At 43.0% G+C, this 143,316-nt stretch overlaps 6 protein-coding genes across 6 annotated transcripts; 4 read left to right on the top strand and 2 right to left on the bottom strand.

The window, feature by feature from the left end:
* Positions 1-10,107: 10,107 nt before the first annotated feature.
* glp2r (glucagon-like peptide 2 receptor) lies at positions 10,108-17,321 on the top strand (the record flags this gene model as incomplete). Its single annotated transcript, XM_080517021.1, has 13 exons — positions 10,108-10,185; positions 12,233-12,329; positions 12,412-12,516; positions 13,480-13,601; positions 13,709-13,815; positions 15,067-15,223; positions 15,309-15,468; positions 15,845-15,905; positions 15,985-16,051; positions 16,253-16,341; positions 16,568-16,706; positions 16,776-16,817; positions 16,968-17,321. The coding sequence occupies 13 exons, from the start codon at positions 10,108-10,110 to the stop codon at positions 17,319-17,321; spliced, it is 1,578 nt and encodes a 525-aa protein (XP_080373147.1).
* Positions 17,322-19,398: 2,077 nt separating this feature from the next.
* pts (6-pyruvoyltetrahydropterin synthase) lies at positions 19,399-22,039 on the top strand. Its single transcript, XM_080517408.1, has 6 exons — positions 19,399-19,560; positions 20,421-20,500; positions 20,594-20,616; positions 20,925-20,981; positions 21,399-21,469; positions 21,566-22,039. The coding sequence occupies exons 1-6, from the start codon at positions 19,460-19,462 to the stop codon at positions 21,687-21,689; spliced, it is 456 nt and encodes a 151-aa protein (XP_080373534.1). The 5' UTR covers positions 19,399-19,459; the 3' UTR covers positions 21,690-22,039.
* A 17,627-nt stretch (positions 22,040-39,666) lies between these two features.
* On the top strand, positions 39,667-73,961 carry LOC308145724 (uncharacterized protein MYH16). Its single transcript, XM_080517249.1, has 24 exons — positions 39,667-39,941; positions 40,011-40,200; positions 42,394-42,621; positions 45,520-45,624; positions 48,078-48,164; positions 50,977-51,122; positions 52,600-52,690; positions 60,810-60,866; positions 63,886-63,972; positions 64,687-64,932; positions 65,010-65,127; positions 67,414-67,541; positions 67,627-67,823; positions 68,414-68,546; positions 68,630-68,846; positions 69,455-69,591; positions 69,664-69,767; positions 70,352-70,544; positions 70,621-70,824; positions 70,908-71,033; positions 71,128-71,298; positions 72,801-73,001; positions 73,077-73,223; positions 73,587-73,961. The coding sequence occupies exons 2-24, from the start codon at positions 40,048-40,050 to the stop codon at positions 73,737-73,739; spliced, it is 3,429 nt and encodes a 1,142-aa protein (XP_080373375.1). The 5' UTR covers positions 39,667-39,941; positions 40,011-40,047; the 3' UTR covers positions 73,740-73,961.
* A 352-nt stretch (positions 73,962-74,313) lies between these two features.
* gas7b (growth arrest-specific 7b) lies at positions 74,314-118,997 on the bottom strand. Its single transcript, XM_080517690.1, has 14 exons — positions 118,447-118,997; positions 102,337-102,454; positions 95,272-95,349; positions 94,733-94,821; positions 94,063-94,116; positions 91,824-91,913; positions 89,843-89,958; positions 88,906-88,980; positions 83,818-83,896; positions 82,155-82,283; positions 81,547-81,670; positions 77,283-77,362; positions 76,966-77,064; positions 74,314-76,125 (listed from the first exon to the last, which is right to left on the bottom strand). The coding sequence occupies exons 1-14, from the start codon at positions 118,624-118,626 to the stop codon at positions 76,012-76,014; spliced, it is 1,425 nt and encodes a 474-aa protein (XP_080373816.1). The 5' UTR covers positions 118,627-118,997; the 3' UTR covers positions 74,314-76,011.
* A 1,364-nt stretch (positions 118,998-120,361) lies between these two features.
* On the bottom strand, positions 120,362-135,736 carry LOC308145271 (myosin-4-like). Its single transcript, XM_080516645.1, has 39 exons — positions 135,695-135,736; positions 135,404-135,625; positions 134,455-134,598; positions 133,556-133,712; positions 133,449-133,476; positions 133,247-133,361; positions 133,064-133,156; positions 132,915-132,978; positions 132,743-132,841; positions 132,564-132,667; positions 131,711-131,849; positions 131,003-131,121; positions 130,139-130,288; positions 129,882-130,052; positions 129,056-129,362; positions 128,886-128,977; positions 128,713-128,800; positions 128,513-128,630; positions 128,320-128,443; positions 127,996-128,132; positions 127,658-127,913; positions 127,324-127,566; positions 127,072-127,248; positions 126,616-126,761; positions 126,443-126,533; positions 125,917-126,306; positions 125,551-125,677; positions 125,359-125,477; positions 125,029-125,225; positions 124,392-124,575; positions 124,140-124,305; positions 123,923-124,047; positions 122,719-123,027; positions 122,370-122,573; positions 121,758-121,883; positions 121,510-121,680; positions 121,227-121,427; positions 121,017-121,148; positions 120,362-120,460 (listed from the first exon to the last, which is right to left on the bottom strand). Exons 2-39 carry the CDS (start codon positions 135,605-135,607, stop codon positions 120,443-120,445), a joined length of 5,835 nt encoding a protein of 1,944 aa, XP_080372771.1. The 5' UTR covers positions 135,608-135,625; positions 135,695-135,736; the 3' UTR covers positions 120,362-120,442.
* A 4,100-nt stretch (positions 135,737-139,836) lies between these two features.
* rsph1 (radial spoke head component 1) lies at positions 139,837-142,847 on the top strand (the record flags this gene model as incomplete). Its single annotated transcript, XM_080517020.1, has 9 exons — positions 139,837-139,887; positions 139,961-140,074; positions 141,109-141,214; positions 141,310-141,404; positions 141,488-141,619; positions 141,804-141,875; positions 142,183-142,290; positions 142,583-142,691; positions 142,801-142,847. 9 exons carry the CDS (start codon positions 139,837-139,839, stop codon positions 142,845-142,847), a joined length of 834 nt encoding a protein of 277 aa, XP_080373146.1.
* Positions 142,848-143,316: the final 469 nt, after the last annotated feature.

Raw genomic sequence — 143,316 nt, 5'->3', positions numbered from 1 at the left:
TTACACAAACCTGCATAAAAATCTGTTTCAGATATACTATGAGGATATCAAACCTGTAGGGGGCAGTGTAACAAGTGGCATGAAACCATGCTCACCAATCAAAATCTTGGAAAAATCACAACGTCACAAATGGCGCATTATTTCCTGTTCTTTCAATGATAATGGCACGTGATTAATTTGTTTGGACAGATAAACATGCAAAGCTCTTCCGAAATGTGGCATGAGAGTATAAAACAAATTAAGTCATATAAAATATTTAGCTGTTTCCTTGCAATTTTCACGGAAATCATTTGTCAAATTGTTACCAAAAGCTCACTAGTCCAAAATTTTCCTCGCTCTTTAATGCTCTTTCTGTGTGCATGCTCCCGACGGTGAGTTATTACGCTCACTACATAAATCCAGTTTTGACGGTACCATCTGGGGGAAAATACAGAGAAATGTCCTAAAAGCTTTTCTCTGACAGCATGGCTTTGAGGCTAATGCTAGTTTACAATCCTTTATGCCATAAAGTTTATGGCAACATCATCAATATCTCAGCTTGAGTGTTGTGTCTGCTACAACTGATACTGATATATGATTTATAAATTTTTTTCTAAGAAATGTTCACAATTTGCGCGGATGTGAAACCAGAGGACAAGCCAACCGCTCTCAGCTCAGGTTGACGTGGTGAAGGCTCTCTTGGGTTTCGGAGGTAAACGCTGACATCTGACAGGTCTGCGCATCGTCTCTGGGAGCACAGCTGCCGGCGTGGGATCTTATCGGCCTCCTTTATGTAACGGGAACGGGCCTTTTCGCTGGATTTCTAATCCTTCTAGGAAGAAGAATGCAAGCGTTTGGCCCCACCTTCCCGCCGGAGAGGAGGGAATCCTGCGAGCAGTCACGTCTGTCCGTTGGTGGGGTCACAAACCAGTGAAGAGACTGAAGAAAGATGCTTTTTTTTTTTTCCCCTTCTTTAAGTGGGAGACACTTGTGGCCAAATCTGGGCAGGATCGCGGGGAAAAAGGCACAAACAGATCTGGAGCTCTGGGTTTGGCACCCAGCCGAGAACAGGGGGAGAAATTGATGGTGTTTATGTTTGGGGGTGAATTCATTGCAGAGAGATTCTGGAGGGATGCAGGATGTGTGTGTGTGTTGATGTCCATCAACACCATCCATCACTTCGCTGGAGAGCCTATCAAATTGTAACATCGCCGGCAAATTTAAAGACGTGTTTAATGTCCGGTGTGAGACATACGTGAAGATGGAAGGATCATTGAGAAGACTTTAATCCACATACGGCTCAATATGATCCGAATTCTACATGTATAATGGATTATAAACCTGTTTTCAGACGATTTAAAATGTTCCCGTTCTGTTTTACTGTAAAGATACAATATCAGGTTGGGTTTTATATTACGGGAGGATTTTTTTTTTTTTTTAAATAGATTGACAAAATGATCGTAAAAAAAAAAAAAAGAAGAAACATATACATGTATATAACTTCTATTTGAAGTTTGACAGATGTGTTTAATCAACAAATATTTAAATGTGCTATTTATTACAGCTTGTGTCTTTGGAGTATTACTTTTATTTGTACATTGTAAAATATATGTTCTTTTTGTGAACAATATAATATAATATAATATAATATAATATAATATAATATAATATAATATAATATAATATAATGCTTAGTTGCATCTTTTGCATATTTGAAAAATATTTTCTTTATTTTAGTGAATGACAAATTGCATTTCATTATACTTTAGAATGTATCATAATATTTTAAATTGTTCTTTGTATTTTTTGTGTATTTTAAATAGTTTACTACTTTTCCATGTACCTCATAAGGGTTCCTTCCCCTGTGAGCCTCTCAGGCCTTTTAAACGAGACCAAACTTGGCAAAGCTCACCAACACGTCCTCGCGACAGCGTCCAAACTCTGGTTCCTGCAGAGTTCACTGTCCGTGGAAACGAGCGAGGCTGGAATGGATCAAATCGTCACTGTATGTTTGACTGCTGCATGCAGGATAACTGTTTATGCTCCAGGAAAGATACATCTCAATGACACTCAGTGACTTTTGGATCTGGATCAGAGTACAAATGTGAAAGAAATATGAGATTTTTTCAATAACTCACAATGAGGCTACAATCAAGCAAAAGTGAGTGATTTAGTGTTGCAAAAATGTGCATATCTGCTTCCAGACTTAGTACTTCCAAAGTTTGTTTAACTGAAAATAGAAATGCGTGATGTTGGCTTTTCGTTGGAAGTCACTCAGGGAAAGAAATGACTTCATGTGGAACTATGTTGAGCATTTAACCTTAAAAACCTCCATGCTCTTTACTGAACTTCCCACAACTCAGTGCAAATGCCTTAAGCAGTTGGAATAGTTAAAAAGTGAATAATATATAGAAAATCGCAGAAGACCCAGTTTACATGAACACAGATCTAGTATAGGTATATTTACATACACGATCCAGGTGGGCAGTGGTGGACTACAATGGTAGGTAAGCAAACTTGCATATTTGTATGATTCATGTGCATCATAGAATATTTGTGGAGCCATGCTCAGAAACCAACAGAGACTACAAGAAAGTCTTCATTTCAGTGTTTTAAGTTGCAATAATTTTTCATCTTTGTCTCAGAAAAGGTTTGCGCTTCCACAGCAGTGTTTTGGACATGATGCACGTATACACGGAATTGGAAATTGTATTTGCATGACATTTTCAATATATAAACACACTATACAAAATGTGCTCTTTCACTCTTCCATTGTTTTCTCTCTTTACCTGTAGTTTAAGTAAGCCACAAGAAAATGAGTGAACTTTGAGAGTGATCTCAGTCCCATAACACATTCTTCACAAAGGTTGATCAAAACAAAACAGTATTATATTTAAGTGCTCTTAGAATTTCACTGTTAAAAAGTAGCTTGACGAGTTTGACTAAAATGTTGTGAGTATTGACATCATGAGGTTTGTTCTGTTGTACTTTCCTTCTGTAGGAGGATTTTTTTGTTGTTGTTTTTTGTTTTGTGCTTGTTCAAGTGTTGCATGATCCGCAGAACCACAACAATTCACTTTCTCCCTGCAGACGAGACAATGACACGCGAGTTTGACCCTAAAATAGAACTGAGACGGCGAGTTTCACTGGAATGAGCTGATAATGACAAACGGCTAAGCTAACAGAGAAATCCTTGAACAGGGTTGTCATGACGCCACATTTCCTGGTCTGAGTCATTAGTGACCGAGGAAAAGTAAATACGCAATACACGGTAGAAGACAAGCTGGATTCTAAAAACATGCCTTAGATCGATTGGTAGCTTTTCCGACGATGGTTCAAACCTCCGTCAGGATTCGTCTTCAGGATCGGGGGTGTAGCTTTGCAAGTTATTGACAGTAGCTGTGGGCGCTTTTCAAGTGGAGCCAGGCTAATGTCGGCCATTGCGGCCGTTAACAGGCCTCTGACACAGAGCTCAACCTGCTAATTCCCTTTTAGCGGCTTCACAAGTCCCCGAGGCTAACACGACTCACCATGAGGGACGATATCTGTCACACATCCCCCGTCCAGTCCCACTTCTTTTTTTTTTTTGTTGACGAGCTTCATGATGGGCCCAAAATCATTGGAGATTAAATTAGCTCTGGAAAACAGCAAAGGAAAAGTCGGGGGTGTGTTCGCCAAGCATTGCCAAGATTTATCATCCATTTACATTCTCCCAAAGACACACTCAGCACTGAAGTCTAAACACAGAATCCAACACTCCCAGCAACTCCACGAGCTCAGATTCACGAGATAATGTTAACTGTTTTTGCACATTTTTGATGGCTGAAGTCATTTTTGACCCCAAGTCTGTAGGGAAAGTGGCTAAAAACCATTCATGCTAATTTATTAGCATTGTCAGCGATTATAATCAAGTGTGTTTACTCATGGCTTGTTCGTTTATATTTAGAAGTGGGTTCAGTTAAAAGCTGCTGACATGTTTGTGTAGACAAAAGATAACTGGGACATGCTGGAGCAGGTGAAAAGCTTTAGTTTGGATAGGCAGCGGTCTCTTCCAAACGCGCACTTCTAATATTCGCCGCATTACGGCGGTGGAAAATTTTTTTAATCATTCCTTTGAATCATATTTCAGATTGATCGTCTGTTTGGTTGCCGTGTGTTTGCAGATTCCCTAAAGTATGCCTCCTCATGCTTTCTGCCCGAGTTGTTTTGCTCCAGCACGCAGATAACCATCAAATAATTAATATTTCAAGCGTTTATCGGCTGGTCCTGGCAGCTCCTTGTACACACACACACACACACACAGGCACCCGCACGTCTTTTTGGCCCGCTGTTTCATCTCTGAAAAAATATTGCAGCTCCGGTTTTGTTTGCTCTTTAAAAGCGGAGATAAACACTCACGATGCAGCTTTGAATTCGAATTGACTCTGTCGAAGATGTACGTGGAGCAAACACCTCACAAGGATGGAATTTATTTATTGGTACGACAAGGTCAAGAAAGCTCCTGCGAAAACTTGGTGTTTGGTTTGGTTTGCACAGGCCAGGTACCAAGTCCCAGGCGATTATAGCCTAATAAGATTATTCCATTGTCACAAAACCCAGTAACACATGAGGATATAACCTTGTAATAAAACACCCTTTTCGTATTTCAGTCCTGAACATGTCGGTATCACTGTGGTTCATAATTCTTCCAAACCAAAGATATAAAGCTTGAGCATCTACGTTGTGTTTTGTGTTTTTTCCCCATGGAATCAGACATTAGAGACAGATTTCCTGTCCCCTCAGGGTTGTGCGCCACCCTGAAGTGGGCGTGATGCTGTCATTTGGCTACCGAGCGATGCGGCCTCTGGTGTTGACCGAAGCAAAGCGATGGACAGGATGTTCTTGAGAGTCCTTGTCGGGGGGCTCTCTCACTCTCTCTCACTCTCTCTCGCTCTCTCACTCTCTCGCGGCCCCCTTGCCTGTTTGTTTTTCCGGGGCTGAGAGTTGCCATACGCCTCCCTCTCCTCGCCGGCACATCGCTTAACCTCGGGAAGAATGTAAACACATGTTCTGTGTGCGATCTCACATGTACAAACAAACGTACACTGAGCAGGATGCGCAACGCGAGCGCACATGTCGAAGGCGACTCCCAACGTCTTCCTGCACCTGCCGCGACAATATGCCAACATCTAAGCTGATGACCTCAGCCTGGACCTCATCCGTGCCTCCGGGCCGTGAAGTAACAAGCCAACCTAACGTCTTTTTACGACATCCTCCGCATCCACCGCGCCGCTTCCTTACCGAGAAATGTTTGGACGCTTCACCTGAAAAATGGCCAAAAGCATCCGACTCCCAAACACAGAAGTCCAGACCCGCAGGCATCGCAGAGCCAAACAGTTTACGCACCGGCACCGAGGCGCGCTTAACCTTCCACATAGCACCTGTCCGGTCTGCTAAACACTTCCCTGGCCCATTTGCAGAGATGATCGTAAACATCTCCCGCGTTGTGTTTGCCTGGACGGCTGCTCCGAGGTGGGACACGGCTCCAATTTGCACGCTAATGTGCCTGACCTCTTCAAACTTTCACTTAGAGTTCACTCCCTGATTTTTATGTGTATTTATGAAGCGCCAAGGCACAATTTATCCAACAGGCTCGCAGCAGAAGGTCAGTTTGATTAGTGGGGGCCAACCTAATGTGTTACATAACTATGTTTTGAATTTATGACCATTCTTCACTATGTTTTTTTTTCTTCTACAAGCTTGGGATGACCTCACGCTTCAAAATATAATCACAACATAAATACGGCAGCATGACACAGGAGTTCTTGTACCTTCTGGTCCTGCGTGGATTTAAACAAAGATGTAGAAGATTCCAGGTTATTTTCTTCAGTCTCAGAAAGTCGAATCCAGCCTGAAGACAAGCTTCGGCAAACTGCCCTAATTTATAAGTTTGTGTTCAGTCGTCATTCGAAACGACTGTAACCCTCCTAAAGAGGCTGTCAAAACACTTTCTGGTAGATGGTACTTACTCAGTGTAGATGAGGTAACTGACAGTGACTTCTGGAATGCAGCAAAAATCGTAGACACTGATTTATTCAAGCAGCTTGGTCTGTGATTTAAATGTATTTTTTTTTTTTTTACCATTTTAACGAATGGCTTTGATAAATAACTTTTTTATTGGTTTGACATATATATATTCGTAAACATTACTAAGACTGCTTTTTTTTTTATTTCAAGACACCACAGAGTCATATATTTCCCAGTGCACCATTACTTTATCCTAAACATCAAGAAATCCTCATTATTTTTAAAAGATAAATCCAGGAGTTTTCTAATTACCGTACTATATTTTCCAGATTATAAATTGTGCCACTACTCACAACACTAATGTCAGCATGAGTGTGAATGTAGACTCTGCCAGTCAGTTCCAGTCCCATGAAACCCAGAAAATGGAGCAATTGTAGATTAAGACCAACCTCTTATAAAACTTTCGAAAACATTTTCAATCATTAATACCATTTTTGTCCAATTCCGGATAACGGGACACCGGAGCCGATCTCATAGGCCAAAGCAGGTCACTCGTCCTGTGGAGTGGCACAACATAGACATACAACAATGAATACCTACATTCACATCTATGGGCAATTTACACTCACAGATTAACCTCAGGTGGATCTTTTTGGACAGTAGGCTGCCAAGATAAAATGAGAAGAACATGTAAACTCTGGGCAAAATGACCACAAGCTCCAGCCGAGACGTTCAGTGTGGTGAGTGCCAATGACGACACAACAATACAACCTTTTAAACTCTTCATGAACCAAGGCAAACGGAATATATAACAAGAACTTTGTTGTAATGTGTTGTATACCTTTTACCTTCACCTGCGTTGTCTTTTTTCAGAAGTGGCGCATCAATGAGACATAATGTGCGAGAGAAAAGCAGGCAGCAGCAACACAAGTCAAAGAAAAGGACAGTAAATGAGCCAGACAATGTTGGCTATGCATAATTGGATTTAGAAAAATTCGCAACAACAAAAAAATCATTATCGGACTTACGTGCCTTGTAATGAACATTACTTTACGTGTTACAAGCTGGAAGGCCAACAATGTTGGATATTTGCAGTGCAAATAATCTAACAAAAGACTTGTGATAGAAGAAGAAATATTAACTGAGGAAAATCAATGCATACTTTGGAGGACGTACAAGGAAAGCCGACTCCACTCATGAACTTTCAGTTTCTTCTGCTGTCTGCCTCGTGTGTTTATCTCTTGTGACAGTCATGTATATAAATCCTGCCCCACATATCACTGGGGAAACCACTTGAGAATTAAATAGCGTTCAGTCTGAAACAAATAAAGTGGGATTAGATTTCCTGCTTGGGCTCCTGCAGCAGTCCAAATTAAGGTATATCGACTGGGTGGATTTATGGGGCACAAACGCAGGAGACGGCATGGTTATAAGTCAAACGTCTGCTTCAGACAAACACAGGTTATTCCTGTTTAGTGTATGAAAATAAGCAGGCTTTTTCCAAAGTCACAAACCTGCTTTAGAGTTTAAAGATTACATTATCGACTTTCTTTGGTGATGAGAAAATACATTAAGGCAAAAAGACCAAACCGGCTGCTCGTGTCTGTTGACAAGTTGGGAACTATTGCAAGGAGTTCATGCTCATGGACTAATTTACAACACTTGTCCTTCCAAATACTAGTGCTCTTTCTCTTGCCCCTAATTTATAACAGCTGCGACTGTTTGTTTGTTTGTTTGTTTTGTGCATTTTCTTCTTTGTTGATGTGCTCTCAAAAATTGTTTGTTGAGTTACTGTAATGTAATCAAGCCACAAATTTCCCTCTATTCAGACTAAGTTGATTGAGTCCATTTGAATTATGTTATTGAACAACATGTATTAAAATGAACCATTTAACTAAGATAAAGTCAATACGCTCATATTAATCAAATATATTTATGATGTGTAAACTAAACAACTGCCTTAGTTGATTTTTTTGTGTGTTTTTTGCCTTGACTAGCATGTACACATGCAACACTTCAGAAGAGGAGCAGTTTGGTGACTATTTTTGGACTTTTTCTTTTCTTGATTTTTGCACTTTTAACTTCTCTGTAGCCACCAATCACAATCAGCAGTGCAGCCAATCAATTAAAGTTGCACTTTTTTAAGAAAGTATTTAACATGCTGTCATTCTGGGTTTGCAGAGCTCGAATGCTCGGGGCACAGAAGCATAATCTACCATCAGTGTTTTTGCATATTGCCCATGTTGGTGTCACAATAACATTAAATTTGAATCCAAAGAAAATGTTTGATATATGCTATCTCCTCACTGCGGGCACATGAGCCCGTTGCGGCTGTATATCGTCATACTTACGGAGCTGGAAAAGAATTGAATTCAACCTCGACTTTCCAACATCACAGTCACAAATAATGGCATAGCCTGCTCTCTATGAGCTCCCGAAACACAATCAGCCTTTATATATTTTCCCCGCAATGGATTCTGTCACATTCATACCACAGGGACCTTGGAAAGCTTTATCGTCATGTAATAAAAACACAATTACAATTCCACATGATGCATCTGGGAGGTTTCTTCCCTCGATTCCAAGCAGATGAGTATCTCCGTTTATTTCTCTTCATATTACCTCATTTGTTATCCAGGATTTGTACTCGGTCCTATTTCAATGCTACATTTAAGGAAAGGAGATTTCGCTTTTAAAACGCAGTACGTTTAATTAGCTCTCGACTCATTTTTGATATATTTTTTCTAAATTACAAACTTAAATATCCTCAGACTGGCCTATTTTTCAAGTTTTTCCAACTTTTTTGTGGAATTAAAGATATGTAGCTTCAATGAAGTGTACAGCAGGAAACATGTGAGTGAGAGACCTGCCTCTTTATTTTCTTTAGTTCCAGATCTCTGTTTTATACATGCGTTTTGGTGTGTAAGAGTACTTAATTAAAGTTATTTACAAAGAGTCAATACAAAAATGTCAATGTCGATAACATAAATGACAGTTGATGAAAGCCTGACCAAATCCTAAACTGAATAATAATAATAATACTACTAATAATAATAATAATGTAACAAATATTAAGAAGCTCAATGGACAACCAAGAATTGCTGCTTGGCATAAGACAATGGTTTGATGAGGTGCAGTTTTGTTGACAACTTATTTCTCAAAAAGTACAAAAATTCAACTTGTTTTGCCCCTTAAATTACTTTTTTTTTTTTTTTTAACAAAATTGAGTTATTATAGTTTTGCTGCACAAGACACCCAAAACAAATTCCATTCACACTGAACGTACCCGGCAAACAAACATACCTGGTAACTTGTGATTGTGAATACTGCCACATGGTTTGGTATTGAGACATACCTGACACGCGGCAGGAGGCTTGCGCGAGATGCTGTGGCTCTTTACACTCTCATTCAGTGGCCTGTGTTTGGGTTCCGCGTCCTTAGTTTACACTAGATCCCCATTAGTGTCAGAAATGCGGAGTGATGCCCAGTTACTGTGTGAGAGCTAGACTGAATCTCTGTGTTGACACTACAGGTGCTTGTTGCTGTTGTGTGTGTTGGCAATTATCATTTTTAATGCCTGAGAGTGTGTGTGTGTGTTTGCCGGTCATCAGTGTTGCCCATTTGCTCTCTGGTCTGATCGGTTTTCCCAGACAACAAAGTCAGTCCACTTATGTGGCCACGCTCTTCCCGGCGGGTCTTATCTTGATTGGTGAGGGGGGAGGACGGAGTGGGAGAGGCGATCCCGCGGTGAGGCTCCACAGGCGCTCTCAGTCTCAGTGTCTATAGGGAGCGCAGACGGACCCACCCTTTTCACTTCTGAACATGTCTCCAGAGAGGGATGAAGACTCCCCCACCTATGACTTGAAGAGATCAAGAGTTTTCTTTCATTTCGTTGCATTCAGCAGCATGGACTCTCGTCAACTCTACTAAAGGAAGAAGGATTTTAACGATTGATGGAAGCGTGACAACAGCTTCTTGCAGGTCGGGCAAATCATCTCACGATTCTTTGTGGAAGTGGGAGAGCGGGAGGCCAAGTTCGGAGGGAGTGAAGGCGAGGCCTGGAGAGTCTGAGGCAGAGGCATGAAGAAGCGCAGCAGGGACCCGATGTGATCGCACAGCATCATGCCAACTCTGCTGCCCAGCTGGCGGAAGAGGACCAAGCTGTTGCTCGTGGTCTTCTTCCTTCCTCTGAACCACCAGGTAAACGCACGAACCACAAGACAACGTTCATGGCTAGAAAGTGTTGCTCCCTTCAGATCTCCTGAATTTAGAAAAGTTTCAATGTAAAGAAGAACTTTCCTGAGCTATTGAACCATAATCCCAGGGAGGAATCCTTCCTGGGATTTAGATTATGGTTGAAGATGCGATGTGTTCCAGTAAAAAAAAAAATCCGACAGACTGTTGACTTTGGACACATAAATTCCACAGTCAGTGGCAGATGCATGTGTCTTTTTCCACCCTGGACACACTGCTTTTTTTTTTTTTTTTTGGTTGTTGCTGCATTTGCCTGCTTAAAGTAGAGACTCAAGCTCAAACGACAACCTCACATCTGCTCTTGGGGATTTTCCACCAGGGGTTGAGGAAGAAAAAGCAAGCTCAGGGTTAGTAATCATTTTAGTGCACGCTCATGTTCATCTTGTTGGGGGAATTGTATTGAGTCAATGCACTGCTGCAGGTTTCGCCTCACAAGGGGGTAACAAGACAGATAGGGGCAGGGACGAACTCGGGTCTCGAGTGAATTGATCAACCTGCTCGTTGGAGAAATTCCTGTGCGACACAGGTATTGGGGGGGCGGAGGTGGGGAACTGGCAGGGTTGGAGGAGCCGCAGGGTCTCGGCGTCTCAGTGAAGCGTGACGACCGGGTTTATTAGTTGAACCAATCTTTTTTTTTTTTGTTGCCCCAACTGTAAACGAAGGAGGTGATGACAGACAAGGGCCTCCTCTGATAACCTTAAACACTGAGACGCCTCAGTGAAGACAGCAAATGTAGGAGGATTGAGGAGAATTTACAAGCCACCTATCGGCCCCCTCCACCCCCGCTGTTCATTTCTCTGAGACAAGAATAAATACAGGCGCGTTTTCACTGCTGCTGTAACGCAGCGAGGCGGCTTGATAAATCAACTGGAACAATTGCAGATTAAGCTCAGGTAAAAACAAATAGTGCTCATGATAAAACAGTGCCCCCATGTGGATGCGCACCGATACTGCAATATAAACCTTGCACAGAAAAGATAGATGCTGTGCATTGGTTTCATAGTATAATCTGTATAGATATATCATTATTGAATTTTATATATTTATTATTGTAAATTTAGTAAAAAAATTAAAAGTAAAAAATCTTTCATCGGAACTTCCACCACTTTTGTAATTATAACGTGTCTCTGTAATATTTTGGAATTTTGAGTCTTTAGGCTGCGATGTGAGGACTCAATATTTATAGGAAAAGAATGTCCTTTATTTTTGACAATTGAAATTGAGAGAGAAAAGTTGACCAAACCATAACACTCAAGGTTTTCCTAACTTAATGAGGTTATCATCACCCAACATGTTTGTTTTGGGGGGGGCACTGGTTTTGTTTGAAAGACTTTTTATTGTTGTAGTTTTCCCTGAGTCCAGCGACAGGTAATTATTATCAGTGATAGTCTCATATGACCACTTTTGTAAGTAACAAGTAATCTCATGCATTACTACTGGCAAAACCAATTGTCATTTCTATGTTGAGACGTTGGTGGTTGTTGTAACTCAAACATAACTTAGTCACTCTCAAAAACAAGTAATCAGTAAAGTAAATATGTTACTTTTTAAACAAGTAATTAATAAAATAATGAGAAATTAATGTTTATTTATCCAGTGTTTCATTAATTGTCCTTAATTGCTGTAAGAGGGAACCTTTTCTTTATTGTTGTTGTTCCTATTGTGATTCATGCTGTGAGTGCAAATAATTTGAAACATGTCTTATAGAATAACAAAGTAAAAAAAACTTAAACTACATAAAGTGGGAAATAATGTTAGTCATGACTTCATGTTAAAGATGTTTATGTATCATTGCGAAGGCTTCATCACCAGATGGTTAAATTATGATTGAGGACAGGGATTAATTAAAAAAAAATATGCAGTATGTTTGCTCATTTCAGGACAATAGTTGATTTTATGTGTAAACAACATGGCTAACAATCAACCAGCCAGGGCACTTCTTGGAGTTATTTCCATTTATTAACCTTTGTCTCGTATTTTTCTGAACCAACAGGTTAAAGGTTCGTTGCTGGAGAGTCTGATCGCTCTACGGATTGAATACTGGGAGAACTGTAACAGAACTCTGGCAGGAAACGCACTCCTCAAAACTGGTGAGCCTCCAACCATTCTTCATTTACCTCATTATGTTAGGTGTTTTTTTTTTTTTTTTTTAATACTTGTTTATAATCACAGGAAACTACTGCAAAGGAATTTTTGACATGTATGCCTGTTGGCCTCATTCCCCTCTGGGGAATGTGTCTGTCCCCTGTCCCCCGTACCTGCCGTGGATCAGCGAGGGTAACGTACAACTGCAGATACTCTTTTTATTTGGTCAATTCATTCATTTCAAGGGAGACAATCAGCATGTTTGTCACAAGACCGGCTGCTATACCAGCTCATCAAAGGAGCGAGTGTTGAAAACCAAACATTTATTTACAGTCACACTGTATAATCTAATGTTAAACAGCAGCGTGCTGTTTGCAATAACTTCCTATAAATATTTATCTGCTGATCTCAGTGATGTTGGTGGGCCCATTGCCCACACTCGACTTCCTCTACAACCGTTGGACGGGTTGGTTCGAGTTCCAAAGCTCCTCGGCTTGTTTTGTAAAAATTGGACATTTACATCCTAAAGTTTTATCATCCATCGACAGTGAAGAAAGTAATAAACGGCAAAAATATGTATTCTTGTCACACAGTTGCTGTAGACCTTCTCTTAGGCATAAAACCCATTCTATTTCTACACTTAAAATTAACATTTTGGTTGCCATGTATCTAAAAAAAACATTAAGTGTTCTTGATGGCACATGGTTGCTGTTATTTTAGGGGAAAATACCATCATAAGAGTAGTTTTGTACATTTTCTTATTGGTGTACCAATGTTGATGCTTGAAATTAATTTGTGATGAATAAAAAAAATTTTTAATACATAAAGTCGCAAAATAAAACAACCTACCTATCATGTTAGCTTTTGTGGCTATATGACGTTCATAATTAGCCATTACATCACTTTGCAAGCTGCTCCTGTTAAGCTATTTAAAACATCTAATGCCTTCATCCAGCTAACACCAGCCCTCATGAAATGGTTTATATTCATAACTTCCCCATAAAGTTTCAATTATATACCGTTTATGTGCAGAAAAAAGCTCTTATACAGCATCCATATCTGGATTTTGGATGCAGAGTAATGCATAGCTCAGCCTCTGCTTCTCAAAAAAAAAAGGAAACCGTGCATATCGATGTATCTTTCAATTACCTGCAGACAGCACCAGGAGGATGCACCGACAATGTCTGGAAAATGGGAAATGGCGACAGGTGGAGAACTCGTCCGAGCCCTGGAGGGACGATTCCGAGTGTGTGGAGCACCATTATTTTAAAGACAAGGTGAGGAAGACACATTCATATTCTGTGAGAAAAAAAAAACAAGAAAGTGTTATATTTGTAATCACAAACATTGAATGGTTATTAATGTCTTCATCGATTGTGTCCAGGAGGATGAGATGCTCCGGCAGACAGCCCTCAGGCTCATCTCTGTCATTGGCTACTCGCTGTCCCTGTTCTCCCTCACACTGGCCACTCTTCTGATGGGCATGCTGAGGTCAGTTTCCAGGAGGAAGGAGGGTTTTTGACCTGGCCACATATTGTGCATTGTGTTGCGTTTGCATCTTTTCCCCCTACATTTTTTTAAATCTATAAGGTGACTCAACACAGTCGCCTTATTAAATCTCCACTCGGCCATTTGAACTCCATCTAACATAGAGTTACTATCGGTCGGCTAATTGATTGCCATTGCATTTACTGATGATTCCACCACTGGTCAGCTAAATAAAACTCTTAAAAATGTCTCAGGATTTGATAGATTAATTCATATTGTTTAAAAAGACTTCAAACTCACCATTGGTTATATGACTTTAATACCAAAGAGCTGACTGATTGCACCACATGACAGGTTGATGAACTTATTATTGGTTAGATAAATCATAGCCACAGGCGTCAGTGAGGATTGCACCATTGGCTGATGAACCCATCACTAGTGAGCTGAACGATGGCTGAAGATCCAGCCTTTGGTCACTTAGATGAATGACTCAGCAGTCAATGACGAACTTACCATTGGGCAGCTGAATGAATGTCAAAAGACTGATTGATGGACTCATCGTTGGCTCGCTAAATATTTGCCAATGAGCGGACTGATGAACTCATTATTGGTTGCTTTATCTGATGTCATGGAAGTAGAAGACTAATCCACCATTGGTGAGATTAATGAACGCCTTAGAAGGAACTCAACAGTGGTGAGCCGAGTGAATGTCATAGAATTAGCTGATGAACCCACCATTGTTTGATAAACTAATGAGTCATTGATTGGTCAGCTGAACAATTACCACAGGGTTGCTGTTGATCTTGTTTCCTTTTTTTTCCATGTTGGGAGGAAAGGAGATAGCAGTGCTCATTTGCATTTTAAGAGATTAAAAAAAAAAAATTTTTTTCAATTTGTTCAACCTTTACATGGAAGCTCAGCGAATGTCTTCCACTAATATTCACTGAGCGTGTCCTCGAGGTCTAATTAACATGCTCAATGGTATCCCAGCAAAAGGCAAAGACTTCGCAAAATAGACCCCTGACATTTATTTTCCTTGTTACGATCCAGCTCCCATTAGTCATTGTGATAAACAGGCAGTGAGGCATGGAGCTTTTTACGAGGTTGAACTACAATGCTGTCCGGCACGATTCGGACATGAGGAAGGCCCACTGAATAGATGATCAGTCACTGCTTATGACATTATAAACAATTATTTGATCAGGGACAACGGATCAATGGCTTCTTCACGCTGTTCCTGTATCTCCTTACCAGGAAGCTCCACTGCACCAGGAACTACATTCACATGAATCTGTTTGTGTCGTTCATCCTGAGAGCCTCAGCCGTCATTTCCAAGGAGATCATCTTGTACATTATGTACTCCGACCTGCCCAAGGACGACCCCGGGTGGAGCTCCTACTCCAGCTCTGCTGTACGATCTGAACTCACCTCTGACGTGGCCGGTGGGTACGACCCCACGTTTGATCCGTCTGAACTGTGATTTCCACCCCCTACAGATTGCGATGATGTGCAAACTCTCCAAAGTCTGCATGGAGTACTTTGTGGCCTGTAACTACTTCTGGCTTTTGGTGGAAGCGATCTTCCTTCACACGCTGCTCTTCACCGCCGTGCTGACCAAGAGGCGTCTGCTGAAGAACTACATGCTGCTGGGATGGGGTGAGTCATCCACAAAGGGTCAGAGCGCCTTCTTGGTAACATTAGTCAATCTTATGCTGCTTTCCAGTTGATTCCAATGCTCTGAATTCTTAATTAGCTTCCATAAATCACAGAGTACTTTTTGACATTTTATTCACAGTAACTTGGCACTGTCATGAACTTAATTTATCCAGACCAGTAACAGTAACATAAAACAATCCGATATGCTGCCAATTTTGATGAGAAGCAGCCTATTGTTTGGCCAATATTGAGTTAAACTTGTCGTTTGTCCCTTCACAATAGTCAAATGTTTTTATGTAGCCCTTCAGGAAAAAGAATTGCCCTCTCCTGGCCTAAAAAAAGTCGATAATTAGCACTAACTGCTAACACTTTCCAGGAACTCCAGTCCTCTTTGTGGTACCGTGGACTGTGGTTAAGATTTTATATGAAAACACAGAGTAAGTGTCTGAATTATTGATTAACTCTGAGAACATTCCTCACTTGTGCTTGACTCTCTGAACTTCTTTTGTCCATCAGATGCTGGTCGATCGTGAACCGAGGGTTCTGGTGGATAATCAGAGGCCCGATCACTCTGGCGGTGCTGGTGAGTTCCGTCCTTTTCCCAGAACTGCAGCTGATCTGCGCTTGTCTACAAGGCAACATGTTGCTCCTGTGATTCCCCGCTTTGGCTGAATTTCACGCCCCGTTCAGTGGTTTCAGTCTTGTGCCGCCATGTGACATCGAAGCTGCTGAAATAATCACGAGTGGGATTTGACGCTTCACCCGATCTTCCTCCCATCTGCAGGTCATTTTCTTCATATTCATCAAGATCCTCATGCTGCTTCTGTCCAAGCTGAAGGCAGACCAGGTGAAGTTCACCGACTACAGATACAGGTACCTGGGACTGTTCTTGGCTTCAGGTCCAAATGTCAGGACCTTGAGATGTGTTGTACACGTTTTAGCCGTACAGCATTTAAATGTCAATCGCTTACTGTGTACAGAGTCAATTTAAATGTCAGCCCCATAAGCACTGCTTATAAATGTCACAATATGAGAGCATACATTTCTAAAACTTTCCCGAGCAACTGTTTCTTTTCTTTTCGACGTTTCTTTTCTTCAGCTTGGCCCGAGCGACGCTGGTGCTGATTCCTCTGCTGGGAATCCACGAGGTGGTCTTCACTGTACTGGTTGACGAGTGTGTGGAGGGCAGCAGTCGCTACGCTAAGAACTTCATCAACCTCACCCTCAGCTCCTTCCAGGTAACTCAGGGACTTTAGGGAGCAGCTCCCATCCTGCAGCCCCGTAATGATTTGTTTGGTCTTTTTTAGGGATTCTTGGTTGCTGTGCTGTACTGCTTTGCTAACGGAGAGGTACGTAGTTAGAATTAGTGCTGTTCCAGTTTGACGGTTTTAGTTCAGTGTTGGAATGTTGGTCCTTAACCTTCAGTCATTAAAAAAGGTTGATGTGATGAAAATGAAGCGATGCAAAGACAATTGTTCTGGTCGTCTGTGTTCCTTCAGGTCCAAGCTGAACTGAAGAAGCGCTGGCAGCTTTTCCTGTTCACCAACCACTTCAAGGTCCGGAGCTGCTTCCAGGGCGCCCCCCTCAAACACCTGTGGAAATGCACCCAGGGGCCCCAACCTCGGGGCTCCCGGCAGAGCGAGTCCTATGACGAGGGCGCCACATCCTCCACCAATCCCAACCTGCTAAAGGTGGCTGTGCACGGACCGGGCCGGGCAATCGGACCGGGTCGGGCCAAAGGCTCCCATCCAGCAGGGCTGGACTTCCTCACCAGGAAGAGTCTGTCCAGCAGCGACGGAGAGATGACGCTCGGGGAGACAATGGAGGAGATTCTGGAAGAGAGCGAATTCTGAGCCCAGACGTCCGGTTCAGCAAAAGAGACCAACCAGAGATACGATCTTCCAAGACTTCAAGGTTCTGCCACATGGAGAGGAGATCAAGAAAGTGAAAACATTTTGACCCAGGAGGAAAGCATCTTCCCACTGTTGACAGGAGTCTTCATTCATTGGGAATATTTTGTCTGGAACATTTAAAAAAAACTATGTCCAAGAACATTTTCTGGAATTTTGTCAGAAAAACTGAAAAGCAGAATTTTGATAACTTCACGAAATATTTCCCAACTTGGAAAATGATCTCCAGTCTATCAAAGGGGTCTGCAACCCACAGCTCTCTGTACATGAACTGGTGGATTTCATTAGCCTTGGTGTCAAAGAGACTGCTATCTCTTGGATAACAAGGGCTAAAAAGAGTACAGCACCTAATGTGGCTAATAATATCTAAAATGGCTGAAACCATTAGTCAAATTGGATAAAGAAGCTAAAACTGCTCCACAAACTAAAAAGGTTCAAATGGCTTAAATCAACTACAAAATGTAAAACTTCTTAAAAGAAAAAAGTAAACTGACTCAAATCGGTTGTCCTAACCCCAGAAAATTTAAAAATGCTAAAGAAAGAAAGGACTAAAACCATTAAAGTGGCTATAATATCTGAAATCACAGAGGAAAGTAAAAACAACAGAACATGCTACAATTCCTAAAACTGACAAAAAGGTGCAATTCTGAAATAGTTTTTAAAAAAGTGAAAGCTGAAATTGCTGAAATCAGTTAGAAAAGGGACAATGGCTAGAATTGAAATAAATAATCTGAATCGGTAAATCTGGCAAATCTAAAATCAAACCTGTAAATTGCAAAAACAAGGTTAAATGGTTTAAAAAAAAAAGGGTTATTTGACTAAAAAAAAGGTAACATCCCCAAAAATAAGTAAGTATGGTGAATTCATTTGAAAAGGCTAATAAAGATAATAACAACTTACAACATCAAAAAAAACAGCAATGTACAAACGAATGTAATACAATATCTCCTATTATTTCTGTATGTGTATTAAAATCTTTCTTCATTTTAAAAGTTGAATATCAGAAGCTTTGTGAAGTAATTCTAATCTTTATTCCATTAAAAGTGACTAAAACATGTGTTTTGATCAACAAGGTCACAGACCCCTGAATGGACCATCACATTTAGATGTATTTAATTGTATATAACAGATTCAAGCTGTATAATATTATGTTGCAAATGTTTACACGAGTTCCTTCATATGACGTCCACTCCTGGTATTTATATGAACCTCATCCTACATTTTATTTACTGTGTAAAGTTTCGTCTTTTACTCCGTCAGGTCGGTTCAAAATGGTTCTGAATATCAATCCGACATGTCGGGATTGAGTCGCGTGTATAAATACAAAGTATTTGTATTTCCATGTTTTGTCTGCTCTGGTGAAGCTTCGGATGTTTCTGAAGAGGTTCTTATAAAGGTGAAAGTATATCGGATGATTTCTACGTGCATTAATAAAACAAAATGATTCCACTTCCTGCTCCTCCGACTAACTATGGGAAAGTTTTCTGTTGTTTTGTTTAGCTTCCACCACCTTGCTGAAAGCGCTGACTGTGCTGTGGCACCTGATGCATAACAAGGCCACCGATTGGCTGATGGCTTCTTCTCATGCTGTGGCTCATTACTGCTACCCCGTGGAAGCTGGCAGAACTGTTCCGTTGAATTTTTTGTTTTTTAAACGGGCCACTTACAGTAAAAATTAATTTTATTTTAGACAAATTAGTTAACATTTTAATAATCTATTTTAACAAATTAGTTACAGTATTTCAGTTGTAATAAAAACTAAAATAAATAATCCAAAAACTGTTAACTGAACATACAATATTTAGTAGTAATTATGGTATTTACTAAGATAAATTAGAAAAAAAGGCACCAAAGGGTGAATACACTGTCATATTCACAGACAGAGAGAGAGAGAGAGAGAGAGAGAGAGAGAGAGAGAGAGAGAGAGAGAGAGAGAGAGAGAGAGAGAGAGGTCACGTGACTAACCTGAGCCAGTCACCGGGCCGCGGTCCATTACTGGGGTTGGTGACCGGAGCTTTCATCCCCCCTGTACGGCGTGTAGGTTTATCTCCCCTCGGTCTCCTTCGCCTCTCTCCGTCATCATGTCCGGGTCCAGCGGAAGCAACAGCACCGGAGGGGCCCGAGAACGCGTCGGCTACATCACCCGCGTCCAGAGCTTCAGCGCCTGCCACCGGCTCCACAGGTACTGCGGCCTCTCGCGAGCGCCTGCCGCCCCTCGGTGCGCTCCGGCCGGCCTGGGGAGTCCGCAAGCTGCGGGGAGGGAGACGTGATGCGTTCAGGGACCGTTTCGACTGAGCTGACTCAAACGATCCGCCGCTGGGCGCAGTTAAGGCGGGCACAAAGTTTAAAAATGTATGGTTCCTGAATTCACACATTGTATCCAGCCTGTTCAGTTAGTTATGATTCGATGGGATTTATAGTTTTTAAAGGCTTAGAAGGGACTCCATGATGCTGCATTCAAGTGCACGCAGCAATGTAGGGAAAAAAGATTTCCGTAATGGTTTACTGAAAAACCTAAATATAATACTTATAAAATATAAAACAAATATTTCTAGCACTAATTCTCTCGCTTAACACCTTCATTAGCACTAATTCATAACATCATTTGACATTAAAATAACTTATTTCTAAAATAGGGATTATACTATATTGCTAACATTAATTTACCTTACTTATCAAACATTTCAGATAAAACCTGTAACTAAACGTTATTTCTGTGCTATTATTATGCTATTATTGCAGCAAATGTCATACCAGTGAAAAACGTGATTATTAAGAAACATCTCATTTTGAGCTCCTGGTTCTTTGTACCCTCAGCGCTCATGCTCATCCCACAAATGCACTAATAGGGGAATAAATTGACTTTCCACTAGTATCTGATATATTTCAAGACGCAGTCTTACAATCAAGAAATAATATATGGAATGGAAATTTCTAAATGGTTTGTGTTTATATCTGATGTCCCTGAAGGCAGCACAAACTATATTTTGCTTATATCACTTTCTGTGTGTGTGCGTGTGCGTGTGTGTGTTTGTGTTTCAGCATTCGCTTGAGCAATGTAGAGAATCAACAAGTATTTGGAAAGTGCAACAATCCAAATGGACACGGTCACAACTACAAAGGTTTGTTCAGTCACGCCTACTCAAAAGTGGAAATTCCTGTTTCCACGTTCAGTGCTTCATTAAACCATAAACACTTCTATCTTCCCTCCACAGTGGAAGTAACCGTACGTGCAAAGGTAAAAAAAAAAAAAAAAAATCAAGTTAAGTCCTTTCTTTGCAACATACAACAATTATATGTAGTATAAAGTGCAGTGAAATGCTTTAGGTACATGTTCTGCACCAAAACAACTGTTTCTATAGGATAGAAGGATAAAAGTATAAATATAGAACACACAATAATGACAGTGGCACACTACATGACAGCATTAATAATAATAATAACAATAATAAAAGAAAATTAAGGCACACCAAAGATAAAAGATACATTTTGGTAAACATGCATCAGGCGTATGTTTAAGTTGGTGTCGTGTGATTCCTCCGACAGATCGACAGCGTCACCGGTATGGTCATGAACCTGACAGACATGAAGAGACACATTGAGGTAAGGTTAACCACTGCTGACTTACCAGATCTCTTGTAGTCCTGAACTATTTAGGTTGTCTTTGCTTTCCTGGAGGTTTAACTATGTTCTAAATCTTGCACACATTCCTAAAAAGCTTATCAATTACTTTGACCAGAACACAGATTAATTTAAAGATAAAGCTCATGGAGCTTGAAAGGTAGAAACAATTGACAATTCAGAACAAAATTGAAGAAGATAATATTCATGAAGAAATATTAGGAAGTGCAGCTTTTGAGGTGGATCTTGGAAAAATAGAGGCGTAATGAGTTTGGAATATGTGGAAACTGAAGCACTCTTACTTGAAACTTGTGCATTTTGTACTTTCATCGGTAAAAAGTGTAATAACTCGACTTTTTCATCAGAAATGAACAATATATTTTCCCCATCATTTGATAGGACGTCATTATGATTCCACTGGACCACAAAAACCTTGATAAAGACGTTCCTTACTTCGCCAATGTCGTCAGGTGTGTATCTATCTAACTGCTTTCACACCTTGCGCAGACGCCTTGCTGTGTTCTTGTTTGTTTTATCTGAAACTTCCATCTCCTCTTGCTTATTAGCACGACGGAGAACTTGGCCGTGTACATATGGGACAACATGGTGAAGGTTTTACCCGCCGACACCCTCTACGAGATCAAGATTCACGAGACGGATAAGAACATCATTGTTTATCGAGGGGAGTAGACGCCGGCGACTCGGCAGTTTGCTTTGGGGGCCCATCAAAGTGCCATTAATTCCTGTTTATTTAACGGCGCCGTTTACCTGCAGATGGCTGCAGAATAGTCAAGCTGCCACACCACGACGCAGACCAAAGAGCTTTTAAAAGCAAATGTTCAGCATTCCTAGAAAACGTTTGTATTTTTGTAACCTTGGAAGATTTTTTTTCCAGACCAGGAAACATTGAAATTAAGCTGAAATTCATCTCAACACTTTTTTTTTTTTTTTTTGAGAAGGTGAATGAATGATTTATTCTGTATCCTCATGTCAGATGCTGCTTTTTACCCCTCAACTGTTCCAGATATTGACTTGTTACAATAAAGTAGAAAGTGTTCTTTGCCTGCATATTTCACTCGCATGCCAACCTATCCTGTCCCTCGTGCAGTTTGTTCTCCACACTGCAGTTTTCAAAGGTTGCTGCATAGTTTAAGGTTATGGGGTTGCATCAGCAAAACATACTTAGACTTTTCCCCCAAAATGAACCTACATATATGAACAAACCTGTGGATCTTCAGTCCCTCTATAGTCACTCCCTAAAACTAAGAAAATGTTAATTGAGTACAAATTGTTTTTATTAAACTTTCAGATCATATTTTTTATTCAAAATTGTCTCGGCTGAAAATGGCTGAAGATGGTAAAACTGCTCGATTTTGCCAAGTACTGATAAAAGTTGTATCGACGTGGACATTTTTTTTTCTTCAAATATGACTAAAAACAGTCAAAAAAGGTTAAATGAAAATGGTTAAACATGCAAGTACAGCTAATTATTAGGAAATGCCCAGATGTATTAAATGGCTAAAATGGAAAAATCAATTTATAAAAAGGAAAACATTTTGAAACATGGTTAAGAAAGCAACAACCCCCCCACAAAGAACAAACATCGAAGCTATGAGACGTTAGAAATCCAGGCGGAAGCCTTTAGAGCAAGGTTCAGTTCAAAACTGGTAAAGACTAATCCAAACACACAAGGTCAAAACAAAAAAACACAGACTAAATGTGGATGATACACAGGAACACGAGAGGTGGGAGACGATGTGGCCTCGAGACGAGAGGAGAGAGGAGTTTAAGAATCGAGGAACGCAGCTGCAGCACATGAGCAGAATGGAAACGCAGGGAAAGATCATTGGATAATTGGAAACATGGAGGCGAGACTCACAGGAGCAAAGGGCAGGCAAACACACTTTTTTTTTTTTTTTTTTTTTTTTTTTTTTAGACCTGCCAGGACTTTAAAATACAACAGTGGACTTTATTTTTTAAATGCCTTTATTATGCAACAGGTACATTTGTAAAATAGGAAACAAAATCTGCTTCAGCAACGGTTTAACAGCACGTTAAAGAGTTAATTAAAGGAGGCACGGTAAAAAAAAAAAAAGTGTGTTGTGATCCGGTGCTGTTTAGGAAGTTACAACATTATTACACTCAGGAAACAGATGCGAATGAATATTTCGCCAGCAGATGGCGACATCTGACTTCCAGAAAAACTCCGGACTTCAACGCTCCACCATCACTCCACAGAACTAGTTGTTATACAAGTGAGCGTTTTGATCATTTTATGCATATTTTTAAAATCAGCACTGAATAAAAGCACTTTAAAGCTGCCAACTCATTACTCCATTTTGTGGACTGTCACTAATCGCATCTGTCTAAAAACGTGTCATGAAAACAAAATAAAACATTTAAAAGTCCCATGAATTTCTCCATGTCTAACAGCAGCCAGTAGTGGTAAAAAATTGTTTTTTCTGTGTGTAATGTGGCATCATTCTGTTGTCATACAGCGACATCTGGTGGTCACAGATAGTATTTAAAGGTATATTTGACATACAAAGGTGACTTATAGTTTGGAAAATACGCTGATCATGAAATAATGGCGATGAGTTGACGTATTTGATGGACGCAATATTATAAATATGTTGGAATTCTAAATATGTACAATATTTGGCCCCATTTAAAAAGTTTTTAAGGAAAATAAATGTATTCACATAAACATAAGAAATTGCTTAAAATCACATCATACCATTATATTCTCAATAATGAGTCAATAACAAAGAAAAATATAAAAATGTAATTATTCACATTTCATATCTCCATGTTATGCTGCACATTATTCTGGACAAATTCACTAAAAGTAGTAAAACACAAGGTTAGAGTGGATCGATATCCTCTCTGACGGTAGGGTGTTTCATAAATCATTCTTAATTGATTTAAAGAGTTTTATTGCACTTATTTTGGATGAAAAAACCTCTGTTACATACAATAAAATTTCCTGATCTATATAAAACATAAAATATTGCAAAATAAATTTAATATGACTATAACTTGTTCACGAGTGGGGGAAAGATGGAGCGTGAGATCGACAGGCGGATCGGTGCAGCGTCTGCAGTCATGCGGACGTTGTATCGGTCCGTCGTGGTGAAGAAGGAGCTGAGCCAAAAAGCGAAGCTCTCGATTTACCGGTCGATCTTCGTTCCTACCCTCACCTATGGTCTTGAACTATGGGTCATGACCGAAAGAACGAGATCTCGGATACAAGCGGCTGAAATGAGCTTCCTCCGTAGGGTGGCTGGGCGTACCCTTAGAGATAGGGTGAGGAGCTCAGTCACCAGGGAGGAGCTCGGAGTAGAGCCGCTGCTCCTCCACATCGAGAGGAGCCAGCTGAGGTGGCTCGGGCATCTATTTCGGATGCCCCCCGGACGCCTCCCGAGGGAGGTGTTTCGGGCATGTCCCTCCGGTAGGAGGCCTCGGGGCAGACCCAGGACACGCTGGAGGGACTATGTCTCGCGGCTGGCCTGGGAACGCCTTGGGGTGCCACCGGAGGAGCTGGAGGAAGTGTCTGGGGCGAGGGAAGTCTGGGCAACTCTGCTCGGACTGCTGCTTCCGCGACCCGGCCCCGGATAAAGCGGTAGCCAATGGATGGATGGATGGATGGATTTAATATGAGCATTTTCCTTAATTTAACTAATTTAAAAGTCTAAAAATTGTAAATATCTTAAGTCATTTTATGACAATGTATCATATTTCAGGATATAATAATTACATAATTATATATTCAGAATTGCTTGATGTAACAATTTAGATTGATGGAAGCAGAAGTTGTCCAACGAGTGAAAAGACAAAGAACAACTTGGTGAAATCATCGTTTCCCATAATTCCCAGCTATTTAAACACGTGTGTAACGCTCTCATTTGAAACACATTTCTGCTTTGATTTACGGGGATTATTCTCAGCGCCGTTAGCGGCCGACACTCACTCCGTCTTCCCGATAAACATCTGCAGTCTGATTCATTACCCAGAGTTCAGTGTGGCGCACATGGAACCGCTGTGACAAATTGCAAAGTAAACACAGCTTCTCGTGAAGAACCGTGGCGGCGGTGCGATGTTAGCAACGGGTCGTTTATTAGCCGTGAATAAATGTGATGTTCTCTTTAGTGTCACTGTTGAAGCTCCGACGTTTACGCGATGCTCCTCAAAGACGAAGTAGCAGAAAAAGCTAAGCTAACATGCTACTTCTTTTCATATATTTCCCCTGACAGACATGACAGAGGTTTGGATCACCCATCAAATATCAATGTGAGATAATCAGGACATGCTATCTTACGCCTTTTGTGACTTCAGACCACGACATGTGTAAAACTGTACGCGCATACATGCTGCACAACAAGGGGCCCCATTCTTTCTCCATTTTCCCCGTGCCAGAGTTATAATCTTCACGTCAAGATTTAGCCTCCAACCGAACCTTTAATTAATCAAATTCCACAAAAATGTGTCAGACTCCGGCGAGGCGAACCGTCGTGAACAAGCCGGAACAAGACGGCGGGGCCTCGTGCGATCTGCGGGGTCCGATTCCAGATCAGAACCGGCTCCGTTTGCCTCTTTCACCCCCCCCCCCCCCCCCCCCCCCCCCCCCCGCCTGATCGGCAGAAAGCCCTGGGACGCAGAGGTTCTTGGATCAGACACGAACACAACATATAAAACTATAATTACAGAGTAATAGAAGGCTGCTGGATTACTGCAATTAACAGGTAAAAGCCAGTAATTATCCTGCTGCCCTATGGAAAAGCATTTTTCTCTGCACTTTACGATGCTGAAATAACTTTCCTTTTATGTTCTGTGAGCAGCGACTCTCCTTCGCCGTTTTGTGTATTTTAGCCCATTGTAAGGCAGCAGAGTCGGATTACCTCCCCTAATTGAGTTGGTAAATGTGACCACACATATTAGGATTAAGTGGATTCTCTTTGCTCCTGCTGATGGATTGCAGGTAGTTTGTTTTTGTTTTTTTTGGGCTGTCTAGGCGAGGACTTCACTGTGTTTCTAGAAGAGTCGGTTGTTTTCTCAATCTGTTGAAGGTGCGACTGATCGCAAAATCAAGCAACTGGAAAATAGTTCCACTCAAATTTATATATATATATATATTCCTTTCGGGATACCTCATGCCGCTGTTGCGTGTCTCCAGGCACTTCGTTCGGCCATATTTGCAACTTAAATTACTTTAATAGCCCAGAAAACAATAAAAGTGCCGTCAGCTGACAGTTCTCTACAGAGTTGAGGATGTTTGTTCGAATCCAGGTAGTCAGTAGTTGAATGCTGTTGGTTCATTTGAATCTGGGGGCGGGGCTTACCAAAGGTGAATTAGCAAGAGTCTTAGCAGGTTGATATACTTCATGGTGTTAATTAATCAGTTTTACCCCGTGATTTAGAAGGTTTTGGCCATTTCTACTGCTTTAGTTGTTTTGTTTTGTTTTCAAACTATTTTCTTAATTTCAGCGAGTCTAATGTTTTGTTGGCTTTTCATTTTTGCTTTTTTAGCAATTCTGTCCATTTTTGCCATTGTAGTTGTTTAAGTAATTAAGTGATTTTAACTTATTTTTTTCTTTTAAGCTTTTGTGTTAGGCCATTTCAAATCTTCATTTTAAAAGGCATTTTATCAGATTTTCAAATCACCATTTTAAAGCTTTTTTTTAATGTTGTGAAAATAGAGTACAACTCAGATACTAATGTTTGTGTCTTCACATGCTCACGGCAGTGTGTGTGTGTGTGTGTGTGTAATGCTGTCAGACGGCTTCAGGCAGGGATGACTGTATCTATCTTTGAGTGTGTGTGTGTGTGGGGGGGTATTCAAGCTCATTCCTGTTTTCGTTTTACCCCCCCACCACCACCACCACCCACTGCTCCACTCAGGCGTGACACACTTCTTCACGCACACACACACACTCCCACAGCTTGAAGAGAGGCGCTCATGCACACACTCGCTCCACTCACTCCCTGGAGCCCGCTCGGGTGAAGACGTCATGGGTCCTCCGTGAGCCTCGAGGATGGAGAAGAGAGTGTGTGTGATCCAGACCGACTTCCACCAGTACAGAGCCTCGGTCAGAAGACCCCCGGTAAGAAGAGCCGCTGACTCGGCACTCCTTAATTCCTCTCCTACGTCTTCCGTTGCTCTGTCAGACTGAGAGGCGCTCTGTCACTTCACTTCTGGGCATGCTGAGGGGCTCCTCCTCGAGGGAGGCCCACCCTCCAGAGAGAAGGGTGGGGCAGTCAGCAGGGGGCGCCACACATCTCCAGGTCCACGACGTAGGGCGTGGTTCAAGTAAAGCCTCTATGTTGTTCACCTTCTCTCTCTATATTGTCCCATTAATAACACAAAACGAGTTGAGGCTGGTGTCAAATAACAAGCAGTGCTGTAATGAGCAGATCCGGCGCAATTTCAAAGAGGCTTTCTGGAAAATGTGGAACCGAGGTAGTCGTGAGATTGTGTTTGAATCATTGTTTGCCGAATGTAGATGGTGGATGGATGGAAACCATAAACCAAAATGTGAGCAAACAAAAGTCAGAAATGTAATTTATGGTTCTGCATATGCAGAATTTGTGAAACTTCTCAGAAATGTGGAGACTTATTGTGGAAAATTTGTTATTTTTGTTTAGATTCAGAGAGGTCAACCTTAGCTGCAGTGGCAATGCTGAAACACAGGTTAGAAAGTTTGGTCTGATAACATAGTACTATAGGTAGTAAAAAGTAAGGTAATGCAAAGCATCCTTCCTCCTTTCATGAGTAACTGATTGCTGCTTTTCAAGTAACTCCTGTATTACTGACGACAGGCGACTGTGTGACAGTGGCCACAGGCATTTCCAATTGAAAACGTAAAACTTTCGGTGTCCGTTTACACGACAACGATCTTTGGAGCCCCTGGAAATTCAGCTTTTTGAAGAAAAAAAAACCAACAACCTCATGCTCATGTGCAGATCAGATCTTCTACGGACAAAGGCATGAAAAGCTCTGCGGTTTTCTGCCTCCATGATGCTGCGTACGGGTCGTCCGGTTCAAACCCAACACCGTTTCATCTTGAAATGGAGCTAAATTGAAAGGAATGCCGCTCACTTGACAGATAATACTGTTTTGGGTTTTCTGGGGGTCACTGTTGTCTGTGATGCGCCTGCACCACCATCCAGCTATGCCAGGTATTCCAGCCGAGCCCTATCAGGGTTATCTCCCCCCCCACGTGTAATTACACCACAACAATCATGTCATTGATATGATTTATAATCTGCTGTTATTGTGCCTGACCTGCTGTCAGTGGACCACAGGAGTTTAGATGAACTGCGAGGTGCTCGGGTGATCAAAGGCGTCCTCCCTGACCTGGATCCAGAGTTCAGCCAGAGGCCGTCATGCAGACTACCGTGCAGTCCGTTCGTGTGGGCGCAGCTCGCACGCCGAAGTCGGTGCAGTAGAAACGGCGAAAAGCTTCGACCCCGATGAAATCCATCCAGCCGGAGAGGTGTGGGGTCGACTCCACGCTTCGCTTGTGCAGTAACAGTCACTAAAGCTGAAGAATAATCAGCTGGAGGCCTTTAAACTCTTTCTCCTTCTCTTCTACTCAGTATTTGTATTTAAGACATGTCTGCATGTATGCAGATGACAGTATAGTATTCATTAATAAGTGTACACTTTGACAGCAACAACACCCACTGTGGTTTATGGACTCAGTATTTCGAATTAAACGATCGACTTGCACATGAGCGGAACAACTACTACCTGTGGTACAGTTGTGTAGTACTTTCAGAAGCTTTCAGTTTTTAAAAACTCTCTAAATTCAGTGACTTGCAATGGTGTAGTCATGAAAACATAGAGACAAAAAAAAAAGGCAGCAACCATTTTCATTGGTATTTATTTTTCATTTAGACTTAGTCAAATGTCTCCTTAATGTCATTGACTGGTAAAGGACTCATTTCACAGACATCCTTTGTTTGTTTTTTGCAGTACTCAGGCTCCTTAGATGTTTGACAAACCTGAACAGTATCTAGACGTGTATACAGATTGAGTTGAGGAGGTAAAAGCTGTTCAAATACAAGAGACGGATGGAGATGGTGAGATTAAGATTGGAGAAACCTTCACTCAGACAGGGACTGGCAGGGTAATGACATGGTCTCCCCCCCCCCCCCAACCCACCCCGAGTTCTGAATCACATGTACAGTTGAGGAGTTTGTTTTTCTGCTACAGGCGGTGCAGAATAACACCTTCGAGCTTCATGTCAAAACACGAAAAACCTTCACTGGAGCACATTCATCAGGTGGAGAGGGATTGCAGTGACAAAAGGATTCTATAGTTTAGACAATAGTGCCAGCTTAAGAGGCTCGGGCCCTGTGATGTGAAACCGTTGACGCGCCGCATTCATCTCCGTCGGCTTTTTTTTCCCGCCGTCAGATTGATGTTGAGTGCGACGGCAAATCCCGCGGTGACAGGGCGGTGCATTGTGCGGCCCGCACCGACTTCACGTGCAGGAAGTTGAGATGTGTCAGGAGGCAAAACCCTGGCGGCGGCTAAGACCCTCGCGTCCTAAATCTTATTTGGACAGCACGGCAATTACCGGCCGCGCACCTCGGAAAGACGACACCGCGTTTCCCCGTCTAATTTCCCCCCGTTGACAAACCGCGCGGCGTGTCGGCTCTGCGGGGTAAACGGGCTGTCAGGGTTCAGAGAGCCGAGCTAATGACAGCTCTTTTCCACACAATCAAGCAGCGACAGGTTCCCCTCCAACTCCGGCTTTCCCTTTTAAACTCCCTATTCTTCTTTTTCAGTGGAAAAATCAGCTCACATCTGTTTTTCAAAACCATCTTTTGGTGAAATTTTTTTTTTTCTCCTTGTTTGCTCTGGAGGTAAAGCCAGAACTACTTGTAGAATCTTGTCAGGTGTAGATGGAAACGGCAGATTCAACGCGGCGTGAAGGCAGACGCAAGCTGGAGGCTGACGCCTTATTTGCCTCTGAAAGCACATTTTTGAATTTGTCTGCTTCAGAAATGCATTGTGGGTGCTGTGTACGTCACACACGTTTGTCCAAAAACTAAAGCGAGAAAATCTGAATAACCTTCAAAACAGTCTGACTGTGTTTAGTGTAAAATGTGATTACTGATTGTTTGGCCACTTGGGGGCAGACTTTGGATGATGGTGGCCTCGTGGTCGGTTGTTTGGTAGGTAGAATGAGAATAATTGGATGTAGAGTGTACGATTTTGTAATCGTTTTTGTTTTTCATAAATTAGATCATGAGATCATGATACCAACAAACTTCACAACTCGATGCTAGTTGAATGATTTTTGATGAAGTTATTTCAGCATTTTAAAGTGAAAATGGAGAACTTTGTTGCATTTTTGGCGTCTGTTGACACGACAGTGTTGCTCGTAATCGCTGAAGAAGTGACACCATCTCTTTGGAAACACAACTTTTCATGTGCGAGGTTATTCATTACGCAAAGAAATAACAGCACCCACTACTGGCCCAATGTGAAAATTACATTTTGTGCAGAGTTTTTCCAAAACGTTACCATGTAAACATGTTTGGTCCTGCTTTGTGAAGCTGTTATAAAAGCATTGTTAAACTAATAGTAGTTTTTTGTGTGTGTATGAGTTAAATTCTCTTCTCAAGCTGAACAGTTTTGATTGACTTCCCCAATTAGTTATCTAGCAGAAGTACTTTAAGACTTTACACACGCTGCACAGTCTTCAAACTGCCTTAAAGCGAAACCTGTCAATCCTGCGTTTCATGGTTAAGAACCTCACTTAATTTGTCTTCATATTTTGATAACTGCTTTTACCTTAAGGTTTATTAACTATTCAGACACCTAAAAAAAACTGCTTTTGTTACCATACGAATTATCAACTGTGGTCTGAAGGAAAAACACTGCAGACTCGTGTTGTGGTTTATGTCAGAGTGTGTGCTGGGTGGCAGTGATTCCACCATCCTGACAGGAGCAGGGGTCTGTTTAGACTCTGCTTCAGTGAGGTCTGACAGACCACCGAGGCCATCCAGTAGAAGACGGACCGAGCCCGAGGTCTCCACACTGCAGTTAAACCGTCTCCGTCAGATAAGACCGTCTGAACTCCACCTCTGACCTCCGATCTCTGTACCACGCAGAGGTTTGCTTGGAGTAAACACGCTTTCCCAAAGTGCTGAAACGTCTGATCGCAGCCCCACTGCTTCTTCACAAAGTCGCGCTGAGTACTCGACCTCGACCGTACGTCCGGGGCCTTAAAACTGCGTTTTTACCGTCTGTCTGAATCACTGCGCGGTGGTTTTTACGACGCTCCGTCGTAGAAAAGCTGCAGGGATCCGGGCAGATGGTGAACTGATTGAAAGGTGTTGACAATTCTCCAGCAAGTTGCAATCTGTGGTTTCAGTATCAACTCAGTTTGCCTCCAGGTGTTAGGAGAGGAATCGGAACATCACGTTGTCTGCTGCACAGCTCATCTCCTTCCTATTGCTTAAATCAATTGAACTGAAACATTCTCATGGTAGCAGTCCCCCACCCACACACACACACACACACACACACACGCACACACACATACACACAATTAACTGCCTGTGTGGTTTTAAGTCATCTCATATTGTAAAGAACAAACTCACTATTCTAGTAAAGTGACCAAAACGCTGTCTGTGAAGTTCATTTTGGAGAATTATAAACAAATTAACACCTAATTTAGCAGTATTGTTCGAATCAAAAGTGGTTTTCCACGATTTTCAGATAATTGTCTGCAGGAATTGTCTTTTTCATCTAAAAAAAAAACAACAACAAAAGAATCCAATATAAACACTATTTTCACTGTATGAACACCCAAAACTACAAAGTTGTCCTCTGTAGTGGCTCCTGCAGCTTTTGAAGAAATATATGTAAATGATCATTTTTACTTGTTTTTTATATTTCTATTTCTTCAGTTATATCCTGGCTAAAAAGAATCAAAAACTAGACAAGAAAATAGATGAAGCTACAAAAACCAATAAGAAGATGTAAAAAAAAGAAAAAGAAAAAAAACCTATAAAAATAGAAAATAAAGAAAGAAAGAGAAGATGATTGAAAAGGGGGCAATTTCTTGAACTGTGAAAACAACCAAAACGGCTGGATAAATCTACTAAAAATAGCTGAAAAGGGTAAAATGACAAAATATTTAATAAAATGTAACATCCCAAGTCCAATTTTGAAAATTGAGACCAATGCACCATTCTTTCTTCTTTCTTCTTTCTTCTTTCTTCTTTTTTGTTTCAGCATCTTTTGTTTCAGGGAGGGCAGGTTGGGTGGGAATGGTTAAAAGAATAAAATGGATGATTTGTAATCCAATTGTTCAGTCATTTGCAAAAAAGAAAAAAGAATCAATAAGAAATCTATGAATAAATAAAAATCTGTGAATTCTAGTTATGAAACTTCATGACCCCCCATGATAGATTTTGAATGGCTCTGAATATATGACTCTGAGTCGCATTCTCTTTGTTTTAAAAGTTAATCATGTTTTCTCTCTCCAGATGAATTGTTTGGTGAGAAGTGATGAAATTGGCTCTTTTAGTTGTCAATGTTGCAGATTCCTGATGCAATAATGCCAGATAATCTATTTCTGGTCAGATAAAAACAAAAACAAAAGTCAAACCCATATAGATTTTAATCCCATTAAAGTTTAAATCTACAGTGTTCGACAGACATTAGCAACCTCTCGCCTGTGGGCCATTTACAGCCACCCGTGTCTTTTTGTGGCTGGGCAACATCATTTGAGGAATGTTCAAATGCAAACATTCTGATTCAGGTAGTCTAATTTAAAACCATTATTTTAGCTCAGACTCACAAAATGGAATATAACTTGGGACTTTGGGTAGAGAGGCGGACATTTTTGTGACCCTGACAATGATCATATGCTCTAATGGAGCAAAGAGCGTGGCTCTGATGAGGATTCAGCTCATCGTATTACTTTAATAACTAAGTATCTTCAAACAAATGCAAAGAACCATACATGTAAAGCTGTCCAACAGGCAGATTCAGGATGAAAGGCTGATACAGTCTATTCTACTGTGTCTAGCAGGAGGCCGGAGTACTTATGTGTGCTCACCCATGTGGAGGGCAAAGCTCTCTGTCACCATGTGGACGAAGGTGAAAGAGCTGTGAGGAGACGGAGGAGGTGGGAGGTGGAGGGAGGGGGTGCAGCCGAGACTCCAGTCAGAGGGAGTCGGAGAGCTGAAATATCAAACCTGGTGGAGAGAGAGAGAGAGATCCTTTCCGGGAGCGATGAGGGAGCGAGAGGAGCTGAGGAGAGCGCTGGAGCAGAGCGAGCAGCTCCTGTCCAGGGTCCGAGAGCTGGAGGAGCACAACGGCCGGCTGCACAGGGAGAAGAATGAGGCGGCCGCCAAATACCGAGCTGTAAGTCTCTGCCGCTGCCGCCTTTCCCCCTTGTCTCCTCCACGCCATCCTCTTCACGTAATGTGCGATCAAGTCTGAATTTCTGCTCGATAAGGGATTCTGAACGTGGTCATTATGCCGACCCCGGGCAGTGGGAATTAAGTGGATAATGATACCCTTCCAGAGAGAGGGAGGTGGCTGTGTTCCAGCTTGTTTTAATGCTGTGGCTTTCTCTCGTTTCTTTTTTTTTTTTTTTACTGCTGTGTTGACCGTTTTCCAGCTGATCCTTTTATTGGAGCGAGTCTCTTGACTCTCGCTGCTGTCACCGCTCCGCCAGGCTGCTTCCTGGCCTCGGGCTCACAGTCTGACTGACGTCTTTACGGCGAGGCGAGCAGGACTCTGTGAGCTCTTCTCTCGGAAGGAAGCGCTAACACACGCTTTATGGTGGGAAAACCACTTTCTTGATTAGACTGAATCTTTTAACAGCAAAAAGACTCTAAAACATGTGTTAATCGACATTTTTATGTAACGAAAAACAAGGTGGTCTCTGCAGTTTGACCCGTCGTAACGGCATTTTTACTTTCGTTTCCTGATTGCTTTGAGTTTCTGAACTGAAATTACTTCTCTTGGCTGTGGGTCATCTTCTACTTTGTTAAGTTCCAATGTTGGAGCGTTGTTCCTACATTTCTTTACGTTTGTGTTTCCATGGTATGCTAATAGCTAGCATGGCAGCAAAAGCTGAAAGCTAAATGAGGCTCCAAGATCAGTAGAACCGTTTAGTTTCAATAAATCCCAATGAAGTCATTGTTCAATTCTTTACAAGAATCCACACTGACGCACCAACAATACCTGTATTGGTTTTTCATATTTGGCCATATTTGCATATCTATCTCCCATACACGTTTACCCAACTTCCATCGGTTTCAGACATCGGCAGGGCAGAATAGCTTCACAGCGCCACCTACAAACGTAGAAAATTTCATGCGAAATCAATGGTTTGACGTAGGAGGGTTAAATTTGGAACACATTAAATGAACAATAACATTTGTGATGTCCAGATATGTGTGCTTGGACACATTGTCAGCCTGACAGGAAGTCCGACGCGTTGCCATGAAACAGGAAGTAATGCTGCTCTACATGCTGCAATCTGCCTAAAGCTTGACATGGAGGCCACTGTGGCAGACCTGGACGTATGAGTCACTGACGTGGTCAAAACGTGCCATAAAAACCTTCATAAAACCTTTTTTTTTTTTTTATTCTAACATGTCACAACCATTGGGCTCATTAAGTCGACCCGGGTTTACGCTTGGCTGAAACGATGAAATGTGAGGAAAAATCTTTTTTCATCCTGACAAAGAATCGATCGACCAGCGTCTTTGTTCTCAGAAACTTACAGGCGACTCAAAACAACCTCAACGCGGACGACAGCGACGGTCTGGTTGGAGTCTCTGGGGGAAACGAGAGAATGTGCAGTGGCTCGGCTGTTTGTGGAAAGCGCTCCGGGGTTGCCCGTGGGATTGGGTCATTAATGCTCCTGAGTGCCTTAGCAGACTCTTCAGAGACGAGGACGGAGCACATCATAAAGCCTCTGAGGCAGTTCAATCTGGTCAATCTCTTTTACTGCCGTCTAGACATTATAAATTCACGTGTCAACCGTTCGTCTCCGCCCGTCCGGCCGTCCGGCAGGCCCTCGCCGGGTGTCGTCTGCACACTCGCTTTAACCAGATTCATTAATGTGAGTTTAACTTTTTCCACCAAAAGAGACTTTGAAAGAGAGAAAAAAATGTTGTTTATGTTTAAAAGCTACCTTAATTGTATTTTTTTTTTACTGTTCATTTAATTCATTTGAGCAGTTTCATAGTTTTGCGCTAATTTTAGCAGGTTTTTTTTCCTTTTTAACATTTCAGTAGTTCTTCACATGTCGTAGACATAAACAAACATACCAGAAATTAAGTCTGTAATCATTATAAGAAACTCTATTATCATCTGGGGCTATTCCTTTTTTGTCTTAAGTGTGGCTATCTGACCAGAAAGTGACTTTGGAAACTCAACATTTCTCAGCTGAAGCAGGTGACATTTATCAGAGGGGACACAGATTTTAATCTGTGCAATTGTTATCCTACTGTGCAAATCAAGTGCAGTGTGTATTTACAGGTAATTTGCGTTGTCGTTGGTCTCTCACTTCTTTCTTTCACTATTTCTTTAAATTAAAATCAGCAGGTGTTCGCAGACTCCCAACACGTCTTAGATTAGCCGAGCAGAAATAATGGAGTTAATCATCAGAGGAGACAGATCGGCCGTGATAACTCACATCTCGGGGGCCTGCTGAGGGAAATGTGACCCCTTGTCTGAGCCATTTAGTGCTGCTGCAGGCGCCGAGACGGAGACTTCCAGGTTTCCAGGAGAGCCGGGTCCCATTCCTCATTAGCCTCCTCGTCCGCTGGAGCGACAGCCTGCATATCTTTCATCGTTTACTTCGGCAGAAATACCTCACTGTTAATCAAGCTTAACTTCCGACTTGTTAGGTCAACGTGGTGCCGGAGGGAAGGCAATCTTCTGATATTTTGTTTCCACAAAAAAAAATAATAATAATTTATTATCATCGAGCTATCGTGTCCGAAAGGTTTGAAGGGATTGTTCAGGCTGCAGGTTGGAGGGAAGTCTGTTTCCATGACCTGACGTCACCTTCTGGCTGAGTTCAGCTGGTTTAGAAGAAGAGGCTGGTGTCAAATTACAAGCAGTGTGAGCGACATACTGTAAGGGATCCATTCTTTTGGTATATGTACCTTGTATATTTTTTGGTGTCATGAGGTTTCTTTACATTCTTTGGTTTTTGTGCTCCAAAAACAAGAAAAGCCGGCAAGATGAAGAGGCTGGGGTGAAATTACAAGCAGCCAGAGCCACATATTTGAACGCTCATTGGTTGTTGAACTGAAATTCAATGATTCTCTGCCCTGTTCAGTCAACGCGAATCTCAACGAGGTACATTCTTCTTGTACAGCCAGTATCTGACCTCGGGTCTGTGTTGTGTTGTGCCACAGGCTTTCGACGTTCACGAACGCATTTCTCCTTTCGAGAACAATATGCAACGTGCTTCATATATTTGTTTTGATTGACATTTGAAGGAAAATGAAGCAAATGTTGCGTCAGGTCACTTCAGACTTCGAAATGCCAGATGCTGATTTTTACCACTAAAGGATAAAAGTATAGAGCACCATCTTTTCCTATTCACGCGTTCAGTGCAAAACAGTGGTAAAAACAGACAATTACAGCTAAATGAGGAATATAAGGATTGCCATAGCAAGACAATAACTTTTCCATTGCTTCCACCATTCAAACCAAGAACGCTCACTGTTAACCCCTCAATTACTACTAATGGGAACTAAATGTGCAGAACTGTCCTACTTCTGCATGTGGAAAACCTTTCATGCTGGACCGGCTCTGAAGTTTTCTGGGACCCGAGGAGAAACTAAAGAGTGGCGGGAGGAGATGGATGAGGGTGTGGAGGGAGGAGAGTGAAGAGAGGCTGGGGAATCAAAGACCAACTGGATGACCAGGGGCAGGAAACACGGGAGTCCACTGACAAATTGGAAAGATTAACTTGTAGGCAGAGGACTGATAGCAGAAACGGATGCTTTTATTGAGAGAAATATGCTAACATCCCTTTTTTTCCTGAACTCTGCGTCAATCTTTAGGTACTTTTAAAGTTTAAGGATCAAACTGATCTTTTTAGCTGAGGCGGTTCTGATCATTTAAAGTGTGGGTTTGTCTGGATTAATGGATGGATGGATGGAACCTATAGTAAATCTTTATATACAGTTAATGCACCAATAACAAAAATTATGATCTTGCATTTTAATATGCCTGCAATACACATCCCATTCATTTTCACCAAAACAATAAGTTGTAAATGTTTATGTTTTGATTACAATTTAGATTTAATTACCTGTTAAGGACTGCTTTAAATTTAAAAAAAAAATACTGGAAAAGCACACCTTGTAATGCATCCTCCCTGTGTGTTTACTCATCAACGTACCAGCTCGGGAAACAAACAACAGTAATGGTGACGAACTTGTTAAACATTACGCGAGCCATAGCTTGCCGATGCTCACATCCGATAAGTGGAACTCGCGACAATGACAAGGTGCGAGTCTGTTATCAAGCCTGTAGAGCCTTAATATTGTTTTTTTAACGACACCTCGAGAGCTTCCATTAAAGAACAAACATCCGGCCGCATGTTCCCTGTGGTGTAATCACTCATCTCTGTGCGAGGATACGAAAATGCAGCTGGCACTTAAATCACCAGGCTTTCTACCTTGTGGGGCAATGAATGTTTTTCCTGCCGTCCCGAGACACAAATGTGGCTTGCATTTGGCAGCAAACGTTGTCAAGGATCATCTGTGTTACCAGAGGGCTTTCCTGTAATGCTTTTAATCTCGGAACCGTGTCCTTACGTTACCTTCTGACTCTGTAATCAGCATCAATGAAAGTTTTTTTGTTTTTTTTAACGAATAATCTCCCTTCAACTATCAAAGACAAATCTGCTTTGACTCCGCAGTGTGTCTGATTCATACTCAGATATGACAGTGTTGGTGTTGGACATGAGCGGCGTCTGGAGACGCTTTTCCAGCCTGAGTGGGAGGAACATGAAGAGATCCTTCTGTGCTGCCTCTCCGCACGAGAACCCAGACCACATTGTCAAAATACGACAGTCTGAATTCTCAGAAATCCTCTATTTTGCTCATGTGTGGCTGGATGTCCTCCTCGCTCCGTGGTATTGTCGTGGTGCTTATCCTTTGCTTTAGTCTGAAATGTTATTACAGCTATTTGGAGCTGAGAAAGGTCATATATGGCTGCATAGCAGGGTCACAATGACTTTAACGCTCAATTTCAATTCATATGCACAAGAGATTATGTGCATATCAATGATTACCGTAAAAGAAAAAAACATGGTGTGGGTTTTGGATACCTCAGTCTACAAATGTGGTCTTATTTAGCAAACGTCATTGCATTTGCATGTGAGTTGCTCTAAATGGCAAAACCGAACAAATGGCTACCATGTGCTGTGAAATCTGCATGCTCACGTGTTGTAAGTACATCTTAAAGCTTGTGTTCAACCAGATTGAATGTTCTAGCCGAGCGACGCTACATCAAGTCTACAAAGTGTCCCTATACTATACCTCGTGAAATTCTTCAAATAGCAAACATAGAGTGGAAAAAAAGTCAATCATCTACAGTTAGGATGACAAACACTTACACAGATGATGTTGATGTTTTTGTGCTTTGAGTTTCGCTCTTCCAAACAAAAGTCCTCTTACTAACTAACTAACATACACCAGCTGTGACTGCACGTGTGTTTTCTTCTTTAATTTTTTTTCCCAACACTCGCAGTTTGCAGTTTTCTGTAGAAGCATTTACAATTTGCATTATTCAGACGATTCACTCGAAACACATGTTGCCACCAGGTCTGAATGGTCCCACAGAAAACCCCATCATCTGTATATATGTAGACACATTTTCTACATACAGCCGATACTGAGTGGGCCTTTATGGTGAAGAAAGAGTTTAAAACAACTTTACAAAGAGCGATCTGGATTCTGTTGGCATTTGTGAATGACATTTCGATCCGAGTCTTGAATTCCAGAGGCAATGATTGAACGTCAGTACAGTAAAAAGCAAAATCTGAAAATTCCTTCTCTTTGTAAAATTAAGGGACCCAAAAGTGGGATGTCCACAAGGCAATGGACAGCATGCATGGGTGGTTGCACTACAAAAAACATAGTGGCCTGACATGGAAACCACAGCTTTTTCACTTCCGTTCGTTGTATTGCAAAGCATTGCAGTCTGAACATTCCAACCGATTGTCATGTAAACATGGCCTTTTTAAAACTATTTATATGTGGTTTCGCGAAATATAATTTAGATGACAGATCAGACAAGACGCCTTGAAATGTGAAGAAAAGTTCTCACGGTTGTTGCTGCTTCTTTTGTAGAAAAACATCTCCACTTGAAAGTAAAGCAACAATATGCTCTGTTGTTCTGGCTACACTGAATGCCATGACATTGTATTGGTCCATGTAGGCGCGGACACACAAGACATTTATGTCAATTATAATGAAGAGGAGAAAAGACATTCAGACTCTGGAAGAGTGCCTTTGTTTTCCTTGTCTTGTCTGCGCTGTCTCTTTGATGGAGCAGCTGAGGGCTGCTCTGCGCTGACGGGCCACCGTTTCTGCCTTTATCTTCCAACCTGACATCCTACACCGGCCCCGCCGCCATCCCCACGGGACCACCTTTTCAAAAATACCGTTGCAGAGCCACCTGTTTCTGGAGGAGGAGACTCCAGCAGGAGAGAAAGGGAGTCAGTGGAGAAGCTCGTCTGCGGTGCAAGCGAAGCAGCGGCTGCCTTCAGCGGGTTACCGCCGGGTCGACTTGCTCGCCGAGGAATGTTTGGATTTCAGCCGCGTATGCCAGCACGCTCTAAAACGGGACGGAGATGAATGGTTGATTGAAAAGAAAAGGAGGGAAGAAAAAGTGAAGACGTCTGACGGATTGGAGGAAGGAGGCGAAAGGTGAGGTAGAGTATTGTGAGAGAGAGAAGAACTGAAATCGCCAGAGTGAATTAGGTCTGTTTACTGCAGAGAAAACACCTGGCCGGGACACTTTCGTATCGCTGAGATGACATCTGCGAGGCACAGTAAGCATTGCCACTCCCTCCCCGATGACTTCGAGGAAACCAATGGAAACCACGCGGGACCCGCACCAGAAGCAGAACCTGAGGAGCTGGACTGGGATGGCTACAGCACCACGCTGGGGCACAGACCCGCCGCTGTGGGTAAAACAAACCTGATACGTGTGGTTGGAGAATGTGGGTAATATGAGGAAGATCAAGGGTTTGTCCTGTGTAGGACAGGGTCGGGGGAACTAGTTTGTAGTGTAATTGAAAGCAAAGACGTAAGCTGACAAAAATTACCTCTTGATAAAAACGCTGTTTGTTTTTTGTTTTTTTTAAACACATTATTTATGAGCTACTGTTTCCCTGTGTCACTTTCACTCAGTCTTTTTCTAGAAATCATGATTACTTTTTCAAAATTTCAAGTTCAGTAAATAAAAATGGCATTTTCTCTTTTTTCCCCACCGCGAAATACAAATTTTGTGAAGTAACAATTGCTAGCTCTGCTAGCTAATGTACTAGATCAATAGATCCCCAATAATGTAATAATGGCCAATATGTTGAAAATGTGACCATTTTTGTTAAATGGAGCGACAGATAAATATTAGGCCATGGAAGATTCCATTAAATTTTGGGGTTGACTTGGAAAAAAAATCCCCCCAACCCGAATCCAGGTCAACCTTTGGCGAACATCAGAAATCTCTGATCGTCCATGTTCCAATATACCTTTAACTTTATGACAGATAATCTACGATATATTCTTTTATTCTTTTATTTCTATTTAGTTGCTGTATAACTTGTGTTTGATAACTTCATCCACCAAGTCATCCAGCTCCACCGTGCTCCGTCCCATCACAATGAGGGATGGGATAGTCCTAGGAAGACTAGGGTTTTATCACGAGGAACTGCTGGATGTCTTTAGACTGAGCAACCAAGACAAGAGAGAGAGCAACCCATCTCTCCTTCTGGCACAGAAGGAGAGAGGGGGGTAGGGGGGAACACAGGGGAAGCACATGAGGGTAATGGAGGAGGGAGAAGTCGATGGGATAATTGACTGACACGAGCAATTCTGACAGGATATGTCGACCAAAAAGACTGATGTTCCCACAAGACGAACAAGTCTCATTCTCTTCATGTCTGTTGGTTTAAGGGTTGATGTTTCCACTCATACCTGCTGCCACCTGTCCAGCACAGAGGCGCTAACACGTCAACGAGAGAAATAAAAAAAAGACATGACGCGAAGCGATTTCAAAAACCGAGGTGGAAAGAACTCAAACCGAGTGCTTTTATGGAAACAGAAGCACATGGAAATGTGGTGGGATGATCTTTTCACAAGTGCCCAGATATTTGGGTACGCCATCAGCTCCTTCCAGACGCCTTGCCCATGAGGAGGCTAAGTATGAGAGGAGCAGTCACCGGAGCTGCTTTCACTGCTGTGATGGATGACTGGCTGGTCTGACGTCTGCGAGGAGTCGCTAATCCGCGTCGAGCTTTAGTGAATCGAGTTGAAACAAACAGAGAAGGTTTCTGCTGAGTGCAGCGGGGAAAGGTTTTATCTTGAGCTGTGGTAAGATTGTCATTATCTTTTTGCTGCTTTTAGTTTCCTGAAATCTCAACTTTGACTTTTTGCTCTTTAAATTGTCTGATAACACTTTTCCATTACATTCCCATTAACCCATCATTACATTTAATGATGAGTTAAAAGAAGGATTCAGTGCAAGTATTGATTTAAGACGAATGGATGAATCATTGGAAAAATCTAGATAATTACATAAAAAGACGTTTTTTTTTTTTTCCTGTTATAACTTCATTACAGATACTGGTTACTTTTTTACCCAACTTTTGTGATGCTGTTATTTCTGTTTGTCCTGTCTCGATAATGCACTCGATTACAGTTACTGGTTAATTTTTTATTAATTAAAAATTACAAGTTCATAAACATAAAAAGTAGGCATGATTATATGGAAAAGTAACTGCTGATACTGTTATCACTCTCAATTTGTCTTTGCAACATACTTGATTGGATTTACTAGTTACTTTGTAAAATGTAGTGGCTGTACTTGACTTGTTACTGAAACTAAAAAGCAAGTATTTACATTTAAAAGTAACTTATGTTAGTTAAAACTCCCTGTTTGTCATGCCTCAACCATGTACTTTAAATAGAATAAAAACAATTCATCCCGGAATACTTGATTACAGTTACTCAGGGATGACTTACTTACCGACAGCATATAAAAACCCAATGGCTACATGAGAACGTAACTGCAATCCTGAGAAAAGATGCACAGCACAATCATCATTTAGTCTGGGCGGGTTTCAAACGCGGCGTATCCTTGTGGGGTGGTCTGCAGGAGCAGGAGGGCGTCCAGGCCTCGGAGCAGCGCTGCGTCCACCTGGAGAAGGCTCGGCGGGAGCTGGAGCTCCAGCTGTCCGGCCTGTCGGAGCGCCTGGAGGAGGAGGAGACCTGCGCCGCCCAGCTGGCCCTGCACAGAGACCGTCTGGAGGCCGAGTGCGGCAACCTGCGGCAAGACCTGGAGCAGCTGGAGGGAGAGCTGACCGCGGCCGAGCAGGACAAAGAGGTGGGGGAGACGCCGCGGACAGACTCGATGAGGAAATGATGAGTTTGGTGCAGAAAGTGTGGTCAGCAGCCGTCTTCTAGATGTAAATTCAAAAACCGATTCTCAATACCTTTTTGGTTCAAAATGATTTGACATTTTCAGCATAACGTTTTTGCAAGTGCAACAATTCTTCCAACTGTCAATTGAACATAGACAACAAACAATAGACAACTTTTGTTCATCAACATTGAGAAATGTGGAGTCTGTGATGCAGAGGTCTGAGACCTTCAGCCTCTCTGGAGCTTCTCCCTGAATGTTTCACAAAATGATGTTAACATGGGTAAATAAAACTTTTACCCATGTACATAGTACTATTCAAAAGATGCAAGGTTATCAAAGTGGCCAGTTTCTCCATGGAGACTTGAAAGGTTCACTGCCTTGTGACCACAACAGTAAATGGTCATAACTCAGACATTGTGCATTAAACTTCACATGCTTTCTCCTCTTACCTCTCTCAATATTTTAATGACAAATCAATAATTAAACCGGCAGTTGGACTTCATAGACAACTCCTGTGTCTCTATCACCTGATCTGACTACAAAGTCACCTCTATAAATGAGGTTAATCTTCTCTGGTGAGTTTAAATAATAACTTAATACAACAACATTGCTGAATTCTGAAGTTCCCCACGTGAGAGAGATTAGCAGTCGCACTCTTTGTGAGAGAGTGGTTTTATTACCTGAGCTGCCCTCGCCTCCTCTGTAGGAACACGTTCATGATAAATTACAGAGTGTGGAACATAAATGTCAGGTCGCAGGTCGTTCTGCTCGGTTAAGCTGCAGCGTCGTCTCCACCATGCAGTCACCGGCGAGCACAAACTGTGCCAACGTCTCCACCCCCACCTCCATCTCGGCCAAACCCCTTTATCTGCCTCGCCGAGGTGTATTAAAGGATTAAGATGCTATCTGTACACAGGTATGCCGCAGTGTCTCAACGCGGTGTTGAATCAGCCTCCAGATATTTGACAGGTAACGCCACATTAAAATGTCAACTCTCCTCAATAATGAAAGGACTCATCACCTGGTATTCTCATGTATCCAGTCTCCCTTAAATTGTTTTTAAATCAAAAAAAAAAATCTAACATAGAGCTCATTCTATCAGTTTTTCATACTGCGACTTCCTTTTGCGAAAATACACTCCTAACAACCGTACACTGGTATGGATGTTCGGCGTGACTTTATTGTCCGCGGGACCTGTCAATCACGGCGATAGCATAGCAGTCATTGGCTCGCATGAAAAATAAAAAATGATGGTGGAACTGTCTACAAACATTCACACCACAGTGCAACACACCCCGGAGATTTATGATGAAATAAAGGGTCATTTGTAAATCACATGGTGTTCAAATTTTAGACTTGTCCCGTAAGCGGTTTGTGGCTCGTAGCATGCGGTGAGTGGCGAGTGGCGAGTGGTTGGTGGCTTGGAGTTAGCGGATGTTGGCTAGAAGTTAGTGGCTAACTGCTAGAAGCGAGATTTAGCACAGTTTGGTTTATGATATTAGCCTCCTGTGTCAACAACAACACAGGAGCACAATCAAAATCTCCCGTTTTGATGATTTGCGCCCCCTTGTGCACGATTCTGGTTTGAACAAAGAGCCAAAAAAAAAACCAAAAACTCTGTTACTGTCTAAGTCCAGATTTTCAGGAAAGTTTCAACTGAGGTCCAACACCAACATACATGTTTTTACAAGGCAAAATGTGATTTCCGACTCATTTAAGAGAAAGACACTGCATGGCTGTGTTTGTTGTTTGTGACCTGCTGTCATAACAGCCGGCCGAGCGAGATCCTGATGTCTTTGATCCGACGGGGCAAAACGTGGGACTCATCTGTGCATCCTGAAATCCTTCCTACAACACATTTGTGTTCCCGGACTGACCCTGTATCTCAGTATCTAATGACCCCTTGTGTCATATTAAGTCTTTGGATCACGCAAAGACAAACTTTGATGTTAATTTGAAAGAGGCGGAATGGTGACATGTGTTTTTCCAAAGAAAGGCTAGAAGTGGAGTTAATAGCTGCAGAGGCAGAGTTTAAAGAGCGGCTATCGTGGCTGCCCGCCATTGATGAGGAACACATCAGGACACAGAGATGTTTAACAGAGGAACATTAGAATCGAAAAGGAGTCTCGATCTCGCAGACACCTGAGGAACTTCTGTGGTTTTACTCTCACAGTATGTTGTCGGAGAACCCAGTTCTTACAACAGTGATGCGTTGAACATTCACCCAATGATCCATGCAAAAATACCATGTGAACAATATTAATAGCAAACTAAATCCATCTATTACCACATGTTTCATTGTTTTAACTTGGGCTTTGACAATGTGGAACAAAAACAATTGAATCAGCTCAATTGGCGTCGACCATAAATCTTGGAAGATGTTTCGCCCTTTATCTTCATCAGTTCATGCTGTTCATTGAACTACGTCTGGCAAGTCTGACTGAATGTGGGTGAGCTGAGTTATTTCAACTGTTTGGGCATTTTCTTTGAGGTTCCTAATGTTAGCCACAGGATTCTATGTTGTTGATATTCTTTTGTGTTTTACTAACCTACGTTGTGGTTTTAAAGTCGCAGGAAGTCACATGGGGTCTAAAGAGATCATTTGTGATTGACTAGGACCCTTTGAAGCTGGATTGTTGAATTATTTTGGTAGAGAAGAAAAAAAAAAGATCCCTTAAACTTCTTATGTCAAAATCCAACTTTGGGTCCTATGTCCAAACCTATTGCCAACAGCAACGCCAATGAGTAAGACAATAGAAATAAATAACCTTTCCGTTGTGGAGAATCCTCTTGAAGTGGATTATTTGCGACAACTGCAGCGTCTGCAAAGGCCCTCTCTCATCCTTTTCTTCTCTGCAGGTGTCAGACAGCGAGGTGAGGAGGCTGGCGGAGCAACTCTTCCAGAAGGACGACTTTGTGCAGAAGCTCCAGAAGGAGAAGCTACATCTGGTGGAACTCAGCCAGGTGAGCAAACAGCAGGTGCTAATTTAGTGCCCAAAAAATACCCACAAGGATGTTGATGTATCGTGCTTTTCCGAGCCTACTCTTCTAAATGCAGCTGAATCTTGTCAACATCTCCATATTGTTGCTTTTTTTTCCCAAGCAATTAGTCTCTGGACAAAATGAAGGGTGTGGTTCAAATAGGAAGTATCACATTTCATCATTGTCTGTCACTTTGTGGAGGTTGTTGGGTTCGTATAGAGTTATACGGTATCAGTGTCAAAATTGTGAGGATTTTGAGCACAAATCATGAGTTTTCAAGAAATTTTCAAGAGCTTTAAGCCCTTGGCCTTTTAAAAGTCTTGGTCTTGTCTTGATCTTGGGATGCTCTGGTCCTGGTCTTGACTTGGACTGTGGTTAGGTGGACTTAAATATAAACACTTCTAGCAACCGACCGACTAACAAACCAACCAAACAACCACAATACAGTGAAGAAGCAGAACTATGTGGACCAAGAAAGTGTTTGCATGATTGATCTCTGCAACATTAAAAGTAACATGTACTAAACATTTGTCTCCATTTGGTTTTTGTTATTTTTTGTGGGGGGGCATTTTTATCTCTGAATGATTTCAGACACTGCAGAGATTTAGGGAGTGAGTTGTTGTGGGGAAATTATGATTGATGAAGGGTGTTTTCCTCCCTCGGGTTACAGAGCTGAACTCTAACCTGCACTAGTTTTCCACACTTGATAAATCTCATGTAGAGTCGTAGGAGACGTCAAACCCGTCGGTTTCACAGACTTATGGGAACCGGAAGAGGCGGTGTGTTTTCTCAATAATTGGATTTTATTTATACTGCATAAACAACTATCACCTAGCTGTATTATTTATTATTTATGGACATCTATGGACAATACAAATGCACATCACAAGCTTTTCATTTGAAATAACTTAGAAGTCCCATACATACTGTTACACTTTGTTTTCAAGCATATATGATGATTCAACAAAGTCATTTAAAATAAGTTCAGGGAACCATTCAGGGTAAAATATAAGCATTTCAAGCCGTATTTCTATCATTTTGATTAATATCCATTATACCTCCAACACATTCAGTTCCAAAAATGGGGAAATTGTTCAGTTTACTTTGCAATTATCAGGATTTGTTGAAGGTAAAAAAACAAAAACAAAAAGAAAACATATCATGTTTGGAAGAGGGACTCCCCTGAACCCCATATTTCCTCTGCGATCACATTTAGGTATACTGGAGAAGATGAGATCAGAATTTATTAATCCCACATGGGGAAATCCAGTCATCACAGCAGATATCGTTTTACATTGAGTCCTTGAAGTTGTGGTTGTGTATTTGAGCAAAAAGAAGTAAGCAAAGTTTATTTATTAAGCACTTTTCATAGATTTAAAAAAAATAAATAAATAAAAATCACAAAGTGCTGTACATAAAATGGATGCAATATAACCCAACATACGAATTTCATAAAATACAGCAAAAGTGAGAAAAGTATTTAGTCGAAAGCTTTCTTAAATAAAAAGGTCTTCAAATGCATTTTACAAGAACTCATGAAATCGAGCGTGCGGAGGGACAGGGGCAAGTTGTTTTTTTTGTTGTTTTTTTTACCCTTCACACCAATTTTAGCCACTTTAGTTGTTTTAAATGTTTTAGTCTTTTAGTTAGCCGTTTTTGTTGCTTTCTGTGATCCGTCTGCATGTTCTCCCTGTGTTTGCTTGGGGTTTTGGGTGCTTGAAGTAATTGGCTGCTCTAAATGGTTCTATAGGGACTGAAAAGTTCCCCAGGGTTTAGTCTTGATTGATTGATTGATTGACTGTAATTCCTCTTGAGTTAATAATCACATTTTTCAGATCACACAGAGCTTTGCTTACTGCTGCTTGACCAAGACTGAAACGCTTAGGAAAAACAGAACCACATGGTCCGAGCGGAGCTGCCAGAAGTGGCACTTTAGATAAATGTGCACTCCATCAGTCTCATTCAGCACCCTACTTTTAAAATCTTTGAAATCCAGAGGAATCGTAACCCCGCGTAACCCCATCACTCTCCATGGCAGCTACAAGGCGATCTGTTCGCTGATTCGTCCCAGATGCTTTGACCGGCACCAGTAGCGGTTTGCATTATTGTGTAATCTATCTACAGGGACCATTTAGTATCAGACCTGATTATCTGCTTGCTTTTTTAAAACTTTTAAATGTATGTTTGAACACGTTTTGTATAAAGACACTAACAGCTGATTCAGGAAGTTTTGAGTTTCACGTTCCCACTTGAGGGAATGACAGAAAGACGCTCTTTAAATCTTTTGAGCTCAAACTTGAGACAACTTTCAACAACTGCTGCCGTCTTTCTCAGGCAGCAGTATGGCCGACAGATGGATGGATGTGAGGGAGGATCAGAGGTTTTTAGGGACGCATGTGCAAAACAGACCCAAACAGCTTGTTTTGCCCCGACAGCAGGCCATCGAGGACCTGCAGAGCGAGGAGGAGAAAGTGAACCTGCTGACCAAAGAGAAAACCAAGCTGCAAATGCAAGCTGAGGATGTGAGTACTGTACATGTTGACCAAATGTCAATTTTCACCACTAATGCTTTCACATGCTGGTTATCTCCCTCCTCCACTCAGAATTTGTAGTACTGTTGGATGATTGATTTTGTTACTGAAAAAAAAGCAGAGCTCATTGTTAAAAAAAATGTACGTCAAAGCATATCTGCCCAGTTGTTTCCAAAAATGTAGATGTTTTGACTTTATGGTAATATATGAAGTTCTATTGTGAGATTCTTGCAAGCATTTATCAGTACAGTGACTTGAGCCACTTATTGATACGGTGAATGACGACTCTGTTACATTCAGTTCGGCGGCAGACTCGGGACGCCAGGCCTCGCCGTGTTTGAAACAAGGTCTCATTCAATTTCCAGGATGAGAAACCAAAAATCCGAACGACCAAAATAAGAAGAGAACTAACAGGAGATAATGATGAGATGCTAGAAAGTCCAAACATGCAGAACAAATGATGAACCAACAAAAGATGCCTAATATATACCAAAGCCGGCTGGTGAAGACAATCACACACTCGGGGGCAGGTGAAACACATCAGGGCCGGGTAGCAGCAATCAGACAGACTGAGAGACAGAGTCAGAATTACAAAATAATACAAGAACAAAATATGTATGCGGAGATGTTCCTTCTTTATCATTGCATCTTATTGGATTGGAGAAAAACTGACAAAAAACGGAAAAAAAACCGTCTAAAAGCGTCCAGAATATAATGGCTGGTTCTTGAGGGGAGTATTTGCACGGCAGTGGTCAGTATCTCGTGGTTCAAGGAAATGATAGAGGGTAACTAAGCAGTCAGGACTGTCATCCACATGTTCCTATTGAGGCTTAAAGTATCTGCTGCTAACAATTTGGTGCCAGAAACCACAGCACGGCTTCACAGTCTTTACCTTGATGGTCAGAACCTTCTGAGCCAAAAGGCAAAGATCTACATCTGGTTAGACAGGTTCTCATAATGATATGGCTGATAGCTGGAAAAATGGATGAGCTTATTGATCAATACTGATACCCCTGGTATTCTTTAGCGTCATGTGTTATCCCCTCATTTTGGTCCTCAATAAGTCGCCTTTGCTGTTTCGTCTCAGTCAATCTGCTGACTTCTACTGAATATAAAGCTTCTTGCAGAGACCTACATCTTGAGTTACTTTTTATGGACAATGTTTCAAATTAACGCAGATGCCACTTTCCCCTGGAACTTCCTCCAGCTCTTCAGGAGGGACACCAAGAAGCTCTCAGACTAAATCAGAGTTGTAATCGCTCCAGGGGGATCTTGGGCCATCATACCATCATACCTGTTAGACCTCTAATGGGAGGTGATCAGGAGGCATCCTAATCAGATTCCAATTCACCTCAAGGGGAGCACACAAAATTATCTACTATACCTGGACAAGGGTCACCAGGACCCGACCCTGGAGCCAGGCTGAATGTTTACAGATCACTTATCCCAGGTGGACAAAGCCCAAACAAGCTACGTGGGAGGCCTATGACGACCCCTTCAGCAAAACCTGACAATTAGGTATCTCGACAAAGGTGACTATGAAATGATTATTCTCATAGCCTGACACCAATTGTATTCAAATGAAAAAAGAGAGTGACCTAAAAGGAAGGAATGGGGACAGAAAATTAAATGTGAGCTGACTGAAACTAAAATCCGAGACAATGGACTGAAGTTGTCAAGTATCGAGTGATACATTCAACTCAGCATGCAAAGTTCTAATTTAACCTACCTGCCCAGCTAATTTCTATAAACTGTCAGAATACTAAAGGTGCAAATGAAACTTAAAAGCGAGAATCCATCAGTCTTCAACACGGTTCTGCCTAAAAGTGGAAGACTGAATGGACAACTCCATCTGATTATGGGATAACCTGGAAATAGTTTGGACTCTAACTGGGGGTCGTTGTCACAGTAGAGTGCTTAGAGCTTCACAATCACCTTCCCTTCAACAATCCCGACCCCCTGCCCGGACCAGGGTTTGAATCACGCCCCCGCAATCTGTCTGTCTGTCCAATCCCTTCCTCTCCTTCTGTTGTCGAACCCCAACTGGAATAGCAGAACTCTGCCACCTCTGGTTCTGGTTCAGTAGGTTTCTTCCAGCCAAAAAGGAGTTTTTTCCTTTCTACTGTCGCCTATACTTGCTCAAGTGAACTTGCTGGATTTCTTTTCTGTGTTGTATTTGGCGCTATATTAAAGACAATTGAACAGAATTGAACTGACCACTGTGCTGCCCTCCTGAGAGGCTTGACAATGAACCAGAACAGTGTAACAGCACGCTGAAAGACCAGCAAACAATCAGACAGCCACACAGTCCAAAGTGATTACTTGTTTGTCGCAATAAGTGGGTCAATTCACGGTTACCTCATCGCACGATCTGTTTTTAATTCTTAAATGTTGATTTGTGCATCTTCAGAGCGATAAATCGGTGAAATGGTTTAAGAAATTGTCAGTTTTATGAGTCTTGATATTTGCTTCCCACTGAGACACACATGCTGCACACATTAGTGTTGCAATATTAAAGTTGTAAACCGACTCTAACAGTAATCTGAAGACTGGAATCTTATGGCCATTCAATTTAATTGTAACCCTGTCAGCCAAAAGACCTTGGCACATCTGTGGGAACCAAAGAATATGTGTAATTTTGTGCGTGAAATTGTCAAATATAATAAAGAGCAAGTATAAAAACTAATGGTTACGGGCATAAATTATTTAGCTATTGCCTCTTTTAGCCAGAACTAAAACTGACGGCAGTTGCGTTGCCGTACGAACTGTCGTGATCTCTGCGTCGTCCTCACGTGTCCCCCAGTTGGAGTACCAGCTGGAGCTGGAGCGCCGCCAGCGGGCCGAGCTGGAGAAGAGCCGGAGGAGGCTGGAGGGGGACGGCCGATCCACTCACGACGGTCCGGGAGAGATGGAGAAGATGAGGAGTGGTCTGGAAGATCTCCTCAAGAGGTTAGTCGAGGCCGCCCTCGCACGCGGCGCCCGATTCGCGGTATTAAGTGTCCTAAAAGGCACGCGGGGAGATTTCGCCTTCGCTCTGCGTGTGTTTTTTTTGTGGGTGATGAGCTGAGGACAAGCTTGCATGTATTTATGCTTGCTCGGCTAAATACGAGAGGTGATCTGTCACAAAATCAATGTTGTTGGAAAAAAACGAGCAATGGATGAGATTGAAAAAAAAAAAAAAGATCTTAATTCCAAAGGAAAAACAATATTATATAGCACTTTTTCCACCACCCCAAAGCGATTCACACTGTTAACCACATTCCCCCGTTCACACGCCAATAGAGGCGGCAAGATGCTAAATACATCCATTGGTAGAAATTTGGGAAACAATGTCTTGCTCAAGGACACTTCAACACGTGGGTCGGGAGAGACGGGGAATCGAACCTGCAACCTTCTGATTCAGACGTCAACTTTAACAACTGAGTCACAGCCGCACACTGAAGTCATGAGAGCGTAAGCAGAAAAAAATCCCAACATTTCAAAGAAAAGCTAGCTTATTCAAAGCCTCCCAGTCCCTGTGCGCCTCTTTATTCCCCTTCAGTTTCCCCCCTCTTATTAAATAGTAACAGATTGGTTTTGATCAGATTACTGAGCCACATCTCAGGATTTTCTCCTTCATCGTGCTGTGGAATTCTCTATAATGCTTGATATAAGTCATGAAGTGTTGAGATAAAAGACTCAATGTAGCCTCCAGTCATTGATCATAAAGGACAAACAAACATTTTATAAACGTGAGATTTTATGCCAACTATGATGTGTCTTGTAAAATTACCTCTTAAACATGCAAACCAGCCTCGGAAAGGCCCAAAAATGACCCACATGTTGGATGATTTGTTTTCCACATGCGAGTGACAACAGGTCTTATCCACAGATGCTCCGCTGAGCCGAAATCCACTTTGATCGTATCTTTTAAAAGAAAGAGACGTTTTGATAGACTCCATGGAACTTCTTAAACTCGGATACGATACTTTTGTCCCGAGGCGGCGCACTTTGGATTCTTGGAGAGCGACCCACAGTCCAGTTAAATGCTGTTTGAAAGATCTCTACATGTTGCTATCTGCCCTCGGCGGAATCACTCACTGGAGACACGGCCGAGCTGTCAGGAGGCACACGGATACATTACACATCAACCGCTGATGAAACCGTCTCCATTACAGAGATGAAACTTTCCGTTCTCCCCGGCGGCTGACAGCCGTGTGACCCTCCGATGAAAGGAAGGAGGTGATGCCATGTTTAATCTGCGCAGGAAGGATTTATGACGCCTGTCACTCACTCTCACTTTGCTTCCACTTCAGTGAAGCGTCAGGTTGATGTCATGAACAACAACCCTGCTTCCAGGCAGGAAAATCTGACGACCCCTAGAATGTTTGAGAATTTATTGTGCATCACTGATTTTTTCTTTTTTTTTCTTTCGCCATCTTTGCAGGAAGGAACTGGAGATCAGCAGCACGAGCTCCAGGCTGGAAGCCGAGGAGGCCCTCAACATCGGACTGCAGAGGAAGAGCAGAGAGCTTCAGGTGAGTCTCTGCTGGGTGAAACGTACTGCTCCGTGTCAGATGAGACCATGTGACGTCTGGATTGTCAGCAACTGAGCGACGAGCTCATTTGAAGTGGGAAAATATCAAGGTTGATCAGATCTTGTGTGTTTCAGGTGCAAAATGTCTTGAATGCATTCAAATTCCTTCATATACTCATTTTTACTTAAAAGCAGAACCCAAAACTCTGATTGCCCCGACATTAATGTCAACTGCAGCTTTGCAGGTTGGTCGAAGATGGAAACCAGGAGAGTCTGCTGTTGTGCGTCTTTATTTACACCATGTACGACTGCTTGTCATCCACCCCATTAGACTGACAATCGTCTGTCAGGCATCTGGTCTGGAATAGAAACAGACTCAACTTTATCGTCTCCTGGGGGACATTTATCTTTGGACGTCATCCTTCTTTTTTTTTCATTGCTTCACAGAACAAGACATTAGGCAGGAAGAGTGCTTGGGGCTACAGTGTCTCAAGTTTTCATTGCAATTTGCTGTCTTGTTTTGTTTTTTTGCGTTAACATCTTAATGGAGGCTGGAACAAACGATGCTGTGAGAGGCTTTGTTTTGCACTTTTGGTTATCGGAGTCGTCTTATCAATGGGAGAAGTTCATGTTTAGTGGACAGAAAGTGAGATTTGCACTGTTTCCACTGAACTCAGGCTACATTTTTTTTCTTTTCCTCTTTTTCTTTTTTCTTCCTATAGTTCCCAACACAGCAACATTTCAAGTGAAAACACGTTTTTTTGCATTTTCGTTTCAGAAAAGTTTTGTGTTCACACAGAAACAGCAGCAACTCTGGAAATGATGAAGTTGGCATGTTGTTTGTTTTCGTAACGAAATCATACATGCGTGCAATATGCTATAAATAGTACCAATGTTTGGTTTTTTTTTTCAAAAAATTGCGTTTTCAGTGACTCTGAGCACCGTTGTAGTGTATAATGTGTAAACGTAACCTAACGAGGTACGGCTGTCTCACGAATGCCGGAATATCGGACACAATGTTGGTTCCTTTGAGCAGAAAGTCCGTCCTTCCAGCTGCTTTCTATCTGCAGCATTTCAAAATGCGGTGGAACAATAAAAGACCTACACAGTTGCATATTGAATATATTCCCCCCCTGAGCCACAGCTGGCTCTCCACAGTCATCATCACTTAAAGTTATGTTTATTAAAATGTGCCGGAGTTTTCCCTCAATATTTTATTGATAAAAACTGACAGCCGTGTGCTGACTGACATTCAGCTGGATATTGCTTCTTCTTTTTTTTTTACAAAGACACGTCCTGAGCTCATCTGCTTTCAGCCCGGCAGAGAGAGACGCATTCCTGCCTTTCAACAGAGCTGCTGGGCTCTGCGCTGCGATTGGAGCAGAGGCATCACAGCTCCGGGAGACGGTTAAAACACACCAACTGATAACCATCTGCAGCTCCACTCCGAGTTGGGGGTAGTTTGAGTCGTCCCTCTTTATTAATGCTCCTCAGATTTGGGTCCTGCTTCTTTAGAACAAATGACTCTTTTGATTATTTTGCTTCCTCTGACTGATATAAAGCACCACTCATGAGCTCTTGTACCTATTAAATTAATATCGATATGTACAAACTTATTTCTGCAAGACATTCATGTCTGGAACATTGTTTACGAGATTATCTGTTGTAGATATTGTAGATTTTCCATCTTAAAGTCATTTTTTTTCAGATTTGTACAGGTTTATACAATTAGTTCATGATCAAGGCCTCAACATGTGGACGGAACCTGACAAGCAGAGTTAATATGAAGTGGACAAACAATCAGCCACGCTAAAGTTTCAACATGAACGCATAAGCCTCCCTATTGCTTCGGTGATTTTGTTGTTCTTGTGTCGTTTGCATGTGGTGCGTTTTCTGTATTACTATGGTGCTTTCTGCTTTCCGGTCATAAGTTTTGCGTGGTTGTTTCTACTTTTGGCTCTTTATTAGGCTTTTGTAAGGTTTTCTACTTTTGCATCCATCTTGTGGCTTTTGCATGTGTGTTCTTTTTCATGCATTCATCCATTATTTGGCTTGTCCCTTTGCATTGAGGCGACCTTTCTACCAATAAAGTGGAACCTCATTTAAAACAGAGTGATTCTTCTCACCTGGCTATTGGATCATTGCACACAAGAAGCACATTGCACTTCTGAGCACTGCTCTTAAACTTTTGCATTTTGGTCCGGCAGAAACGTTTCGGTAATCCGTGAAACCAGTTCATGCTTCAGAACCAAAACTATTTGGTAAGAGGTTGGAAAAACATCGGTTTTGGGTTAAAACAACTTAAATTATGGCCTTGTGACCGTTATCCATCGGTAAACTCTTTCCTGGTAGCTTCAGTGAAAATCCTTTGCTTGAGCAGGTCATCTAATAATCCTTTCCAAACATGACTTTATTTTTCCTACAAGTCCACACCAGCCCACTTTGGGGTCTAGCTCCTGCATAGTCGGATCCATCGATTTACAAAAACATCATATACTCACTCTGTATCAATAAGAAGAAATCTGACAAAGTGTAAAGATTAAAATCCAAATGTTCTCTTCTGTTTTGCTGACTGCTAAAGAAATAACTCCAAGCGCCGGGATTATACCTAATCCAGGATGCCTAAAATTAATAAATGCTTGTCTGCCCGGCACTCAAAGCAGTTTTCCCAACAAAAGAGAGCGTTGCCTCCCTCTTATCCCTCGATGACAGGAAAGAGACTCCTGAGTTATCGCACAGCGAACATGATGCGATGTAAATTTCTCGCGGCAGACCTCTGAACTTGTTACAGCAGGAAAGATGCAGGTGCAGCTGCTGAGATTATCGGTGTTCCAGTATAACATGCCACCCGGTATGTCTGAAGTTCTGAATAGCATTACATAGGGATATTCACCCTCTTAACAGGCTGAAGGTCAAATATTAAGTTTTCTGTGTTTTGGTAATTCCCCAAAAGATCTTAGAATTAGATTTTTGTGGTAGAAAGTTGATTGTCTAAATTCTCCAGAAGTTACATGAGGAATTCCTTCATTTGTCATATAAATATTGACTCCTACTCAAAGATGTAGTCTATATATGATATTATATATTTCTATAATATTTCTTTATAAATGCACCGTTTTCACAAAACCAATCGGAAATTTCATTATTTCTTCCCCTCAACATGCACCCAAACATCAAGATTCCATTGATGTCATACTCTTTTTCTCACTTTTTCAAAAAGATCCATAAGAGATGTCTTCATAAGTATTTTCTTCTCTTCAGGCAGCTTTTTTCAACATCTTTATATGCGTTTTGGCGGTTTCATCCCGTCTTTGTCAATGTCATCCGATATTGGTGGATGACGTGTCTTTTTATCATTATTATTAACGCTCATTATCCCTTGGATTGGTTTCTTCAAATTTGCCCGAAATCATGATGTGAAATTGAAGATTAACTGTTCACATTTTGGCAAACGCAAGTAACAATTGCTATAAACACATGTTTGTCCCATTTTGCAAGTCCACTATCTCATGAAAGTCTGTCCTTAGTACATTTATTACATTATTATTGCCAACTGCAACCCCTCTTGTCATAACCACTGTCTCAATAACAAACTTTCGTGTCTGGAGATATTCAAAATTCGATGAAGTCGTCAGTGAATTTGACTCGTAAATGGTTCAAAACCACAGTGGAACAAAAGAGTGCCACCTCACTTACCAACAACACTGAGGGGAAAACTCACTGTGTTCATGGCCACAGTGATTATTAACAAGTGATCTTTGCTGAGTGCAGAGGAAAATCCCCTCAGTGATGAAGCTCGAAAAACACCACCTCTAAGACTCCGTTAGGCTTGAATTGTGGCGTGTAATCATTAAGAGTCAGGTTTAAGGCATCGTCATTTGCTTAAATGTGGTGCTTTTCATGCTCTATTTACCCTCCTGTTTCGTCTGTGTCAGGTTTATTCTCGCGCTTCTCCTGTGAAATTCACTCTGTCATCCAGATAGAATCAAACAGGCTTTTCTTCAGCGTTGCTGGTGCAGGTGGGAGATAATGTGTTTTGTCTGAGAGTTCAGAGGCTGCTGGGAGAGAGAGAAGGAGAGAGAGAGAGCGAGAGACGGTGGTTTTTGTGTTCAGGTGGTGCTTCTCCGCTCTCGACGACGCCACTGGGAGCCTGATGCTTCCTCCAGAGGTTCCAAATAAAGAGCGTCTTTGTGTTCCCGTCGCGGGAGGGAAAGACGATCCTCGGGTCTTCGAGGGTGGACGTGTTTTCACATTTAACTGTAGCTTTGGCATTCTCCCTATCTCACAATGAGGCCATTATATGTGCATGTCTGCCTGCCAGTGTACGTCGTCGTCGTCCCCCACCCTACACACACACACACACTGATAAAGATGCAGGTGGAAAGTCCGGCCAGCTGTGTGTCGCCCACTTACATCTGATTGTTGACGTAACTTTTACATGCGTGCGTCCACAAACCCGGAGGAGAGACGGACCTTTGTCCATCCTCCGTGGCCGAGCCGCCTCTCCCTTCCTCGGAGCGCTGTAATCTAAAGCAGTTGGCTTCAAGGGAGTGTAGGCCTGCGGTCTTGAGCTGTCACAACAGACCCCGTTCTCGTTTATGACACGGTCGTAAAGCAGTTTGGACGCTCGTCAGATTCTGAGGGGGTTTGTGGTTCACTGCAAATGTTGTTTCTTTCCTGGAGGTCATGCATCCGAATGATGCCAGTCGCATTTTGTCCCATCTGTGGCCATTATATATTCCATTGTTGTCTTTCTTAAAAGCTCAAGGCTGAGCTATCCGTCTCCGAGATCGTTGTTGATGCCATAAAAGAGTTTCAGTGGGTCTGCCTCTATGATGGAAAGTCACAGTAATTCACACTCGTCACACTAAAAGTCACTCCGTCCGTCAGTTCCAATCAAGCACCAATCAATCAGTCAATCCATCCATAGTCTAGCGTTTATTCATAAAAACCTCTTATATGTCTCATGTACAGGACAAATGGGGACCAACTCCATCTTTTCATTTGCTCAGTCGATCTTATTATCAATAAATGCTGACGACTGCACATTGACCTGCATGTGAACTTGTCAATGAATTCAGATTTTTAAAAGAATAAAAGTTAAAAAGATAAAGGGAAGAAGTGATTTAATGAAAATCATATTCTGGGTCGAGCATCCAGAAAGAAATTTTAGCCTTTAAAATTATAGTGAAGTTGTGAAGAGATTCAAACGGAATGTTGTCGACAAAAAAAATGATGTGTAGAATAAGACATTTTAAGAAGAACCTAGAGAACATCGCAGAGTCCTGGAAGGTGGAAAGCAAGAAAAAGGATGCACTTCCTGCCTTTTTCTTCTTGGTAAAGCACCAAAGAAAACCACGAGTTCCTTTGGAAGAAAATGGTAGAGAAAAACATGTTGACATCGTGCTTGCTGAGGTAAATCTAAACTATATCTTTAACACAACTGATCGCTTTTAGAATGTAGAATTGAGATCATGATCTTCTTGAAAACGACCCACTGAAAACCACTTGAATCTCTTCCAAGTCTAACAGCAGCTAAAAAAAAAATCAGGTTTTGACCCTGCCCGGGACACATCTGACCTCAACGTTACAATTCTTACTGCTGGCGTCAGTTTTCTGCCATCTGAAGGTGTTTAAAATCCACTTCCTGCGCCGTCACATGGAACGCTGCCCTGCTGTGTGGACAGTTTAGGCTGACCGGCATCAGCAGGGTGTCCCAGATGATGCGTCTCCACTGCTCGAGGCAAAAGGGCCGGGCCTCCTATTGTTTGAGCTGTAGGCGGGATCCCCGCGGGATCGATCTGCCCACGCCGCCGACTGTCCCCTCTGACACATCTGACGGCAATTCCACCAACGAGTATCATAGTTTGAACTTCCAGCGCATTCGAAACCGTGCAGAGCGTTCTCGGCAAATTCTGTTATTTCCTACTGGAAAGTGGTGTGAAAAAGCATATCGACGATCGTTCGCAAAATCGTCAACAAGCGATCCAGATGTGGCTCGTACACGCTGCACACTGTTTTCCACAATTGCATTAGAGCCACAATATTTACTTTGAGGTGGGGATTTAACAAGAAACAGATATGTGAGAGGGGAACTGTCAGAGAGAGAGAGAGAGAGAGAGAGAGAGAGAGAGAGAGAGAGAGAGAGAGAGAGAGAGAGAGAGAGAGAGAGAGAGAGAGAGAGAGAGAGAGAGAGAGAGAGAGAGAGAGAGAGAGAGAGAGAGAGAGAGAGAGAGAGAGAGAGAGAGAGAGAGAGAGAGAGAGAGAGAGAGAGAGAGAGAGAGAGAGAGAGAGAGAGAGAGAGAGGCAGGCCGGGCATGCATGAGGGGGTGTGGACAGTAAACCGCTGGAGGGGATCAGGAGTGAAGTAAGTGTGTGTGTGTGCTGGAACATGAATGTGTGTGTGTGTGGGACAGTCATTTGGTCCGTCAGTCGGGCTGCTGCTGCCTCACCATGGCGGTTCTCTCTGCAGATGTCCTCCGCTGGCATGTGAGTTTATAACCCACTCTTCTTCTTCTTCTTCTTTTTTTAAATACTTAAGTTAACATTTGCATGTGCTACTTTTTAGATCAAAGAAACATTTTTTTTTTTTTTAATTAAATGAAAGAGTAAAAGTCGTTCCTTGTATCGGGAGTCTTCACATCAGTCAGGTTGTAGCAGCGAGACACATGTCGGACACGCTTCCTGACACCGACATGCAGATGGAAGCTGGAGATAGAGCAGGAACATGACGCGGCTTGGTGGGATGCTTCAGGAACACGAGCGCTAAATGTTTTAACTGTTGGCGGCACAAAAAAAACAGCGTAGGCATGAGATGAGGGGGCGGGGGGGGGGGGGGGGGAGCAGACGCTGTGCAGACGATTTATTTATGTTAGATTGTTCTGATTGTTCTGCGTGTCGAGAATCCGGGAAAATAATATTCAGAGCACTTAGTCACACTTCAAGTACAAGCTGATGGTTGTAGAACACAGGCCCTTTGTGGTAGAAGCTGTGGCATCAAAATTGGAGAAGATTTCAAGTAAAACTACTACTACTTATTGTAATTTATCGGATATTAGCTAAAAGTCTCATATCACAGGAAAAATGTAGGTTTTCGTGTTTGATATCAGTGTGGTGCAGAAAATAGAATGTCAATCCAATACTTTAAATTGACATGCTTTGTATTTACAGGTTTGACTCAGGTTTTCTGTAGATATCCTATTTAAAATAGCCACGTGCTGCAGAAATTGTTTATTAAAGCAGTTTGAACTATTAAGGAGATAGAATTAACACAAAGCTTTATCTAAGCATTTAAATGACCTGTTTACATGTTTCATTGTTTATTGCAGCTTTAGAGAAATTTCATGTTTACGCAGCAACATTTTGAAAACAATGTCAGTTTACATGGAAACAGCAGAAATGTTGAAAGCGATGTAATTTTCTTGTTCGGCCACTAGTGGGGGCTGTTGGTTGTTTTTGTTATGAAACCACATTTGCATGCACGTAGAGAGCAATACGCTATAAACATGAACAAAAGGAAAACACAGACATTCGTATCGACAGACGACAGAGTTGGATTAGGGTTATTATGGTGACTGTCAATTAGAAAAACCACAAAGTCATTGGAGAATATGGACTGGGAGTCATGACACCAACCAGGTTGTGAATATGATGTCTTCAATTAGATCAAGATCTCTTCAACTACGCACATTCAGCTCTCGGTACAACACAGTCTAGATGTCAAGACCATAAAACCAAAAGAGAAAAAGCCAACGCGGCAGAAAATTCCTCAAATTCACAGAAATGGCAGCGATGCGTTTATGCCTCACAGAGCGGATGCAGCTTCCCCACGCGTGGTGGGGTCAGAATACAGATAATGACGGTGGCTACAAGACATTCTTGTTTTAAATTGCTACCTGAGCTAAAAAAAATGGGAATTGCAAAATCCCCAGCGAGAATACGACGGCCCCAACACTTCCTTGAAATAGCAAACAGCCTGCGAGGACGCCTCATTTGTCCTGTCAGGATGATATAAGAACTGTGAAAGTAGAAGGTTTTGAACAAACAAACGTCATGCCTTTCGGGGGAGGATGTTTGTTCAGTGTCCGACATTCAAACCAGTTGTCGATGTCTCTTTCTAGGCCCGGATCGAGGAGCTGGAGGAAGAGCTGGAGGCAGAGCGGACCATGAGGGTCAAGGTACGTCACGTTTTCCACGACCGAGGCTCAGGCCTGAGCGCATCTGTGAGCGCGGGGGGGGAGTTACAACCGAGGTGGTGACAAGAGTGTGTAGAACAGTAGAGTCGGAGGGTAAGAACGGCTGCAGCCGTTTGAGTGCGTGTGTTGGTGTTGCACCTCCGGTCACCCCCAAACCATCTGCACCTGTGATAATAAAGCCGGCCGGGACGGACCTTGTGTTTCTGATTAACATGCGAGGCAAGTCCAGAGGCAGAAAGGGGAGCCCCAGCATTTTCTTTAAATCCATCAATCCTTTACACGCACTTCCGTGAACCTTTTGGTTCTCGTAATCCCCTTCATCTTTGTCTCCAAGAGGCAGGTCGAGGAGTAGGAGCTTTGAAAGTCATTGTCTTTGTGACGTGGGTTTATTTCGAGACATCATGGTTAGTGGTTCAAGTATGAAGTACGGAGTTTTTTCAGGTACATTTTGGGAAAAAGACACACATGACTCCTTATCTTATTCGTCCCTATTATGTCTCACAATTTATGCTCAGAAATCAGCTTAATGCTGACAGAAACCTACCCCTCAAAACTTTGTGCGACTGAATCAGCGCTTCATGATCTGGGTTCCAATCACCGACAATAATAGCTCACTTGCTAATGCCAAGTCTGTTTGGTAATTGGTCATTTATTTCTGGAACTTGGTTAAATAAATGACAAAAACCATGACTGATGACTCACCTGTACTCAAAGGCGTTTTACCAATTCAATAGCCATGTTCAGAATCTGTACGTCTTGCGCTACGCTTGTGTTCTACACCGTCTCCTCTAACGGATGATTCTCCTCTGCCTGGTTCACATGGGGCTAATCTACCACGGTGGGCTCCTTAAGTGTGTGTTGTTTCAAACAAGGCGCTCTTAAAACGTGCGTGCACCTAAGCGGCGCAGCTCGGCTGCCCCTCTTAAAAACCTCGCCCCGGCTCTCCACTGCGCTACAGCGGCACATATTTCACCCCCTCGAGTGTTGAGTGGAATGACAGCGGGCCCAAGGGGGGTGTGTTTTGAACACTTCTCCCCACTCTGGGTGGTATTCATGATGTTTGCCCCTTCACCCCCCCCTCTCCCCCCTCCGGACTGGAGGAGGCAGGTTGCGACATGCACGTCTTATCTGCTCTGCAGCTTCGTCTCAAACAGCAGCATACCTCTGCTGCACACAGGAGAGCCTTTGTTGAGCTGGCCTCCTCAAGACACGCACGCACGCACGCATGCACGCACACACACACTTTATTATAGCAAATGAACTGGTACCAGATAAGCTGAAACAAGACTAAACAAAACGTACATAAACAGGTAATCAAATATATAGAATATCACTCATTGTTTACAAACTATTCTTCTTTTTTTTTTAAACTTGCCCAATGCCCACGTTTGACTAGTGCCTTATTTTTAATTCAATTTTATTTTATTTTGTGTGATAATAGCTGATGTCATTTGATAACATTTAGGTTATTCAGAAAACACTTACAGAAACAGCCTGTTCTCAGCAGAGCTCACTAGAGGGACTTTTAGACGGGCTGAGATTCAGGGCCAAGGCTGGATTTGTGGCAATACACGTTGAATACAATGTTTTTGTACCTGTGACACACTAACCTCAAATCGTCGAAAAACGGTATAACATGGCGACTCGAAAGCTTGATGTCCGACCCACCCCTCCTGCAAACTGCAATGGGGAGCAGTTGGCAAGAAATGGATTTCCCATCAGTTATCGGCCGTATTGTTGACAATATTAAGGATGCTAGAAAAAGCGGTGATAAGAAGAGGACGTCTCATGTCTGCTCTCACACCTCGACTGACCTCCCTGAGAGGGGGGGGGGGTTATCAGTGTCAGGCAGCGTCTGACTTGGAGAAGCTGTTGACTGTGAAGAGTGACGATTGAGCCGAGTCGGGCTGGTGAGTTCATGTTTTCAGGGGCATTTTGAACGAGAGTCGTCTGTTTTGTCCGGTTTATGCCTGAGCTGTGCTGTCGGCAGTGGCTTGTTGTGTCCGACAGGCCTCGTGGAGAAGTCTCCAAGCATTTCATAAGCGCCCGTAAAAGATCGGCGTCGGATCATCGCACAGCGCTCCGAGCGACATCGTAAACTCCCTCCATGTGCGCCTCACTTTATCATCAATATGGCAACATTTTGACCACTTCAAAGCTTTTATTTGTTTTAATGACGTACATGTAGGTTAGAACTTTTATAGCGATGTTCATTCCCATTTCATTAATTTTTTTTGAGCCAGGCTAGTTATAAGGGTTTGATCAGGATTTGTTTCTTTCTACTTCTAATCTGAAATCCATAAAAAATGCTGTAAAAAAAATGCATGGCCAAAAATGTGTTGAATAATTGCTTTGTAAAGGGTGAGACTAACTAAATTCTCGATAAATGTAGCTGCAGTTCTTAATTTTTCCACTAGGTGCTGCACAAAGCCTGAAATCATATTAATGTTTTAATAAGACTTTGGCCAAAAATGGCCAAAAAAGTTAAATAACGTTAACATTTTTAACGTTGTACCAAAAATTGAAAACCGTTTGAAGGACCCTTGAAAGGTGTACATTAGGGTGCAGATCGCGGCTTGAAGAATTCCATAGAAGCTATTAAAGTTGGTTTGGTCCACCATCTGTGCCACGTCTCTCGTACAATCCCAACAAATTCATTAAAAAGTCCAAGGCTACAAGCAAAAAGTGTGAATTGTATCAGATGTGTCGCAGTTAGCAGAGCTTTGTAAAACAGCCACAGGAAACAGGAGTTCGCAGACAATATTTGGACTGTCTGACACCAGCTGACCTCCGTGTTGCTCTTACTGGATAGCGGCTAACCCGCTAACCTCTGACCACGGGAGACATCGCTCTCTTTTAGGGGGCCGTCAATCATCCTCGTCCCCCGGAGGTTCAATATCCCGTCCTCACGGAACAGACGGAGTTTTATGACTCGAGGTCGACTCCACTTCAACACGTCTCAAAGGTTGGGGTTTTTTTTGTATGTGTGTGTTGTTGGCAGGTGGAGAAGCAGAGGGCCGAGCTCACCAGAGAACTGGACGAGCTCACAGACCGACTGGAGGAAGCGGGAGGCGTCACCGCGTCACAGGTTCACCGTGATCCTACTCTTTTTTTTTCATCTGCAAGCTTTAGAGTTAACGCTATAGTCGGGAGGATTGTTTTCAAAATCAGTTTTGTAATTAATATAAATATTGGCTGACATTTACACGATCAGTGATTCCCAACCACAACAAGGAGACGCCAAAGATTCATGGGCAGGTCGTTAAGCCATCTTAACAGGCTTGGGTTTAGCTTTATATTTTTAGTTTTTAAAAATTGATGAGTCAGCATTTAATTCATTAATGTAAAAAAAAAAAAGGCAAATTTTAAGCGTTTACTTTACAAGTCTGTCATTGATTGAAATATTAAAAAAATATTTAAAAGTGTATGCTCTAAACACAAAAGTAAGATAGCAAAATTAGCATTAGCAGAAAAAAGAAAGAAAAAGAAAAGAGTGTAGCGAGAGAATTACATAGAATATGGCCTCACTGCCTATGGTTACAATGGTAAAAATTTGTTGAGTTGGATTTTTCCAACTTAACAAATTAAAACTTACCGACAGAAGTGAAACCAAAACTCGAGCAGATTCAGCAACTGCACAGCTTCTTTCTCGTCTCAGTTGTTTCCAGAAATACTTTTCATTGAACAGTTTAAGTGCTAAAATAGAAAATTTGTGACCGACTCGCCATCTTGGTGCAGCAATAGCTGGTGAAATGATTGCCCGAATAAGTCCTTAATGTCTTTGTGTTTGCGTCCCGTCCAGATGGAAGTGAACAAAAAGCGGGAGGCGGAGCTCCAGCGCCTCCGACGGGACCTGGAGGAGTCGTCGCTGCAGTCCGAGGCGCTGGCCTTGTCCTTGAGGAAGCGCCACAGCGACGCCGTGTCGGAGCTGAGCGAGCAGTGCGAGGCCCTGCAGCGAACCCGAGCCAAGCTGGAGAAGGACAAGCAGAACCTGAGGATGGAGGTGGACGAGCTAGCCGCCACCCTGGACGGCCTGCAGAAGGCCAAGGTAGGGGGCAGTCGGTGCCGAGCGGAAACGTGAGCAACGGCGCCGGCGTGGAACTAACGGGCGGCGTTGTGTCGCAGACGTCCTCGGACGGCCAGGCGAAGAAGCTGGAGGAGCAGCTGAACGAGGCCAACAGGAGAGGAGACGAGCTGCAGAGGACGCTGACGGAGTTCAGCGTGGCCAAGAACAGACTCACTGGTGAGACGATCAATAAACTGCTTCCAGACAGGTTGTTGTTTTTTTTTATCAGTGCATCCAGCAGAGGGCAGCGCACGCCGCTGGTTTCATGTGGCAAGTTTTTAATCCAAACATCCATCAAACGGGTTCAAACTACGAACTCGTGTCGCGAGTAGTACTTCGGTTTTAACCAAATGAGCCGTTTCCGCAATTTTCCATCCAAAAAAATGTGTCTGGCGCCGCAATGCATGTAAAAAATGTTGAAAGGAAGAAAAAACATCTTTAAAAAATGCAGGTTCCATTCATAAAGCGTCACAGGTACAATTTACATCAGCTTTGTTACATTACATAAAAAAGTTACTTCTGTTTTCCTTTCTTCTTATCCCCCCTTTCTTTTCTTTTTTCCTTCACCTATTTTCATTTTTTTCTTTTCCTGAAAAAAAAACCCTTATTTTAACTATTTTTATTATTTGACTAGTTTTAGCTATTGTACTTTATCTTTTCGCCATTTACATCTATTATGGTTGTGTTAAGAGTTTTACTTTATATAGCCGTATTTAGCCTAGTCGTTTCTAACCTGTCTTTTTTTTTTTTTTTTGAAGGGATCCTTATTTCCCTTGTTCTTTTTCTGGTCACACACGAGTGACACACCTGAACACTGCCCCCACAGGTCATCAGTGGTATTACTCAGTTTGATCCGTAAATCCCCTGAAAACATACTAAATGAAACGCGTAAAGAACACAGAAGACAGACAGATTTGCCCAACTCGTCTAAGTATGTCATGTCAAGCCTCAAGATTGTTGCGGTCAATTTCATTTTTAATGCTCCAAAAATGTTCCCATTCAAGGAAAGTCTGAATAATTGTGTTTCTATGTATGAAGATTCATACAAAAACTTTTGGAAATTGTGGTTTAGTCTCCTCATGATGAAAATACTGCAGCAGTTTGCTCCATTGGTTCATTTGTGCTGTGGAGTTTCTATGTGCTGACATGGCGTTTCTCCAGCCTCTTATTGCCCCAAAAGATGTGACAGGGTGATTGTGAGGATCTCCCTGGACTGCCTTTTTCAAACTACCTTATCTTTAGTGGGATCACGTTCACACGCCACTGTAAGAGACGGGTTAATAAGCAGAACGTCTGAACTGTGTGAAGTTTAAAAATATTCACACCAAATTTTAAAAAAAACAGAAGCTTCTGCAGCACAAGACTCGTGCACAGAAACAGTGTACATTTAACCATTATTTTAAACACACACCAGACCAAACTGCTGCCTTTCCAGCCAGTCCCTCATGGTCAGCTGATTTTCTCTTTCACACACACACACACACTCTTCCTGCAGCATCCTTTTGTACTCAACCCTGCAGGAGAGAGTTAATTGGTCTGATGAGCCTGATGCCACTCAGGTGTGTATCAGCTCCCTGCTGCACCTCGTCCTCTCTGCCACAGCAACTGCAACCAGATCTGACACCGATTTAATGACTAATCCAACATTACGTTCACACTGCAGGTCTTGATGCTCGATTCAGATTTTTTTTTTCACATTACATTTCAAACACGACCTCTATCGGTCTGCCATGTGAACGTGATGGGACCCAACATTTCCAGGCGCCAAGAGCACATGCGCAGAAGATTCTGTTGACGAAAGTAAACATTGATGGCACACCGGTCGGCACCCGGGTTTGCCAGATGTGACTTTCCAGCACAAACGAGTAAAACCCACACACCTCAATAAAAAACAGCCAAGGAGGAATCGTGTTAAAACCATAAAACTATGATATGTGTAATAAAGCACAGGAGATAAACACACAAAAGCAGAAAATAAACAAAGTTAAAAGGTAAGACAATTTGGCTCTCCAATGGGGGGGGGGGGATACCCGCCATATCTGGCAAATACAGGTCAGTGCGAGTTGATCCACGTTCAAGTGGTTGTTAAGTACGAGCCGACAGAATCTAGACAACATGATGAGGGAAAGTAGAAGGAAAATGAGGGGGGGGGGGAAGCACAGGTTTTAACATTTTGGCGGTGCCCCTTCCTCCGGCGCTTATCTGTGACATCGGTCACACGTATTAGGGCCACTGAAGAAGAAAAAAATTTGGAGGTTAGAAAAAAAAACAACAAAAAAACACATGTGCTTCAGAAAAAAAGTAGAAATGACTGAGAAATATCTTTTTTTTGAAGCACAGTGCAAATTTTCTCAATAATAAATGGAATGAAGGCTCGCGGGCGACTCGTCGAAGCAGAAATCTCAACTTTTCTCTTGCAACCAAACTGAATGCTGATCGGTTCGGTCCCTGTGTGTCCCTCAGCCGATAACGCCGACGTGGTTCGACAGATGGAGGAGGCGGAGAGCAAAGCGAGCCAGCTGAGCCGCTCCAGGTCTCAGCTGCAGGCTCAGCTGGAGGAGCTGAGGAAGCAGCTGGACGAGGAGGTCAAGGTCAGACTTGCGCACGTGGAAACGGACAAACCGCCGCATTTTCTTTTCGCTCACTCGCCTCTTCTCGACTCTTCTCGCCTCCAAGTACAAGCAGGCGGCAGCCGGCGGCCTGAGCTCGGCCCGGCAGGAGAGCGAGGTGCTGAGGGAGCAGCTGGAGGAGGAGCAGGAGAGCAAGCTGGAGATGCAACGCCTCGTCTCCAAGCTCAACAGCGAGGTGACGCACTGGAGGAGCAAGCAGGAGGCCGACGCCATCCAGCACGCCGACGAGCTGGAGGAAACCAAGTGAGTGCCGTCGATCTTGGAGGCTCTTCAACGTAGAAATGATATTGGATTTGTGCCAAAATCTGATATACTGATGCGACTGATGCGACAGCGGGTCAAAAATCACGTGTCCACAGGATCCGTCAATTTCCTGCTTACCATTCATTGTCTATGTGAAACGCATTGCGGTGCATGCTGCAGCGTGTTGCGTCGCCCAGAACTGCACACAGCTCATTTGCATAAAGTTGGATCCTGCAACATTTATGCCAATTGGGCACAGGGAGCCGGGGTCCGACGCATTGGGAAACTTTTGTGAAACCTCTCAGCTAGCGGTAGTGGAATCAGAACGTTGACAGATTCGGCAAATGCACAACTTATTCCTTAAATTTTTTCAGAAATAGTTTTCATCAAATTGTCGTAGTTGTAAAAATGAAAGCCTGTGACCAAGCCGCCATCTTGGTTCGGTTTGAACTCCAGGAGCCCACAGCCCCTGTGACGATGCGTTCGCGTGAAGCGCGTAACTCCTTGTTCTTGCTCATGACAAACTCATGGCGAACCCGTGGCGTGCCACGGCAAAGGTGGCAAAGGTTCAAATAACGAGTCTGTTCCAGGAAGAAGATGGCGACCAGACTGCAGGAGGCCGAGGAGGCCGTTGAAGCAACGCAGGCCAAGTGTTCCTCGCTGGAGAAGACCAAGCAGAGGCTGCAGGGGGAGGTGGAGGAGCTCTGTATGGACCTGGAGAAGGTAGAACATGAAGACCGGCGTGTTTTGAACTCGGCCCGTCTCCAGTCTGTTCCATCACAACGTGGTCATCGTCCCTTCCTCAGGCCAGCAGCTGCGGTCAGGCTCTGGACAAGAAGCAGCGGCTGCTGGAGAAGCAGCTGGCGGAGTGGAAGCAGAAGTGCGAGGAGCTGGTGGTGGAGGTGGAGAGCTGCCAGAAGGAGAGCCGGCAGCACGCCGGAGAGCTCTTCAAACTCAAGACGGCCCACGAAGAGTCGCTGGAGCAGATGGAGGCGCTACGCCGGGAGAACAAGGCCTACCAGGGTAACACGACATTTGTACTTGAATACTGAGTACAGAATTTAGCTTTGAAGATATTTTATTTTGAAATGGATTCAGGAATCAATATTGAAAATAGCTAAAACTGCAGAAATTGTGAAATGGCTTCAAACTGCCTCAGTAGCTGAAAGTGCTACAAAGGTTAGATTTGCTACAAATGAATGAACCAATGAATGAAAGAAACTGGGGAAAAAAATATTGAAAACCTTTCAATAAATTTGTCAAAGCTAAAAATGTCTACAATGGCCAAAACTGTGATTGAGACTTAAAATTGATACAATGGATAAATTACTTTTTTTTTTTTTTTAAAGGCTTAAAATTATATTTTTTAATCTTTGCAAGGTAAAATTCCTATAATGGCTAAAATTTCTTTATTTTTTTTTTTAATTTAAAAATACATAAAAAAAATAAAGCAAACAAAAAAAAAACTAACAAGTTTATCCAAGTTGTTAGCCTTCTGTTAATTACCACGGGCATGGTTTTTAGCGTATCTTTATGTCATGCTTATGTACAATAAACATTTTTTTGCAGTTAACGATAATTTAGAAGCACTGCTTGTTTAGCTTTGTGTAATTTTTTCCCTGGTCTCACAGAGGAGGTCACTGACCTCACGGACCAGCTGTCAGACGGAGGTAAGAGCGTCCACGAGCTGCAGAAAGCCAAAAAGAAGATCGAGATGGAGAAAGAAGAGCTGCAAGCATCACTGGAGGAATCTGAAGCTGCTCTGGAGGTACATCCTACTGCCAGCCGCTTCGATATTTGAAGTACATCCTGTACTCACTCCAAGACGTTCGTCCCCCAGGTCGAGGAGACCAAGGTGCTGAGGCTCCAGCTGGAGCTGTCGCAGGCTAAAGGAGACCTGGAGCGCAGACTTCAGGAGAAGGAGGAAGAGACTGAAAATCTGAGGTACTTCACTTTCCTCTCCTTGTTCAAAGTTCCATCGTATTTTAGACTTTTCCAGGAGGAACCTCTTCCACCATTATGTAGGTGCAACTCCACAGTGATGATATTCAGTTTTTCCGTGTTCAACATGAAGAATCAATGCAAATCAAACCTGCAACTTTCTTTCTCAAAAAAAATCTTCAAACTTAACAATTGTTTAACAATTACAAAACAATGTTTTCATGCTTTTGCTAACCCTAACCCTCAACCCGACTACAATCTCCAGATTTCTTAAAAAGACGACGCTTTCTTTCTGTTCTGTCTGAACTTTTATGTATATCTGTGTTATTTAATTTCTGTTAATGTGAAAGGATTTTTAAAACTGCGATCGTCTCATTTGAACAAAGTGTCAAGCTAATTGCAGCTTCTCACGTGGAAAACAAATCAAACACCTCCTCTTCTTTTTATTCTTACACCATTTCTCATCTTTCTTTATTCCTTCAACAAACTGATTGTAACTCAAGAGGTAAGAAGGAAGCTTTTCCTACTTCCAAATCCCGTCTTACCGTTTCCACGTGGCGCTAATGCTGCCTTCCTGTCTGGGCCAGGAAAAGCCACCAGAGGGCGCTGGAGTCCGTGCAGGCCAGCCTGGACGTCGAGGTGAAAGGTCGAGCCGAGGGCCTGAAGCTGAAGAAAAAGCTGGAGGCGGACGTCAACGAGCTGGAGCTGCAGGTGGACGCGCTGAGCAAGAGCAACGCAGAGCTGGGCAAGAGCAGCAAGAAGCTGCAGCAGCAGATCAAGGTCGGCTCAGCTCCAGGTTAGCAGCGTCCTCAGCCTCCTCGGTTAGCCTCCGCCTGACCGCCACACTTCTCCACAGGAGCTGCAGGTCCAGCTGGATGAGGAGGTTCGGGGCCAGGAGGAGTGCCGGGAGGAGCAGGCGGCGGCGGAGCGGCGCTGCGCTCTGCTGATCAGCGAGGCCGAGGAGACCCGGGCGGCGCTGGACGGCGCGGAGCGGGCGAGGAAGCTCCTGGAGACGGAGCTGCAGGAGGCCACCGAGAAGCACGGCGACCTCAACAACCAGGTGGGCCCCCCGGGAGCCGGAACCACAACCTCCGGGCACCGACCCCGTCCGGGACTCACGCGCTTTCTGCGTCTCTTTCACAGTTCCAGTCGGCGCTGAGCGGGAGGAGGAAGCTGGAGGTGGACCTGCAGACTCTGCAGCAGGAGCACGAGGAGCTGCAGGCCGAGCTCAGGGGGAGCACCGACAAGATCAAGAAGGCCAACTGCGAGGTGAGACGGGAACACTGCGCCAGCTCAGACTTGGACGCGGAGACGTGTGGACACCACGGTGGGAAAGTCACATGTTTAAATCCACTGTGATCAGATGGCGCGAGTCGGCGAGGAGCTGCGTCTGGAGCAGGAGCACACGCTCCACCTGGAGAGGGTGAAGAAAGGACTGGAGGCTCAAATCAAAGACATGAGCGGCAGGCTGGACGAGGCCGAGCAGATGGCTCTGAAGGGGGGCAAGAAGATCATCCAGAAGCTGGAGGCCAAGGTAGGATTCGTCACACAGGCTGGACGCCGCCCTCAGCTCCAGGTTATCATTGGACCTTTGGTTCATTCTCTGTTAGGACAGCGAATCCCAACTGTTTATTTACCTTGGAGACCCAAACATTGCCTCTTAAAGCCTCACTGATGTTTGAGCAAACATTACAACTTTTAACTTGCACCGACTTATCAACAGAGATGGTAGTGAATATTACTTTCTTTTGCCATCACAATGGATGGATGAATTTGGGGAAAAACCTTTAGTAACAGATCACTTATTCATGCATTCTTATGCAGGTTGATCAACACGATCCCACCCTGCTGGTGTTTGTCACCCGCCCACCCCCCACCCCACTTAGCAAACCAAACACTGCAAGATTTCTGCTGGCATTGGGCTGAGTGTGTTCATGTGAATTATTACCCATGTGTCAAACTTGTGTATACTGAAAGCCAAGTGAGCCGTATTTTTTCTCGATGTATAACTACTTACTCTCTTCTAACACCCAGAAAAACTTAGACCTTCAGGACAGTTTTAAGCATGCTGGGTGCTTAAAGGACTTATGAGCACTACTAAAGTGCGGCTGGCACACATGGCAATGAAGTGTGAAACTGTGTGAAACCTTGCAAGAAGTCCCTGGAGTTGAAAACAATACAATAAAGATACAATTCTCTACGACAATGACCCACCTCTCTTATGCAAACTTGTCCAATGGAAGAACTAAAACTGTTAGAATCAAGGTGCGGCATGAGAAGAGCAACAGCTCCCTCTGGTGTTGTCTAGTAGTAATTGCTGAAAGAGGAGCAGCATGCGTTCTGAGTAGGGAAGAGTCTCCTGAAAAGCCAAATCCATTGGATACAACAGCACCCGTGGTTCCTAGGCCCAATCTGGCCAAGCAGCCATAGGAAGCTCGGCACAACCAAGAGACCAGAACGCTCACGCCAGGGCCAGCAAGACTGATTTTAACATACTTTGTGTCTTGATGGTACCATTTTACCTTCAGTCACTTTGTCGGCAAGTGTCAATCAAACTCTCAACAGACGTCTGTCTCTACAGCCATCTTCATTCTGTTTTGTCCACTTGGACACTCAGGCTCGGTGGCTAGCAGATCAAACCAGAGAGATTTGAGTCCATTTCTGTTTTTTGGCAATGAAAACAGTCGTCACAAGGTACTAGAGAAACAACTATTCCACATGAGTGACGGTGGAAAGGAAAATAGGGAGACAACCTGCAGAACGAGACCCATAATCTTCACCCAGTAGGACCCAGTAGGATCCAGTAGGACCCAGTAGGACATGCATGGCAGACCAGGTGGGAGGCGACAAGAGGGAATCTCATCAGATGCCTGAACAACTTCAACTAGCTTATCTCAATGAGGAGTAGTAAATCCTTGGCGTAGTTTCCTGGAGTGAAGAGTAAAGAGGCAACCCTTTAGAGAAAACTCACTGCTTGACCAAACTAAATGGTCGAAGGTGAAAGTGGAGGTTTAGAATGGACTTAATCCTCCCCAGGTGAAGGAGCTGGAGCTGGAACTGGACTCGGAGCAGAAGCGGCATGCAGAGACGGTGAAGACGCTGCGGAAGAACGAGCGGCGCCTGAAGGAGCTGCTCTTCCAGTCCGAAGAGGACCAGAAGAACCAGCAGAGGATGCAGGAGCTGGTGGAGAGGCTGCAGAACAAGATGAAGGCCTACAAGAGACAAGTGGAGGAGGCCGTACGTCCACCACGCCTTCCTCATGTCGCTCCGACCCAGTTCAGAAATGAACTTAAACTCTTGTTTACTCTGCAGGAAGAACAAGCCAACATGAACCTGGCTAAATACAGGAAGACCGTCCACGAGCTGGACGATGCTGAGGAGAGGGCAGACATCGCCGAGTCAGCACTTACCAAGATCAGGACCAAGAACAGGGGCAGCTTTGGGAAAGGATACTCCTCTGTAAGTAATCCTGGGATGGGAAAGAGTCAACTCGGGCTGAAATCACTGTGTCGCTCACCTGTTTACCACTTTAAACTAAACTGTTGTCAAATTGTATTGGTGATTCTGCCGTTTAAGTCCAGAAACAAACAAACAAACCAAGGGATTTGCAGTCATTTTGAATACCATACTGAGATTTGAATTGTTGATTTTCAGCTACTTGGACAGTTTATCTCTGACAAAATGAACTGGTTCTGTTGTATATTCTGAAGTCTGAACTACAAATATAGATCTTTTAGTTCTGATCAGAAAAAAAACAACCATACACTGTGATTTAAAGTTTAAAAAAAAGTGAGCATGTGCTTGTCGTCGCTGCTCCGTCAGGGTTACAGCACGCCGTACCCCGGCCTGGTGCGGTCGCCCAGCTCCGCCGGCTCCGAGGGACGAGGAGAAAAGATCCTCAACGACGACAACGAGTCCGTCAGCTCCCTCATCCCGGCCTATCTCAACTCCCTCAAGAAGCTCATGATCGAGTAGAGAGCCGAACCCTGGCTCTGCGCCGCCCCCTGGTGGTCGCCAACCGCATGTCGTCTTCGAGGAAAGTTTGAAAACTTTGGACGCTCGCAGTGCATTCGTTTGTGTGTACTGCACATTCCTTGAGAGTTTTTACTCCACTCACTTTTATACCCATTTATGTATAAAAAAAAATAAATAAATATAACATGCTGCAAGACATCCACAAATTAAAAAGTCATTTAATTCATCCACATCGACTAGGTTTGTTTTGGTTCTTTGTGCAGTAACTAAATAATTGTTCAGTCACTGTTTTTGTGTCGATTTGATGTTAAAATATACTGAAGAGAAAGCGAGCCGTGATAACTGAGCTTGCACGTTTTCATTTTATTAACGAAAGATGGCGACCTTTAGCTGTTAACAAAAAAAAAAAAAAAAAAGCGCCCACTGGTTTTCAAGCGAGACTTTATACAGTTTCTGCAGGCGTCAACACAGACGGCAAAATCCACCTGAAAAACTTCCAAAAGCCGCCAACGCTGCAGGTTCAACAGCTTGATCACATCTCATGTATTTACACCTGAACTTGAACCGCCATCAGTCACGAAAAGCACAACAGCTTTTATTTAGAGCACTTTTTTTCTTTACGAACAACTTACAGGAAATTCCTTGAAAAAAAAAATCACTGCGGAATAAAGTGCAACAGGCTGATTTTAAAGTCTTATTAGGAATGCAGTAAAACAATGGAAATAAAAGTAAAAGTGGTACTTCAGATTTTTTTTTTTGCCAAATTTGCGATTTCAAACATCAGAAATTGGCTGCTTGCTAAAGCTGGCCCTCCTCCTGTTAACCATTTTAGATCTTGAATTTGCTTCATCTTCTACATACACAGTCAACGTGCTAAGCAAACAGAGCAAAACTGGAACGTTTTAAACTGGTGTCTTCATAAAATCTCAAAATATTCATAAATTTTAGTATCAGCCACCCTAAACAAACAAAACCTGAAACTACAGGCTACGTATATTTGCTACTATTACTAATCAAATTCAGACCTTTTGTCATATTTCATAAACAAAAGTGACAATGTGGACTAAAAATGTTGGCGTTACATTACATTATATTAAAAAAAACCCACGTTGATAAAGATTGTGTGTTGTGGATCCGTAACACTGGCACTCAATATTTATGGTCTACTTTGTTTAAATTATTCAAGATGCCATAAATTAAAGAATATACAATTATTTTCTATTTTTAAAAATATTCATAAACCTGTCAAACCTTTCCTGGAACCTTCAAGATTGGAACACTACAAAAGTAGAAACGTTTGAATGTTTGCATTTTTGGGAGCATTTTTAAGCAAAACCTGTTTCTGAGAAAGTACCTTCGAAACTAAAAAGCTAAAAGGTTTTGGTCACATTGGTTTTGCAAAGCATTTCTTCTTTAAAACGTGGATTTAGGGAGGGAAGCTTATGCTAAAATTACAGGACATGACTCATAGCTTAGCGCTTAGCAGCAGGCGCTATCAAGGATAGCTATAGATTCCTTAGCGTGTAATACTGCTATGGATGCTATGTAGCATTTTAGCACATCTCTGCTCTTTATCATTTCCTTCTAGTTTGAACTGCTTTTGTTCTGCTCTGGTAAAATATAACAATTGTTCACGCGGGTGTAACGCCACATTGTTTCCACCTTGTGGCGAGCGGTGCTACTTTAGCGAAGGAGGAGGGGCTTAGCAACCAGTCAACACCCGCATGCCCACGAGCATTAAAGTACTCTGAAACGACGTGACGTAGCAATACTCTTCGGTCTCGATGCGTTTAGCGTGGCAGCATCTGTTAAATCGTTGCGGCTCTGTAGGATTAGCGAAACACTGCTAACGTGACATGAAGCTAGTCGACATTTACGCGTGCTCCTCAATTTGCCGTCGGTGCTCCCGGACCGCCCGAGTGTCTTTTAGTGAGGAGTCCACAGTCACAGCGCCCTGGCATGAGGTACCACCGTCATCCTTCACTGTTTTCGTCGGACTCAAGTATTGACATCATCAACATGAGCCAGAGAGCGAGACGCGCTCGTCGCTCAGTCTGTGAGGAGTCCCGTATGTGTGCAGTGTAAGAGTGAGTGTGTGTGTGTGTGTGTGTGTGTGTGTGTGTGTGTGTGTGTGTGTGTGTGTGTGTGTGTGTGTGTGTGTGTGTGTGTGTGTGTGTGTGTGTGTGTGTGAGAAGAGAGTTTTGGTGTGTAGTTTGTGAGTCCAGCACAGACTTCATCTCCCGGTCCCGCCGCCTCCACGTCGTCCCCGAGTTCATATCTCCACGTCCACCGGCCGGACGTCCCCGGTCTTGTTCTCACGCACCCACAGCTCTCGGTCCTTGGCCGGGTCCACACACTGCAGTAGCTGGTCCACCGGCTCCATCGTCTGGAAGAGGAGGGAACTGCACTCAGCTCAAGAAAGCTATAAATATTGCTATAGATTTTGCAGGAACACTTTTTGTTCCACTGATTTGCCGAACAGAAGAAAATTAATCATTTCATAGCTAAAGTGAAGAAAATTTGTGGTGAGGCAGGAATAAATGTCACATTTTTGCCTTCAAGAACTATTTCAGAACAGTTTGTTCAGTTCAATTTGATTTCTATAATGCTAAATACGACACAGTCATCCGACGACTCTTTTACAGAGAAAAACTCAAAAACTCCACATGAGCACGTATTGCTGGCAGTGGAAAGAAAAAACATGTCTGATGTTTCATTACTACAACTTAGAACCTAAAACATATTTTTTGTCATTATTTTAAGCTTTTTTTTAAAAGCTGTTTTAGTCATTTTGCCACTTTTTTCAACCTCTTTTCGCTATTTTAATGTTTCCATTTTTTAGTTATCATTATATATTTTTGTATTTGTTTTAGTTATTTTGACTCTTTTAGAAATTATAAACTTAAAAATGTTGGTCCTTTTTTTAGTGATTTGAGCCATTTGAGCATTTTTAGCTTAACTAAATTTTTTGGTTGTTGATGTAATTTTATCCAGTTTGGCTGCTCTACTTTTTTTCAGCTATTTTTAGCCAGAAGATAAGGGTCCTCTATTATCTAACGAAGATCATTTTAAACGTTTCATTTTCTGACAGCTTCAGGGAGCTCGAGTCACATGCGGTGATCACACGATCCATTCAATGAGCGGGAATGAATCCAATTTTGAGCGGGACCCAGAGAGCATGAACTCCTCCGCCTTTCACGTCTTTCCATCGGATTCAGGTACTCACACTTTGGTTGAACATGTCCGTCTCGTGCCGCAGGGTGGTGTACTGGCCAAGATGCTGCCTGATCATCTCCACCCGTTCCACCTCCAGCCGCTCCAGCTCCTGACGGGAACCAGTTCAAAACGTGGCGTCATCTCAAGGCTCATGCCGCACAATAAAGTTCAGGAAATAACATGCTAGGAGAGGATGCCTCAAAGTGAGCGAGGCCATGTCTTAAGTAAAAACACATTTTTTGCTTTTGGTATACTTTCACAGGGAACTGTCCAAGCAGGACACCCGATAGGGTGTAAACGGGCCCTTTGCCCAACACCTTGTCTTACCAGGCTGGTGGTGACCATCTCCTCGAACCATTTGGACTGCGACTGGTTGTAAAGGTCCACACAGCGCATCAGCTCATCCCCTGGAAGAAGCAAGAAAAACAAGTTCATAATTCTGAAAGTTCCCGCCAAAACACGTGCGACAAGACCCAATCCATGACAAAGCAGCCGCGTTTTTCTCTCTCCACACTTTGGATGCGCAACACGCAGCGCACGGAACATCCAGCAGATGGCACCACAACCTAAACGTTCCCTCTGGGCCAAAACACAAGTGTGGCGTTGGTTCCACCTCCCTCCACTGATGCGATTATTCCAGAGCAGCAGATGATGTGGTTTGATAGCAGATTTCATTAGGATAACGTGAGCGATGATAAAAGGAAAAGCTCTGATCTGTCCTTTCATTAAAGTCACAGCGCGCATCCTGCTGACAACTAAACAAACACTAATCATGTGGCGGATTAGATCAGAGAAGGGAAATGATGCGCATCTTCCTCTGGGCTTAATATCATATCTCAGTGTTCTTCTTTAAAATGGCTCCCTAACGGAGGACGGGGTTCAAACAGGTCCATAAAACCAAACCGAGGAGGAGTTTCCATCCACAGCAGAGTGAGATATTACGAGCACCTGCTCGGGGGGCCGTCGGTCCAAGATGGCTACGACCCATCGAGGCTCTCCAACAGCTCTGAAGATGCCCCGAGGTGTCTGGCACCAAGATGTTAGCAACAGATTGCTGTAAACAGCGAAAGTCCAGCCACCGTGGCACAGCCTTTCCAGAGCGTGCTTCACAAAAAAACTCTTGAAAAAGTTTGCACCATCTGAATTTAAAATACGTCAAAGGAAGGTGGTATCCTCATTGTGTATTGGAAGAGGTAGTGTCGAAGTTATTAAAGCAAGAGATTTATTCTAGTAAATTAGTGCAAACAGGAAACACGACAGCCGCGCTCAGAGCCGCAGAAACACTTTTTGAAAATGGCTTCCAAGCTGAAACGTTGCTAATGCACACAATGGCCATAACAAACAGTTCTTCTGCACATGCTCAGTAGATGGACAACAACAACAAAGTTTGCCTCCATACTGTCATGACTCCCAGTACAGATTCTCCTGGGAACTTGGTGGTTTTATAATTGACAGTCACTGTGATAACAATCCAACTCTGTCCGAACGAATGTCAGTGTCGTCACTATTGTTAATGTTTACAGTGTATTGTTCTCAACAGCACCCACTAGTGGCACGGAAAACTATATAGTTTTCAGTGTTTCTGTCATTTCCATGTAAACAGTCATCCTTTTTAAATGATGCTGTTGCTGTGGAAACCTGAAACTTTTCTCAAACGGAAATGCAAAAACAATGAGTTTTCACATGAATCGTCACGTAAACGGGGCCTTAAAACTCTTAACTGCTCCTCTGGCACTTTATAGAAGCAGCCTGCGCTTCTCTTTATCTCTGTCGTTACGATTAATTACCACAGCTCAACCGCAGAGAAACAATCTTTCCGAGGGGATCAATGAAGTAATTCTTAATAACAATGCAGCCGTGGAATCAAAACATACATTTAAAAGTGGCTAAAACGCACCCTGGAGACATGGAGGCTGTCGTATTGTTGTATTTCAGAGTTTCATAAAGTCTCCCGAGTGTTCTGGAAGCGTGAGGATGACCGACACGAAGCGATGATGAGCAAAGTCTGTGTGCCGAGCGATAATGAGACGTTGTCGCGAGCAGACAGATGCCCCGCTTCACTTGTTTTGGCATCAGTCTGCTTCACACTGGCAGCCAGACGCCACCAGCACCTCTGTTACATAAGAGTGTGTGGATATAAAAACAAGGCCTTCTCTTTTCTTTTTCTTTTTCCCCTCTCCTCGTGATCTCTCAACACACACTCATGTTTTCACTGTTTTGGCTGCCTCTTTTTCCTGTACACACCTGAGTTCACCTGGAGGATAAACACTGCAAAAAAAAAAGCCCATCCAATTCCTGACAACACCAGAAAATAATATTGTCACTAGCATTAGTAATCAATACTGCGCAATCAATACTGATTTTCCAAAATTGGAAGTTTTGTTTGATATGTCAAATGAGAGCAAATGCTAATGTTTAGCTGCTAATTCTAACTGTAACACCAAATTATACGATAGTGCTAAAAAAAAATGCCACATGTTTTGTCATTTGAGCAATAATGTGGCTTCTGTTGCGATAATCAATTAGCTTCAATGATTGGAAAAAACAAAACAAAAACAAAGACAGGAACCGAAAACCACTCTGGAAAACATCCAAACCTCAAAGTCCGATTATGCTTACTTTCGGAAAAAGTTATAAATAATAGATGTTTCTGGTGAAATTCAGATGTGTATTGATTCACAGCTGAAATAAGCCTCCTTTAAGTGTACCGTTTGAGTTGCATTTGTGGAGGGAAAAAAAATGCATGACTTTTGATATTTACGAGCACAGAAGCAGAGCTGGAACGGTTCTTTCATTTCTATAAAATTACAGATAAAGGTTTGATATAAACTGCACATTCACAAGAAGAATTCATGTATTTTTCAGTTTTCTTTTTCCAATTTCTCTATTGTGACCTTCATGTTGAGAAATCCAGGATTCCTTTTAAGTATTTCAACTAAGTGGAATCACTAGAGAAGCTGCTGTTAAATTTGTTTTAAATCTGTAAAAGAAAAAAAAATGGGTAACTTAAAAAGGTTGTGTCCACTCTAGTTTCTTTTACACCACAGTGAAATTCCTCCCCTGCAGCTCTAATCCCGACGATAGATGACAACACTAAGTGGGAAGTCTATTTTAAGCGGACAGATTCTTAATATATGTGTGAGTGGTATTTGCCCCCCCCCTCCTCCTCACATCACCCACCCCACCCTACCCCGAAGGGCAGTGGAGCTCGGCCGCCGCCCACACCTCCCTGTCGCTCGATGTGTGAAGGCGGGCCGGCAGAGCGGGGAGGGTTTTTTTCGTCCCTCCGCTCCCATCGTCTGCACTTTGAAAAGAAAACACAGTCTGGCCGGCGGTGCTGATAAACGCTTGTGAGTCACGTTAATGAAAAAGACAAACACAGCGTCTCGGGGTCACGACTCGATCTCTGATGACCGCTTCAGTGGAGGGCTGCGGTGGGGAGGGACCCGACTTAATGAGAGCTGGATTAAACATTTACAGGGAACAGAATGACAAAAATGACGAGAGGTTTGGAGACGAGTCTATGCAGCGATCGCAAACTTTGATTTGTTGGCAAACGTGGCTCTTTGGACCCAATATCCACGGAGCTTTTTCAAAAGACATGTAAATAAACTAGGTATTTTTCATTTTGAATTCATGAACGATGAACAATGGTGTTTGGAGACACTGAAAACACAAGTTTTTGAAAACGGCTCTGAAAATGTGACTATTTGAAGACACTCTTGTAGAATGTAGAAATGTTGCTTGAAATTGTAGAATATGTTGAATATAATAAGACTCCAGATAAAAGAAAGAGGCCGTTGAAACTTTAAAGTATTTCTTTGTTGTGGTGCAGAGTAACCATGGTGAAAATGTCTATATTTCCACAAAACCAAACAATTACTATGGAAAATGATTACGATCTCAACATAAAGCCCATTTTCATGAAAATTTGCATCCGGTGCAAAATGCTATGAAAAGCCCACAAAACTTCTCCAATAACTGTTGCATTATGGGTGTTTTTAGAAATTTACCCTGACAGCATGGCTTTCAGGCAGATTATAGCCTCTTTCAGTTTGGTGTCTTGTGTTTGACACCCCTGGTTCAGAAGTAACATAAAACAAAGAAGAGTTTTAGAAGAAAACACGACGGTGCGGCTCAATAATCAATTGAAATACAAGTATAGCTTCATCTTTTGTCACAAAAAAATGTCTTCAAAACAAGTTTATTTTATGTCCGTTAAAATTTTTCAGCACAATCTATAAGATATGAAATGCTAAGAACCAGTAACGAACGTCCGCCAGTCGATACCGAATACTTCAGCTCATCGACATGGACGGTCCCCCTCCCCCACACATACAAACACACACACACACACACACACACACACACACACACACACACACACACACACACACACACACACACACACACACACACACACACACACACACACACACACACACACACACACACACACACACACACACACACACACACACACACACACACGCCGTACAAAGGCCTCGGCTACCTAAAACAACAAACACCTGAGTGAACCCGTGACCCCGGAATGACCCCCGGCGTTGCACTTTGACCCCGGGGCTCTGACCTGCTTGCGTGGATTTCCTGCGGGCTTTCTTGATGTCCTCCTCGATCTTGTTGCTGAGTTTGATCTCCAGCTGCTGCGTTTTGACCTCCAGCTCCTTCTGCCTGTCAGACAGAGCTTTTCGGGCCTGAAAGACGACAAATCAGAGCCCGAGTCAGAGATCAGTGTGTGGGGGAGGGGGGGGGGCAACGAATTCCTGCTTTTTGTTTTTTTACACCGTGTACTCTGCACAATGTTCTAGAAATGGGCAACATTTCAATTGAACCTTCACACACATTACGGACTCCATTCACCGCGGAGTTCTCAACTTTCATCTGTCATGTAGTGTAAAAGCTGCCACATGTCATGGCCGCTATCTTATATCCTGTCCCGAATGCTGAATTGTCCATGAGTTTTATCTGGGAGTAACTGTTTGGTCGCCTCGAAGATGACAGATGATGTGAGACAGATTCGCCTTCGGGCTCCGGCCAACTGCTTTTTTTCTTTCTTTTTAAAAAAGTTTTTTTACACTGTAAAAGTGGGAAATGCTCCAAAGATGGATCCCGCTTGTGAAAGACATGTGGAATTCCAACCAGGCCGGATGATTTTACGTTCAGTGCGCGTGTGACTACCTTCTCCACGGCCGCGTAGCGAACCACCAGCTGCTTCCGAAGGTCTGCGATGTGGTGGTCGAACCTCTTCATGTCCTTCTTGAAGTTCTCGCGGAAGGTCAGAAAAGGCTTCTCCACTTCACTTTGGAGCTGCAGGAGGAAACAGGCAGGGAGGTGAACGGCGAACGGGAGGTAATGAAAGACACGATTCAGGAGAAATCTGCTTACCGTAACAACGCAAGTAAAAATGGGAAAGCTTGGTCGAGTTTTGGCCGTCGGTTTTGCACGAAAATAAACCAATTCTTTTGAAAAATGCTCCGTCTCTGTGTAAATGTGGAAAAACCTTTTGAAAGGGATGCCGCTTTTTTCTTTTAAGGTAATGGCTTCTTTTCATTGGTGATGATTGTCAATACTTGTATCAAAATCGGTATTTTTACAGCAAAGAATAGTGTATTTTTCAACGAAATGCATGGATGATGTGCAGTGAGCTGGACTCACTTGCTCGGTAGCCAAACAAGTTTGGAAAGGAAGCTGAATTTGTACACATGACATTTTGTGTCCGCAGTCCAAAAAGAGCCCACATAACTTTGGATTACTTTCAGATCTCCGATAAGAGGAAAGAATCTGTCGGGCTGATTCATGAATTGGAGGAAAATCTGAATCTCGATGCAGATAGAGAAACCCTTCATGCATATTAAGTGCGGTAAAATGACTTCTTTTGTTGCTAAAGCTATCAATCCTCCCTTTGCGTATCTGATTTAATTATCCCGAAACCTTAATAAGCTCCTCTTCTTGGCTTTCGACAGTATGTCATCATCGTCTCGCTCTGAGCCACTTCAGGATGAGAAATAGTTTGATCTGCAGGAGTCAACCAGGCAGAGTATGAGGTATGAACGCCGCCCGGCTTCCTCTTCCTTGCGGAAGGTGAAGAGCGTCTAAAGTAAGCAGTGTAGCGCCCAGCTGTACTCGTTTTGACTGGAAGCAGCCTGCTCTCTGGTCATATGATCCCAATAAGCGGTGTGGCGTTCGGTCCCAGCTGTCGCTGATGAATGGGATCTGCAGCTCCTTCCGGAAGTTGCCCCGCAAGTCACCGTTCAAAGTTCATTTCCACTCCAATCCTTCCCTCTCCTCCTCCGTGGAGCTGGACGAGCGCCGCACATCTGCACATCTCTGGAGGATCACATCACCGACTCCATTTCCTCTCGCCAGTGCAGCTGTAATCCCGGCCTTTAACTTGGGTCTGCCCTCGTACCCCTCCCCCAGGGAAAAGGAGCTCAGATTCAGGATTTCTCTCCTGATTAGCACTGGATTGTTTCTGGACTGCTCAACATTTTCTAATGGCAGCTGTAGCGTTTCTTACCAAAGGGGAATCAATTAAAAGGACTAACACTGGTGCTAACTTTTCAAAGCCTCACCGTCACCAGGAATTTTTTTTTAACTGCATCTAATCTCATGGAAACACGTCCGTCTGTCCTGTCAGTCAATAACTGTGATGTTGGACCAAATAATTTCTTCAACACATAACAGACAGTTCAGGTTCTTTTGAATCGAGTGAGATGATGCTCTCGGTGTTTGAGGTCGTATATAGACTAATGTCTGTGCATTTACCCAATAGTCTGCTCCATCTATTACATACATTTGGCTTCACATCCATGAATCTGTGAGCTGATGTCAGATGAATTACCTTGGAGGAGAACTTTAGGTGAACCTCGGCTTCATCTGCTAGGCTCTTCTTCAGCTGGGCCCAAGCCTCCCCCAGAGTCCTGGGAACAGATAAGAAAGAGGGGGGGGTGGGGGGTTAGTGCTGAATATCTCACACCAGACAGGACCACACACCTTATACAGAGACGAGGAGATGAGGTTTAGACGAGGCCCAGTGCAAAAGTTCACGATTGTTCGCAGTTCGACACGACTCCGCTTAGTCTCTTAGCTGCAAAGCTTCGACGCAGCCGGAGGGAAGCAACATCAGCATCCAACGATTTCGGATTGAGCGATGAACCTTATGTAATAACGGCTCGTCTCTTTATTCGGCCAGGCCGGCGATTTGTTTTGACTCTGAGAAAGTGAGCGGAGCAGCGCAGACAGCTTTCCTTCATATTTCATCAGACTGAGGGCTGTGGAACAATGAGCCGGCAGGCGGGCGGCGGTCCCAGACACGAGGCTTTAGGTCCGGAGCTGACGGTCTTCACGGGTTAGCGGGCCGCTTCAAAGCGCCGCTCTGAATGGGAGACATGTGTGGAATTCCCTCTTGCTGACATCCAACGCATTCCTGAGCGTCGTCAAAGGGAAGTCAGGCACCTGCAGCTCTGTCCGGGCCATCGGGAGCTTTTCAGAATCAAGAGATCCATTTATGGCTCAAGATCGTGTAAAAGTATGAAAAGAACTCCAAACAAGTTTTACAAGGAAGTCGGTGTAGCGGCACTTTAATTTCTTTAAGGTGCCGCTCCGGTGAAGACAAGGAAAAAAGCCAAAGTGTGTCCAAAGTGGAGTTTTTCCTTTGGCTATGACAATCCGTTTATTTTCATGTCGTTTCCACAAGTCAGTGACTATCATTAAGTACTCAGCCCACTACCAAGTTCTTATAACCGCATTACTTTTCCTCTATCACTCACCCTGACCCGTCTCCCTGACACGCTCTGAAAAGTGATTGCTTCAATTACGTGGAGGCTTTATAACCTCCACCTTGCCCCAGCTCCACCTAATGGGCGAACATAAAATGGGCGCAGCACACAAAGACAACAGAAATAAACAATAATTCCATATGAAACACAAAATGGCTCCAACAGTCGGGCTTCGTTTTGTCAGTCCCTTCTACGACGGTGTTCACTTTTCTCCACTGGACGATTTGGATAAATTAACGGAAGCAAAAAAAACAATCACAAACATGCACCTTGAAATTTGACACCAGCATCATCGGCTGTTACTGAAGGAAGATGATTCTGTTAAAAGCATTTGGAGCAATATGAAATAGAGCTGAAACAACTAATCGATTTAATGTAGTAAAATCGACTATTAAAATAGATGTCAGCTAATTTACCCATCGATTAGTTGGTAAAACATTTTTTTTACTGGAAGTGGCCCATTTTTTTCCACATTTTCAAACAATCTGCTCTGGCAGTGACCACACTCACCTCGTAATACTGACCTGGGTAAAGAAAGGTTATACGAAAATGTTTGTTTCATTAGTCATATAAATAATCGGCAGATTAATTGATGAGCAAAAATAATCATTAGTTACAGCTCTCATCTGAAACTTTCTATGACGCACATCTTTTCTTTTCTTTTTATTTTAAATCAATGAGGACATTTGGAATTCTAACAACTTGTAGCTGCAGGCTTCCACAGATAGCGGTTACTGGAATACTAAGTCTTCCTTTTCTTCAGCCTCACTGTTGGAATTTCAGTATAAATTCTTTGTCCAAACTTTTCCTCATCAAGTCTTTTTTGTCGTTCCACACGTCGGTCACTCAGCACCACAAATACTGCTGAATTCAAGAAATGCGTACATGCATCCATTCAGGAATGAAAGAATGATGCGGCCGGAACCGATACGGTTGATGTGTCACGCCGGCGCCGTGGTGGTTCGGTTGATGCGGTGTGCGTGTAAGAAGAGGACGACTCAGCCACCGTGGCTGAACAAAGAGGAGAGCACCACCAACAGGACCCTCCTGTAAACACGCCGGCCTTCTGTTTATGCTCTGTGTAACTCGGCAGAATGTGCCTTGTGTATCTTTGAGGTCTAACCAATCAACCAAAGGCATTTCCTTCTCTGTGGAACCTCCTTCATGTGTCCTACATTGTTGTCGGGATGTCTTGTTTACTCTGCTGCACACTTTATCCTTCTTTAATGTCTTCTGTGATATGTTGCAAGGCCATTCACAACCACAAGGCTCTTTTGCGCAAGACCTTCACCGGATGCTTCTGAAGAGCAAATAATAAATAACAGATAATAACACAAGAATCACAAACTACTTGTCCAAATGGGTAACAGCTGGTGTCGGAGACTGTTTAATAATAGTTGTTCAAAATATCAAATAAGTCCTTAAAACAAACCACATTGTGTAAGAGAAAGAGAAAAAAAACCTTGGAGAGAAGAACTGGGAGACGTTTAATTTTAGGAACCAGAGATTTAAGTGCCATAAACATAACATTTTCAAGTGAAAATGAAACATTTTGAAGCATTTCGTATGTTCGTCTGCACGATAACGGTGCTCAGAGTAACTGAAAACACAAGGATGAGGAACTTTTCAAAAACGCTCTGTCTCCGTGTAAATGTCAGGAACTGGTCTGACTCCATCTTATAGCGTATTGTTCTCTGCGTGCATGCGTCTGTGGTTTCATTACAACAACAACCAACAGCGCCAACTAGTGACCCGAGATGCTAACTACATCATTTTCAGCATTTGTCATTTCCATGGAAACAAACGTGGCTTTTCAAAATTGGCACGTAAATGCGAAAATTTTCTGAAAGGGAAAAACGCAAAAAAATACATAAACGGGACTTAAATGTTCTTTTTTTTTTCTTGTTTTTGTTCTCACAGGCCTCGTCCATCCCAAGCATGTAGAATTCCATTCGTTCAGCATTGAAAGAGGCTCGTAACAGAAGCCAGACCATACTGAAAGCTCCTACAGTGTCAGGACGACGAGTGTTATTCACACTCGATGAATTACATCTGTCATGAGCACGCAGTCTCGCAAGTGAGACGCAATCACTTGCCAACAGAAAGCTGCATCTGAGGGGAAATGTATCTCCTGCATGTACTTCATCCAGTCACCACAGCTCAGACAGAGCAGGAGTCGAGCAAAAATATATATAGAAATATGTTTTTTTTTTGTTTTTTTAAACACGTCACATGCCTCATGGCCACATCGCTACCAAACAAATGGCAAATTCAGGAATAAATAGACGGCCGGTTCTGGGCTGCAGCCAGTCGGATGGTAGGAACCCAGCAACAAAACAGCGATTGTCCAGTTGGACAACGGTGCCGGCCCGAGGGAGAGCATAATGAAAGTATTGTGTTGCACTTTTGCGGGGTGTGGGCAGGCTGAACCGGCTGCTGGCATAATCTGGATTCTATATGGGGCAATTCCATCCCACTCTCCTCCAAAAAGCCGATACGAAGAGGAATTATCGTATAGGCTTGTAAATAGTGCCGCATAACCCGCAGACACACTCATTTGTAGAGCGCCTTTGTCTGGTATCTTTTTCGAAGATGGAGAAGTGAGTCCAAGCAACTTGTGTTTGGTTCTTCATGTAGAGATCCAAGTACGTCTTGCAGAGTGACGGTCTGTTTTGTGACAAACCTGCCGTCATCAAACACTGGAACTTCGCAAGCAAAACACCTTTTCCTGTTTAGTTTGAGGGATTCAACTTGATTCATAAAAAATACAAGGTTTCTTGGGGGTGGGGGGTAAAGTTGCACATTGTAGCTATCTAAATATACACCTACTCTTACGTCCCAGTTTACTAACCAGCGTTCAAGTGAAAACACATCGCTTTTACACTTTCCTTTCAGCGTTTATGTTTTCAAGTTACTCTAAGAAAATCTCTAAAAAATACTTCCCATTAAAGGTATCACTTCTGCACATATATTCATCTTCTGGCTATGTTCTGCAAAAGGTAAATGCTGGAAATACGTGTCTGTATGAGTGGTGAGCCGCGGTGCGCTGCAACCGTAGAAGTATTTCTGCCTTTTCCACAGTCGGAGTGTTTTCAAAAAGTTCTCAGTGGCACCGACCCCCGCCGTCGTGTAAACGAACGCCCAAAACACATCCAAAATTAGTTTGTTGTTTTATCACCTGAAAACCTTGTTGTGTAAACAGGGTATTCAGTAAGAGAATATATGGTGGCAACAAAAAACACGAAGGATCCTTTGCAAGAAGACGATCTGTCCTCTGGATATGAATAGTTAAAATAAAAATATTTTAAAGAAGATAAAAAGGGTGCCAGCTTAGAATTTGTTACCAAGATGGGAGTCATATAATGACTGCTATCATAATGGATTATAACATGTAATTTATGATATTGTATTGACAAGTCGGGATAGTGAATACATGGAAAATCTGTGAAACAGATTCTCAATATCTTTTGAAAATCGGCACATTATAACAATCTATATAAGCCCCCTTTTTTAGCTTTATGATAAAGCAAGTAAGAGAAAGACAAAGAGAATCGGTAATGTTTCAAGTCTGACATTTAACTGCCCGGCGTCACTTCTCCTTGTGGGCCGACGTCCAAGTGTTCTCCTCCCAAACCGGGCCCGTCTCCTCTCAGCTTCCTGTTGCTCTCCATGTTTCTGCGTTCCCTCGGCGGATCAGACAAAGAGCTGCACTCAGCGTGAAATCCCCTCTGCTGTCGCATATGAGAAGCTACTGACTTTCTTCATTTACCCCTGCGGGGCTTTTCCCTGAACTCTCCCTTTAACCCTCTGTGGGGCAGACGACACAAGCGCACATGCACATATGTTTAGTTTTTTTCCACACGCTTCATCCTCTTGTCCCTTGATAAGAAATTCCTCTCTTCTTCATTTTCCCACTTATTCCATCATCTGGTAGTGAACATCCCTCAGCTATGTGGCTCCTTTGTTCCCACTCTGACCTTCACTGTGACCTCCCGGTGGGGAAATATACCCTCAGCAGAGCAATAAAGAAGGTCCTTAATATTATGATTACAAGATATACAGCTCCAGAAACACATCTTTTACATCCAAAGCGGCTCCACAGTGGGAAACGTGGCGTTTGTTGATTCATGCAGCCAGTTCTTCACACTCACCCTTCTTCCTGGCCGGCGAGCGGGATCTGGGAGAGCTTGGAGAGGTTCTTGGCGTACTCCTCTTCGATCTTTATCCTGTCAGGGAAGCAGAAGGTTTTGGATTACCACACAGACTGCAAATTCTCAGGACCCGTTTAAATGTTTCAAGTATAAACACATTGATTTTGTTTCCGAAATGTTTTGACGCGTGATCCAGATGATGGTGCAGCACCGAACTAATTATGAATGATTCTTTGTCTGGCATAGGCGGAACTATTTACTATGACCGCAGTGCGCATGTGCAACAGTGGCGTCACAGAAAATCAGCATTTTTCCTTAAGAGACATCTTAAAACAGTTTTTTCAAAGTTCAGTTTTCAGTGGCTCCAAACACTGTTTTTTGTTTTGGAAAACTTTCGTGTTTAGGTGTTTTGAAAACGATATCTGTTCCACTTCGGAAGCAGTTTTCAGTGACTCTGAGCACCGTTGTCGTATAAACGAACTCCTAAGATGCAAAGAAAAGTTAAATTTTTCACGAGAAATTGTCGCGAAAACAGGGCCAAGAACCATTGTAAGAACCCTGTTTACACAACAATGACTTGATTGAAAACATATTATTTTTGCATTTTCATTTCAGAAAGGTTTCATGTTGAGACGGCTATGTTTTTGAAACCAGTCCGTTCTAATTTGGAATTCGTTGTTCAGTATTTCAGTGACTCTGAGCACCGTTGTCGTGTCAACCCCCAAGATTCAAAAACATTTTTACTTGAAATCATTGTTGTCCAAACAAGCCCTCGGTTTCTATGTGTATTTTCCCTCCATTGAGCAACACGTCGATGACAGAAAAAAAAAAAAAAAAAAGAGGAAACGGTTTGCTTGAATAGTTTGGTGTTCATGGTAACCCGAGGACCTGGCGTGAAAACCGCGATGAGTCGCTGGCAGATCGGAAAAGCAGATACCTCTCTCGGATGAACTCTGCCATCTCTTTCTGCATCTGCTTCCCCTTCAGCTGTTTGTGCACCAGCACCTCAAAGCCTGTGATGCAGCCGTTGCCCTGGGGATCCTTCTTATCGTTCTGCGAAGGCAAAAAAACACACACACACACAGAGAGAGAGAGAGAGAGAGAGAGAGAGAGAGAGAGAGAGAGAGAGAGAGAGAGAGAGAGAGCGAGAGAGCGAGAGAGCGAGAGAGCGAGAGAGCGAGAGAGCGAGAGAGAGAGAGAGAGAGAGAGAGAGAGAGAGAGAGAGAGAGAGAGAGAGAGAGAGAGAGAGAGAGAGAGAGAGAGCTGTCAGATGCTGAGTAACAAACACGAGGACGTCATAGAAACACACAGATCTCAAACCAAAACCTGAGACTGAATTTCATCAGGCTTCTAACTTTCTTACTGGGCAGGTAAAACTGGTAATGTATTACGACATGACATGATTTGCAATAAATCCAAACTAATAGATGATGATAATGTACAATTTTTTTGCCCCCCAATCACATGTGCGTCTTTAGTTGATTTAAGCCATTTTATTCAGCATTAGGAACATTTTGATTAGACAAGTTTCCTTTCATGATATGAATTCTGTCTATTTAAATTTGCAGAGCATTAACGTACAGTTCACAGAACATTATTTTACAATTCAGGAAGTCTTTTGCGACATGTTTTTTTTTTTTGTTTTGTTAATTTTGCAATGAGAAGTCACATGAACTTATCGAAAATATTCAAATTTGTATTTGTTTTCATCCAGGACAACAAGCTACAGAAAATAATCTTAACTCCTTTCTTCTATTCCGAACAATTTATTGTGGGAAGCTATGGCAGCTAGGAGGCTAACAGTTGCTAATCACTTCTGGAGAAAACAGTAAATACTGCGACGGGAGTCCAAAACAGCCAGGGGGTTTGACGACTGAAATTAATTAAGTTCAAGGGCTGACTGCTCGCTGCTACCACTGTGAATAGGCCTCAACTCTCTCCGTTGTGCCGTCACCACTGTGAGCATGCGATGCGTTAGCCTCGCAGGCCACACCTGGTAGAGATTACACTGCGAGAGGCGGTGTCCAAACAGAGCGGCGGGGTCCAGCTGGCTCGTTGCACTCCTAGCATGTAATGTTTCATCCTGCCGCGGCGTGTTGTTGGATCTGACTGAAGCCGGCGCTGTGTCTCGGCGTGCGGCGCGGCCAGGGCCAGATAAATATGGAGTCACGGTGAAAGATGAGAAGGCCGCGGTGTTGTTTTTGTTCTCATGGACTTACAGGGATGACGCTCATTCATTGATTTACTGCGGACGGCGGCAGCGTAAACTGACACAGAGTTCACCGTCTTTGTTATTCTTATGGAGTATTTTTACTCAATGGATTCTTAATCTACGAGATTAAACCAATCGCCATCATCATGGAATGGATTTCTTTGTCCTGTTTACTAATTGGCGATGCGATGACTTTGGTTTTGTTGTCGTACCTGAATCGAAGGTATCACTCACATGAGCATATATAGCTTGTGAGCTTAATGCCAACCGACCTTGCAAAATACACAATAACATTTAAAAGCAGTTGCGCTTAAATAAATTGTGCATCCACTATTACAAAACACCTATACCAACTGAAGGTTTTACAAACTCATTGATAATCGGTACATCCGTATTATGAGGACTGTGCAGTGTTTTCCATCAAACCACCAGCACTGTGTTTTTTGGACCATCTTTCTCTTTCTTTTCAGATTCCAGTGAAGCACCTCGGAGTGTTCTCCTCCCCTGGATGTTGAGTGGTCCTAAAATGTTGGCATTAACGATTCTGCCCTCCCGACATGTTCCAGGACTACAGGGTAAGACCACTTTGCTCCAGCGTGCCTAATAAACTCTCAGCTTGGTGTCAGGGGTTTTTTTTGCTGTCAGGGCAGCAGGGAAACTGATTTATAGTTTTCAAATGGCCTCTTAAATGTTGTGGCGAACTTACCCAGAAGTAGTCGCAGTAGCTCCACTCGTCGGGTTTCAGCAACTGCTGCTCCGACATGCAGGCGGGCAATGGGAACGTCACGGAGTTAATCTGCGGGAGGAGGGCAGAGGGCACCACCGAGAAGGACGTTTAATGGGGAAGTTTACAGACAAGCTTTGCTTTGGTGTCAACGTACAGTACAGCGGCTCCATGCTTCTACAAGCATCTCATAAATGAAGGCACCGTTTACGCGACAACATTTTAAGTGACAACACGTTGTTGTAGCGTTTTTGTTTCAACAACATCTTGTAAATGGCCACCCAAAATGCAACAACTTTTTTTGATGTAAACGCGGTCTAAATTCAAGGTAGACTTCACTCTGCTTCGTGTCTCTAGCCATGAGTAAACGACACAGCAAAGAAGACACTACTGACCCGCCCGACATTGTTCGTTCACTCCTCTCGATGCACCTTGTCCTTGAGGAGAGAAAATGTTGTCCGCGCAACGTTTGTTGTCTTTTCCTGTGATTCATGGTTCGGTATTTTAAAGGAACACTTTCCACTCTGGTCCAGAGCAATCAGACAAATGGATTCCCAGAGATTAGCTTTAATTATCTTTAATTCTCAGCTGTGGAGGCTGTAAGCCTTCCTGCTCTGAAACGCTCGGTGTTACTCTGTGGAGCAGAGCTGTCAAACTTCTTTCACGGCCAATGAAATGATCACAGAACCACTCCACATTTTCTTCTTTGTTATAGAGCAACAACAGATACTGTAGTGGACGAATTCCAATTAATGTTTTGTCATCGCAGGCCAGATTCCACCATCCGAACGCCGGTTTCAGCCTGTGGGTCTCAGATCATTTCTTTACACTTTTACTCAGGAGAACACGACCAGCTAACAGCCTCAGGATGTGTTCAGAACCATCTGGTAATGTTGAGTATTACGATCACGATATGACGATATATGCTAAATAAATATAATATAAGATGTGCTGAATAAGAGTTCAATATTTTGTGATACTATTCCAAATCTTGATACTGTAATGGTGATAAATTAGCACCATATCATTCAACAATATGACCAACTCTCTGTAGAGGGTAATGACACTCCGATGTGGTCATAACTTCCTATTTCGGCAAGACAAGGCCTCACTTCCGAAATGCTAATCTTGATCTCTGATTCAGCTGATTCGCAATCGGATTGGAGAATGACATTTAAGAAAAAGAAGCATGATTGGCATGGACCTTCTTGTGTGTTCATTAATGAAACATGTAGTGGCAATAAGCCAGAATTTAGACCGGGGGGGGGGGATAAAACAAGAAAGAAGTACCAAAAATACTTGATGGAACCTAGTATCCCAAAAAGAGATGACTGGTCGATCTGATTAAGGCTAAAATTGAACGAATCTACCTCTCTAAGGATTGTTCTGAAAGTAAAGAATACGCGTTAGTGCAGTCTTCTCAATAATGATGTACAGAGTCACCCAGTTAAACTTAAGAGCAACAAAAGGAGCTCTATCCTCGGTCACATTCATTCACATTAACCTCGGGAGCTGATTTGCCTTCAGCCAGAACGCACAGCATCTATTTGCAAAACTTCATACCGCCCTTCTATGATACTGATGCCGATTCCAGCTCTGCTGATGACTTTTCCAGAGCAAAGACTCGCATTTTAACGACAGAAACAAGAGAAAACAACCCTCAATTCAACCTGATCTTGGCTTATGAAGCTTATAATTTGTATGAACTGGCTTCCTGTGGAGTTTCAGGTGTTGACGGGCTCAAACTGACCAACGTTTCCCCAAGAGTTGGGCCAGCTCACTTAAGACTCAATAAAAGCTTCCACAACGCTCTCAACAGTTGACCACCTCCTCTGACCTCTGACACACGCTGATCTCAAGAACCACAGATATTTTTTTACATCAGAAGTGGAAACAGAAGAAATCAAAATGAGAAGTGAAAGGTTATAAGTAGTTACAGGAACTTAAAAGTTGTTGGTTCACTCTGTTGGCACTTTCCCCAGTGACTTTGAACTGCTGGGAGTCTCTGAAAATGTCTTTTTTAGAATGAAGGTGAGCTTCTATTCGCTCTACCATGCTCTAGAAGTAGCTCTAGCAAATTGACAATAGTCACTTGGTGTCAGTTTTAAAGAAAAAAAGGTCTGACATGATTTTGACCAGCTAGCAAGCTAGTGGTAGTGGTACAGAGCTCATAAAATCTGCTAGCATATACAAAAATTTAAGAGAGTTGTCCCAAACTCACCGTGATGGTGGTCTCCTTGTTCTGTTTTCTGGTGGGGGACGTCGACCCGGGGCTCTGCAGAAAGGAGAGAAATGATATCAAAACCTCTGTCCTCCCTTTTCCAACAACAAACTGAAGCTACATACAGCTAGCAATAAGCTAATAATCAAAATTGAGAATTTAGCTGCTAAATGGGACAATTTCTGAAGATTTATGATTCTCACCAAGCTTAAAATTAACACTAAACTTTACTATTTTTAATATCTGCAAAGATTTTCTATCGATCCTTTTCCATTCTCGTATTGCAGTGAAGTGAAGGTAGCACCAAAGAAATACATTTAGAAATTATTTGGTTTTAAAGGTAAATTATTCTCAACAAACTGCTAATATGATAAAAGTGTGCCATGTTTGATTCACACATAATTAGAGCTACTTTCAGGTGCTTTCCTTAATTCTACGTTCAGTTAGCTCCATCAAATGAAAACGTCTGAAAGGATTGAGGTCATGGAGACATACGAAAAGAGATCAGCAGCTTTGATACGTAGGATGACTGCTTTAATTCCACTTAATGGGATATTCTGCTTCCTTTGCATCCCACAGACTTAATAACCTCCCTGTACAAGTCAAGCTTTAAACATACCGCCTTCTTGATCGGCGTTTGTTTAAAAAAAAAAAGATCCGACAGCTTTACCTGAGGCTCTGTGCTGCTTTTCCGAACCAGACTGTTGTGAGAGTGATCCACGTGGTGCAGAGGACTTCCGCTGGAGTGAAATCCGTTCACTGGAGGAACAAACGAGAAAGAAAACTACATGTAAAGACACAAGGTATGACTGCCCCACTCCACAGTATAACAGGAATTGTTGATTCTACCATGTTAGACAATGGAACTCCTCATAGCTGACGGTTTAAATCCCGACCCAATGCAAATGGTCTCACTTCTGGAAAATGCTCATTCTTTCAAAGTCGGAGGCCAATACAAATCTGAATTATACCCATTGGAAACCAGTCAAGACATCGAGAAATCTTGGATAAAATGCAAATTTTTACAATGCCTTTAAGAGGAGCTGTTTGAATTGAGTAGAAACGAGTTGGTGGCAGAAACCCTGAATGAAGTCAGCTGCGTCACAGGAGAGAAAGTTTCAAGTATTCGTGCTGTTTTTGGCCTGAAAACGGTGGTGTTTCTAGAACAGGTTCCAGAGTGGAGAAATTTGAAAACGCTGCCTCGGCTACCTGCTGGCAGGGAGTTCTTGTGTCGGAAGGAGTTCTTGGGCGTCCCCGGAGCGCTGCATGGCCGCTCCCACGTTGTCTCTGCAACAAAGAATCACAGTGACGTTAACGGAGCAGCGTCGGCTTCCCTCGTTTTTTTTTTTTTGTTTGTTTTGGTTTGGGTGGTGACGGAGTTGTTTGTGAGCAACAATGAAAAGGAAAAGGAGAAGCGATTCCATTCACCAAAGCAAAGTTGCTGCAATCAGAAAAGCACATATTAAGTCACACAGCAACAACTGGAACTGTGTTCAGGCTTTAAAATGGAGAGAAACATAAGTTCCTTGCAAAGCAGAATCAGTGAAAAAGGTAGTTGTTGTAAGGCTGCATAATATATCACAAAGTTTTCATAAAAAAATTTTATTGAACCATGATAAAGGATGGTTCCATTCAAATAACTGAAAGTCAATCAAAAGATTTTGGGAATCAACTCATAATTTTTTTTTTTAAATATGGAGAAATATCAGCATACAAAAGTATTAGCATCATCAACATAAGTGTATTTATCTGAAATCATATTGTTATTGTGACTCAATGACCACCCAGTGTCACGCAGCCCTAAATCTGATATAAAATTAGTTTATGAAAATTATGCAAGTAAAAAATTGTTTTAAAAATTCAAATTTTTTCTCTTTTTGAATTAGTCGATTCGTCTTGAATCTGTCTTCAGGAACAATTCTCGACAAAGGTATTCCGGCTTCGCTGAAAGACGTCCGTCTCTAATTTTTCATACAAAGGTGTTGCTTCTTGATTGCACAGTGTGGTGAAAGTACTGACGATTGACGTGTCAACTTTGACTTAAACATTTATTGGACCATTTTAAAGAACCCAACCTGCATCTTTTATCAGAAATCTTCGTGACACTCGTCCATCATTTGTCCCCATTTTACCCCAGAAGTTTTTGGGGATCGAGAGGACAAAAAGTGTGAGTTAAGTCCATTTTGGGCTGAATTAGTCTCGTCTCTGGGAGTGGAGGACGAATAGACGCACATGCAAAGAGCCCTCATTTCATTGCAGCCTGTATAGATGGCTTCGCTCTGCTCGCCCTAAAAGGGGAAGTGACTGAGCCAAGCCCTCCGGCTCAAATGACACGCATTGGAGGGGATAACTTACAGCAGAGCTACGACTTCACGTTCGATGTCCAACACAGAGACTCACCAGAACTGAATGTTAACTGGTCGTAAACAAATCAATACTGGGAGGAAATCTGGGATATTAATGCAGAAAAATATTGGCAGATCCTTTTAGCTGGCGGGAAATTGCCTGTTGTTGTGAGCCCATGCGTTGCTTGAGGGAAAGTCACAAATTGTAACACAATTAATACATGGGTGACGTCAGATTTAAGAGCAAGGGACAAGCTAGGCTAGAGTACCCAAAGCATGATCACTTCAACCATCAAATGCATTATGAGAAGTATTACAACCGAACATATATTCGTTTTAAAGCTCAGCTCAACTTGAATCTGGTTCAGTTTCTACTCTTGCTGACCATTTGACAGATTCATTATAAAAGGCACAGAAAGACTTACACACCAGCCGCGGCAGCCTTAAAAATTCTTTTAAAGATCTCAATTGATCGCTAAATTGCCTCGACTCTCTCAAATGTCGATCAAAAACCAAGAATTCAGCTCAGTGTGCTCCTATTTTGCATCTGCCAAACAGCTCATCCGCCTCTTTTCAGACTCCTGAAGAGCCTCGACGATGGGAGTTTGTGACATCAATGACTGCGCGAAGCATCCGATGACTCAGCTCCAGAAGGACGGGGGTCTTTAATGGAACACAAAGCAGCTAATTTCTTTTCACGTTCCGTAGAACTCTCTGCATGCATCACCTGGTTCACACGTTCAGTTTGAGACTGAACAGAGGCCACGCTGTAATGGAGGTATGTGAATGGAAAGTCCATTCATTCATGAAAAAAATAAAGACAAAAACAACGGTTTGTTGTCAGTGGCCCCGAGCACAATGTGATGAGAGACACTCCCGACTTGGAACTGAAGGAAAAATGGCCTAGTTAGCGTCGACACTGCTATATTTTATTCATCACACATATGACACAGGTCCCCCGATGCATCGGTTTGCTCCTGTCGCTGGTTTTTTATCAAAGCAGTCCATTCACACTGTGTATCATCCCCAGATAGTAGGTGTGTTTGCTCCTACTGACAGGAAATGCATAAAGCTTGAAAAGAAAACTGTTTTTTTTGCCTGGCTGAGGTTGAAAAGTCATCAAAATGATGAATTCCAGGAGTGCAAATGGAGATGGGTTGGAGAAAAAGCCGAATCAATCCTTTAAAAAGGTAAAAATGTGCACTTTTTTCTTGTACAGTGTCTCTTAATCTAAATAGTTTTTGAGGGAAAACAGAAAACTTTTGGGTGACCATTTACAAGACAATGGTGCTAAGAGCCATTGAATAGGCAACTCTTTGGAAACGGCTTACAAAGTGGAACTTTCTGAAAATGCTCTGACTGTCGTATACGATGGAAATGCTGCACCACGGTAGCAGAAAATAGTTTTCTGCATCCGCACAAGGAGATTGGCAATAACGACAACACAAGAGTTATTTTTTTCTGAACTAGCACCTGCTTCTTTTTGGTGGAAAAGCTCGAAATGTGAGTTGCATTTTTTGTCACATTCATAAATGCCAACGGTAATGGCTTCTACGAAAGATGTTTGGTCCATCCACTAGGAGCAATGGATGACATTTGGCGTGGCGTGTCTTGCTCAAAGGCTTTGACAAATGAACACATGGGGGAATCGAACCTGCAGCCTTGCAATTGAGAGACGACACGCCCGACACTCCTTTCAAAAGACCCTGTAACCTGAGGGGAGTGTGTCATTGCGGTGCATGTGTTTGTCAATGCTCAGATGACACAAACCACACAGGAAGGAAAACCTCGAGCCCCAATTCGAGGAAGCACGACCCTCAAACCCATGCCCGCTGCCGAGTTACCACGGCGACGCAGAAACAAAAACGCACACACATGCACCATAACACGCGGCGGACGGCGTCTAATCGGAGCTGAACTTTAGCTTAACCAGAGGAAAGTCCAGAGAAAATAGCAGACGTGCTATAAATACCGAGCGTTTGGAGAAAAATGTTATCAGATGGCTTTGTTTGGAAACAGCTGCTGTGGAGGGGGCTTAGAAAGAACCACAAACTGGCAGTACAGCGAGTGTGTGTGTATCCCTGTGTTTCAGCACTGAGGGCTTTTTATGCCGTTACCATGCAGCAAAGATGCAGAAAATAAGTCCTGCAGGTTTATTCGCAGCCCTCGGGGGCCCGTTTCACAACGCCACAGCTACAACGATGCCCTCCTCACAAGATACAAATGCTGCTGAAGTGCGCAAAAAAGTTATGAAAAATGTATCTTTTTCTCTCTCGGGAAGCATCCTTCCTTTAACTTTTTCACATTTCTGTGTTTCCGCGACACAGAGACATCAGTGCTGGATTCTCAAAGGCACAAGACAAAGACAGAGACATGGACACCGATGACAAAATGAGTCTGGTTTGTTTCTGGCTCTTCTGACAGGCGTGTTTAACCACCTCATTACAACATAAAAGAGAAGGGCTGGAGGACGAGGAGAAGGGATTCCTCAGGTCTCGTGCCTGGGTGGAGCCCTCAGATAATTTTAGCTCCCCTTCGGGACCATGGCTTGACCACCACAGCCATGATCAGAGGCATATATGATGTGAACAGCCGTGAAGCGGAGCTGGTTTCGCTCTTAAGTGACTGCTAGGCCACAGCCTCGCTCAAACGAAGGATACAAGTGCAAGGAGTCTCCGGATGGGAGTAATTTAGGTCACTTTCCACACCTGGGATGAGCTTCGTTTTGGTCTGGTCGCAGTTTCGTCGAGGAGATGTGCGAGTATAAAATCATGTAGTCTGAGAGGTAGGTCAGAGTTTTGGGGGAAAACTTGTCACTGAGGAAATGTTCGACTCTGGAAAGTTTCAACTAAAGAATCATCCCTCCAATAGATATGCATACGGATAAGCACAAAGCTTTAGTATTTCTGTTTGTCCATTGGAAGGTTATAGATACTGGTCAAATGCTGCAGTACCATCAGTTGCTGCATGGGGGCAGTGTTGACATTAGACGCAATTAACAAATGGGGAAAGTTCTCGAAGACTTTCTCCATTTGTGCCTCTATTCCAATTATCGAGATCAGTGCTCCCTCCTAAATCCGTGCCCATCAAAGTTATTGATTATGTTATAATTCTAAAAAAAAAAATCTCGCTAAATGCTTATTGGATGCACGGAAATACAAAGGCAGAAATGTTTACACCATTTGAAGCACACATATCTGTTTTTATGTGTATATTGAGGAGAAATAAGCATTTAATTATGATGTGAAGTACAGACGGTCATTTAAGAGCAGGTTTGTTTATGCTCTGCCGTCTATCAACTTGGGCTGGACCTGATTATCCAAATACCTCTGAGTGAGGTTTCAGACCTGCTCGAATGGAGCAGACTATCCCTGAAACAAACTGTGGTCTGGACCAAACAGTGCTGGTGTGAAAACGCCCTTAAATCCTTAATTAGTACCATTATCCAGCGGACAAACTGACCATTTTTCAATATTGGTCAGTAATTTCAAAGGTAAAGTGACCAAACTCAATCAAGTTCCAAAACAATGTTCCGGAAAAGCAAGTGTGATTCTTCCTCATAACCACCAGGATTTCATATGTGTGATGCTCCCATCCTACTTTCCACAGTCGACACCTTGGTGGGCTGAAGCCACATTTGGAGGGATGGCACGGAGCTGACAAGATGATCCAGTTCTGATGTTGTGGGTGTTTGTGATTTAAGCAGCTGTCTCTGGAGATTATGCGGGGCTGACGCTGACAGAAACAAATCATAATAGACTTTTAAGTGTTGGCGTGGTTTGAGCTATTTGATGGGAAGTCAAATCTTTCCGTCCCGCGAGGAAGATGAGTGACAGGCGTCAGAAACACCTCCATAAAAACAGGTCGGGGTGGATTTCTCCTCCCTAATATCCACAAAACGCAGCCAGAGAAAGAAGTCCCTGCAAACATTTTGTGTTGAAACAAACACCTCATTTACACCTTCCAGTATACACTCTTGAATTTAGCGGCAATATTCCCAGAGCTCACATGACGACCTGCAAACACGTTCACACAGTCTTCAAACAGAAGGAGGGCGCAAAGTATTTTAGGAGACTTTTTTTTTTCTCCCCTTTTTGTTTTTAAAGCCACAGATTTTACACTCACTACATACTGGTTAGTTTTGTTGATGTCTGCATACCACACATCCCCGTAAACACCCAAAGTACACATCAGAACAGTCTGCCTCCACGACAGGAAGCGACAGTTCAACTGGAAAGGGGATATCAGTGAATCATCAGAATACTCTCGTTATATCCACTTGTTGGCTTTACCATGATCTAGTTTTCATCCTCTACAAAAACTACTAAAATTATATTCTTCTAGATAGATAGATAGATAGATAATTACTTTATTCATCCCCGAAGGGAAATTGTTTTGTTGCAGCAATCTGGTACATATGAATATTATAAAATACAATAGAATAGTAATAAAAGTAAAAAATAAAATATAAAAATATCTGGGTATAAGACATAAAGTAAAGCACAGAACGGAACATGGGCACTTAGAAATAAGCACGAGATAAAAGCAAGATAAATAAATAGATAATATAAGCAAAACCAGGGGTTTTGAATATGGAGCCAAAACCTGCTGATCAATGACATTTTACCTGACCTAACTTTTTCAGGGATTGTTAAAAGATATTGGAAAATGCTAATATGGAGATTTTTACGAATAGAAATAAGTTAACACATGAGGCCCGCCTCTTGGACACTGGTAGAGCTGTGGTGAAAAGACCACTTTCTTTATTACATCGTCAAGTCGGGGGCACAGGAGAGTTAGAAATACCGGATATTAGTATCATCAGTCAGGTTTTACAGCGAGTTCACTCAGGGACAGTAAAAACAGGCCATGTCTGCAGAACAGAGGAGGCTATTAAGTTAATATGACTCTCTGTGTGTGTGTGTGTGTGTGTGTGTGTGTGTGTGTGTGTGTGTGTGTGTGTGTGTGTGTGTGTGTGTGTGTGTGTGTGTGTGTGTGTGTGTAGACACACTGAATGGTGATTGTGTCGACTGGAAACAAGGCGCTGGCGGCAGCCGCCCAGGCCTCGGTGTGCGTCGTCCCTCTGTGGTACCATCACTTCCACGGACAATGAGTTCAACATTTGACTCCAGCGCAGCCGCGCCAGATCGGGAGGTATCGTTAAGCAAGATAAAACGCCGCTCCGCTGTGTGCTTCATTAAGAACACTGCTTTATGGTCAATTCTTTTGCCCGCTTACAAATAGAGCTGTCGCCGCTTCAAGGAATTGAGTTCAGACTGATTTAAAACGTGCTTTTATAGGTTAGAGAAGCAAACCTTTTGACTCACATGACAACATTTCAAGTGAAGAAGCATCGTTTTTGTGGTTTTGTTTTAGAAATGTATTATATGTACACAGCAACGTTTTGAAAACAATGCCTGTTTATACTGAAACAACAGAAATGCTGAAATCAACATAGTTAGCATGTTCAGCCAATTGTTTTTGTAATGAAACACTAGTGCATGTGCAGGAATACCAGTCAAGGTACTGTTACCTTGCCAGCCAGCCAGAGATTGTTATCTCTGCTTTATTTTCCTCAGTTTTTCAGACTGTCTGAACTCATCGCCTGCTTTACTTTAAATTCCACTTTTCTTTTTGGTGACATTTTGTTTACACTGTGAAATACGGTAGAAACACAGGTTTTTCAGTAGCACTGTAGCAGCATTCTGTAACAAAGAGCCATTTAGTCATCCTGGAACAAATAACCCAGTATATTTTAACGTAAATTTCTTAAATGGTGTTATCACCCATACACATAAAGAACAGTGACTTATAGTCCAGAAAATACGGTAATTTGCACAACACAGTGCTCACGGTGAATTTGATTGAGCTTGTTTTTCCTGGACTGATAAACACTTTTAATCAGATGCAACACGCTTTTATCTCCTACCATTGTTTGTGGTGTTGACGTAGTATCGCCGCCCTTGTGGAGACATGTAGCATCTCCACTGAGGAGGCAGGGGGTCTTTGAGGTCCTCGACTGGAAGATGACCCAGAGACGCCGTCCTCTGTCAAAAGCAGAAACAACAATAAAACATCACTGATCATGAAAAGGTGGGTAAACAGCATCATCGCGCTCGCTCCGAGACAATTTATTTCCCAAGCGTCTCTGATAATTGACCGTAATTTCTGAAGATAAACAGACGAGAGGCCGAAAAAAGAAAAAAGAAAAAAAAAATTAGCTCAGGCTGCACTGCCGACGCAGCAGAAACTTGCCTGGGTTCAATAAAGTTCAATGAGGTTCTCATTTCCTCAAGTATTTCACAACCGAAAAGCCATGACATCATAGCGAAGAGCGGTCCGAGCTGCCTCTGCCGCCACACGGAGAACAACAAACTGCAGCGGAGCTCCAGCGTCAACGTTCGTGCACACAACACACGGCCGTGGGACAGCGGAGAGCACGCAGGCAAACTGCGCACATCTGCTCCCGATTAGCAGCAAAACAAAGCACTCAGACCGTCCCAACACGTTGTTGGAGATGCTGTGGTGGAGTCCTGGGAAAAGCAGAAAGAAATTCCAGCTCCAGTCGCAGCCACAGTTTCTGGAGCCGGGGTCAGAGAAGGTCTGGCATGACGAGGTCGGCGTAAGAATACGATTAGTGCATAAGATATGTCTTTAATGATCACATGCAGGACAAAAAGGAGGAGGATTTGGAGCTTTTAAAGTCTTAAACCCCCACGGGGACATTCTCAGAAATACATTAAATAGGGTGGTGTCCTGTAAGGCTTTGAGGGTATTGTGTCAAAAGCTTTCATGCCAGGATAGTTGCAGGACTTTGTTCGATTGCCAAAAATATTTCACACCATTATTTGATTTGTTTGGACCCCGTTTACATGACATTTGAAATGAAAACACGTCATTTTGCCGCGGCATGTGATCCAGATGTTGTTGCAGTGAACGTACACTCAATTGGAGAAGTGCTACTAGAGTCAAGGGCAAACGCCACTCATACATGCACGGAGCGATTTATGATGACCGTGGGGCACGTGCGCAGTAGCAGCATTTTCAGAAGGTTCAGTTTTCCCCGCTTACATGACGGAGCGTTTTAGAAAAGTAAAATTTTCATTGAAGTAGTAAATAGTTCTTCTGCCCATGTGCGATTAGATGGACAATAACAACAGTTTGTCTCCAGAGTGTTCATGACTCCAGGTCCATAGGTTTCTTAACACACATGCCTGCTGTGCATCGGATCAGGTGTTGGTATGTGACACAGATTGAGGAGGAAGTGGTGTGGAATGAGGAAACCAGTCGTCAGTGACACCAAACTGACACCAACAGGGGAACAGCAGGAATGTATTGGGATCTAGGAAACAGGAATCTCATTCTTTATCATTTGGTAAGAGAAGGAAACTTGAAAGAGGATGTATATTCAAAACTTCATTGAGGTTGAATACCTGAAAGCGAGTATGAAACACTCTTATGAACTACGATACAGATCAGAATCACAAATATTTAACCATTTTTAACTTAAATCTATTCAAAATCGGACACATTTCTCTGATGATTACAGTAAAACCACAGCAGCGAAAATGTGGTTTCACAACAACAATCTAACATTTGACAAAAAAAAAACGTGGAGGAAAACCACTTCTCGCGACGTGGACACGTGACAAAGAAATGAAAGTCCTTATCAAAGCCAAACCACAGATTACAGTCGCAGAACAGCTGAGTGCTGCACACCCGCTTCGCTTTTACTCCACACATGTTGCGTCTAAGTCAAACAACTTGTGATCTCGCACATTTGCTTTCAGTGCGTTCGTGCGTGACTGTGAAAGCTAAGCGAGGGCAGCCAATGAGTTGGACCTGCTGCACTGTGCTGGATACATAATGTAGACTCCAGCTGGATTCAAGTATGACCTAACCCTTGATTTGCAATGTATTGAGTTGATTTGGATCTAATCCATTCGGTGCATTGTCAAGTCATACAGATCAATGGCATTGCGCCATTGCGAGAACCAACATGGTCCACACTCAGTGAATGCTTTTCAAGTGGTATTGCACCGTTGCGAAACAATTTTAAGTACTTTTGGAAAATGCAGAGCCTGACAAAACTACATGGTAGTGCTTACAGGGAGCATTGCAAACGGCATTGCAACATAGTGAAACAGAAGGTAAATAGCATTGCGCCATAGCACAACAGGACGGACAGAACACAGTCGGGGAGTGCAGTTTAAATGACATTGCGCCACATCAGGATGTGAAGAATGTGACACTGTGCTGTCACAGAACAGATGAAATGGCAGTGAAGCGTTGCAGAACACGATGTACGCGACATTGCAGCGTAGAGCAGCAGAGCCAAACTTAGTTTCAAGGCCACATACAGTCAATCTAAGGCCCCATTTCAAGTGAAAGTGCGTACTTTTTTCATGTTACGTTTCAGAAAAGTTTTGTTTTACATGGCAACGTTTTGAAAATGATGTTTGTTTAAACAAAAATAGTAGAACTTGCCTATGTGCAGAGGAACTATTTACTACAGTCGTTACGTGCAGTAGCAGCATTTCAGAAAAAACTTTCCACAAAGTTCCACCTTGGGCGCCGTTTCCAAAGAGTTGCATTTTCAGTGGCTCCGAGCACCGCTGTGTAAATTGACAACCAAAACACAACAAAAGTTTTCTTTTTTCACTTAAACGATGTTGCATAAACAGGGTTTAGGCTCAACAGGGCTGGACCACGAAAACAACATTTTTCTGCAAGAAATATACAGCACATATCAAGAATGCTCACATTTGTGGCAATTTTAACAATATTTACAAACTTTCTGAAAGAGTCAAAGTTCAATCTAAAATCCAACAATGTCACAGCAGCATTTCTCTTTAAAGTAACTTTTGTAAACGCAGTATTCCTGCAGCCTTGAGCAGGCATTAATTCAGAAAGTCAATATGGCTTGGATGCTAATGCTATTTCGTGAGCGAGCTTTAAGTGCTGCATCACTTGGCTATTGGAGAGGAGCATTGTTACCTTGTGTCAGTCAGATTTAGGTTTCAGTGTTTCTTGCACTTCTACGGAAAAAAATGTGACCCCCGAATGGACAAATTAGGTAGAGCATTTCATTTTCTAAGTTATGGTTATTCCTTGGGCTGGATTTAAACCCTATTGCAGGATGTTTGACATCCCTGCCACATTGGAGATGAAATGGACAAGACGTCCCACTGTGATGTCTTCTGATAGCTGGATCCAATGCGAATGGTAAATTGTAATTAACATTGCAGAACAGGATGTAAATACCACAGCATCATTACAGCGCATTATAGACAAAACATTGCACTGTTGACAAGTGCCATGGAAATGACAGCAGCCTTGCAGAATGCAAAGTAAATGACTTTGCAACTGTTGTGAAATGCAGTGAAAATACCATGAGACCACAGCAGAACACTGTGGAGAGTCTGTGCTGCAGAATGTGATGGAAATGACTTCAGATCTCAACCTCAACCCCTGTTAATTACATTGCTCTGCAGTATTAACCGCTCAGGAATTCAATACATGCATAATGAACCCGAAAAGCACAATTCAAATCGTTTATACGTAAATATGGAAGGAGAACAAGTCATATGGAACGAGTTATTTTTATTGACTGTTAAAAAAAAAAATGGAACACTTTGAGTTGGCAAAGAAAAATAAGGCTAATATCAACATTATGCTATTTGCTTTGTTTTGCAACATACAATGAATCGCCCCCGCCCATAAAAAGTCCTCTTTTTGTGGAAAAATGCAACCAATGAACATCATTAACATTATTTCTTCTGGCGTTTCTGAAGACCCATGATTCCTACAGCAGTCACTTTGCATGGTTGGATTAGATGCGAATCAGATTGGAACCATCTTGCTGCTTGCTGCTTTGGCCAATGAGCCTGATATTTGACACTCTCCTGCTCATGGCACAGTCCATCCTGAGCTGGTTTAATCGAACATTTTCATTTTCCTCTGTAGTTCAGAAATTAAGAGCTTTCAAAGCCCAACCGAAGAGGTTCATGCAAAAATATTACAAGCTGTATCATGTAGGTTTGTGTTGGCGATTGTGCAAATCCTTCAGTTGCTGACTGACCAAATAACTAGGTGAGTTTTAGGGTAAATGTTTGAGGTTTTTGATTTCATTAAAGTTTTTGTTAACAAAAATTCAATAACAACAATGAAATAAATAAAATCTAAAGTTTATTTCAAAGACATGGTTTGGAAAAATGATTGAATTGTTACCCCAGAAGACATGAGCTCAGAAAACCTGATATCACAACATATTACACAGGAGAGTATCCTTGGTTTACCGTGAAGTGCAACCTATGATCGCAGATACTTTTCCACCACAGTGTCATTTGACCTGAGCTGAAGAGACTTCTCGGGGTCAAGGCGAGACCACATCCTGCAGAAACAAAAGACCTCTTCGGGGTTTATTTGCATTTCTCGGACAGTTTCACATCGGCCACCTTTAGACTTCCTTTCTTGTGTCAGTTATCAGTGAAATGATACCACTGTATTGTTTTTCTGTAAGCTGAGCAGATATGCCTCACGCAGGCATGCAGAGACAGATGGGAGTGGGCTGCAAGAGCAACGGAACCACGCCGATAACATGCAAAATAAACTCTTGGAAGTGAACATTTTAGGTTGCTGGCTTGGTTCCTTTCCAGCAACGCAATTTGGGAGTCTGTGTCGGCATTGTGAAATGTTCACCAATCTTTAAAACGGAACAAATCTTTGAGGGAGCCCCGAGTGCCCGAGTTGAAACTTCTGTCAAATCTGACAGTCCTCTCTCGCATCCCAGTGAGAGAGTGGGAACACCTCGGCGGTGGGAAGCTGACAGATCTCAGAGCCGGCTTGTCTCGGCATATGCGGCGTTGAATAATGCACCATTCCAGATGGTTAACCTTGTAAAGGCCCAGACTGCCGTCGGCTGAACAATCACAGCAAGCCAGAATTGCCCCTGGTAGAGAACGCCGGGACGACCGACCGCAAAAAAAAAAAATCAGTGCAGGCGCCCCAGACGTGTCTGTGTTTCAGCTCGAAAGAATTAACTTTTAATTGAACACACATTAGTCACTCGAGCTGTCACATGAGAGATGAGTACAAGAGCAATGTTGTTCTTTAGCAGTAAATTTCTATGTGACGAAATGTGGTTTGATTAATGCGTCACAGTAAGACTTAAGCCATTACCAGAAAACCGATAGAAGAGTCTCGGAATTCTGTAAACTGTTGTTGGCAATCCCGAGATATGGAGTTGGATTTTTGCCTCATCTTGATAGTCGACTGTTCTGACGATATTTGTCAAACACATGGTGAGCCACAAGGTCTAAACCACCTAATCTATGATGTGACTCATCCACAGATCTAGTCGAATCGTCACCCCGACTGACATATCAGAAGGAACTACAATGATCGTCAAGAATTCTCCCATTTTCTGCAATGTTCTGGAAATCAAGCTATGCTTTACTCCGAGTACTCGCATATATGGCTAACTGGCAAGCGGTGGACAAATCAAAAAACAACCGACGAGGAGTATAAATCCAGCAATCAATTTCAAATCAGTATACAAAATTTTGGGGAAACAGTAAAAACAACCCAGAAATTTTTTCTTTTTTTACTTTTATGAAACACTAAGATAAATCTGATTAGAACACTATAGAAAGTGTGCACACAAAGGTCAGTGCAGTTAGTTGCTATACTTTTTGCAAACATGCTTGCCTTAGCTACTGAGCTTGTTATGCGTCATCTATGTGTATGTAACTTTTGCTGCTACCAAGTGGTGGGAAGTCACATTAGAGCGGCTTAACAACTTAGTTTAGTTAAAAAAAAAATAAAAAAATTCCTTACACGAAAACAAGCTTGGCTTATAAAATAATACAGCTGCAGAGGATTTATAATACTTTAGATGTTGAGATGCTCACAAAAGAAGCGATCCCATACTGATCAGCCGAGTATTATAAACAAATCCCAGCGCTTTCTTCTCCAGAAAAGACTTTCCCACATGGTCCCCAAACACAGGGAGCATCTCTTATTATGGAAAACAAAATACCTCATGGTCTCTATATTTCAGTGACACTGGCTCCTTGCCTGGAAAACCGACGGTAATTTGGTCAATTCCCATTGGAAAATGCCTCTAAATAAATAGTTGGCCTCGCTCTGAGGTCAGTGGGAGAATGACAGCATAGTAAACTCAGTAGTTAGCCCTTCACCTGCATTTTACCAGCGCCAGCTGAGAGCACTATGAAATATGGGGAAAGGAAGTTCAAACTCGGGGCATGACGTGACTACGAGCCAAAGGGAGGTACAAACCTCTAGCAACTGATTCACTTGTTCAGTTCATGATCAAGCAGAGATTTTTTTTTTTTTTACTTTTAAAATGAGCAAATAGAAGAAAATCAGTCCTGAAACGCCTCTGAAATGATTTTTAATGAGCTGAACCTGACTCATAATTGACGAATGGCAGCCATGCTGAAAGGCACAGAAAAGCTCGATTGAGTCCAGTTCTTTTTGTGAAAAAGCTGACGACTCCAGCCTTCGGGGCACAGTTTCAAGCCGAGTGACGAATCTGCCGGGCGGCTCTCGGGCAGGTTGAGCGACTCGGCCGCGGATCGTCCTGCAAAGGTGAGTCATCCAAATGCAACTGTGGCTCTGCGAGACCACACGGTTTGTGAAATGCCGGTCACCCACTCAGTAGCCGTGTGCGGAGGAGGGCCGAGTGATCCAGACTTTTCAACAGAGCCCATTACTGGACGGGGGGGGGGGGGGCATGTAGCTGTCGTCGCACATGCCTGGGTGACTCAGCAGCCTCTTGACAGAGTGGGTGAGCTATTGGCTGAAGGTACGTGTGAAAAGAGAGAGTCTCGCTGCTACGGGTGTGTGAGGCTGACCTCCGGTGAACCCGGTGGAAACATCTGGATGTGGGAAAACGGGGGAGTTTGTTGGGTCAAGGTCTATCGGAGCGGCAGCCGGAGTCGTCCAGAGATGAGGAGGAGATTGACTTTTAGCATTTGAGCTGAAAATGACATCCAGAAAATGGACGAGGCCGCGGCGGTCAAGCATGTGAACGCGACCGCAAGAAGGTCCAATCCGGCCCCGAGGATGACGCTGCAAGGTATGAAGGTTCGAAATATGAAAAGAGTCACGATATCAAGGGAACATGTGATAATCTTGTGGAATACAATTTACAACAAATACAAAGACTTCTGTATTGGAGCCTGCAATGATTGAGCTGTTTTGGTTTGTTAGTTGGTTTGTTGGTTGGTTGTTTCTTTCACACTTTGAGATCTCAGAAACATCGACAATGTCGAGCACTCAATCTGATGGAACAACCTCCTTTCTTCACTGTTTTGAATAGTGGTTGTTATAAAATTCTTTCCCAAAAAAAATGCTTATCTTCTAGGAAAACAGTTGACAGATATTTCTACCACAATGCACCACGGGTTCATTTGTTAAAGTTCTATAAAAGGAAATTCCCTTACTTGCACTTAAAAAAAAACACAAAAAAAACATGAACTACACTATGAACATTATAGAAAGTGATTTACGTTGCATTACACGGTCTCTAAGTCACACACACACACAAACTTGGCAGGCAGATTGAAGTGTTCTTGCCATAGGTCTTGTGTGGATTCATCAAATCTTACTGTCTTCTGCCTCGCCTTAAAATCCAGGACTGAGTCAACCAGGTCGAGATCAGGGCGGCTTCACCATCTGCTGCAGAACGAATCCCTCGGCTATAGTGAACCATCGATCTAGAAAGCTCAAGAGCATCAAACTTTTCTTGGACAGTACTGCCTATGCAAATCCAATGATTCTAGTACCATTAACCAGGAGCATGAGACATCTGGGACTCTTGAAGCATTCGTATGACCATTAAGGTCCAAGTATTTCCCAAATCCGATGCGGCCGAATGATGACGCAAATATAAAACAATACTCTTTCAGTGGCTGCTTGGTTTATCACAGCCAGAACTGAAAGGAGATCCAATCACTTTAAGTCAAACAATAGCAAAAACTACATTGAAATACTCCTTGTTGCTTTCACAATGTCATTCTTTAGTTGATCACCCATTAGACACATGGAAATCGTAAGCGGAATCATTTCCCTTTGGACAGCATCGTGGAATTATGGTTGTTCCCCTTTTTCTCAGTTTAATTGATAAAATATCAAAAAGGAATTTTTTTAAACCCGGTTGAGAGAAATTGAGACACCCTCAGATTTGTTCCTGTTCTGGCAGCTACGTTGAACCCTTCAGTGCCTTCCAGGGAACCCCCCTCCACCCCCCCCCATACTTTGAAAACCCCTACCCTAAAACATCTTGTTTTCAAATAATAATTCTCTCTTTGTTTTATGGAAATCCATGGAAATCAACGAGTTTTTATCCCTTTCTTCTGGACTTTCCCAGCTCACTCCTCATTCAGTCTTGTATACGTGCCTCCTCGTCCGGCAGACTAACCAAACAGATTCCAGCTGTGTACAGACTGGAGCACAGCTGTAAACAGCTACTAGCAAGCATGCTGCCACAAACAGTGGGGACCGTCTCTGATCTGGTCGCTCCTCTGAAATAGACGCGAGGCACGCAGTGGATGCTGCGATGCTTCCCCCACCACCCGTTAGCTTCCTTCTCCTCCGACCTCCACAGCATCAGCGAGGCATGGGAAGGCAGGGGAAGCACCTGTTTCCTAATATTCACTTATACGACCACACCTCCACCTTCCCTTTCTGGGGCAACCCCGTCGAACCAGCACATCCCGGATTACTTGGAAGTTCGCACAGAAAGTGCTGACGCGAACGTCTGCGCGAGGACAGATAGAGATTCATGATCAACCCGACTGGTGAATGATAAAGCTGTATTAAAGCATCAATTTCCAATTTCTAACAAACATTTCCATTGCTGGGCCATTTCTTTTTTTTTTTTTTATTTTGGAGCAGGAGCCAGGTAAATATTTATTACAATTGTATGAGTTTGTGGGAGATGAGTCCTCATTTTTTTTTTTTTCTTTCAAATGTTTCCACCCTTTTTGATATCCAGTATGAAAACATGACCATGGCTTTATCTGAAAAAAAGAAAAGAAAAAAAGATTGGTTCAGGGTCTGATTTGCTGTTAAAATTCCTGAAGTGCAAATTCCACAAGTCCTCACTTGGATGTCAACTTTCTCAATCATGCAATCTTGATAAGCCTGAAAGAAGACCAAAACACCAACCACTGATCTGAGATCACTCAGCAGGCCACAAAGTTCATGAAAGACTAGAATATAATACATTATAATACAGCTGAAGTTGCTAAACTTGCTAATACCAATGGTTGATGGACAAAACAAACAATAGTTAAACAACTAAAATGACCAACACATCTACGATGGCTAAAATACTTCACATAAACTGCAAAACTAAATAAAAATCCAAAAACTGAATGTCTAAATGTTTTATTCTTGCTATGAAACTTCTGTATTGTGTCAAACTATATATAAACTTTTATGAGCTTTGTTATTGTTAATTTCAAAGTGAAACATGTTTTGTGCCTCTTGATGAATTTCATTTTGTGGAAAATGGTAAAAACGTCTGTTTTTGGTCTTTTATATTTAGAAATGACGTTTTAGGTATTTAAGTCAGTATTTTCTAATAGATTTCACAATACATCAATACCACAATGGAGAATCTACTTATAATTTAAAGACTCTGGTTGACCTTTTCAATTCCCAAGTATTTATTTATAGAGTGCCCTGTAAAAAGTTTGCAGATGGGGTGGTTAAAAAGCTTGACGACGTCCTGGATGGAGTGAGAGACTGGAGGCTGTGATGCAGATCTTTATTTGGGAGACATTGTTTTGGTTTAAGCAGATGTTAGAATCTGAAGCCACATTCCCACATGTAGACACTTCAGACAGACACTCAGAGGAACGACAAGACCGATGCACATGCTTGTTGAAACATGCCGATACCCTACATATGCTCGCACAAAGTGGCATCATTGTCCTCTCTGTGCTTTGACGTTGAGTGCATGTGTGAGCCACGAACAAAGCCCAATCTGTTGGATACCACCGCCCTCCCTTCCTTATGAATTTCACGAGCCTTAATCGTCTCATTGCGTCCGATTTCAAGCTTCTGCGTACGAATGACTGAGAGCATCTCATTTTAGCGAGGACACTCAGGAGGCTTTTTAAATTCTATCTCCACAGGCCCGCTTGTGTTCTCGGGATCAGATATGACGCCGTGTCGGGAGTACAGGCGCTGAACTGCACCGACACTCCCCAAGAACCAATGCATTTCTCGCGAAGAGAGGTTAAAAGTCATTGCCGGGACAATAAAGTGAAGACGTTTTCAAAGCGTGACCGTCTCGCTCGGCTGTCGAGGTGGAATCTTGCGACTCCTGGAGTCGTATTCCTCCGGGTCAGATTGGAGTTAAAGGAATTTTTGCGACTCACAGTTAGCACTGCCTGTATAAAATACCTCACAGAAAGCTTTGGTGGGATGTGGGGTTTCCCACCCAATAGGGATTACCCCTTCAAAATGAACCAACTCGACCAACCTCTGCTGATGCGTCAAACCTGTTTCAACTAATGAGTCACACTTCAATGTACCAACGTCTTCTGCCCCGTTTACCAAATAACATTGTCACATGAAAACGTGTCATTTTGAGTTTTGGGTGTCCATTTTACACGAGATCAGTACTCTGAGCTACTGACAACTTTTCGGAAACACTTCGACTCTAATGGCGGGGAAAAAAACGCAACTTTTCTTTAGCATTGCGACTGTGCATGCCACCACGGCCAAAGTAAATAGTTGGTCAGCTCACGTGCAAGTAGCTGGAGAATAACAACAATGCCGAGTCGAGAGTGTGCTAGAGAGTCTAAACCTATAGCATGAGCTGATCACAAACAACACAAAGACTTCTCTAAAAACAGCAAACAGTCGAGCAGCTGTATTTGAACAAAGTGGCCTCCCTGGAGGAGCCCTGTCTTCTCGTCTGACGTGACCACGTGATCTCTAATAACATGCTTTCAATCAGGCATCAAAAACAGGCTCGCATACACTGGATTTCCTCACTCTGGCCGGCACCACCCAAACCAGCCTTCCACATGGACGTTCTTCCAAATTAGCGGACGGGGCAATTAGCGCCGATCCTGTGTGTTGCAGAATAATCCATAATTCAAAGAGCTCTGCTGTTGAAGACCCGACAAAGTTGGCTTGAACGCACATCGATGATTTGCCGAAAACGATGAGGTTACGTGAAATGGCGTTGTCGTGTGGACAGACCCTTACAAATGTATCCATGCAGGAGTTTCATTGGTTTACTCTGTGTGAAAATAGAAACATTAGGCCCAAGCTGTCAATTACACCCCACCTAAGCTCACGCTTCTCAAACAAGAGCTAAAAAAGTCCCCTCATGTAATATTTGTCTTACTAATTTCATCGCTTTTTTTTAAGCTTTGCTTTGCCTGTTGCTATGCACTGCCTCTACTCATCCTCCCCACACTTCTGCCAACGGAGGTGTTAAAAACCACCGTTAATCTATTGTGCACTGTCAAAGCAAACAGATTGTGGTTGACGCGGTGCTTTCAGAGGGCGCTTGGCTATTACTTCATATGGTATTCGTTCCATGATGAGAGATGACTGCATATCAGAAAATGAGTGGTAGTTTTCCAATGTATGAGGGAGTGTGGGAGTGTGTGTGTGTGTGTGTGTGTGTGTGTGTGTGTGTGTGTGTGTGTGTGTGTGTGTGTGTGTGTGTGTGTGTGTGTTGGGGGGGGGGCACAGTGGGGAGGATTATGCCAGGCTAATTTCACTGCGAGGCGCAGTTAATTTCACTTCTACTGTTTCATAATAAACACAGCTGAGCCTCAACCGGCAGAAGCATTAGCAGCCTTCCATGATTTACAGCTCGTGGCAAATTGCTTACAGTTGTTCCCTCTGGCTGCTCGGACGCGTCGCAGCGTCTTCGAGACGCCGTAGCAATGGCAATGGCAGCAATAGTAACGCAACAGCAGTATTAAAGTCAAGGAAAGTCAACATTACATCACCTTGGATTTGACTTTAAGTTATTGGTCCCGTCGAGTGGAAGAACCCAATCAAGCTTGAAGCTACGTGGCGATCCACATATTTCATCCATACGCGAGTAGTGAGGTGGTGGTTGTGATGGTGGTGGTGGCGGGGGGTGGGGGAGTGGGTTCCTCCAGATGGCCTGACATTGGCCCAGCTGTAAAGCTTCTATTACATATAAACTGGCCACGTTTATGCGGTAACACTTCTTGGGGAGGTCCGATTTGTTATGGAAACGTCCCGCTGAGCCTCTGAACTGAAACACCATGCAACTACTCTCGATTAGCTCGTTTGGGGCCACAACCCGGAGTGTGTCAACAACTCAGCCAGTTAGACTCGTTCCACTGATGGCACTGGAATACTCCCCCCCCCCCCATCCCCACCACCACCACCACCACCAGACATGACCATCAACTCCTGATTGACTGAAACTTGTGTCTTCCGAGAAAAGCCACAAAATGTTTTTACAGACGTGTTTCCATAGTGGACCCTATTATTGTGAGGTCAAACATTAGCAGGTCTATGCTACACATAAACATAGAAAAAAATCGGTCAAATCTTGTATTGACTAAGAACTCAGAACAATTACACCTCAGAAGCGATTGTTTTATTACATCGCATGCCCTTCCTGCCAGACGATAGTTCAACGCTGTCTGGGCATCAGCGATTGCTGCATGTTAGCAGCATTTATGCAACCTAATCTCTGAAATTTCATAAAGATCAAAAAAATCCAACCTTTCTAAAGAAAAACCCCACCGACATGGGTGAAAACCTGAAGTAACCTTGAATGACACAGAGACCGCAGAAAGAAGGAACATGGGAGTAAGACATTACTCAATGGAACGATGGAGTAACAACAACAACAGAGCCGGACCCGCTAGGAGCTTAGAACATCTGCCGGGAAACAGCAAAGACGTGTCTAGACACCACGATGTGACCTCCAGATTCTCCTCCGGCTGGAGGTTAGCTCACCGAGTAGGTTGGTGACCACGGGACGTTCAGTAGCTGATAAAAGAGCTCGAACAAAGGCACCAAAACATCATCCCTCCTGCTTTAACTCACTCATTTTCTACTGGATAGGAGAAGCCAGCACGCTGAATCGCTGAATGACTCATAGTCACTATGACTCAGGAAGCTCTGGACCTGTTGCCGCGATCGCAGAAGAAACACAAAGCCGGGCAGCTTCAGTCACCGCCGACACCACCAAGCCCTCACTCTTTCCCGCAGCTTGTTGAAAACCAAGCAGCTCCAAATCCTGATGTCATGAATTCCTTTTTAGAACAATCCAAATGCGGAAACATCTTGTCTACGAGCGCGTCGTTTCTAAAGAAAACAGGTTCATGATCCCTCCATACATTTTCTCCAGTCAATGAAAAAAAAATGAGATTGGTTGTCTGGCACCAGAAATATTTACCAGTTATTGATGAGATTCACAATAACTAGAATTTTTTGGGTGTGTGAAATAACTACATCTCACAACATCTGAGGCCTTGCTGAGGATCTAATGAGAATACGGTGTTGCCAATGTTTTGGGGATTGAAAAATCGAGTTTGCAAGAAGTTCCAATAGGGCTCTTCCTGTAAAGTACGGCTAAATGACAAAACCACAAGCTGCACTGAGTGATTTATTGCTGCGAGAGGAAACATGTCTTTTTTTTTTCTGCTCCGTCAAATGTTGGGGAGCTTTAATGTGGCATCAAGTGTTTGTCAGGGAGAAACCAGCTGAACCAGAGTGTGAATGATCCATTGTGCTCAGAAGAATGGAGCTTGTTTGTAAGAACAAAGCCGCAGAGCTGGAAAAACGCAACAGGGCTTGATCGCATCTCCACCGAGCTACCCAAACACCCGTCTCCGTGATTAACCCGCAAATCTTCACCGGTACGAGGGCGGGGCGGACGCCAGCCCGAAGGTTGAGATGACTTTCCAGAATGAGGAAATACAGAAGTGGCTTTTTGTTTCGACATTACTCATTTCATCGTGCCATCCGGCAGGAACTTCCAGGACGCTGCTGATTAACCTGCAGCACGGATGACACATCAAGAGACAACGGGGGGGGGGCTTCGAGTTTCAGTTCGTGTAAATCGTCCTGCGTGAAATTACAAGTGAACCTTTGTGTTCCTGAACAGTCATATCGAGTATGTTGATGTTCCTGTCTATGAAACAATCATTTCCATAGGCTACTTGATACTTGACAAGCCTAAGAATTTTTTTTTTTTAATTTAGCACAATGTAAAGCTAAAGATTTCAAATATTGTCCTTCATATATATATATTTATTTATTTATAATATGCATTACTATTAATGCAATGTAACCACCCATCCACATAGAGAACAGTACACTGTAAACATTGAATCTCCTTTAAACTTTCTTTTATTCCTTCAATCATTTCAGTTTAAGTCGAGTCTACAAGCTTGAGATCATCAAAGAGCAAGAATTTCTGCTTATAGAAGTCAATATTTCTTGAATCTCGATTAATATCAGTTCACGTGATTTTGTTTTTTCTGCCATTATACAAAACAAACCAGTGTAAACTGCTCTGACGGATCTGCCGTTACTGCCCGACCGTCAAGAAACACTTCGACACTATCCAAACAAAGTCAATCAATGAGCCACCGCAGAGTTCTCACCGCCGTGTCACTTCCCTCGTATTTTACTGGGTATTTTTAGATCGTTCCCCTCCGCGTCACAGGCCCACGAGGAGGGATGGCGGTTAGATTTGCACACCGCAAAACACAAGTCGAGGTGAAGCCACGTGCGCGATTCGATCGTCTGAGTGTCGCCGTGTCGTACGTCGCATGAAAAAAATGGAAAGCGGATGATAGCTGCCCCCATCTGACAGGTTCAGTGTGTTCACCCCCCCTTTCTTTTCAAACTGTGTGTCAAACTGGATCGTTGTCCTTGTGAGAAACAGTTCGATCTAAAATAGCTGCAAATGTTCAGAAAGAATGACATTTACAGCTGAAAGAGGACCACAGGAAGGGAAAAAAAATTGGAACCATAAAGGCGAATAAAACAGTCCCAATCAGATGAGAAAAGACCGAGACAAGAACCAGGAGGTTTAAAATAACTATAAATATATCAAAAATGGAATTTTTATAGGGGTTTTTTTTGCAGCCCAGAGTCTGACTCCCACAGAGAGGGAATGGGAAACTGCTGCGAGGTCAAACGAATGGAGGCCACTGGTTTTTTTTTTTAATCAGTCCCGTACAGAGAGAACAGTCGGCCGCCTCTTCTGGACCAAGAAAAGTCAAATTCATCGTCACCTCGAGTCCATTTATGACACTAGTAATGTAGAAAAACTGGAATTTACACTTTGTCTTCACTTTTTCAAGTCAAGACAAAGCGTCTGGAGCGTTTTGTGCGTCACTGAATATCTAACTTTTCAAATAAACATTCCGACTCCATCTTCAATTACATGACAACTTTCCAAGTGACAACGTCTCGTTCATTTCACAAAAGTTCCGCGTATACACGGCAAAGGCAGAAAATTGTGCAGTGAGCACGCCAGGCCACGGAGAGGCGCTGTTGGTTGTTTTTGGCATTTATGAATTTCATTACACCAACCTTTGAAAAAGCCCCACTCTAGGTAAAGTACAGTCACGGGAAATCTGAGTCAATGTAAAACAACCATGGTTGGGTGGGTAGTGGGGCGCAGGATTTACTGGTCTGGCTCCAGGCAGGGTGGGGTGGATGGTTGGGAGGTGCGAGGGCCACTGTGCTATACAAGGTGGGCGGTGGGGGCTGCAGGGGCCACTTAAGGCTCCAGGCAAGGTGGGTGGTGGTATGTGGTGAGGGGCTAAGGGCCGGGTTGGCGGGGGTGGGGGTCTGGAGGGCTTCACTGGAATGTGTTGGAAGAATGAGGAAGCCTGGAGCTGCAGGGTAATCACATCAACACAGCACGGGGAAACTATTGAAACCATCTGAATGCTGCCTCTGTGTCACACATTCAAGAAAAGTACAATAAGAAAGGGAAAACAAACAAACAAACAACAACAAAAGTTTGCATTACCTCCAGAACCTGCACGTAGCTGGAGGGGAACCATCCCCGGGTTCCATCCTTCTCCCCCTCCCACCAGCCTCCGGGCAGAGCCTGCACCACCTGGATGATCTCCCCGGCCTCGAAGCTCAGCCCCTGCTGGTGCTGCTCCCCGCCGAACCGGTACAAGCTCCGGCAGAACGCCCCGGACATCGCTCGGGTTCTAATCCGACAGTCGACGCTCGCGGAGGGTGGGGGGGAGTGATGGAGGTGGGAGGTGGAGAACTCCCTCCTGCTCCGTGAGGAAAACTTTCCCGGAGGAGGAGCGGGGTGACAAGGTACAAGAGTCCGAGCAGAGGTCCTCCTGCTCCCGACGCTCCGGAGGAGGAGGAGCGGGCTGATAGAGGAGTTAAGTCCGGGCAGAGGTCCTCTTGCTCCGGGTGACAGCACGCTCCGGTACCGAAGCTCCGCAGGAGGAGCGGTGTGACAGTGAAGTTAAGTCCCAGCAGAGGTCCTCTTGCTCTGGCTGACAGGACGCTCCGGAGTAGAGGCGTGGTGAGACTGGAGTAAAGTCCGTGCACAGGTCCTCCTTCTCCGGCTGCCGCTGACAGGACGCTCCGCTCCCGAAGCTCTGGCTCCCGACACTCTGCGGGGCCGTGAAGCTGCACGCTGTGAGGACGGTGGATGGGGCCGGAAGTCAGACCGCCAATCCTTCAGAGTAAAAACCCCGCAATGAAACTTTCACCGGAAGTTCATGCATACAAAGCATTATTACTACTGATCATTTTCACAGGTAAAAACGCAGATAGTAGATAAAATCCCCCAAATATATAATGAAAAAGCAATATAAATGTATTACAAATTTTAAAAGTATTTGTACTTTTTTTTAATAAAGCATTATTACTAAAAATGTAAGGCGTCAGAATAAAACCACTCAGTTTTACAATAGGTTATTAATAGGTTAAGTCGAATGCACACCTTTCATCCAACCCTGCTTTCAAAATAACAGCACAACATTCACGGAAACAGGAGTTAGATAGGTAGATAGATAGATAGATAGATAGATAGATAGATAGATAGATAGATAGATAGATAGATAGATAGATAGATAGATAGATAGATAGATAGATAGAGAAAAGCAAATAAAGAAAGTAGAAGAATGGACAAAAACTAAATATTTAAGAAAATATGTAAAACTGAATAAATTGAATTAGAAAGAAATGAAAATTAATGAAAGTCAAAATATAGAAAGTAATCAATTAATCAATCCATCAATTAAGTATGATGAAGTACATTTGGGTTAGGGTTAAGGTCACGTCTTATGCTGCTACTTTGTTACAGCAGCATAAGACTGCAAAACACCTGTATGCTCTGCAGGATTTCATGCCACCACATGACAGTGGATTCTTTTTTATAAAGTTATATTATTTACCCTAATCCTTATACCAAAACCTTTATTTATATCAAATAGAGGGTGCATGAATCCCCTTGAAAGTCTTAAAAATTTATTTTTAAAAATCCCTGCACATTTAAACAACATCTGTGAGATCGTTTATCTGAACAATCTACCTGCAAACCTCTGTGAAGTCACGACGCAACAGTTTAAAAGATGAGGAGATGAGGAGTACAAGACACTTTGAGGCGCAGTGGATGAGCTGCAGGCAGGAATGAAAGGCTTTCTACTGCCTCCTGCCGCCCATTGATAGGAAGTACAGCTGTGTGCTGGGTCAAAGTATTCCAGTTAACTGTTGACAGGCAGCATTGTCAGACTGGGGGGATTTCTGTCTCATTGAATCAAACTGATGCTGGTATTGCACCTTCACTCGCTCCTCCTCCTCGTACTGATACTATACTTTTTTTTTGTGGATACAATACTGATGACATTATGAATTCAGAAAAAAGACAGACTTGCAAGAGTTATGCTTCACAACCTTTATTGGGTTACAATCTCCACAGCAAAGCAACACAGCAAAGTCGTTTTGTCAAGTTTCTGCTCGCGATAATGAAGGATATGCAATCAGTGCGAGGTTTACTCCCAATCAGCAGCCTGGAAAAGGAGAGGGCAAGAAAAGAAGAAAGATTCAGACAGTCTCCAGTTAGCACATCAAAACATATGACAAACAAATGTGTAGACAACTTGTTTTTTAATTAAAGGATGGAACGATCAGCTGCTTCAGCTAGTCATTTCCATGACAACATTTTCAGGTAAAAACAATGGTAGCATTTTAGGGGTCTGTTTGAATGAGAACCGTGTTGAGAACCACTACAGAGGCAACGTTTTGAAAATGACTCCAAGTGGAACATTTCAAAAACGCTCCAACACTCCATGGAAACCAGAGAAAACGCAAGCTTCTGAAATGTGACAGGAATGCTTTGTTTCATGGAAAATAGTAGACTGTGACTCCTTGATGATTTGGACAAAAGGAAATTACCGGTAGTGTTTTTTTTTTTTTTTTTTACATATTTAAATAATTAGAGGTGAATAAACACAAGTCCCATTTAAATAAGAAAAAGCACCATTCTTTTGTTCATTCAAATGAATCAATAAATAGAATTACATGTGTTTTTACCCCCGACATCAGAGAGGATAAATCCACTGTTACCTTTCCGAAGTCGCGACTTTTAGTCCTCAACTTGTTGACCTGGGACTCGGCGATGTCGGCCCGCTCCTGCGCCTCCTCCAGCTCGTGCTGCACCTTCCTCAGCTTTGCCAGATGCACATTGGCCTGCTCCTCCTGCGGAAACAAAGCTCAGCGTCAGCTGAGGGACGGTGGAGGGGCTGGGAGCATTCCGGGACCGGGCGAAGCTCTTACGGCCTCTTCGTTCTGCCGTTTGTAGGCCTTGACTTTGAGCTGCAGCTTGTCCACCAGGTCCTGCAGCCGCAGCACCGTCTTCTTGTCCTCCTCCGTTTGGTAGGAGAGCTCCTTCACCCGCCTCTCGTATTTCCTCACGCCTTTGACGGCGTCGGCGGCTCTCCTCTGCTCGCCGTCCACCTCCCCCTCCAGCTCACGAACCTGCAGAGAGACTCCGCTTCAGTTGGAGTTGGGTTTTTCACCGCCTTAGCAAACGATTCGCCCGCCTGAGACCCGGCGATACCCGCGTTTCCAGCTTCTGCAGCTGCTTCTTGCCCCCCTTCAGAGCCAGGCTCTCGGCCTCGTCCAGGCGGAGCTGCAGGTCCTTGACGGACGCCTCCAGGTTCTTCTTCATCCTCTCGAGGTGGCTGCTGGTGTCCTGCTCCTTCTTCAGCTCCTCTGCCATCATGGCGGCCTGCGCTCGACAAAACGAAGGAAGTGAATAATCTCAAACAAAGCTGGTCGATGCGTCCTGTAACTGGTGACACTTACATCTGTGATGGCCTTCTTGGCCTTCTCCTCGGCGTTGCGAGCCTCCTGGATGGCCTCCTCCATTTCTCCCTGCAGCTGGCTCACATCTGCGTCCAGCTTCCTCTTGGAGTTCAGCAAGCTGGTGTTCTGCAAGGAGAAAGAGCAGAATGAAGAGGAGTGGGAAGAAGAAAAAAAAATCAGTCGGGAAAACTACACACAGCTTTAGAGCGTCATGGTTCAACAAAAATATTAATTAGATAACAGTAGATGTAAAATATTCCATTTGAGTGAGAAGTAAAGCTGAAGAAGTAGAAGTTGAAGAAGAAGAAGAAGAAGAAGAAGAAGAAGAAGAAGAAGAAGAAGAAGACAGCAAACATGGTAGAAACTGTTAAATAACAGTGCTCTTTCTCAATAATTTACATACATATTAACATAACATATCTTGTAACCCTGTTTGTTCTTTTGAGCGGTGACTTTAGATGACCAACTGGTTTGTGAAATTGGATTGTTTTTGGCTCAAGAAAGAAGCTTAAAAGTTGAACTGTGATTTGAACTCATTACTCACAATAAGCACCAGCATACTGTAGAAGTATTGAACTTCAGCACGGCTTGTTTCATAAAATTTAATCTCACCTGAGAATGCAGAAGTCCGACTCTCTCGCTGGCGTCGGCGAGCTCTCCCTCAGCGAGCTTCCGGCTTCGTTCTGACTGCTCCAGAGCGGCTCGGAGCTCCTCCACTTCGGCCTGCACCAGCACGTTCCTGCGCTCCATCATGGCCGCCTGCTCCTTCAGGTCCTCCTGGCTCCGCAGGGCCTCGTCCAGATGGAGGGTTTGCTCCTGCGGAAAGCAACAACGCAGTGTGTCCAAGTCTGAAGCACCGTTTTCAAAACACTGTCTTGTAAACATGGAACTTTTCTGAAACAACAATGCAAAACGAGACCTAAGATGCTCTACTTGGCGATTGCTCAGGACAAGACTTCACCTTGATGTGGCTCTGCAGGTTCCTCAGCTGCTTCTGGGCCTCAGCTGCCTGCCGGTTCGCGTGACTCAGCTGGATCTCCATCTCATTGAGGTCGCTCTCCATCTTCTTCCTGATCCTCATGGCGTCGTTCTTGCTGCGTATCTCAGCGTCCAGAGCGGACTGCATCGTCTCCACGATGCGCACGTGGTTGCGTTTCATCTGCTCGATCTCATCGTCCTTCTCGGCCAGCCTGCGGTCCACTTCTCCCTTCACCTGCGTCAGCTCCAGTTGGATTCGCAGGATTTTGGATTCCTCGTGTTCCAGCGAGGCCTGCAGAACAAACAGGAGTCAGAGATGATAATCAGACACAGCAGGGGTCTTAAACCTGTGGGTATCGAGCCACATGAGGCTTCTTTGTAGTGGCACCCAGAAGCTCTCACAGAGAATTATATGTAAATAAATATTCAAATATTTCTGCTATAGAAACTGGTAAAATAGATGAAATGGCTAAAATTGCTAAAATATCAAATATCTAAAACAGCAAAAATGGCTAAAGCAGTTGCATTGCTAAAATGCTTATAACAGTTAAAATAGCTACAAACTAAACAAAGACTCAATGTACAGAAGAGCTAAATCACTGAAAATAACTACAAATGGCAACAAACCCCACATACAAAATAGAAACAGCTAATATGGTTATTGCAAAAACACTTAAAACTTCAAGCAATTGAAAAGGTAAAATGACTGAAATACAAAATGGCTAAACTAATAAAACCTCTAGAAAATGTGAAAAGGAAACAAATAAAAGAAGCGATACAGATTTTCAACACTTCAAATGGGTTCCATTGGTCCAAAAATATTGTGTTCAAAGTTTACTGCCCCAAAAACAGCTTTTCCTTGATTTTCCTCCATTTGAATATTGGATCATAGGAGCTAAATTCAGAATCTGCTGTGTCTGTGTGAGCTGGACTAGCCCCACCCACACATGTCCATCTTAGGAAGAGGACGAAGCACTTTCTGTCATGGTGTCATGTGCCAGGGCAGAGCTGCCTAAATGTGGGAGGAGTCAAAGGGAGGGCCTACCTTGATTGGGATTGGCTAAACCCCAGATGACAAGTCATACAACTGGTCTTTTTTAATAAATGAGCTAATATGCCATCAATAACTAGGCTTTGTTAGTGAAGTTGCTTTTGCCTCAGACAATGATGGCAGGTTCCCGTCTCACCTCGGCTTCCTCGAGAGCGCTCTGGATCTCCGACTTCTCAGTCTCAGCCTGCTTCTTGGCCTTCTCCAGCTCGTGGATGGCTTTGCCGTTCTCCCCAAGTTGTTCGGTCAGATCAGAAATTTCCTCTATAAATATTAAAAGTACATGATTTAATTGGCTGCCAACTGACGCAAACATTGAAACTATATTGTATTGCGTAAAAGCGTGAAATCTGTACGTTGCAGGTTTTTATTCTCGCGCTTGAGGATCTCCAGATGCTCCAGGGCTTCCTCATAAGAATTCTTCATTTTGAAGATTTCGGTGCTGAGAGAGCGGGACTCTTTCTGCGAGCCCTCCAGCTCGGCCTGACACTCCTCGAACTTCTGCTTCCACTCGGACAGAATCTGCACCAAGACCACCACGGGTCAGGAGGTTCCTTCAACCCTCCAGCACTCACTCTGTTTTTCTTTTTTTTTTTCATTTTCGTCACCTTATCAAAGCTTCTCTGCTTTTTGTCCAGCACCGCCGCCTGAGCGTTGGCTCGGTCCACGTCGGTCATGAGGTCCTCCACTTCGCCCTGCAGCCTCTGCTTGGTCTTCTCCAGAGACGAACACTTGGCGTTCACGGCCTCGATGGCCTCCTCTGCTTCCTGCAAACGCTGAGCCAGTTTTTTCCTGGAGATTTGGAAAGAATGGGTTTCAAACCAGAACCGAAAATCTTCAAATAAAAAAAAAAAAAAAAAAAAAAAATCCAGACTCTGAGACCTGGACACGTTAACTCTTTAAAATACAATATTTCCAACTTTATCTTTACCGGAACTGTTTCAAACATACCTGGCTCTTTCCATGCAGAGACTCTTACATTGAGTCTTGGGTTCTTATAAACAAGATCCAGACTAGACTTGTCAAAAACATGCAGATTCATGAAGTTACACCTGACATTACATTGTATTGCTCTTGAAATTAATCATGGAATCTTTAAAAAGAAACCCTGACTCTTTCGAATGGACTTAAATTCTTCTGTTTAGATCTGCTCAGGACTGCAAACATGTTGTAACCCAGATGATTTAAACTTAGTCTTGTAACAAGTGGATTTCTAAAATTTTGAGAATTGAGAATAACTCCTACTTGGCCTCCTCCAGCTCGTCGGTGCGTTGGATAGCGTCCGTCTCGTACTTGGTTCTCCACTGAGCCACCTCACTGTTGGCCTTGGACATGGCTCTCTGGAGCTCCGCCTTGGCCTCCTGCTCCTCCTCGAACTGCTCCCTCAGCAGATCGCAGTCGTGACGGGCAGACGACAGGGAGTGGGCCAGGGCAACCTTCGCCTGGAACAAAGAGAGACTGTTGAGATAATCTGATAGACTGATGCAGAATAATCACTTCATTTGGACTTTAACGCCACTGATTTATCTTACTAATCCCACAATCCTTGGCACAGAGTGACGCAACGCGACAGACCTTAGTTTCTTCCTCCACCTGCCTCTTCAGCTCCTCTATCTGCTGAGTGAAAGCGAGCTTGGCCCTCGACATCTGCGAGAGTATCGCCTCTTTCTCCTCAAGGAGACGAGAAAACTCCCCTGTTCAGGAGATCGTCAGAAAATGAAGCGAGAACACAGAGAGCAATCGAAATCCTCTCTGCGAGCTGCTTACCATTTTCGTTCTGGAGTCGCGCCCTTTGAGCGTTGAGTTCGGTGATGAGGTGAGCGTTCTCGTCGTGCTTGGCCTTGTATTCACTCAGCTGGTCCTCCAGAGAGTGACACAGCTTCTCGTAATTAGTCTGCAAAGATTGTTGGCATGAAATACTGCTAATATTTGACCGGTAAAATACCAACAACAATGATGAACAGATCTCAACCACATTGCTTCCATCCAATAAATTTATGGCAAAATTAACTTGAATGTTTTTTAATGATGTGTGCCAAAATATTTTCAGTCCACTTTGTGGCCAAATGTTTTAGACGTCAGCTTTTAAAAGCCTCCGTTGGTAGATTTAAGAGAATTGAAAGCTGAGCGAACCTTTGCCTTGACCGTGACCTCGACGTTGCTGGACAGGTCGTCAATCTCCATCTTGCACTCGCTCTTCTCCTTCTCCAGCTTCTGCTTGACCCTCTGCAGGTTGTCGATCTGCTCTCCCAGCTCGGCCACGCTGTCGGCGTGCTTCTTCCTCAGCGCCGCGGTGACGGTCTCGTGGTGGAGCGTCGACTCCTCCAGGTCGCGTCTCAGTTTCTGAAACTCCGACTCCCGCTTCTTGTTCATGTCCACCTGCGCCGCGGTGGCGCCGCCGGCCTCCTCCAGCCTCTCGCTGATCTCCTCCAGCTCCCTGGTGACATCCGAGCGTTGCTTCTCCACTTTGGCTCGGGCGGCGCGTTCCACTTCGATCTCCTCCTCGAGCTCCTCCGTGCGAGCCTGATGAAGCCAACAGGAACCGAAGAATACCCAGTGATTTCATGCTAAAGGCTGATACGGAAGTTTTGGTCATACGTTTCCACGAAGTATAAATTAGACTTAAATGTTCAGCAATCATCAAAGGTGTTTGAAATACCTGAAGCTCCTTGATCTTTTTCTGAGATTGTGCAGCCATGTTCTGATCGTCCTCAATTTTGGAAACCAGTTTGCTGAACTCAAAGTCTTTTCTGTCGCGCAAAACCAAAGCCAGGTCAGATTGAGCCACCATCATGAGCTTGAACCAAAAACGCGAACTAAAAAAAAACCTACTTTTTGAGGCGTTCCTCCAGCTGCTGATGTCCGTTCTCCAAATCCATTATGGATTCTTGGCTTAACTTCAGATCACCTTCCAGCTTTCTTTTGGCCCTTTCGATATCCAAGCGGACTTTCTTCTCTTGTTCAAGAGAGCCCTCGAGCTAAGACATTCACATTGGCATTCATTTTGTCAGATATACATAAAATTATTACTACCTTTAAGACAAATTAAAAACTTTTTTTCCCCAACTTTCTATCAACTATAATTCATTTGGACCCACTATTCTTCTAAGATAGTGTTCTTTCGTCTTCTTTTTTTTTCCAAAGAGGTCCCATTGGAAACTTAATACTCCTTGGTAAAATGTAAGAGTCTCTTTGGACAAATTGTTTGCTGTGTGACAAAAAGAACATTTTCAAGTGAAAACAAAAAACTTTCATTGAGGCTTAGTAGACACCTGGTACTAAACTTACATCGTCAACTTGCTGCTCCAGCTTGATCTTGGCTTTGGAAAGAATGTTGACTTTGTCCTCCTCCGCCTGCAGGTCGTCCAGCGTCTGCTGGTGAGCCTCTTGGAGGGCCAACTTCTCCTTGGACAACTTAGCAATCGTGTCATCAAGGCATGACATTTCTTCTGTCAAATTCTTCACCTGAGGGAGAAAAAAACAGAAATTGAAGCTTCAGCGGATGCTTGAGTTGTCATTTTTGGCGCTCGAGAGACAGACCTTGTTTTCAGTGGCGTGCTTTTCCTTCTCCACTTTAGCGAGCGTGAGCTCCAAGTCGTCGATGTCTTTCTTCAGCTCGGAGCACTCGTCCTCCAGCTTCCTCTTTTTGGCCGTGAGCTCGGCGTTCAGGTCCTCTTCGTCCTCCAGCCGCTCGCTGAACTCCTTGGCCTTCGCCTCCAGAAGGATCTTGTTCTTTATCAGCCCTTCGCATCGTTCTTCTGCATCTGCCAGACTCTCACTCTCCTGTCGAGTCAAAAGCACCAGTTTCATTCATCGAGCCTCGACTTGTGAGATATACTGGAACTGTACGAGGAGCGCGTTCTTCTGGCCTTACAGAGTGAATCTGCAGGCACAGGTCATTCTTCTCCTGAAGCAGGGAAACCATCTTGGCTTCCAGCTCCTTCCTCTTCGCTTCAGCTTTGCTTAAATCCTCCTTGCATTTAGCAAACTCCACTTTCATCAAGGCCATCTCCTTCTCCGTCTCTGCGCTCCTTAAGAGCGGCTTGATTTTGAAGTAGAGTTTCATCCACGGCCAGTGTTTCACATTCATGAAGGAGCGAATGTTGTACTGGATGATATAAATGGACTCTCTGGAATGTGGAGAAAATCCGGGTTTGACTGATTGGCAGTATTTGTTGTAGCGGCACAATGATTTGTGAACTTATTGATTACTTGCTCGCCATCATTTTCTGAAACTCCTTCCTTCTGAGAAAGCCTCGACACAAAGCTTGAGTGATGGTGATGAGAGAGGCTAATCGTTCATCCCTCATCTCCTCCAGTAGACCCAAGAGTCCAGCTTTGAAGAACACCTTCAGGAAACAAAAAATAAAACTCTCATGAACCACAGAGTATTTCTAAAGCTTTCATACTTCGACCTACTGCGCTTATCTGAAATGGTCAGATGTTTTCAACCTTTATGACCAAAACAATAATTTTTGCTCCTTTATATAGTCATATATTTTTTTTTACTTATCAGCACCCTTGAGGAACAATTACCTTGGTGTGTCCAAACTTATACTGCGTGTGATCAACATCAATGGAACTCAAGAGCTTCTCAGAAGCTTTCTTGTTGTCAATAAATTGTCCATCCGGGATCACGCTAGCATTCAGTACTTTGTACCTTCAAGAAAAACACCCAGTTATAGACTTTTAGTTTAAACTTGCAGATGAAGAAATATTAGCAGCTTACCTTTGCTTGAAATCTCCGTACAGGATCCTGCTGGGAAAACCCTTCCTGCAGATTCTGATTCCTTCCAACACGCCGTTACATCGCAGCTGATGGATAACCAGATGGTGTTCCATGATGCCTAAAAGTTTTCCAAAGCCTCGGTGAGATCGAGCTGATTTAACCACCACGGAGCGATTTAAGTGTTTATTTGAAGGTACTACCTGGAGTTTTGGTTTCATTTGGGATCAGGCACCGAACAAAGTGAGGATGGGTGCTTTTGAGATTTGTCATGAGCTTTCCCAGGTTCTCCTGTCGAGGATGAGTATGGTTGATTATTTCCCTGTTTTCTTTATCTTAATAAATGTATGATCATCCAACATTAGTACAAGGTTACCCGGAAGAGGGCCGACACCGTCTGGAAAGACGATCCTTTCTTCTTTGCTGCTTTCTTAGCAGCAGCGCCGGTCCCACCAGCACCTCCGACTTCTAACAAAATGTTTCTTATTGACATTAAAAAGCTGCACATTTACAGACTTAAAATACTCAAACTTCACATATCCCTACCGTCGGATGATGAATAGTTTGAATAGAGGAAAGCCAGAAGTTTGAGGCCAGCTTTTTGGTAGAGCTGGGCCACGGTCTCATTCAGCGGGTCCTTGTTTTTGTCCAACCATCCGGTGATGCTGTAGTCCACGGTGCCGGCATAGTGCACCAGCGAGAAGTGAGCCTCGGCCTTGCCTTTGACAGGCTTGGGCTTCTGAAAGTTGCTGGATTTTCCCAGATGTTGGTCGTACAGCTTGTTCTTGAAGGTGGTGTCGGATGCCTTGGGGAACATACACTCCTCTTCAAGGATGGAAAAGATGCCCATTGGCTGTTGAATAGAATGAGTCAGCACATTTAATTTTTTTTTGAAATTCTGTGTCCACCTGCAATGACGTCTTATCTGCATACACTAATCCAGTGATTCCCAGAGTGTGAGCTCCAGTACAGTGGTGGTCTGCAGAGATACTGCAGGTGGGCCATGATCAGTACATCAAAAATGATGACAACCGAAAGGGTCATTAGATTCTGTCATTTTGTTTTATTAATCTGACCAATTTTCACCCACTTTGAAGTTGAAGTTGTTTTTTTCCATTGGAGGGTGTGGCTTCCTCTGACCTTTAACTACAAGACTAATTACATACAAGCGGAAATGTATCGTTTTTATTTCAGAAAGGTTTTGCATTGACACGGAAATGGCAGGAACTTTAAAGACAATGTAGTCTTTAAAGTTTACTGATAATAATAATACTGATGGTTGGAGAAAATCATGTGAAACTACAGACCAATGATAAGTGTTTTCTAACCAGTGTTAAACTGTTAATAGATATAATTCCTTGGCTGCACAAACCTTTTCAATGAGCTCGATACAAGCCGCCAGATCCATCCCGAAGTCGATGAACTCCCACTCGATGCCTTCCTTCTTATACTCTTCCTGCTCCAGCACAAACATGTGGTGGTTGAAGAACTGCTGCAGCTTCTCGTTAGTGAAATTGATGCACAGCTGCTCCAGACTGTTGTACTGCAGAGAAAACATAGTCGCTGTCAAACACGACCAGCTTGTTCACAAAAAAAAAAAAAACAACACAATAACTTTTGCATACTGACATCAAAAATCTCAAACCCAGCAATGTCCAGAACTCCAATGAAGAACTGCCTGGGCTGCTTGGTGTCCAGCATCTGATTGATGCGGAGGACCATCCACAGAAACATTTTCTCGTAGACGGATTTCGCCAAAGCACCAATGGAGTTGTACACCTAGAAAACAAAACAACCTGAACTCATGAAAATGATTCAAAGCTTCTTTTTTTTTTTTTTTTTTACACAGCATGCAGAGTGTATGTGAATTGAGTGCAAATACTTGGTAACAAATAGCAACAAACCAAAGTAATGGAATAATGATTTATGAAACCAGAGACAGATTTTCCTTAAAATAGGCCTGAACTTTGTCTGGGAGTATTTTTATTACAAAATTACAAAAGATAAAGGATTGACAGAAAATGTAATAAAGTATAAACCAGAAAACTCCAGTTTGCTCATTATTAACATCACGTCAAATAGGCGGTTGAAATGGTGACCTGATTGGATAGAATCTGCAAATCAGAACGACCCCATGTAAGTCTGTGATTGGCTGGATTTTTTTGGTCACTTTTGTAGTGTTGTGTCAAGTTGAGCAAGCGTGAAAGCTGAAATGAGCTTTCAGGCCCACAGAGCAGAAAATTAAACAAGACCCCTAAATAATATTGAATTTAGTATAAGACCTGATCCAAAATGCATAAAAAATATATGTTAATATAAACAGAAAGTAGCTTTTCTAGTTTCTATTGTGGAATATGAAGTCATAACAATTATGAGAAGCATCCACCAGCAGGTATGCGTCACCTTTGGCCATAATAACAGACAAACACACTCGAGGAAAAGCAGTTTTGTTTCTTTGGCGTTTAAGTGCTGCATCAACACAGGAGGTGTTACCTGCTGAACCGTCTGGCTCTTGGTCACGTACTCGTTCCCGACCTTCACTCGGGGGTAACACAAAGCTTTTAGCAGGTCCGCAGAGTTCAGGCCCATCAGATAAGCCGATTTGTCGGCCACTGATGGAAGAAAAGATGCCAAGATGGATGAGAAGTTCAAAAAGCAAAAAACATATTTCCATCAAAAACAAAACCAGAAGCAGGAAACAACAGAAAGGAATGAGAATTGTAAGATTCACCCTTTGGCATCCTCTCTATGATAAGATTATTTTCCCAAACTAAAGTCAAACTCTCCAAAACAGACCCAAACTCCTTAAACTAGAAAATCTCAGACATAAATCAATAGTTAAAATATCAACTTGTTCTTTGACTCTTTAAAATAGCCATTAATTTGATTTAAAGTCTATAAACTCATTCCTGAAGCTTTAAGTTTAGAGTTGAGGGGCTTGTTAATGAGCTGGTGTCAGAAAAGTTTGAATATGTTTTAATTGTGAAAAATGCATGATAAAATGGACAGGGGAGATCAACTTCAGTATCGGATGTTAAGCAAAAATCATTGAGAACTATTGAGAAAAATCACGAGACACAAATATGGCAAATTTTAAATATTAAACGACGAACACACGAAACTGTGGGAGTAAACAAATGACTCATTCTGCAGTGAGAGTGCAAACCACTACACCACCGTGACACCCGGAGGTGAACTGACCTTCTGTCCCGTCCGGCTCCGCTTGCTCCTCTCTCTGCTTCTGCTTGAACTTCATGTTCCCATAATGCATCACAGCACCCGTCAGCTTGTAGATGCCGATCCTCTCCTCTGCGGTGAAGCCCAAGGTGTTGATGGCGCTCTGGAAGCACAACGAAACAACGCGGGTGGACATATGAAGGAAGCATGGCACATTGTAACAGTGACACAGTGACACATGTGGCTCTTTAGTTCCCCTGTATTGGCTCACTGAAGCTTCATATGGAGAACCATCCTCATCTTATTATTATCTTTGGTTTTTTTGGCAATTATATTTGCATAAATGGCTTATTTTCAAACAGACACTCCAGGGTAAAATGGTTAAAAAGGCTACAAACTGCTAAAATTGCTCAAAACTGAAAACAAAACAAAAAAACAGGAAGAGAAAAGGAGCTAAAATATTTGAAACTGTCAAGAATGGAACAAAAACAGGTCAAATAGATGAAAAGGCTAAAACAGCTGAATCCGTTCACGGAGGCTACAAAAGATAAAATGGCTAAAAATGGGGACAAAGGCGAAACTCGCTCAATTAAATCAAAATCATCATGAAACGTCATGAACCTGTATTTTGTATAACTACATGAACTTTATAAGCTGTATGATCTTTTATGATTAAACCTGCTTTGTGGCTCTGGAATAATTGTATTTGGTGGAATTGAGCGGGTAAAACCCTGAAATGATCGTAAAGTCCACCACAGAGAGCTTCTTCCATTTTTTTTTAACGCATTCCTTGACATGCTGACTTGTCATTTCTACTGAAATGTGTTAATACTTGGTTGTCACCAGAAAAGAAAAGCAGAAATCGTGACTTTATTACATCAGTGGCCATCAGTTCGTCGCTGTCGACAATACTGGCCACGCTGATCTCCCCCTGGCTCACGAATGGGAAGTCATACGGGTTGGTGGTGATGAGGAGAGTTTCTGGAAAAGAAAGTAAGATTAGGTTCAACTCTTTACACCCAACCCAGTATATATATCACTTGGCTCTCTGATTACCGATAAGCTCTGGCTTCTTGTTCGACATGATCTGGTAGAAAATATGGTAACTCCTCTCTGCGGACAGTTGAAACGTCACCCTGGATTTTTCCAGCAAGTCTGTCCAAGAGAAGGAAGATTATCTCAACACTGCCAAAAAAAAGATTGTATCTCAATGATATTTGCGACTCACAAGTTTCGATATCAGCGGACGCCAGTTTTCCCGACGTTCCAAAGTGGATTCTGATGAATTTGCCCTAAAACAAAGAAATTGTTGTCTTGGATTAAAAAAAGATTAGGCTTTATAAGGTTGTGAGTGTTTTAATCTTGCTTTTCACTCACAAATCGTGAAGAGTTATCATTTCTGACAGTCTTCGCGTTCCCAAAAGCTTCCAGCAAAGGGTTAGCAGAGATGATCTGATCCTCCAGATTCCCCTGCAGTGACAGAACGAACAATGGAAGGGAAAGACAGAAGGGGAAAGAACCAATTCTTTGACAAGACTAATTTTATGAAGTCCACGTTACGTGTAATTTTCCAGCGGATGCCACCTCCTTCTTCCTGTCTGCAGACCCTGCGATTGTCGCAAAGTACTGGATGACACGTTTGGTGTTGACAGTCTTTCCTGCGCCAGATTCTCCGCTGCGAAGCACCAAAACAGTTAAGAAATCTTTCTAAAGAAGAAATATAAAGGGATGATTGTAGCCTGTGACTCTACATGCAGCTTACGTGATGAGGATGGACTGGTTTTCCCTGTCTGGAACATAATAACGCCAAAATCATTTCAGACATTTTGCGTGAGAAGATCAAACCCGATATTGTGGGACGCAGCTCACCAGTCAGCATGGACTGGTAGGCGTTGTCGGAGATGGAGAAGATGTGCGGCGGGGCCTCCTGGCGCTTTTTGCCTCGGTAGGCCACCACCACTTCGTGGTTGTACACCGGGAGCCACTTGTAGGGGTTCACAGTGACACAGAACAGCCCGGAGTAGGTCTGCGATGGAGAGAGAGAAGGGAATTATCCAAGACAGCCGACGTACAGAGGCAGTTGGCCTTTTACTCGATAACGAACAGAAGATGCTGCGAGTTGTCCTGAATTGGTTTAACCCCCCCCATTTTTGAAAACCAAGCCATTCTATTATGTGTTTCCCAGGCTAGAGGAACCTTGGGGGCCCTAAATGTTGAAACTCAAGCTTTACTGAATTTTTAAATATTAAATGCAGGTCATGGCTTGTTAAACCAGAGCCTTCCTTTATTTATTGTTTTTACCATTATGATTACACGACACTGGGGAAATAATTGTTTAATGATATAAGCACCTCTAAAGATTATAAACAAATATATTTAAAAAGAAATGTGTTGAGAAGATTTAATCAAACTGTCTCACTTTGAAACCTCAGTGAGGATCCTGTCCAGAGAAAACCAACAGTATGTAGCATTATTTGAAAGGCTGATGTTTACAAATGAGAATCATTAATCCATGACTTCCTGTTACGCTGTTCTATTGATTAGAACCATTTCTAATTAAAGTTCTGCAACTGTAAGAATCAGGTTCATTCTGGAGAACAGTCCCGCCGGTGCAATGACAACCAAACAACTCCTCCCTAAGCTTCTTCTTTATCCATCCAGGGAAATAACAATCAGTCCTGGCACTTGAAGACAACACCTTTCCCGGGACGTATGTCAAACCGCAGATGCTCCCGAAGGTCAGTGAGCGGTCGGTCAGCATTACTCACATAGATCATCCACGCTGCGTAACGCTCTTTGAGGTTGAACAGCACGGCGGCCTCGTTCAGGTGGGTCATCATGGCCATGTCCTCGATCTTGTCGAACTTGGGCGGGTTCATGGGGTAGACTTCGTCATCCTTCACGGTAACGACCTCGGATGGAGAAGAGAGACCTTCATCGAGGGCACGACGTGGAAACACTGGATAGAGGACTGAATTAACCCTTCGTAGAGCGCTCAATTAAAATTGCGAATTTAAGTATTGAAGACTATTTCAGGCTTTTTTTTTTAAACTTATTTTTAGAACTTTGCACCGTTTGAGCATGACTGTCCTAGATTATAAACAGTCAGTGTGACTAAATCAGCACTTCCCAAGCATGTCGGAATCCAAAGTGAGACATATATGACAGAGCAAAGTCCCTCACAATTTTGTGAAATTATTTATTCACATGCAATATATCTGTTGTATATCTATTGCAGCTATTGAATTTTGGAAATACTTCCTCAAAAATCTGAATTTTGCAACCTTTCCCTGTAAAAAAAAAATGCCATTTTTGTCCTTTTCAACTAAATAATATTCTTCTGGAGCCACATAACATGTTTAATCATAAAAGATTCCATAGTTTATAAAATTGTTTGCTAAATGTACATTCCTAATGTTTCAGCAAGTTTGATTGATTTAGCCATTTTGACTTTTGACCATTTTTTTCTAGTCATGTTCGCCGTTTTAACTGTTTTCCCTGTTTGCACTGCTTTTGCTCCAGTCTTAAAAGTTTCAAGCATTTCTTTTTTTTCTAAAACTCTAAAGGAATCCTACAAATCCTGCACCTTTCCCAAAGTTTTACACATTTTCTTAATGGTGTGTTCCGTCAGTGTCATCAATGTATAAGTGATAGATGGGAAGAAACAGGACGACTGCCACAGAAAGTTACCACTGCTGGGTAAAAGTTTTGAAGTACCTGCCCTGCTTGAGCTTTGACGGTGGCTTTGCCCCCGTCCTTGCTTTGCAGAGTGCCTTTAACGAACAGCTCCTTGGGATCCACCACATACACCGAGGTTTTGGCATCGAAGGGCCTGTTTTGGGCTTCGATCCTCTCTCGTTCGGGCCTCCTCAGGTAGGGCGCCGCCTCGCCGAACACGCTCATCTCAGCGTCCGAACTCATCTCTGCAACACGCAGCTTCTGTGTGGACCGAAAGCTTCAGTGTCGGCAGGGTGACGTCCACTCCTCTCGATCAGCATCAAGCCTTACCTCTGTGCGACTGCAGAAGACCTGCTGATGTCTCCTCCACCCAGACAGGAGGCGAAACCGAACCAGTGAGGTCGACAACCGTCCCGGCCACACAACAATGAAAGACAATTACAAGGCGTTGACCCGTTCCCGCTTTTATAAGGTGCAATGGGAGAGAGAGCAAACACCTATATTTAGGTCAAAGCCCTCCCAGTGAATGTGGGTGGAGGGAGGCGATTATCGTGGCATGTGATGTCATGGAGATGCTCGTTGTGCTTTTGTTATAAATCTGTGACAGACAGCAACTGCAGCTCAAGAAAAGAACGAATGCCAATGGAGGGTGACCCCTGCCAGAGACACCGCGCTCAGAGAAGCTGAAGCCTTCCGAGCGTGCGGAGATCGGCACTGTTTGCTTAGCATCTCGGACACTGAGCCCACAAGATTATTCTAAAAACTGAACAGTAATGAAGCATCAGGAGTGGTTCGTGGTACTCATTGAGAACAACACAGCATGAATCTAAGGTCTAATGTTTCAAGCAAAAACTTTTTTTTTTTTCTTTGTGTTTTGGCTTTGGAAAAGTGTTCAACTGAAAACATATTGGTATAAAGTTCCGTTGCGTTTTGGGGGTTCGTCAATACAACGATGGCGCTCAGAGACACTGAAAACAAAACTCTTTGAAAGAACTCCGTTTCCGCATAAAGTGTGAAAAATTTGACTTTTTCTGAAGCACTAAATTGTCTTGTTGATGCGCAAAAAGGATTCTTTCATAATTAATGTGTGCCGTCGTCTGTGTGCATAGACAAGCGGTTGTATTACATAAAAACAGCAGCCGCTCGTGGCCCAAGGGTTTCTGCTGCTCATGGACATCATTTTCATGAACTTGTCGGCTGTTTTTTTCTTTTTTCGCCAATTTAACTGTTTTACCTTTACACGTTTGACATCATTCCTCAGAATTTCATCCGTTTCAGTTATTTTAATTTAACCCCCCTTTTTAAGAGGTAAGAGTCTTTTTGAGAAAGAGCGCACAAATGAAATGAAAATGTTTAGTTTGACAAAATTTAGTAGTCTGAGCTGTTGGTTTTAAACCTCTCAACGAGATCATAAGAACTGCTGAAGTTACCAAATATGATCCCTTTCCTCACAAATGGTTCAGCAAATGAAAACCTGAAAGACTTTTACAATATCCTCTATTGTTGTATTGGATTGTTTTGAAGTGCAGTGTAAAGGGTGCATGGTGACACTCTTGATTGCTATGACGGGCTTTTATAAATAAAGGGCAAAGCTGATGAAGCCCCTCAATAGAAATTCCTCCAGGATCCTCCCTGGGCGGCTTTGGAGATTAAAGGGGACTAATGGCGCTATCAGAGATTTGGAGTTCCCTCTTTTCTCCTGCCATCATCTCACAAAGACTCAGATTCAGAGAGGGAGATGCCTGAGGACAGACGGAGAGCAAACAGCAACACGGAGGAGAGGACAGGCACAGAAAGGCCTCAACAACCGGACGAATGTTTCAATCGGCAACTCGACATCACCAAAAGCAATCTGTTCAAGCCTGAAAGTCAACTACAAACCGGTTTGTTACTTCAAGACTAGACTGTTGTAATTCTCTAGTTTTCACTTGGTTGCATGAATATTTCCCAGATAGATTCTGAGCTCAGCTCAGACTAAAGTTAAACATGCTATTCACATTTTACATGCTTCCTGTAGGGAATATTTTCAGGGAACCATTAACTTCCATTGTCATGCAGATGATGCACAGATATATTTATCGAAGTAATATAAACACTATAATTAGGAACAACTGACAAGTTATTCGCTATTTTGAGGAAAGGCAGCCCCCTGACTCTTCCTCTGAGATTTCACCAGATGCTAAAGCTCTCTGGTGCCCCAAAGTGGTGGCTCATACCTTAGTTTGGAAATCAGTGATCCATAATCCAAATAAATCATGAGAAAACGTTTATTTTTTAATTGTTTTTTTAATTACTATCTTTGGTGTTCTTTCATCCAACATTACAAACACAGAGACGTCAAAGTGACTGAAGCGCGGTCCTCAAACTGTCAGTCATTTTTAAACCTCGGTGTCATGAGGGGGAGATCAGACGGCTGTAAACTGACAAGTGGGGCGCTAAATCATGAACAAGCAGCCGTTGAACCCGAGACTCACGCTTGCCTCTCATCTTAAATGTGAGGCTGCTTTTAGGGACCGAATCAGGACCGAGGTATTCTGGGGCACTGTCCTCGAAGGGGCAATGACAGACAGTGCGGGGACAATGAGATGATGCTGGCTTTAACTTGGGGCATGCACACAATTGATTGAGTCGCTGCTTCAGACTTTTGGAGCGAGGCCTCTTTCTCGTGCGTCCCGCAACAAGAGTTGGTCCTAATCATTAATGCAACAGATGGCGAAATCTCCCGGCTTATGAGTTAATGTCAAGTCAAGTTCAAGTTTTCTAAATAAAGGGCTGCTAAGCGGAGGTCACCCAGCCTATTATCTGTCAGGTATGCATTTCGATGACCATATGATAACCGTTATTGCCGCACAAGCTTAATAATTATCAGTCTTAGCATGTGTTCTAAAAGTGGAACCTCTTTTTTGTTGAGTTGAGTTCTGTTTTTATTTCCACTCATGAGTATTGCCAGTGTATGTGCAGGGCGTTTACTTGTCAACATGTGCGGAGACACGAGGGGTTCAAGAATCTTCATTCGTTCATGCCACCCACTGTGGAAAAAAGAAAATCTCAACCATGTGAAATTACTTATAAATATATAACAATAGCAGTAATGACATTTGGTATTGTTTATTTGTTTGAATACTTTTTGTTCGTTTAAATGTGCGCATGTGTCAATTTACAGTGTGTACTTATATATGTTTAAGTGTCTACATGTATACTTATATATTCTGTCCATATCAATATACAGTATGTTTATATGTCTACTTTAGACACACACACACACACACACACACACACACACACACACACACACACACACACACACACACACACACACACACACTGTATATACATACATTTGTGTGTGGACATTTATATATACGTGTGCGTGTGTATGGACATATATTGTGTCCATATTAATATATCTTGATATGACTATGTGTATAATTGTATATGTCTAATACTCTCCTATATATGTATATCTACGTGTGTACTTGTAACTGTTTCTGTATCTCTGTTCCAACGTTTGTGATTCTATATACATATGTCTATGCGTAAAGGGACAACGTCACACTGGTTACCACGGTAACAGTAAACGAACCCACAGCGGTTGTTTTCAGTGCGAGCCACAGTGTTGATTCGTTTTCAAACTTCGGTTTACATAATTTCACATCAGCTTCCAATCGCGATATTGTAAAAAAAAAAAAAAAAAAAGGCAAGTCATTTTCCAGAGATCTGATTGGTCATTGGACTGCGCCTTTATTCTCGGCTCCGGATATCAACATCAGAGTTCCTGTGTGATTTATCCCGGTAAGAATCGAATCTGCAATATGTTTGTTTACATGTGCTGTGTTTTACACCGAAATCACGTTTGACCACGCTCAATTGGCAACATTGCTCGTGAAGAACATAGACCTAAATATATGTAGTGGAGCGCATCCAGTGCGCATGCAGGGACCAGGAGGCTTTATTATGAAGAATAGCTTCCACATTCCACTTCCACACGTACCTCACCAAGGCTCAGGGTGTCACACACAATGCACACGGATCTTATGTGAACAAAACAACAACAATGCACAAACGATAACCGAACAATAACGTGACAATACCAGAACAACCCAAAGACGGAACTATGACACGTAACCAAGACAACACATAAACAACGTTAGATGAGCTTTTCCCACAATCCTTTGCGCCTAGTATTCACTCCACAATATCTATCTATCTATCTATCTATCTATCTATCTATCTATCTATCTATCTATCTATCTATCTATCTATCTATCTATCTATCTATCTATCTATCTATCTATCCATCCATCCATCCATCCATCCATCCATCCATCCATCCATCCATCCATCCATCCATCCATCCATCCATCCATCCATCCATCCATCCATATATATATATATATATATATATATATATAAAAAATCCTGTTGTGTGTTCCAGGCTTAAACAGAGCAGCGGCTGACTTGACACCACGACAATGTCGGACGTCGGCTCAGATGAGTTTGATGAAGAACAGAACAAACTCGGGGTGAGACTTTCAAAAGGACACGCTGAAAGCATGCTGAATCTAACTTATTGTGTGTTGTCTGTGTGTTTTCTAGGAATACACAGGGAACAGGAATGAAGCTGGGGAGAGACACGGTGTGGGGAAAGCTGTCCTGGCCAACGGAGACGTTTATGAAGGAGAGTACCAGAAGGGGAAAAGACACGGACAAGTACCGGCAACTTCTTATCAAGTCCATTTTCATAAAGTGTCAAAATTCTCCATTTGAGACAAAAAAGACTAATATGAGGCGACTGCATGTGCATCATTGAATGAGGGCCACACTGGCAGCTGTAATCAACTTTAACCTCTAGGGGAAGGCAGAGGGCTGAAGTCATTGTTATGAATGAATCCTTCTCACGCATGCACATAGTAGCAGTAGTGTTGTTTCAGAAAGGTTGCGTTTTCCCCGTCTGCACAGAGACCGAGTGTCTTAAAAAAGTTGTGTTTTCAGTGACTCAGAGTTGCGTTGTCGTGTAAACACTACGCCAAGTGTCGACAAACTGTCGTCGTGTATGTTGAGAGTCAGTTTACTCGATAATGGTTTTCAGAATCAATGAAACTGAATCTGAAACAAACAAAAAATAAATAAATAACACACACAAAAATGACGTGCTTTCATTTGAAATGCTGTCATGTGAATGGAGTTCTAGAATGTGTCAGAGATTTTCAATCTGCTGGAATCCGACGCTGGTTAGATTTTAAAATACCTTTACTTTGCTGTGACGTGGCTTGAATCGCTCGAGCGCGAGACAGAAACAGCTGAGCTCTGAAAACAAGAGACAAAAGCAGCAAAACCACAATACCGGCAGGTGTAAGGCCTGTTCTCGTGCGGCATTGTGGTATTGTCTCACTTCCAAAGTGTGTTTAATGTGAAACGTGAAGCACATTTCAAAGACACTGAATGAACTGGTCTAAAACTCCAATGAGTCAGATATAAACACAACTCCCAGTCACCCCAGATGGGATTTGAACCCACAATCCCTGGCTTAGGAGGCCAGTGCCTTATCCATTAGGCCACTGGGGCTTACGTTAACATGTCCAGTTTCTAAAGCGACGGACCCAGGGGGTCATTCTTTCGTCAGCGGCTCCCTGCAGCTTTCAAAAAGTCCAACTGAGACTAAAGAATATTTCAATGTTTGGTGTTCGAGTGGATAACGCAAAGAGAAAACCTCTTCTCTGTCTGTGGCTTCTTTGTTCAACTAGGGGACATATCGCTACAAGAACGGAGCAAGATATGTGGGAGACTATCAAGAGAACAAAAAACACGGTCGAGGCACCTTCTACTATCCGGACGGGTCCAAATACGAAGGTTCATCACTTTGATATTTCTTGATCCTGTTAACGTGAGCTGATCAGATTATGTCCCGTTCACTGTACCTGTTGCTTGACTGCTTCGACCGCCAGGGTCGTGGGAGGACGACCTGAGACACGGTCAGGGCGTCTACACCTACCCCAACAAAGACACCTACGATGGAGAGTGGCTGAAACACGAGAGGTTCGTCTGTCGAGTCGAAAGCGTCACGACCGTGAACTTTGGCTCAGAATCAAGAGGAATTGCTGGTGTTGTGTGGTTGCCAGGCAGGGTCAGGGTGTGTACCACTACTATGAGATTGGCTCCAAGTACAAGGGCACCTGGGTGAATGGCAACATGGAGAATTCTGGAGAATACATTCACGCCAACCACAGATATCAGGGGAACTTTGTCAACAACAGCGTGAGTTTTGTTTGAAATGTCGTTGCGTAAACGGGTGTTTTGATGAATCGGCCTAAACAATCACAGCAATTTTCAATCTTCTCACACAGCCTATGTACATAAATGAATCATTGTAGCTCTGTAGTTTGTAATAAATAATCCATAAAAATCTTTATTTTTCTGTATTTACGACATCCTGCTGAAGCCCGTTGGCTCTGGGAAGTACGTGTTCGATATCGGCTGCGAGCAGCACGGAGAATACCGTCAAGTGGAGCAGGTAAACCGACACGCATGCCGTCATGACTCAACCCTCATCGCCCACTTCCATGAAACTACTTTGAAAACTTTACATATTATCGTTTTTTTCTTTTCTGTTTACTTCTTGCCAGTAGAAAAATATACAGTCACGCCTTCTGAAATTACCGAATAATGACCAAGTCAAGACCAAGACCTTGAAAATGTCTTGAGACCAAAACTACTCCAAATTTCATAAAGAGAATTGTCTGCTTGACGGAAACCGGTTGTGAGTTTCACTCACGGCAGCGCTGACGATAGAACGTAACTGTGGACTCTGAACCCTTCAGCCGCTGGGCGCCGAGCGCAGCAGAAGTGATGCTAACTCTCAGAAGGCTTCGTACCCGGGCTCCAGGAGCGGGTATCTCGGCTTCGGCGCTCCTGCAGGAGCAGAGGAGGTGCTCACTTTTCTGGATGCTGTGCCTCGTCACCCTCAGCATGGAAGTCTCCTTTAGAGACCTGCATGGCTTCGTTTGTGCAGAGAGGCCTTCACGTTTGCTATAGTCGGTCCATTTTATTGGTCTTCCTGAGTCTGTGTTGTAAGCTGCAGTAGGTTTCAGGTTGTTTCACAGATGTTTTCTAGAGTGGCCGTCACCTAAAAGAAGGCAGTACTGAAAACATCGATGTTTGTGTGAGTTCAGCTCATGAGCCTAGTTGTCTTTACTGAGAACTCACCGCGATCTCTTCCAGGACCAAATTGAGGGCCAGCTTGGTGAGTTGACCTCTACCCCCATCCTCAAGTGGATTCCCAAGTCCATCATCGCCCTGGCGACGTTGACTCCTGGAGAAAAGACTACAGGTGAACTTCAACAATCAGTATCGGAAATACTGTCCTCGTTCTCTGCTGTGCAAGAATAGTTGAACCCTGATGATAGATCTATTTTAAAGCTTGTGTTTTCTGCTTTCAGCGGAAGAAAAGGACACATCCTCCATGCAAGAGAACATTGGAAGCTAAAACACTACAGTCAGTTTAATAAACAGCATGTAAACATGATGTTCTGTGGGAGATTGTTTTGATTTTGATTGTTGCAGTAGAGACTGTTCAAGGTGTAAGCAAGTGACACTACTGCCCCCCTGTGGCTCTCTGCAGAACTACAGCTGTTTTCTATGGAACAATCTGGACTTCAATGGAATACTTTATCCTCCTTTATCTGTTTTGTGCATGAAGGAAATAAACGTTTTAACTTAACTCCCTGAAGTATGCTTTAATGAGTTTTTTTCTGTTTGCCGAATACTATTAACAACAACAGTTTAAATATGTGTCAGTTCTCAGTGAAGGTCTTATTAGGCATTATTCTTAAATTCTCGTGTATATGAACTTTGAGTATATGTTTTTTTAATGTTTAGAATAGTTTTGCATACACAGTATTACTGTGGGTATATGCAATATTTAGAAATTGCACAACAACTATGGGAGAGCAGTA

This window comes from Blennius ocellaris, assembly GCF_963422515.1.
Source record: "Blennius ocellaris genome assembly, chromosome: 21".
NCBI lineage: Eukaryota > Metazoa > Chordata > Actinopteri > Blenniiformes > Blenniidae > Blennius > Blennius ocellaris.
This window is presented reverse-complemented; position numbering and strand designations above follow the sequence as displayed.

Bases quoted from the DNA above. Each gene is read 5' to 3' on its own strand.
- pts (XM_080517408.1), top strand. From the start codon at position 19,460: ATGTCCGGGTCCAGCGGAAGCAACAGCACCGGAGGGGCCCGAGAACGC. The intron at 19,561-20,420 runs GTACTGCGGCCT...TTTGTGTTTCAG, and splicing joins GCCTGCCACCGGCTCCACAG to CATTCGCTTGAGCAATGTAG. The intron at 20,617-20,924 runs GTAAAAAAAAAA...TTCCTCCGACAG, and splicing joins AAGTAACCGTACGTGCAAAG to ATCGACAGCGTCACCGGTAT.
- LOC308145724 (XM_080517249.1), top strand. From the start codon at position 40,048: ATGACATCTGCGAGGCACAGTAAGCATTGCCACTCCCTCCCCGATGAC. The intron at 48,165-50,976 runs GTGAGTACTGTA...CGTGTCCCCCAG, and splicing joins TGCAAATGCAAGCTGAGGAT to TTGGAGTACCAGCTGGAGCT. The intron at 67,542-67,626 runs GTCAGACTTGCG...CTCGCCTCCAAG, and splicing joins AGCTGGACGAGGAGGTCAAG to TACAAGCAGGCGGCAGCCGG.
- gas7b (XM_080517690.1), bottom strand. From the start codon at position 118,626: ATGTCCGGGGCGTTCTGCCGGAGCTTGTACCGGTTCGGCGGGGAGCAG. The intron at 94,822-95,271 runs GTAGCCGAGGCA...TTGTTCCTCCAG, and splicing joins CAAGAACTCCCTGCCAGCAG to TGAACGGATTTCACTCCAGC. The intron at 88,981-89,842 runs GTATCTGCTTTT...CTTCCCTGACAG, and splicing joins GCAGAGTTCATCCGAGAGAG to GATAAAGATCGAAGAGGAGT.
- LOC308145271 (XM_080516645.1), bottom strand. From the start codon at position 135,607: ATGAGTTCGGACGCTGAGATGAGCGTGTTCGGCGAGGCGGCGCCCTAC. The intron at 124,306-124,391 runs GTGACGAAAATG...GTCTTGGTGCAG, and splicing joins AGCAGAGAAGCTTTGATAAG to ATTCTGTCCGAGTGGAAGCA. The intron at 121,884-122,369 runs GTGAGATTAAAT...TTCTCCTTGCAG, and splicing joins TCGGACTTCTGCATTCTCAG to AACACCAGCTTGCTGAACTC.